This window comes from Sphaeramia orbicularis, chromosome 17 (genome assembly GCF_902148855.1).
Source record: "Sphaeramia orbicularis chromosome 17, fSphaOr1.1, whole genome shotgun sequence".
NCBI classification, from domain to species: Eukaryota; Metazoa; Chordata; class Actinopteri; order Kurtiformes; family Apogonidae; genus Sphaeramia; species Sphaeramia orbicularis.
The window spans coordinates 2,440,895-2,574,928 of NC_043973.1; the positions used below are offsets into that span (position 1 = coordinate 2,440,895).

Below are 134,034 nucleotides of genomic sequence, written 5' to 3' on the forward strand. Positions count from 1 at the left end.
TCAAAAGAGTCTCCTTTTCTCTTCATATCCTTATATGCGACTGCGACCCCAACACCCCCCCCCCCCCCCCCTCCACTCCACCTCCCAGTAACATCGACCAGTCAGACTCTCTCTGCTCAGGACCTGATGCAAGTAACTGAATCTGTCTGGATGATCAGGATAGTTCTGTGTTTGACTCATATGTGTTCCTGTAAAAGGTGATTAAAAACAGCAAGTAAGAAAACAACACATGAAATAAAAAAAAAACAAAATAGAATAAAATAGAATAAAAACAAAAACACACACAAATTAAAGTAAAAGTTGCAGTGCAGAGTTTCAAAGAGAATATAAAGTTTAAAAAGTCAAAAGCCAAAGTCAAAGGCAGCAGTGAACAGGTGAGTCTTTAACCTGGACTTAAAAGAACTCAGACTCTCAGCAGACCTGATATTTTCTGGTAGTTTGTTCCAGATATATGGAGCATAGAAACTGAACGCTGATTCTCCATGTTTAGTTCTGACTTTGGGAACACAGAGCAGACCTGCACCAGATGACCTGAGTGGTCTGGATGGTTCATACTGGACTAGAAGGTCTCTGATGGATTTTGGGCCTGAACCATTCAGCGCTTTATATGCTAGTAAGAGAATTTTAAAGTCTATTCTCTGAGAGACAGGGAGCCAGTGTAGAGACCTCAGAACTGGACTGATGTGGTCCACTCTCTTGGTCTTAGTGAGGACTCGAGCAGCAGCATTCTGGATCAGTTGCAGTCGTCGGATAGACTTTTTAGGCAGACCAGAGAAGATACTGTTACAGTAGTCAACTCAACTAAAGATGAATGCATGGACAAGTTTTTCAAGGTCTTGCTGCGACATCAGTCCTTGAATCCTAGAAATGTTCTTGAGGTGATAGTGAGCTGACTTTGTAATTGTTTGTATGTGGTTTTTAAAATTCAGGTCTGAATCCATGACAACACCCAAATTCCTGGCCTGGTCTGAAGTTTTTAACTGAAGTGAAGCTGTTGGGACACTGGAGCCTTTTCAATGATTTTACCTAAAAAAGGCAGATTTGATATCAGCCTGTAGTTGTTCATTGAGGTCTTTTCTAGAGTGTTCTTTTTTAGGAGCGGCTTAATAACAGCTGTTTTCAGGGTCTGTGGGAAGACTCCTGAGCTGAGAGACACGTTTACAATCTGTAACAGGTCAGATGCCATGACGTGTGAAACTTTTTTGAAAAAATCTGTGAGTAAAACATCTAGACAGCAGTAGGAAGAGCTCAGCTGGTGTAGAATGTCCTCCAGATTTTTGTCATTGATTGGATTAAAGTGCATCAGGGTGTTTAAATGGTTTTCAGACAGCACAGATCCTGAACCTGGTGTTGAATTCACGGCCTGTCTAATGTGCTGAATTTTCTCTGTAAAGAACAAAGCAAAGTCATTGCAGGCCCTGGCAGAGTGAAGTTCAGGTGCTATTAACACAGGGGGGTTTGTTAGTCTGTCAACAGTAGAAAACAGTGCTCCAGCATTAGTTTTGTTTCTGGTGATAATGTTTGAGAAGAAGGACTGCCTTGCATTCCTCAGCTGTTGATTATAAGTGTGAAGTTTCTCTTTGTAGATGTCAAAATGAATCTGGAGATTTGATTTTCGCCACCTGCGTTCAGCTTTCCGACACTCTCTTTTTTCATTTTTCACTGCCATGGCATTTCTCCATGGAGATCTTTTCATGCTAGACAACCTTCAACTTAATGGGAGCAATGGCGTCTATCACATTTAACATTTTAGAATTAAAGTTATTCACTAGCTCATTGACTGAACCACAAGGCAGGGTTACTGTAGAAGAAAAAAGTACATTAAATATTTCACTGGTGTTTTCAGTAATACATCACTTCTCGATAACTTCTCTCTGATTACTTGTGTGCACAGAGATAGAGCTGTCAAAGAAAACACAACAGTGATCAGACAGGGCCACATCGCTCACAACAACCTTGTGTATGTTTAAACCCTTGGAGATCAGCAGGTCCAGAGTGTGCCCCCTGTTCTGTGTGGGTTTGGACACATGCTGACTCAGCCCAAAGCTGTCCAGAGTACAGTACAGTTCTTTAGCCCCTCTGTCCTGGGGGGTGTCAACATGGATGTTAAAATCACCAACAATGATTATACAGTCGTATTCAGTACAGATTATGGACAGCAGTTCATTCAAATCACCAAAAAAGTCTGCACAGTATTTAGGTGGCCTGTAGACATTTACTAATATGGCTCGAGGGGAGGACTTCAGCTGAAGAGCCACATATTCGAAAGTAGAAAAATTACTGAAAGATAGTTTTTTAAATTGGAAAGAGTTTTTGAATAAAACTGCTACTCCCCCTCCTCTCCGATTCACTCTGGCCTCACTAATAAAACTATAGTTGGGAGGGGTTGACTCAATGAGAACAGCTGTGCTGTTGTTTTGATCCAACCAAGTCTCAGTTAAAAACATAAAATCAAGGTTGTGTTCTGTGATAAAATCATTGATTAAAAATGTTTTTCCAGCCAACGATCTGATGTTCAGTAAAGCAAGTCTTAATGTCATAGGAACATCCTCTATAATTGTTGGGACAGACTGTGATTCACAGGGAATGTTTTTTAAGTTTAACAATCTAGTGCCATCACTTTTGTGCCCCCAGTTTCTCAGCACATTCACCTTTGTTCTTCTGTGACCAATCAAGACAGGAATTTTATAAACTGAAAGCATACAGGGCCCCGGCTTGGCCTGGGACGACTCATGACTGCTGCTAATCCTGCAGCCTGGACCCAGGGCACATCAGCTGGTACGAGTCTTTGGAGTCTGTGTTGGAGGCGGTGGAGGGGCGAGGGGGGCTGGGCGACGAGTCTTTGGAGCCTGTGTTAGAGGTGGTGGTGGTCAACGTGGAGTGCTTATTGGGGAGAAGATAGGAGAGGGATGGGGGGTACATTGTGTCCCCTGCTGTCCCTGCTGCCCCTGTGCTCTGTAAAGCTGACAGCAATGACTTCCTAAACTTCTTCACAGACAAAATTAGGGATATTAAACGCAATATCCCACCACCCTCTGGCCGTCTGACCCTATCTGATCCCCCTCTGCAAACCTGGTCCTCTTTCGACCCTGTGACACTGGAGGACATCTCAGCACTTTTATCCAAAACAAAACCCTCCTCCAACTCTGCAGACATCCTCCCCCATAAGCTCCTTGTCGGAGTCTTTGACACTATTGGACCATGGGTCACAAAGTTTTTTAACCTGTCGCTCTCAACTGGTTTGTTTCCCAGCTCCTTCAAACAGGCCATCATAGAACCTAAACTAAAGAAAACCACACTGGACCCCACAGACTTCAAAAGCTACTGGCCCATTTCAAAGCTCCCCCTATTGGCCAAAATCCTTGAGAAAGCAGTGTCTAAACAACTTACAGCTTTTCTGGAGACACACCAGATCTATGACACTTTTCAGTCTGGGTTTAGACAACGCCACTCAACAGAAACCGCACTATTAAAAGTGTCTAGTGACATCCTGATGGCGGCTGACTCCGGGAAATCCACGGTCTTGGTCCTGCTAGATCTCTCCTCGGCCTTTGACACAGTGGACCATACCATAATGATTGAGAGACTGAGGGACCTGGTAGGGATGTCAGGTCCTGTGCTAGACTGGTTCTCCTCTTACCTGACCGGCAGAAGCTTCACTGTGTCAATAAACAACTTCCAATCTGACTCAGCGGATCCACTGTGTGGTGTGCCCCAAGGCTCTGTCCTGGGACCAGTCCTATTCTTACTCTATGTCCTCCCACTCGGCCACATTATCCGACAGTACAGTGATGTCTCCTATCATCTATTCGCGGATGACATCCAGATATACTGCTCCTTTAACTCCTCTGAGCCCCACAAACTGAGTTCCTTAATCATCTGCTTGTCAGAGCTGAAGCAGTGGCTAAATGATAACAGCCTCCAGCTGAACTCCAGCAAAACTGAGACCCTCATCATTGCCCCGGATAGTGCAATCCCAGGGATCAAACATCACCTTGGAGACCTGAGTTCCTCGGTAAAGACCAAACTGAGGAATCTGGGTGTCATCTTTGACCAGGACATGTCTTTAGAATTCTACTCCAAACACCTAGTCAAAAACTGTTTCTTTCAACTACGCAACATCTCCAAACTCAGATCTATGGTGTCCACAAATGAGCTCGAGATGATCGTTCACGCCTTTGTGTCTTCCCGCTTAGACTACTGCAACAGCCTGTTTACATGCTTAAACAAGAAGGAGCTGGCCCGTCTACAGTTTGTCCAGAACTCTGCTGCCAGGCTCCTGACCCGCACAAACAGGAGAACCCACATCACTCCCATCCTTAAATCTCTCCACTGGCTCCTGTTCTATATCGTCTTCATTTCAAAATTCTTGTGCTAACTTTCCGGGCCCTACATGGCCAGGCCCCTGCATACATTGCTTCCCTGATCCAGCCCTACAGCTCGACTCGTAGCTTGAGGTCTTCAGGACAGTACCTGCTGATGGTTCCACGGACCTGTTTTAGCACACGCGGTGACAGGTCTGTTAAAGCTGTGGACCACGTCTATGGAATGACCTGCCTCTACACCTACGGTCCATGGACTCTGTAGAGAGCTTTAAGAAACACCTCAAAACCCTCCTGTTCAAAAAGGCTTTTTAGTCTCCCACCTGACCCAGGACCACCACAGACTGATTACACTCTATGTATTCATCATAACGTACCCCATGTGTCACCCCCCCCCCCCCCCCCCCCCCCCCCAGTCTCTCTATATCTCTATCGCTCTCTCTTTTCTCCTCCTTTACTCTCTCTCTCTCTCTTTAACCCAACTGGTCCTGTCAGTCGTCCATCCTTCAGGACTCTGGGTCTGCTCCAGGTTTCTGCTGTTAAAGGGAAGTTTTTCCTTCCACTGTCACCAATCACAAGTGTTTGCTCCTGAAGGATTCTGTTGGGTCTCTGTAAACTTAATCTGATTCTGATTTGAATGATAAAGCACTTTGTGACTCTGTCTGTGAAAAGTGCTCTATAAATAAAATTTACTTACTTACTTATTTTACATCTTAGTCCAGCACTGACCAGCTCCTTCATCTGGTCAGTGAACTCCAAGTGGGGTGAGGAGGGAGAGAGGGAGGGTAAGGAGGAGAGAGACCTGGTGGGGGTTTCAGGGGGTGAGGCAGGTGGACCATCAAAGGTGCTGTGGTTGTTGAGGGGGATGGAGGCCTGTGGAGACCCCTCTGCTTCTTGACTGAGGACAAAATAGATAAATAAATGGTACATAAATTAATTTATCAAGCCATTTTTATATTTCTGTATATATTTTTCAATATGGCAGGTTCGGTCCTCCATACAAATACATAGTTTTTTCTTATTTCATGTTGTAATGAACAAAGTTTGTTCTGATATAGGTACTTAATAGTGATGAATAACAGCAACTAATGCCCCCCATTTGTGCCTGAGCACCCCCCTCTCCAGCTTTCTCGTTCAAAACGTCCTCCAGCATTGTCCTATCGCCCCCAGTGAGAAACCCTATGATCAGTGAATTAACTAGAGGAAAACACCTGATTTACTTTGAAAAGTTATAAATATAATGTCAATTTTTATTAGTAAGTTTTAATTTTTTATCAATTGCTAGAAATTTCAGATGACCCCATTTGAATTCCAGGCGACCCCACGTGCGGTCCCGACCCCAAGGTTGAAAATCACTGTTATATAGCCTAAATGTTGCCTAAAATTAACATTTCTTTGCAACATATTATAGCAAACTATTACACGATAAAAAATTAATTAATTTTAGCAAATAAAATGTCTCTGTTTTGAATGTCTGGAGTCACCTGAAATTTCTAATAATTTATTTAAAAAAAAAAATTTAATTAAAAATTAAAACTTACAAATAAAAATTTACATTATATAGTCTAAATGTTGTCTAAAATTATCATTTATTTGCAACATAGTATAGAAAACTATTACATGATCAAAAACAAATTAATTTCAGCCCAAAAAAAATGTCTGTTTTGAATGTCTGGGGTCACCAGAAATTTGTGATGTTAATGTGGGGTCACAAGCCAAAAAAGGTTGGAAACCACTGTAATAAGTGATGATAAATCACGTAGGGGAAAGACAAAAAATTATTAATTATTTGGAAGTTGTGACAAAAAATAGCTGTGGGTCTTGGAGGATTAAATTCATTCATTTCATTCATTTGTTTGTTTATTTTGAGCATTTACAGAATACATGCAAATTCAAAATTCCAAAAATCATTCATCTATGCTTGAAAAGGAGAGGGAAGAAGAAAAACTGATTTAATCCCACCCCCATTCTCATCATCAAATAACTTAACATAATAACATTTTAAATACTCACTCCAGTCCTTTGACTTCAAGCCAGAACAATGAACAAAACAGGCCTATACCAAATTAGAATGAACTCATTTGACAGTATTTATATTGCATAACCAAAATGTGTGTGAAAAATAGAAACAAAGTACATTCCTGGTGGTGTTACCATGGTAACAGTTAACCGTCAACTTACATGATAATAATTACATACCAACAATGGTAAAAACAAAAAACTACAATAGCACTAATGGTAAACGCAGCACAAAGCAGCGATGGTAAGAACAATACCAGCTGGTAATGGACAACACATACCAACTAGATGAGGAACAACAAGCACACATGAACATTTAATGGGATGTCTGTTGTGACTGGTCAGTGTGTTCTTTTGTACTGCTGCTGTTGTAACCAAACAATTTCCTGCAAAGGATCAATAAAATATCTATCTATCTATCTATCTATCTATCTATCTATCTATCTATCTATCTATCTATCTATCTATCTATCTATCTATCTATCTATCTATCTATCTATCTATCTATCTATCTATCTATCTATCTATCCATCCATCCATCCATCCATCCATCCATCCATCCATCCATCCATCCATCCATCCATCCATCCATCCATCCCATACCTCTCCTTTCCCAGTACTAGTCCTCATGTCCACTCTTCTATTGGTCAAACTGTCCATTTCTGCTCTTTTGTCCATGACACAGACTGGATTTACCAGCAAATATTCACATGAAGTTTGTTCAACTAGAAGCACTCGGAGAGCACAGACCTCCGCCAAGGCTGATCAGTGCCCCCCCCCCCCCCCGATCACCACCAAAATTTAATCATTTCTTCCTCATCCCATTTCTAACAAACCCTGAAAATTTCATCAAAATCTGTCCATAACTTTTTGAGTTATGTTGCACACTAACGGACAGACAGACAGACAGACAAACAAACCCTGGTAAAAACATAACCTCCTTGGCGGAGGTAATAAATGTCCACTTATTGATCTGAAAAGTTCCTCCGTGTTCTTTGAACGTCTTCACTTATATTTACTTGTAAAATCATTGAACATGAGCTGTATTAATGACATCATCATCTTCTACATCCTTGATTTGTGTCAAACTAAACTTAGATCATAATATGTCATAGAAATCCATCCACTGTCACATATTCAATTCAGTCAAACATCAGTGTTTATGATCCATGTTTTAATGGATTTATTGATTCATTGGAATGGATTAATATCAGTGTTTACATTTGTTTTTTCAGACGGTTGGAAAATAACTCAATTTGGCTTTTTTTTTTTTCCTCAAATCAAACTTTAATGGACTTTTTAACATCATGAATTTGTTTAAATAACTGATCACTAATACAAACCTTATTCATTGATTTTGTTGTTTGCATATTTCCAACCTCTATGTTTACAGTTGTAGTTTTTCCTTCAGACTTCTATTCTCACTGGTTGGTCCTGTGCTGCTGTCCTCTACTGCCCTCTAGTGGATACAACAACAAACTGCAGCTCAGTGTTTGATTCTTCATGGAACTGATCAAACCTGTTCAAGCTGGAATGAAGAACACACAACTGTTCACACACAGACTTTAATCCAACTGTTGAATGGACAGGAATCAGGAGGCGTAAATACAAGTCATAATAATAATGAACACAGTCAAAGAAGCAGATATGGATCCACGGAGCATTCAAGATGGAAAACCTTCCAAACCTGCATGGATTCAACCTGGACTGAGTATTAAAGGAACTGAATCACTGATCCATGTGGTCAGTGTGTCCAGTCAGTAAGAGGAGGCTGTGAATATACGGCCAAAAAACACCACATCTACATTCAACCCTCCATTCAAATATGGCTTTGACCTTTGACCTGTTCACCTCACAGTCTGCTCATAGTCTCATAGTCTAAACCTTTAGTGGATCAGTTTTCCATCTGGAACAGAACCAACTGGTGCAGCTTCTACTGAATGGACGTCACATCAGACTTTACAAATCAACACAAATCAACATTTTTCCATAAACTTCCCCATTATGTGATGACTGATAATTCTACTAATATTACATCTGCTCATATTTACAACATCAGTATTTTCTACGTTATTGAACTAAGTCATGCCTCAGGCTTTAAGGACAAATGTGTCCATTTTCTCAGATGGTGGACATCTGTCTATTGAACTGGATCATCCAACATTTTCAGCCCGTTTACACGACCATAAAAAACCAATAACTGTTAATAATCAGATAAATGGAATAATCAGATATGATGCGTTTACATGCACTTCAGAAATCATGGAAAAAATGTGTTTCCATGTTTCAGTCCATTATTGGATTTCTTTGGGGGTTTGTACATACGTAGTGACGATAGAATCCAACTTCCTGTTCTGGTCTTCAGCTCATGTTTGACTAAATCACTTGTGTTTTGTCTCATTTCTCTTTTCTCGCACATGCTCAGATGGAACAGAATGAACTCAATCAGATGAACAGGTTTCCGTGCATGAGCTCAGCCTCAGTCTGAGTCGGTTCATGATCTCCACTTCTATCGTCGTCTCCAAATCCACGTCCGTGTATTTGGAACTGAACCAATCAGGTTCCAGTATGATCTGAAAGCCATTCCAGTCACATGACTGAGCCTGGTCAGTCCACGCTTCTTCTGTAGGAAACAGGAAGGAACAGTGGATTTGAATTCAACTCCTCCAAAGTAGAAAAACGGCTCCACTTTGTTGGACTTCCTCCAAAGCACAGACACCATCAGTCTGGTTGTGTGCTCCTCAGGTAATGACAGCTGTGTGAACATCACAGATGGGTCTACAAACACACTATTGGCTGGTTGACACTCACACACACTGGACTATTAGAATCCTCACAAAAAAGTCTGAATGGAACCAAATCTGGATTGTGAGTTCAGGAAGAAAAAAAAAGTTGATCTGTTTTTGTGTCGTGTGATTTAGAGACAGAAACGAAAAGACTGATCTGATCGACTGGATCAAAGTCAACGATGAGTTTAATGGAGTTTAGGAAAGTGGGCAGTGGATCCAGTACAAAAACCAAGTCCAGCGTACAGAGGTTTAGTGAATGTGGTCTGGACTCTGTGGATCAGAGTCATGGTTTCAGAGACGCTGTAGAAGGACAGAATACCTGCTGTGTGATCCAGGTAGACTCCGAATCTGGAGGAAACTGGACCTGGGACAGAAGAACTGACTTTGTTATGAAAAAATACAGGAGAGTTATAGTTAGAATATAAAACCCAAGATTTGACATTGTGTCCAAATAGACATTCATCAGAGTGTCCTTTTCTCTTCATATCCTTATATGCGACTGCGACCCCAACGTCCTCCCCCCTCCACTCCACCTCCCAGTAACATCGACCAGTCAGACTCTCTCTGCTCAGGACCTGACACCAGTAACTGAATCTGTCTGGATGATCAGGATAGTTCTGTTTTTGACTCATACATGTTCCTCTTTTATTCTCCTCAGACAGAGACAGATGTTCATTCACTGTGTTTGGATCCAGTGTGATTTGACGTGAATATCGTAAGAATCCTGCTCTGGTCTGTGGTTCTGGTTCTAGTAAGAATCCTGCTCTGGTCTGTGGTTCTGGTTCTAGTAGAACCTGTGTTTGACTGATGCTCAGTGAGATGTTGGTCCATTCTTCTGTCAGACTGAGCTGGAGTTTCTCTCTGAGCTCTGACACAGCTGTGGTCACATCCTCAAAGTAACTCTGAGGACGGACGTGGACGTGGGATGAGTCTGGATCTTCTCTGAGTGTGGACACTGATGGATACTGGAGTAAAAACTGGTTGTGGTCGTGTGTTTGTGCCAGTTTGTCCATCTCAGCGTCTTTCCTCCTCAGCTCAGTCATCTCCTGCTCCAGCTTCCGCTCCAGCTCTTTGACTCGACTCACTTCCGTTTCCTCCTTGGATCTGATCTGCCGCTCCACATCGCTCCTTCTTTCCTCCAGGAGTCGGATCAGCTCGGTCAGGATCTTGCGGTTCTTCTCCGCTGCTTCGTCAGCGCAGCGACTGATGTTCTCCGCCTCCTGTTGAAGCGCCTTCACATCTTTCTGTTTGTCTTTGATTCTCTGCTGGATTTTCTGTCGACTCAGCTCCAGCTCCTTCTGCCTCTCAGTCCTTTCTGCTGCAGATGACACTGTGTCGTGGCCTTTATGTTCATCCACAGAGCACAGATAACAGATACACTGATGATCAGTGCGGCAGAACATCTTCATCACCTCATCGTGACGAGAGCAGACGTTCTCCTGGAGCTTCTCCGACGGATCCACCAGCTTGTGTTTCTTTAACGGAGCCACATTATAATGATGTTCAAGATGTTTGTCACAGTAAGAAGCCAAACACATCAGACAGGACTTGACAGCTTTCAGTTTCCTCCCAGTGCACACATCACAGACCACATCTTCAGCTCCAGCGTAGCAGTGATCAGCTGCAGCAGCTCTAAGTCCAGTCTTCTTCAGCTGTTCCACTAAAACTGCCAACATGGTGTTTTTGACCAGGACAGGCCTGGGTATGAAGGTGTGTCTGCACTGAGGGCAGCTGTGGAGGTTCTTCCCGTCCTCTCCATCCCAGTGGGTTTGAATACAGCTCATACAGTAGCTGTGTCCACAGGGAATAGTCACCGGATCCTTCAGTAGATCCAAACAGATGGAACAGGAAAATGTTTCCTGATCCAGATGAACTCCTTTCTGCTCCATTTCTGCTTCGTGTCTCGACGACTGGTTGAGTTTCACTTTGAGTGAAAGCACTTTGAGCTCTGATCTGTTCAACATGGGCGGTGTTTCCTGTCTGCTGTCTGGATCCGCCTCCTGTTGGCTCCGCCCACCTGTAAACTGTCACATCTACAGGAGTGGAGGTCATGTGAGGACAGAGTGGAGCTGCTGCGTTTGTTCCGACACACAAGACAAACCAGTTTTTCTCAGTCCCATAGACCAGCTGGGTCCTAAATCCAGTCAGGGTTTGGACTGTTGGACTCATCAGCTGATGTGGATCCTGGTTTGAAGATACTGTCCCCTCATTATTTTCACCAACCTCAGATTCCAAATGACATTTTAGATGAATCAAGTTGACTCTGGCCTGTTCAAATGGACATGAACTACATTTCTGAGCCTTGTAAAGGTCAGTGACCGCTGTAGAAAGAACACTATGGATCAATAATGAACCCTGTGGAGGGTGTGTTTAAAGCTCCTTTTTCATGACAATATTCAGATCATGTTCAGACGAAGGCATGAAAAGAGGAGCTGGTGGTGAAAGGAAGTAGGAAATGAAGTGAAAACAAAGCAGATCAACTCTGCTTCAGTCTGACTAAACAGTCCAGTTTCAGTGTGTGTAGGTGAACGTTCAGCTGAAAAGTTCAAACTGTTGTAGAAACTGACACACATTCATGGAAGTTCACATTTACACAATAAAAGCCCCTTTAAGACGTGAATGGTTTCCATCCACTCAAACACTAGAGGACTTTTATTTTGGAACAGTTGTGGAAGTGTTTCAGTTCTGTTAACGTCACCTACAATAGTGGAATCAAATCAGGTTTGGATCGAAATACGACCATTTGTATTTGTTAAACAGAGGAAATGATGATGTTCTGACGGTCTATCTATCTATCTATCTATCTATCTATCTATCTATCTATCTACACTGAACAAAAATATAAACACACCACTTTTGTTTTTGCTCCCATTTTTCATGAACTGAACTCAAAGATCTAAAACTTTTTCTATGTACACAAAAGGCCTATTTCTCTCAAATATTGTTCATAAATTTGTCTAAATCTGTGTTAGTGAGCACTTCTCCTTTGTCCTTTGCTGAGATAATCCATCCACCTCACAGGTGTGGCAGATCAAGATGCTGATTAGACAGCAGGATTATTGCACAGGTGTGACTTAGGCTGGCCACAATAAAAGGCCACTCTAAAATGTGCACTTTTACTGTATTGGGAGGTCCGGGGGGGTCAGAAAACCAGTCAGTATTTGGTGTGACCACCATTTTCCTCGCACAGTCTTCTTCATGAATTCTCTGAAACAGCTTTGGAGATGGCTTATGGTAGAGAAATGAACATTCAATTCACAGGCAAAAGCTCTGGTGGAGATTCCTGAAGTCAGCATGCCAATTGCATATTCCCTCCAAACTTGTGACATCTGTGGTATTGTGCTGTGTGATAAAACTGCACATTTTAGAGTGGCCTTTTATTGTGGCCAGCCTAAGGCACACCTGTGCAAAAATCGTGCTGTCTAATCAGCATCTTGATCTGCCACACCTGTGAGGTGGATGGATTATCTCAGCAAAGAAGAAGTGTTCACTAACACAAATTTAGACAGATTTGTGAACAATATTTGAGAGAAATAAACCTTGTGTGTACACAGAAAAAGTTTTAGATCTTTGAGTTCAGCTCATGAAAAATGGGAGCAAAAACAAAAGTGGTGCGTTCATATTTTTGTTCAGTGTATCTATCTATGGCCCGTTCAAATGTACATGAACTTCATTTGTAATTCTTTTAAATGTTCATGATCACTGTAAAAATAACACTACAGATCAGTGTCCATACACAAAAAATTAAAACTTACTAATAAAAATTTACATAATACGTATAGTCTAAATGTTGTCTAAAATTAACATTCATTTGTAACATAGTATAGCAAACTATGACATGATCAAAAACAAATTAATTTTAGCCAAAAAAAGTCTCTGTGTTGAATGTCTGGGGTCACCAGAAATTTGTGATGTTAAAACGGTGTCACGTGCCAAAAAAGGTTGGAACCACTGCACTAAGCACTTCCTTCTCCTGCTTCTACAAAGGGGGGGGGGGGGGGGGGGGGGGGTCCAGGTCCTGGTCCTTGAGGGCTGGTATCCTGCATGTTTAAGATGTTTCCCTCTTCCAGCACACCTGAAGGTCATTATCAGGCTTCTGCAGAGCTTGTTGATAGGCTTATCATGTGAACAGGTGTGTTAGAGGAGGGAAACATCTAAAACATGCAGGATACCAGCCCTCCAGGACCAGGACTGCCCACCCCTGCTCTACGAGCAAAACTCCCATCTGCTCATCTAACAGTGAAAATGGCTTCCGCTGTGAAGCCCCCAGGTACATAAAATGTCACCTAAATCTGTCATTATGTCAGCCTGCTGAACTCCTGCATGTCACAAAGTGGAAGTGACACTCAACCTGAATGTCAGAAAAAAAAAAAAATCTGAATTCTGAGAATGAGGTCAGAAGTCTCACTTTAATGTCAGAATTCTGACTTTTCTCTCAGAAAAAGAATAATTTAAAAAATTTGACCTTTTTTTTTCCCTTTGGCCCTTGTGTCGAATTCTACTTCCTACTGAAAACTGCCTCGCCAGCAGCTGCCAAAAACAGCTCCCCTTCCTAAGTCAGCCATAAAGAGGACAAAGTGCACTGAATTCACCCTGTCACACCAGAACAGCTCCAAATGTGAGCTGCTGAAGTAGTTTCACTCCTTTAGCTTCACAAGCTAATTCTGATGGGGGATACAGTTTTCAGCGGTACCCAGTGCTGAATTCTGCTCCCTGCAGAAAATTGCATCCCCAGCCATGGGTGATGTAGTTTTCAGCAGTATCTGATTTTATTGTTATATATTTTGTGTGTTGTGTATCTAAGATTTAACTTTAGACAGGTTTATATCCCTTACAGTTTGAACATTCTTTAATATTAAACAGAGAAAAAAACATAACTGCAATATCTTACAATATTATTCATGACTTAATTGCTACACAGGTATGATGGTGTTCAGAGGTTGAATAATTCACAGTTCACTTCAGACCCTACAGTCAGAAAGGAGAAAAAGTTGTGACAGGATGAATTCAGTGCACATTGTCCTCTTCATGACTGACTGAAGGGGGAGCAGTTTTCAGCAGAGAGTAGAATTCGGCTCAACAGCTTCTGCCTGAACCCCCCAGATGTATAAAAAGTCACCTAAATCTGTCATTATGTCAGCCTGCTGAACTCCTGCATGTCACTAAGTGGAAGTGACCCTCTCCCTGAAAGTCAGAAAAAAAAAAAAAATCTGAATCCTGAGAATAAAGTCAGAATTCTCACTTTAATCTCAGAATTCTGACTTTTTTCTTAGAATAATAATAAAAATATTGGACCTGTTTTTTTTTTTTCTTCCAGTGGCCCTAATCCTCTTCTGTAGAAAACAGACATGTAAACATAAACGTTTATTCATAAAAGTACAGATATCATTTAAAAAACAGTTTCTTTTATTGTAACCTGGTAGTGTTCCATGTGTTTTCATGATATTCAGCTGAGACTGGTTGGTTGGTTCTTCTGAAACAAGTGGGTCCAAGTGGAGAAGATGAGGCTGTCGGACCTGCAGAGCCCACAGCTGCAGACTGGGGTCTGGGTGGAGGGTCTGAACTAAAGCCTGTTCACTCCTTGACTTCAACCAGGGCTCTCAAACTCATGTTCTTTCAGGTTCCACATTCAGCCTGATTTGATCTGCAGTGGCTGAATCAGTCAAATAATAACAGAATAACCGATAAATAATGACAACTCCAAATTTTTGTCTTTGTTTTAGTGCAAAAAAACTCCACAAAATTACTAAAGTACTTAAGTTTATAAACTATCCAAACAAAGAAGATGTGAATAACCTGAAAAAACTGGAATTTCTTAAAAAAAAATCAGTGCAATTTTAACAATATTCTGCCTCAACTTATCATTTCTACATGTGCATTATGGATTAGATCTATTGCATTATTTGAGGTCTGAAAATAGGGCTTTTTTTTGTTATTTTGACCACGTGTCGTGTTCTGCAAATACATGCTCTAAATCAGGGCTCTCAAACTCATTTTCTTTCAGGGGCCACATTCAGTCCGATTTGGTCTCAAGTGGGCCAAACCAGAAAAATAATAGCATAAAAACCTATATAGAATGACAACTCCAAAATTTTGGCTTTGTTTTAGTGCGAAAAACCCCCATTAATTTATGAAAATACTTACTTTTATAAACTTTTCAAACAAAAAAGATGTGAATAACCTGAAAAAAATTAAATTTCTTAAGAAAAATAAGTGCGATTTTAACAATATTGTGCCTCAACTTACCATTTCTACACATGCATTATGGATCAGATCTACAAAGACACTAAACACTGAGGAACAGGCAGAAAATTGTTAAAGTTGTGCTTAATTTTCTTAAGACATTTCAGGTTTTTCATATTTGTTCAGGTTATTCACATTTTATTGTTTCAGGATAGTTTGTAAATGTCAATATTTTCATAATTTAATGCTATTTTTTGCACTAACACACACAAATATTTGAAATTGTCATTATTTATAGGCAGAGTGTAGTATTATTTTTTTCACATCAAACCGAGAAGAAAATATGGAGTCATTATTTTTTGTAGGTTTTTACGTTATTATTTGACTGTAGATCAGATTGGTCTGTATGTGGAACCTGAACTAAAATGAGTTCCACAGCCTTGAATGTGGAATTTTTGCACTTTGCTAATTCATCCCACAGGAACCATTGGAACCTTTGGCGGGACGCATTCGACGCATGTTTGAGACCCCTGGTTTAAAGTGAGAGCTGAGGTGAAAGCGGAAGCTGAACAGACCTCAAAGTGCTGACTGTTACATTTTAGTCTAAAATATACACAGCTTTCTTCTACTGCACTGAATTGTTACTCATAATTCTACCACTTGCACTTTAATGGAAGTAAATCTGTCTCATCAGATTTTGAATTATAAAAGTCATTGAATTTGTAGCACTGAATTTTTTTGCACTGAAATTAAGTATCTGAATTTTTTTGTCTCTTAATTTAACTATGTTCATAAATTTAGAACAAAAAAACTTCACATGCAAAATATTCAAAAGCAAAAAAATTCAGATTCACAAAATTCAAAAGCAAAAAATTCAAAAGCAAAAAATTCAGGCACAAAACCTTCAGATCATACATCCGCGCTGACTGTCTTCCTGCATCGACGTCACATGACCAACCTACTGTAACTGGATTGGCTGGCTGTCAGTTCGACTTGAGATAGAATTGATTGCTTATGCTTGGTGTCCCGAATGTGTGATCTGAATTTTTTGCTTTTGAATTTATTGCGCCTGAATTTTTTGCATCTGAAGTTTTTTTATTCTAAATTTATGAAAATAGTTAAATTAAGAGACAAAAAAAATTCAGATACTTAATTTCAGTGCAAAAAAATTCAGAGCTAGAAATTCAGTGGCTTTTATTAATTCAAAATCTAATGAGACAGATGCACTTCCATAAACTTTGCTCTTCAAAAATATTACAAAGACAAAAAAACTCTTTATAACATTGTGAACTGACACCTGTTACATGAGTCTGTTCTGTAGTGGACATTCATTATGACTATTGGTTTTTTTCTACTGAGTGAAGATCATATGAGGCTTCAAAAGGTTTGTGGAAAAAAGACAGTTGGAAACAGTTTAAGTTCTGATGTTTATTTTTCAACATATTAGCCTCATAGAATAACTGCTTAACTCTTACACAAATGGACATAAGTATGTGGACACGGTGGAATTCAGGTATTTCTTTTCTAACAAGGGTCTGGGATACAAAACAATAATGACTAATGTAAGAATATAGTTTTATATTATGGGATAAATATCAAACTGATTATTAATATAAGACACACTTCACTAATCCCCCATGGGGGAAATTCAAATGTACAGCAGCACAAGACAATATGTATCAAATACAACAGAAAAATAAAAAGATAAAAAATATATAAATATTTGTTCAAATGACTAAAAATGAAAAAAAAAAAAAAAGTAACAACAATAATAAAGTAACAAGTGTGCTGTAGGTGACTTTGATAATAGTGTGAGTGACACTGACAGATGCAAAAGTCTGATCAGAGCAGGATGTCATTCAAGCCAAGCTGCTGTTGTACAACTAATGATGTTTATGTCAAATCAGCCTGAACAGGACATCGTACAGCTGGAGACATGATGTGTCCACATATTTATGTCCATATAGTTAAAAACATCTGTATTTCGTTAAAGTTTAATGGGAGATTATTTGGAGACAAATACTTTAGAAATTTAGAGGTAGAACATTTAAAATCATAGTCATGTTTAAAAAAAAAAAAACAATGTTGAGAGAAATTAAGTCAAAACCATCTCTGAGGCATTTTGGAAACAAAGATAAATTAAACCAAACTAACCAATGCAATAATATTTATCCTAATATAAAACTATATTCTGACATTTGTCATTATTGTTTTGTATCCCAGACCCCCGTTAGAAAAGAGACACCTGAATTCAACGTGTCCACATACTTTTGTCCACTTGTGACTTAGGTAATTATAGTGTGAGGCTAATGAAGGCTCCATTCAGGTCAGTCCACTTCTGTATGTGTTTAAGTCCATCTGTTTAAGCTGAGGCCCATGGGATTTAAATCATGTCAACATCATGTTCTTTTAACATGAACTGTTTGAAAAACCCTCGTTATTGTGCATCTGTTTAGACGCAATTATGTATTCTGTTTATTTTACTTGTGAAGAGGAAAAACAAATAAGAAAGTTTCAGAAATAATATATAGAAGTTCCAAAACATATTCAAAACCAGGCAGCAAATAAAAATAAAGCACATTTGTGAATGGGCCTCATTCAGGAAGAGGGACACAGACTTCTCATGACTGTTTCTTATTTTCGCTCTTATCAAAGTACGAGAAAACAAAGAACATTTACGAAAATAAAACCTTTTTCATTCATACATTACATGTAGAGTCCAATTCAAGAAAAGCAGTCACTATAATGATTGGATTATTGCATGTTTTTAGCTACATAAATATTATTTCATTGATCAAATGATCAGTTTTTCAGGGCTTCGCCGACTGCTCACCCATCAGTTCCAGTTACTTCTTGAAATAATATATTTTTTGGTTCCGTTTTTATGTCAAAGTATTTTTCTGTTTCTGTTCATATCTTAAGAAAAATGTTCTCCTTGCCTTGGTTTTTGGTTTTCCTTTTTGACCAGTACTGATGCTTTCCAAACTCATGTTTCCCTTCAGGGTACTTTAAGGGTTAAAGCCCACCTTGTAATTTTAGTGGAGTGGTGATCCAGATTCCAATCAGGGCTGCATGATTAAAAGATTGTAAATCAAAATCAAATTATTTAATTAGGACAGTGTTTCAAAAAGGATAATCGTCAAATCAAGTTCCATCTCTCTCATGTCTCCAGGCCTTGGATTTTATCTTTGGCCAAAATCGTGCAGGTGTAATTCCAGTTATCTGAGACCCCCCCTCGCCTCATCTTCTGCTAAACAAACATGGACGGCCAGAGCCCATCCAGCTGTTTTTATTCATATTTTCAATTTGCATCTAAGAAACCCAGAGTAGAAAGACTGAGAATTGAAATAAAATCTTGAAAAACTGCAACACACTTTTGTAAAAAAAAAAAAAAAAAAAAAAGAGGGAGAGTGGACGCCAATGACAGTATAATTAAGTGTAATGGAACCAGGTTTAGTAAATCATTGTGTCGGCATATGATGGACCAGTCAGTAAAAAGAAACAGACACTTCATTTAATACAGCACGACTAGATGGAACCTAAATGCAAACACAGAACTCTGCATTTTCTTTTGAATTTCTGAAAATCTGGACAGAACCTAACTTTGTGACTATATCTACATGCACAAAATATTTAAGTTTTCTGTCCTTGAAAAAGACCTGATTCTTAATGACCTGTTTAAATGCAGCCACACAAACCTGATTAAAAAGAGTTTATTTTCGCTGGTGGCAGATGTTCCACTGCCTCGTTTTCCTTCCTTCAGCTTTTCCATATCAGCTCATATCCAAAACCTGTCATAATAAATACCCGTAAAAGTATGTGTTTGTCCCTCTGATCACAAATGGGATGTTTTCTTTACTCATTAACCAAAGCTGAGTCTACCCAATACCCAAGAACTCTTCAGAACATAATGTGCACACACTTGAAAACCCTTGACCTTCAGTCCATGCCAAAGTTTTTGCACATACAGATGGACAGATGGACGGACGGATGACGAACTGATGACGATACCCTGCGGAGAGGACTGAGGGTAAAAACCAGACTACTATTAGCATCACAATCACAAAAAGGTCTTATGCAGAATATCCAAATAGAACACGCTGTTTACAGGACAGGGGTCAGTTTTACAATATTGCGTATTAAGACCAATCACAGAACATTAATGTGCAAGTAAATATATTCACCTTTTTTTGCACAAATTCATCTATTCATCAATTACTACTTTGACCATTAAACCTTTACTGAAGAAAAAGGTGTCGGAGCTTCTTAAATGTGAATATTTTCTGGTTTCTTTCCTTTTATTCCAGTAAAGTCAGTATCTGGGTGGTGGACTAGGGATGCACCAACTGGAAAATTCAGGCTGAAAATGAAGTTAATCGATAGCTCATGATAATACTTTCTGACTATTTTGTTTTTGTTATTTATTTGTGGTGGGAAAATCTTCATTTTCTATGTACAAATATGCACATATACAGTTTAGCTTAAGTGTTTTCAAGCCCTTCATTATCTATGAATGACTACAAATGTATTATTATCATTATTAAACATTTTTATGTAATACAGCATTAATATTGGTCACTTCCATCGGTGAAATGACACCTGCTGATTCTGATATTGCGTCTGTATTATGGAGCAAAAGGTATTAGAGAATTTCACCTTCAGTTTTGGGAAAGAGACATTTTTTAGTCAGAATAATTATCGAAAATGTAACTGACAGATTAACTGACAATCAAAATAATGTTTACCTTCACCAGGAGGTATTGTGATCACTTTGCTTTGTGTGTTTGTTTGTTAGCAACTTTACGGGAAAACTGTTCCAACCATCTTTACCAAATCGTCCCCACAGATAGGCCTAGGCCCTGGGACCAACCCATTACATTTTGGGCCAAGTAGGCCAAAGTTCAAGGTCACAGCGAGGTCACAAAATCTAGAATTTTCCTATCTGTCAACATTGAACATTTTTCGAAAATTCATAAAAAAAATTCAAAACGACTCCGATTAGCCTCCAATTTAATCCACCTGTAGTTTATAACAATATCTTGTGTCTGGCACAAAATTGTCCACATCCACTGTGGAATGTGGACTCTGTGGACGTTTACATTTAACACTGAAAATCCCATTTACCACACATTTAGAATTAGAACTCAACTAATATTGATTGGAATTGAATATAATTGGACAGACACATGACTGGTACCAAGCTTCAACTTTTTCTGTTGTATGGAACAACCTGGAAACTGTTGAATTTAAAAACAAATAGTCGATCCACACATGCACAGCATTCGGGGTGCTTGGCGGAGGTTTGCGTTCTCTGAACACTTGTTTTTGTTGCATCTGTAGTTAGTTGTGAATGGCGACCAGCTCTGCAGGAATAAACTTATACTACTACTAAACTTATTCTGAGGTAAGGATAACAATTCTCATTTTCACATGCTTATATTCTAATGAAAACATAATCCTGAATATTTTCCACCAGACCCCAACAAATCCCCTTCAATCATACGCACTGGAGCTTTAACAGAAAATGACAAGACTGAGTTGCTGCATGAGGGCCATTATCTGACATATAAATATCTGTGATTGGATGTCAGCTGGACGTTCCTACTGTTTATATAAAGTGGATGGATGAAACAGTTCCTAAGTAACAAATACAAATCTAGTATTTCAACCCAATCTGCTGCATGTTAGGGGTAAAAAATGTGCACAGTAAAATCAGTCAGCTACATTATTTGTCAGTCTTACCAAAATACAAAAGTATTTTGTCTGTTAATCTAGGCAGAGATGCTGGCGATAAAGTAAAAATCCTGTTGAATCAAACAGGATTTTGGGCTAAAACCTCTTTGTGAGTCCGTTGGTGAGTGCGAAGGTTACTCCTCTGAGAAAAGCACTTGCCACATGTATCACAAGTGTATGGTTTCTCTCCGGTGTGAATTCGCTGGTGGATCTCCAGATGGCTGACACGATCGAAGCTCTTCCCACAGAACGGGCAGATGAACCACTTCTCCTTGATGCGTCGACTCGCTACGCTTTTATGCAAGTCATTGTCATTAAACAGGAAGAATCTGCTGTCTGGGTTGAAAGCGGCTGTGTTTTTATTAGTCTGATGTTGTTTCTCTGACTGGAACCTTATGGCCACTCCTCTCTCTGGATGTATTGATTCTATAGGTTGACAGGGCTGCGCTTGACCGAACGTCCCAGGAGCCCTGGTTTTACTCGATGCACCTTGTAGCGTCCCACTGTCCCTCGTGAATCTGTCTGACTGGGCCGTTTCGCCTGCAGAATTATCGATGATGTCAAGGGCGTTCTGAATGAGCAGGATCTCCGAGTCCAGATTCTGTGGTAAGTTCTTGGGTTCGAAAAAGCAGTCGGAGTCGTCGGCTGTGTCGCTGTCTCCTACCGACACCAAAGACCACGGCTGGCTTTCTGGCTCCTCCCCCTCGGCGGCTGGGGGGTGGGTCAGGTCCATCTCGTGCTGATGACAGACTCCATCGTTGGCGCCGGGCTCAGAGTCCAGAACCTGCTCCACGATCTGGACGTCGTCCTCTTCCTCCAGCTTCACTATGAAGTCCTCGTCGTCGTCTCTGCTGTCGGCGTCACACTGATCTGGCTTCAGCGGCTCCTCTTGGTTCTCCTCCACAGGAACAGGCAGGGTTTGGTGACCAGCTGGGGCGTCGGCCTTTTCTCGGACGCTCGGCTCAGAAGACAGAGTCTGGACTGAGTTTATAACAGGCCCTGAAACGGAAAAACAACAAGGAGGTTTAAGACAAGTCTGTTGAAATCATTACCTTGGTAGACTAGGTCACTAATGTTTCACCAGCTGATAACGTCTGGTGTTTACAAATGATTTATGACATTTATACTGTTGCCTTTACTCTAACAGAGACATAAAGATCACAGTTCAATTGCAGCTTCTTCTTTTCCAACGCCTGAAGTGAATAAATTAACAGATTAATCAATTACCTGATTAGCTGCTTCCTGAGAAGTTTTCTATGTGACAGTAAACTAATACATTTTGGATCGATTAGGGCATCAACTAGTGACTATTTTAATAGTCGACAAGTCAGATAATGAACTACAAAGTCAGAATTCTGACTTTAATCTTAGAAATCTGACGTTTTTCTCAGAATAATAATAAAAAAATATTGGACCTTTTTTTTTTTTCCAGTGGCCCCAATCCTCTTCCGTAGGATCCAGATTTTTGAGTTGTTGGTTTTTTTGGGGGGGTTTAGGGTTTTTTTTAGTGATGGGTAAATGATACAGAGGCTTTGGAGCTTGTGTCACTCTTCCTGAAGCACAGTTATTTGAAACACTGTGTCAGAGCTTGCATCCAAACACCAGTGGCACGTGACTGATGACGTTTGAAGCTTTGAACGTCATCGCTGCATCACTTCATGCTCCATTGCTTCAAAACGTTTTGAAGCTTTTCATTGGCTCATAGTGTTTCAGTGGATTCTGAGCCAATGACAGCTTGACAGGTTTGACAGATTTGAGTGGTTTGGTGCCATACCAGGTATATAAGACGCATCGTTATTCTTCCAAAAAACAATGTTTCTGAGTTCAAACACTATGATCATTTGCAAAGTAGGAAGGATCTTTTATCCTATTATAGACTTTTAATACAGTTTTTAAATAAAGTTTAAAGCTTAAATAAACCCTTAACCAACATTTAACCCTTCATATCATTTAGATTTATTCTTTGGGTTAATCTGGAATGTGTTTTAGAGTATGGGTGAGAGCGTCTGCATATTATTATTTTTCTTCTTTTAATAAATATTTTAGTTCTACTTATGTGTAATGACAACGTAACCATTATTTGGTATGAATGAACAAAATACTTGAATGACTACGCAGTCTTTTCTGAACTTTTATTGCCGACATGGGATTGAAACAGTGTCAGTGCTTCAGTCATGCTCTTGAGAGGTTTCTATGGCTTCAGTTATCCACCAGATGTCACAATCACTGGAGCCTTGAAGCTTTGAATCTTTTTCAGCACAATTGTTAGGAAAGCCTCAGTGCTTCATGAGGCTTCACCTGCCCACCACGAGTTTTTGGTTTTTTTTTTACATTTTTCTGCTTCTCTTTGAAATCAAGACAGTTATCGCTTACTTGCTGATCTGGAAGATGAAGACCTAAGAGCCTATTTTCATTTGATTTCTAAATGAACCATGAGCGTTCCTGACCTCACCTGTGAACATAGTAACTTCAGATGTAGTTTTTATACTCACTGCTCAATCATTTTTCTATAAGACCTTCTGCTAATTTTTCCCCCAGAATTGACTTTATGTACACGCGGGGACACTCCATTTATAACAGAATGGTACAGATCGTGTGGTTTAAACTCCGGTAGACTAGAGGATTTTGCTAGATCCACAAACACATCAGGAGGGAGACGGGTCAGTAGCTAGCCCTGCTATCGCTAGCTGCTCCAAACAGCGTTCTTTCTGCCGTCCAGTAAGGTGAGTCACTTCGCAGGACAACTCCAAAACTTTATGTTCAGTGCTGGTAGACATAATCTGTCTCTCATTTGTTTGTTTGTTGTGTTGCTTTTGCCGTCCACCATGGCGCTGCACCCCTAGTCATGTGATTACTGTGACGTCAGTTCAAAGCTTGGAGAAATAAATAGAGAAAGACGATGCAAAAGGGGGAATTCTGAAGAGGTAAATATGACTATGAATAAAAAAATGCCAATAAATTAATAAGATGTCAGATGACAATAAAATATAGAAATAAATAAGAAAAGAGATAAAGAAAACAAAAATAGATAGCAACACAGAAATAAATGCAGGGATAAAAATTAAAGAAGAAAAAATATAAATAAGGACAAAATAGATAAATAAATGGTACGGAAATTAATTTATCAAGCCATTTTTATATTTCTGTATATATTTTTCAATATGGCAGGTTCGGTCCTCCATACAAATACATAGTTTTTTCTTATTTCATGTTGTAATGAACAAAGTTTGTTCTGATATAGGTAATTAATAGTGATGAATAACAGCAACTAATGCCCCCCATTTGTGCCTGAGCACCCCCCTCTCCAGCTTTCTCGTTCAAAACGTCCTCCAGCATTGTCCTATCGCCCCCAGTGAGAAACCCTATGATCAGTGAATTAACTAGAGGAAAACACCTGGTTTACTTTGAAAAGTTATAAATATAATGTCAATTTTTATTAGTAAGTTTTAATTTTTTATCAATTGCTAGAAATTTCAGATGACCCCATTTGAATTCCAGGCGACCCCACGTGCGGTCCCGACCCCAAGGTTGAAAATCACTGTTATATAGCCTAAATGTTGCCTAAAATTAACATTTCTTTGCAACATATTATAGCAAACTATTACACAATAAAAAATAAATTAATTTTAGCAAATAAAATGTCTCCGTTTTGAATGTCTGGAGTCACCTGAAATTTCTAATAATTTATAAAAAAAAAATTCATTAAAAATTAAAACTTACAAATAAAAATGTACATTATATAGTCTAAATGTTGTCTAAAATTATCATTTATTTGCAACATAGTATAGCAAACTATTACATGATCAAAAACAAATTAATTTCAGCCCAAAAAAAATGTCTGTTTTGAATGTCTGGGGTCACCAGAAATTTGTGATGTTAATGTGGGGTCACAAGCCAAAAAAGGTTGGAAACCACTGTAATAAGTGATGATAAATCACGTAGGGGAAAGACAAAAAATTATTAATTATTTGGAAGTTGTGACAAAAAATAGCTGTGGGTCTTGGAGGATTAAATTCATTCATTTGTTTGTTTATTTTGAGCATTTACAGAATACATGCAAATTCAAAATTCCAAAAATCATTCATCTATACTTGAAAAGGGAAGAAGAAAAACTGATTTAATCCCACCCCCATTCTCATCATCAAATAACTTAACATAATAACATTTTAAATACTCACTCCAGTCCTTTGACTTCAAGCCAGAACAATGAACAAAACAGGCCTATACCAAATTAGAATGAACTCATTTGACAGTATTTATATTGCATAACCAAAATGTGTGTGAAAAATAGAAACAAAGTACATTCCTGGTGGTGTTACCATGGTAACAGTTAACCGTCAACTTACATGATAATAATTACATACCAACAATGGTAAAAACAAAAAACTACAATAGCACTAATGGTAAACGCAGCACAAAGCAGCGATGGTAAGAACAATACCAGCTGGTAATGGACAACACATACCAACTAGATGAGGAACAACAAGCACACATGAACATTTAATGGGATGTCTGTTGTGACTGGTCAGTGTGTTCTTTTGTACTGCTGCTGTTGTAACCAAACAATTTCCTGCAAAGGATCAATAAAATATCTATCTATCTATAGAATATTGATGTAACATCAGTATTCAGACCCTCCATCTTTATACTGGGACCAGACCATAAATTTATACAACAGTTTAAATCGGTGGATATATTTTGGAATTGCTTGTGTTGGATGTCCAGACTGTTCCAAAGTTTCACTGCACATACAGACAAACAAAAACGTTTACGAGTGGTTCGAAATTTGGGTAATGCGAAATCTCCAAAGCCTCTCAAATTGTGAGTACTCTCCTGAATTGTGAAGGTTTTTTTTGTATATTACTTGGTAGTAATTTGTTGAATGCTTTAAATAAGATTATTGCTGTGTAATATTTTACAAGATCATGGATTTTTAATAGTTTTGAATGAATACAGAGATTATGAGTGTGTTCTAGAAATCCCACCTTATGTATAAATAGATGTAAAGTGTGCCCCAGTGTTAATACTTTTACTTAGATAAGGTTTGGAATGCAGGACTTTCTCTAGTACTCTGTGCAGTATGGGTATGTTTTGTGGCAAAGATACATTTAGTCGTCTAAAACATCCTAGAGCTCCCAGAGTTGAGTAAATTCCTGGGCTGGACAGTGGTGCTTCGTCAGTTTGTTTGTTGTCATGTCTGAGTGTATTCTTACCGTCGCCGGTGAGCGGCAGTACCTTCTTCTGAGGCTCCCTCTTGGAAGGAGCACCCGGGGACAGATTTGGAGTTTGAGCCTGAGACAGGACCGTCAGCCGTTCGTTTTCCATCAGCATTAACTTTCTGTTCAGAGCTTCAATCTCGCTCTCCCTCCGCCGCAGCTCGACCTGGACCAGTGCGAAGCCGTCCTCCCACAGTTTACTGATTTCCAACACGGCGGCTTTAGCTAGCATCTCCATGATGGAGGTTAACTTACTCTGGAAAGCCACACAGTTGGCCATGTCTCCGCCCGCTGGCTCTAGCGACGTGGCAGCGCTTAAATATACTTTATATGAGGGACAAAACTCACGACAGACACGGCCCCGACCTTTGACTTTACATTGCAGCCGCTGTTTCAGGTGAAAAACATGGAAATATAATACAATAGTAACAGGAAACTGTGGTGGTCACGTGACAGGGGAGTACGGTGCGCAAGGCGGATCAAACTTAATATATAGAAGAACGCTTCCACAATTACTTTATGTTGGATAAGAAGGATTATACAAAGTAGTATTAAGCCACATTGAGGATAAAAAAAAATACATCAGAAAATTCAAATTTCACAAGAACAAAGTCCAGTACTATGAGGACATGAAGACAGAATATTATGCAACAGCCTGAGTCCAGCAGCTGCTGTCTGTATTTAATCCTAGTTTAATTTAGTAACAGGCTGCAGTTTAGTTGCTATTCAAAGCTACATGAATCCCCTGTTTTTATTTTAATTCAGAAATTTCATACAGATAGAACTGCAAATTTTATTATATTGTTTTTTGTTTTTGTTTTTATAACTTAATTCTCCTACTATGACATTTTCTCAAATAACATGGCTTTGTTATTTTTCTACAACTGTTTTTTTCATCCAGTGTGGCCCACCCCTAATACTCTATATCAGGGGTGTCAAACTCCTTTTAGGTCAGGGGCCACATCCAGCCTAATATGGTATAAAGTGGGCCAGACCAGTAAAATAATATAAATAATAGGATAACTAGAAGCACTCGGAGAGCGCAGACCTCCGCCAAGGCTGATCAGTGGCCCCCCCCGTGGGCCCCCCCATGCCAAGGAGGTTATGTTTTTGCCAGGGTTTGTTTGTTTGTTTGTTTGTCTGTCTGTCTGTCTGTTTGTCTGTCCGTTAGTGTGCAACATAACTCAAAAAGTTATGGACAGATTTTGATGAAATTTTCAGGGTTTGTTGGAAATGGGCCCCCCCGTGGGCCCCCCCACCCCCGATCACCACCAAAATTTAATCATTTCTTCCTTATCCCATTTCCAGCAAACCCTGAAAATTTCATCCAAATCTGTCCATAACTTTTTGAGTTATGTTGCACACTAACGGACAGACAAACAAACAAACAGACAAACAAACAAACAAACCCTGGCAAAAACATAACCTCCTTGGTGGAGGTAATAACTTTTGAATGAAAAACAGTAAATTCCATAATGAAAATGTTTACATCTATGAATTGTACTCAAACATAACATGAACAAATATGAACAACCTGAAAATTCTTTAGGAAAAAAGTCCAATGTTAACAATATTACACCTTAGTTTATCATTTATATATGTGAATCACAACTTAGAGATCACAGTGGATCTACTAATACACAAAACATTAAATAACAGGGAGAATATTATTCAAATGTCACATACTTCTCGTAAGACATTTCAGAGATTCACATTTTTTGTTAAAGACTAGTCTGTAAATGTAAACATTTTTGTGTAATTGTACTGTTTTAAAACTAAAACAGAGAGACAAATGTACAGTTTTCATTATTTAATGGTTATTATGATAGTATTCTACTGGTCTGATCCACTTTAGACTGAATTGACCTAAAATGATTTTAACATCCTTGATAGTTTATATCTTCAGTGGGTTGCATGTTTGACACCTGTGCTCTATATACATACATTTTTGTTGAAATAGTATCATAAAATAACCAAGACGAAGGAAAAAAAAAAAAGAGTAAGAAGAATGTAATGGAAACGCTTGACAGCTATTGCACTTGTGTGTCATTTAAATCAATTAAAAAAGGTATATTTTCTTTGGTATTTCAGTTTCCTGACACTTTGTATTTTCACTTTGGGCCTGGGTGATAAAGCAATAATTAATGTGATATATATCTATATATATCTGTTATGGAAATATGTATTATGCATATTTAATTTTTTATTTGTCTTTAAGGTTTATTTTCATTTACATCGTCAGCTAAAACATTTGTTTCACTTGACTAATAATACATATATGAACGAGTACACAGCAAACGACATTTAAAATAGTTTTACATGCCAGATGATTAATGCAATGTTTTTGTTAAACTGCTTGACTTGAAGCTGAAGGTCCACACTTCAATCACATCGGTTCATTTCAGATCCACTGTGTTGGTGTGTAGAGGCACAATTACAAACTGGACCTGGCTGGATTAAGTTGGAAATAATTTATCTATCAAATCTTTTTATCTTTAAATATCTGCTAATGTGCTTAGATTCACACAGCGGTTTCTAGCCCAACACAGTTTGTAATTAATCCAGCCTTTGCAACAGTTAATTTTTATCTAAAGAAACTGTCATTTGAATATTACCCATGAATAGAGTTTCTTCAAATTAATGGGTGGTCTTGCATTTTCCATGTTCACCTCTTTATTTATTGTTCATATAAGATATAGAATATATTGAAAAACATGAAAGAAGTACAATTAGGATCAGGTAAGAGTTCATCCTGAACATGCCATTAGTTCATCTCAGGACTGACACATCGAGAAAAACAACCATACATTTTCATATGTTGCGTGACCGGCGACTCAACACATCAGAAACACAGAAACTCAACATAGACTTCTCCCTGAACCCCACACCCAAATTTCCCATCTACACCACTTCACCTCCTTCAAATTCCCAGGCACATACATCAGCAATACACTCAAATGGAAACCCCACGCTGACCAAATATACAAAAAAGGTCATAAAAGACTGTATTTCAGAACAGAACATTATCCTCCAGTTTTACACAGCCATAACTGAAGGCATACCCACCTCTTCAATAATTGTCTGGTACGCAAAGTTGGATTCTCACTCTGGCAAAAAACTACAGCATATAACTGACAAATCAGATAAAATCATTGGCCACCCCCTCCCACCCATAGATCCACTTTACCACAGACGTAAAACCCAATGAGTAATAATAATCACCTCTGACCCCATTAACCCTGCCCAATTTCATGTTTGGGTTTTTTTTTTTTTTTTTTTTAATTTGTTCTTGTTTTATTTACAGATGATGAGCTGTAGCATGCTGTACTGAAAGCAAATTCCACAAACTGGTTGTGATTCTGATTCAGTGTACCTGTTCCACATTGTGATAAACCAATCTTATAGTTTTGTATGAATGAAACAACTGCGTAAGGAAAATGATTTGGGTTGCTTGTTAATACAACAGAGATGAATAATTTTACTTTAATCTAATGTGCAGTATCTTAAATTAATACAAAGAATGATAGTGGATACTGATAGTTTTATCTTATCTTAGTTTGAGGACAGTGATTTGCTTCGATTGCTAAAATGCTGTGGTTGGACTGTACTATAAAGTGGGCCAGTATCATTGCAATATCTAGAAAAAAAGGTTTTCCTTAAAGGAGTGATATTTTGGTTTTTTTAAAATGGAATTCTTCATTTTCAAACATTTCCCTGTGGTCTCCATAAACTGTAAATGCTCTGCTTGGGTCTGAATTCTTCATTAATTCAACTCCACAGGTCCATCTTCAACCCTATTTCTCAGTAATGACACCAGAAAGGTCGTTTTGTGCATTGGCCCTTTAAATGCACATGACCCCGCCCCCTGCAGGTTGTTGACTGTGCTGCTCTGTCTCGTTCAGCCACATGTGTTTGTTAATCCAACCAACAACTGAACATTTTAGATAATCACCTCAAAGTTTGGAAATATTTTCAGTATGGACTACAACTGCTGCTGCTGACAAACAATTATGTCGTACTCAGAGAAATGTTCGTTGGACGTCTGGACCTTATATGTGCAAATGTTGTGACATAACTATTACTAAGTTATAGACGTGACAAATTAAGCAGGAATTAAAACAGGTTGTAGAAATCCACTCGATTTTTGCCAAAATGAATATAAAATACTTTTGCAGCACCTGGAGGGTTCAAATTCAGAGTGTATGAACTATTAGGGTCCAAATACACAAATAAATGAACCAAAGACTAATAAAAATGGGTTTAGCAAAATATGACCCCTTTAATAGTGCTTTTTGTAATTCTCTAGTTGTTTTGATGGACTGTTGTCAGTTCACTTAAAGAAATGAAGAGGAAATTATATAAAGTTGAAGATTTTAACCTCCTAAGACCCAGGAAATGTCAGCAAAATACCAGCTTTTTTTATTTTTATTATTATTATTAAATAAGTGTCTATATTGGAAACATTATGATGCAATAGTTTTTTCAGATGCAGTTTTTAAATTTTTTATGGAATGTCCTTTGTGGTGGACAGTTTTCTTTTCTTTTTTTGTATAAAGTTGTGAAACTCTTGTCCACAAATGTGGACAGAAAACCCAGAGCTGGGTCTTAGGAGGTTAAAAACTAAAAGATGGGCTTTTGAGAAATCATTACATATAACCTGCAAGTGAAACACATGAGCATTGGGGCTCATAGCCTGAGGGTCCTCTTTGATAATTTAGGACCATATGTGCATCAAACAATGACAGGTTTCCCCACACATACCACACAGTACAGATGGCAAAACTGTCTGATGCAGAAGTTCTCAGTTCGTCTCACTTTGGGAACCATGTTTGTCTGTGTTCCTTTGGTGACAACTCCTGGGTATAAAATTCAAAACAAGCCAATTTAGTTTTCAATAAGTTAAAATTGTAAACTAATCTTTGCATTAAGAGTTCAGAGAATTCAGAGTTTTGCAGGGTTACCCACCTGTAACATCGTGGGTATTGAGCAGGACGGTGTCGGAGGCACATGTCCAGGAACAGGACAATATTGGACAATTCTTCTTACCATTATGGTCAGTGACAGGAGGGCATTCAGAGAGAGACTGGTTCCACCCAAATTCACCTCAGAATAACATAGGAAGTTAAATCAGACTGTTTAATTCCTCCTCATAACCACATGATTATAATTACAACAATATTTCTGTACACTTATTTATGTATATTTATTTTATTTATCATATTCATAATATTTGTCTAGTACCTATTGCACAAACTGCTGTACTAATTTTCTTCTTGTGTTTTAATACAAGGTTTTAATATATATATATATATATATTAATAAATAAATAAATAAATATATACAGGGTGGGGAAGCAAAATTTACAATATTTTGAGGCAAGGATTGAAAGACAGTGTATGACCAATTAGTTTATTGAAAGTCATGAGAATTTATTTGCCACAAGAAAATGTACATAATAGAAAATGTTTTTATTCTATGTGTCCTCCTTCTTTCTCAATAACTGCCTTCACACGCTTCCTGAAACTTGCGCAAGTGTTCCTCAAATATTCGGGTGACAACTTCTCCCATTCTTCTTTAATAGTATCTTCCAGACTTTCTCCTAATAGTTTTGCTCATAGTCATTCTCTTCTTTCCATTATAAACAGTCTTTATGGACACTCCAACTATTTTTGAAATCTCCTTTGGTGTGACGAGTGCATTCAGCAAATCACACACTCTTTGACATTTGCTTTCCTGATTATTCATATGGGCAAAAGTTTCTGAAAAGGTATGGATAATAGTGTTAGGTATGATTATGACATCAGTATATGTTTGGGTTCAAAACAACTGACGTAGTGTCTGCTGAGAAAAAACAACTAAATGTTCATTGTAAATTTTGCTTCCCCACCCTGTACATATATATATATATATATATATATATATATATATATATATATATATATATATATATATATATATATATATATATATATACACACACACACGTATATGCATGATTACTGGCCTTTGTAATATTGTAATATTGTAATATTTGTAATATTGATCATTTCTTTCTTGCTACTTTTCCTTATACTTGCACAGAGCACCTGTAACACACAATAATTTCCTCTAGGATTAATAAAGTATTCTGTATCTGATTCATGGATCCATTGTCAAAATGCATGGACACTGTCCTGCTGTTTCTGATGAATATGAATAAAATGAATACACTGTATATTTATATACAAAAGAGGCGAGCCTACAAAATGCATGCTGTTGTTTAGAACCTAATTCAATTCAAAATTGTGTTTCAGTTTTGATGGCTTCGTGTTTCCTTTAGGCTTTCATCCTTTTTATCATACCTCCCCAAGAATTCCGGGTCACATCAGTGATTCAACATCATCCAACAAATACCAACATAAATTTAAGCTGTCACCGTTCAATCAAATACAGCTATGTCCCACCTACTGCACATTTTTCATGCTCATCTGTTAAAGTAACAGTCTGATGTAAACCATGTAAGCATCTGAAACATATTTGTTAACTTCACACTCCTAAACCCTTTCAGAACGAGTCCATAAAGCTGAGGAAACTTGGGTCTGAAGGAATCCATTAACACCTGTAGGTGGCACTGTGTTGCTATTTTTAAGCATAATGTCTGGTTTGTTTAGTTGTATCCACCAGAGGAGGCTGTGCATCCATTATTAGAGAAAAGGCCAAAGCCTGATGTTAAACCTTCAACTTGCAGAAAAACCTCTAATACCAAGTTTATCTGTGATGATATAGATGCATGTCTTTTTGAGTTGCCAACCATGAACATCCAGCTGTTTCTTAAACCCATATCAACAAGTACAACTAAACACAGGTCTATAAATACACTCAATTAATCATTGACAGAAGTTGCACTACTTTTATCCAGTTGCCATGTGTTAAAGTAGGCCTACTGAAGGAAAATAATAGGCCATTAAAGAAATACAAAAATACCACATTGGGAGCATTTCTTTGTAATCTGGCCTATTTTCCCCAGTTTTTTACCCATCAAAATGCTGTTATGACACATTAAACATCAGCTCCAAAAAATAAATAGATAAATAAAATAAGTGGCTTCAAATGCCTAAAAATGACAGTTGAAATCTACTGTGCCTGTTGGTCTTTAAACAGTGAGTATAACACCACATTTTGTGACAGAATGTTGAAAGTTAGACCGACAAAATATGGCACCCAGTCTTTCAACGACTGCTTTATTCTGTATTACGTAATTTAATTGAGCATAGTAAATTGAATCAGAAAATTGTATCTGTTAAGAGATAAGTGTTTTACCATTAATCCTTTAATGCATTATGGGAAAAATGTGAAACTGTCTCAAAACTGAAATTCATTGACTTTTATCTGAAAAAATGTTTTATTTAAATGCAGAATTAATTAGGCTAACTGTCTATGTAAGATGACATGAGCAACAAAGGCAAAAAAGGAGTTTATGAAGCCATAGATGACAACAAGGAATATCATGTTTTTTTCATTAGTTTCTGTGGTGTTATGTTGTTGTAAGAACAATCATCAAAAAAAGGAAAGAACAAATTTTATAAACAACAGAGGGAAACTTGTATATAATAGAAGCAAATATATACTTTTCTCACAGTGATTGTGTAAAGTTAGAATTTCATTGGGTGATGTGTACTTGTGTGGCTTTAATTCTGTTGTTTCTGTGTGGTTGGTCTGTTAGAGCTAAAACAAGATTCAAGGTAGACATTACACAAAATTTAGCTTCAGAAAACACAGATATGTTTGGCACACTGTCCTGTGCAATACTTTATTTGACCTGAGCTGACCTCCTTGAAAAGAAGTTTTTGAAGACTTTTATTTTATTATTATTATTCATGAAATGTACAGAACCAAATTGGTGCATTTAAACAGAACATGAAATGTGGTAAACAACAAGGCACATAGAATACCAAAGGGTAGAAATACTTTAGAAGTAATTATTACAGAGAAGAAAAAAAAAAAAAAAAAGGTGAAGGGGAAAAAAAATATATATGTATAAGGTGCATAAAGACAGAGACGTCCCTGAGTTTGTGAGGTCAGAGGTCATTGAAGATATTAAGATCATTAAATGCATTGAGCAGAGCTGCTGCATTTTTCCTTTTCATCAGTCTTAAAGGGCTGAGGCGATTGTCTGTCAGGTCCTTCTTGTAGACTGAAAAAAGGGGCTTTGTCTTTCTCCATTTGAAGCTGTGAATGAAATATTTAGCTAACAGTAACAGGTTGTTTAAAATCAGGTCACATATATTGTCCTTCAAAATGACACCAAAGTTAATATCTTCCTTGGTAACGGGAACAGATAGAACCATTTTAGCTGACAACCAGTCTTGAAAATCTTTCCAGAAAGCTGTTGTGTACATACATTCAAAAAAAGATGAGCGGTAGTTTCAATATCTTGTTCACAGAAACTACAGTTGTTGTAATCAATGCCTAATCTCAGTCTCAGCAGTTCATTGGATGGATAAATGTCATTTAAAAGTTTGAAGTGGACTTCTTTTGTCTTAGGGCTAACTGGATATTTGATGTATATAGTTCAAATTTTCTTGATGTCAGATTCTTAAAACAGAAGGATAATGGAGTTCCTGTTTGACTGTATTGGGTAGAACAGTGGTTTCCAACCTTTTTTGACTCATGACCCCAATTTAACATCACAAATTTCTGGCGACTCCAGACATTCAAAACTGAGACTCTTTTTTTTCTTTTTTTTTTGCCAAAATTAATTTGTTTTTGATCTTGTAATAGTTTGCTATACTATGTTGCAAATACATATGAATTTTTAGACAACATTTAGTCTATATAATGTATATTATTGTGGACGGAGGCAGAAAATCCAGGTGTAGATTACTGCACAAAGGGAGAATTTTATTTTCCTTGGTCAGGATATGTACAGTCAGTTCAGCTTGGATTTACAAGGAGGACAATTAATACTGAACAAACAAAAACTCAAACTATGAATTATGAAAGAGCTGCAGCATCTGAAACCGACCACAATGAACATTTGACACATAAACAGAACAACAGTGCTGCAGTTTCAGACTCACAGTTTGTCATGTCTTTTATGGATTGTGATTGTCTCTCTCAACTCACCATATATTTTTTATAAGTAAGTTTCTCTGTTTGTTTTTTTCAATAACTAGAAATTTCAGGCGACCCCACGTGGGGTCCCGACCCCAAGGTTGAAAAACCCTGGGGTAGAGAGTTTCAGTCAGAAAGAGGCTTAACACTTTGTTTGATTTTCTCTGAGTCAAAAGGTCATTATTGTCAAATTTGAGTGTAGGTAAATCTGTCACATGAAATTGTCTATCTATGTTTTGGACCAACAACTTGACTGATGTTGGGATTGCTCTCATTACTTTGTTAAATTCAGCTTGTGTACAAGTTATATCATATTTCAAACAAAAGTTTGCATGAGATAGCCAGTTCCCTCGGACGTGAAGTAGACGGGTGATCGACCAAATATTTTGAAGACATTTGAGCACAGCCGCCACGGTACGCCATCTTGGATTGAGGGTGTCACATGTCAAATCATTTTAGCAGTTCAATAATTACTGTTGCTACTGTTAATTACTGTTACTATATTACATTTAACCCTTTAATGCATAGTGGTCACTGCAGAGGACAGTTATTCTCCAGCTGTTCTCTTGTATGTTCATGGATTTTGTTGTTTTAGTTGCATATCAACCAACACGGTGGATACTTATGCACCATCCCATAATACACTGCAGTTCATACCATTACTGTGACTTTGCAGTTCTTGAGAAACCTGATCTGTAGCAACATTTTTGAATGTAAATCAATTGCTAATTGTTATTAGACTGCAACTAACAGTTTGTTTGTTTGTTTTTTTTGAGCAAGAAATTGTTGTGTTTTGTTGTTTTTTTACAGGGAGGGGAAGCAAAATTTACAATGAACATTTAGTTGTTTTTTCTCAGCAGGCACTACGTCAATTGTTTTGAAACCAAACATATATTGATGTCATAATCATACCTAACACTATTATCCATACCTTTTCAGAAACTTTTGCCCATATGAGTAATCAGGAAAGCAAACGTCAAAGAGTGTGTGATTTGCTGAATGCACTCGTCACACCAAAGGAGATTTCAAAAATAGTTGGAGTGTCCATAAAGACTGTTTATAATGGAAAGAAGAGAATGACTATGAGCAAAACTATTAGGAGAAAGTCTGGAAGATACTATTAAAGAAGAATGGGAGAAGTTGTCACCCGAATATTTGAGGAACACTTGCGCAAGTTTCAGGAAGCGTGTGAAGGCAGTTATTGAGAAAGAAGGAGGACACATCGAATAAAAACATTTTCTATTATGTACATTTTCTTGTGGCAAATAAATTCTCATGACTTTCAATAAACTAATTGGTCATACACTGTCTTTCAATCCCTGCCCCAAAATATTGTAAATTTTGCTTCCCCACCCTGTACATATTATTTGAGTGAGTAATAACTACTATTATAGTATGTTAAAACGTGAGAAAACATCAGATTAGCAACATTAAAAAAAAACATTTATTTCATAGTACACAGTATGACAGTAAATGCATGTTTTGTTTTTTTTTTTTTGTTTTTTTTTTCTTCAAAAATTAAATGCATGGTGTCCAGCTGAGTGGACATTTTTGTAACTCCATGAAAAATAGGTGTATAAAAAAAAATTTCAATCACATTGTTTTTTTCATGCCTAAAGAGGAATAAAAACACTCAGGAAAAAAGAATCTTGATTAAAGTTCTCATAATTAATGCATGAAATGGTAAAAGTACTGCTACTACTACCCCCATGAGTTTTGGAGAACTTCAGTATGGTAAAGTTACCAAATATGTGCTTAAGTTCAGCCCCCACTAAGTATTCTGTTAGAAGTTACTTCCTGCTTTTATTACTTGTAACTGTGTATGTTCATGTAGTTCCCTATGAGTTTGTTTAACACGCGCGCGCACCAGACACGTCCACACTGGTGCATGCTGATTGGCTGGGTCAGTTGACTGCCAATAAAATGTGGGCGGGGTCAGTGGGAGTGACTCTGGGGGGCTGAGAGCAAAGAGGGAGACGACGGAGCTGTCAAACAGCAACAAACCACTGAAATATTATCCCAGGCGGTGAAAAGACACCGTACTTTGCTCTTTTGTAGAGAAAAACAGAGCGACAGCAACAAACTATTGAATTTACTTTCTGCGTTCAGCCTCGGGGAATCGGACATACTGAGACGTGGCGACGGAAAACTTCTTGTTTTGTGTGTGTATGTGTTGGTGGATGTGTCGCTAATGTCTGTTAGCCTGTCGAGTTTTGTTGACAAACTAGCCACAATGCTACTAGCTTTTGGCTAGCTGCATAGTCTCCTTTTTTCCGTGTTCTGCTCAAGTTGTCGTTTTTCTCTGGGATGGTATGAAACTCTGGCTGACCCGTCCAATGTCCAGCTGTTGTTTGAGACGACTCTACGAAACAAAGACAGGTAAGTGATCTGAAAGTTATTAGTGAATAAAAGCTAAGCATGACTGTTGCTGGTGCTTTGGGTTTGTTTACATTTCCTGCGTCGCGCCCCCGTAAACGTTTATATAAACCTAGACCTTAAGCTGTAGAAACTTTCTCTATAATTATTATAACTAACTTGTATGGAGCGTTTTGGCAGCTCTTGCTCATTATCGTCCATGGCATTCAGATAATGGGCACGTTTTTTCCTCAGTCACTGCCCACTGGGGTTGTTCATTACTTCTAAACCCTCGAAGAATGACAGGTATGTAGAGGCTCACATATCATAGCAGTTTACCACAATAGATTATAGTCCGATAAGAGGCTTCCATTCTTTTTTTTTGCAATATGACCTTGCTGACATATTGGAGTTAGAGGGGGCTTTGTGATGGGTGACCTCCTAACAAGTTTAAAGAAAACACAGAAGAATATTCAGTAGATGTCAAGTTGAAGCCAGTAAGAACAGATTTTGTTTTTCTGGCTTTGATGCTCAAAACTTATTCACACACAAATTAATACCTCTTGTTCCTCACATACCATCTAACCCCTCTGCAACCTATCATTATAACACCACTTGAGTTTTGATTTACTGCTGACATTTTCTATTAGTCTCTAATCCACTGGGACACAGCTGGATAGTGTTCAGGCCCCCAAACTACTGTTAAAACATTTGGCCCCAAGGCTGCTCTTTGGAGATGCCCCATCCATCTGTTTTGGAGTAGCAGTAGACCACATTTTACAGACCAAAAAAAACCTTGTGCCTTTTTAAAATTCCGCCCTTTTTCCTTGTATAGTCCCTTTGCTGTGGTGTTTTAAATGCATGCCCTGCGGATATGCAAGCAACAGAGTATAGTTTAGAAACACATATAGCAATGAACACTGGTGGTCGGCCTGGTTTTTATCAGATTTATCAGAGCAATGTAGTTCATGTAAGGTAACCAAATATCTAAATTAGATTAGATTACATGGAATGTATTAAATATTCCACTAGATGCCAAAAGTAATTTTGTAGTATTTTTTTGTAAGAGTTGGTGTCATAACCCAATTTTAAAAACACTAATAATTGTCGTCAGAGCTTGAGTCAGAGGTCACAAGCACTTTTAACTCACCTAATTTTTGTGTACCTGATGCTGCGTGTAGCCATACACAAGAAGTCGTCTTTTACATAAATGAACCTTTTCAATACAAGGCTTAATATTGTAACAAAGTTGCTCAAATCAAAACAAATTTTTGCTAGTCACAACCCCAGTGACTTACCAGTTTAGTTTGTTTTATAGCTTGAAGAAGAATAGATCCCGGACGAGCCCCCACTTGTTGTAACCAATTTTAAAAACAGTAGTAATTGTAATATGTAACCTAAAAGCAATAAAATAGGGATAGCAACAATCAAGAAATTGACAACTCAAAGTGTCTGTGACCAAAACAAAAAAAAAGAGTGATTTATTTTAAGTAACAGGCTTCAAACAAAGGACCAAAATTTTTTACTTAACAAAGGCTTTCAATGACAGGTTGGGGAGACTGTGACAAACTGAAAGTAATATAACAGAATCAGGCCTAAACTAAGTAAATGAACTAACTAAAGTGAAACAGAAGGAAACAAAAAAAAAACAAATGACTGCAAACAAAACAAAACAAAAAACAAAAAAAAAACTTTGTAAACCCTTTGCAGCAGTAAAAATGAAGAGCCAGCTGCAGCACACACGTTAATGTTTGGGCTGCAGCGGGAGGTAATGAGTGTTCCCTCAGGAGAAAATTTGACCGAGAACTGGCGACTGGGTTCCTGAACAGTAGGGGTGTAACGGTGCACTTGTTTGCACCACACTGTTTTGGTTCAGGGCCTTAAATACAGTACGGAGGTGTACCGAATGAATACATGTAGCCTATGTGAAGAACGCAAACACTCACCTTTCCACACAAACCTTTTCGTAATGAAGATTTTATTTATTTGGAGTTGACCAACAAATTTAATGGTTTCTTTTGTTTGTGTTCTCTTTTAAAACTTGGAAGCTTTTGCCTGCTGGTCAGACTTTTAGTTTAGTTTTAAATATACTGTATGTACCTGTTTTATTTAACTGAAACAGTTGTATAATGTTGTTCAGCACATCTGTCATGTTCAACCTCTGAAAGAAAATACATCATATTTAAATCCAAAATAACCTTTTAGTTTGAAGGGGGTTTATATTTTTTTGTATATAAGTATATTATGTCTAGCTGTATATAAATTTAATGAAGGTCCAGTACTTGGGGTGAGTGAGAGGGCAGTTGGATAGGAACTGGATACAACAGTTTCATGTTCAAGTTGTATGTTTCTTGTTGTACATTTGAAAATTGAAAATAAAAAAGACAAAAAAAACCTTCTGATGTCTTCATATCTGACTTGTGAGTAACAGAAAATTTAAGCTTGACAAAAATAGTGATTTGATCTATATCGTGATATATACCAATATCGTCTGATATGAAAAAAAAAAAAAAAAAAAAATGTGATATGATTTTTTTCCATATCGCACAGGCCTACATTGTTTTTCTCATTACATTACTCATGTCTTTAATGCCCTTTTTGTCTTGTTTTATCTTGTATGTTGATTTCATCCTGCTCTTATGTGGTTTTCCACGCTTTTGTCTTGCTATGTTTTTACATTTGTTTATGTTGCTATGTTTGTGTTGTGTGATGTACGCTGATGGATCACTGAGTTTATTATTCCATACATTTAGGTCAAAGTACACAGTTAAACAATGGAAGAGAAAATAATAGATAATTCCTTGAAAATACATTAAAACTAAGGTGTTTGTTTTGAAAATGTAGGAAGAAGAAAGTACAAATACTTGTGTTCATACTTAAATTTTTAGGCAAAGTACATTTACCTGAAAACTGTATAGGAAGTGCTGTATCTACACTAGTTACTTCCCACCTGTATTCATTGTTTTGGATCAGAGTATTTGCAGAAAATAGAAGGATGATTAAAATTCCTGTTGTCAGTCAGTGTAACAAAAACTATATGGTGGAAAAAAAACATCCTAAATTAAGAGTATTTTTTACTTAACTGCTCTGAAAATGTGATTTGCATGAGTGAAATTCTAGTAACTGTGGGAAGTTTGTGTGTAGCCAGTGTTGTTTGCCACGAGTGATGTGGGTGTGATAAGTTCCTTTCTATTGGAGCTCGCTGGTTTGAATCAAGAATGAGTTCATATTTGATATTTGCTGCTTTTATCTGCCCGTATAGCTCCTAGATGAAATGTGTAGCCATGCTCTCACATTATGGATCAAAACACTTGTGAAATACAATAGGAAATCCCAGGCCTGGCTCGTATGGTCTGCATTCCTTCTTGGCACAGAGACTTTTACAATTTCAACAAGGCAGAAAATGGGGTGTCATTGGAGAGAGGAAAGAAAAGAGGAGGATGAAAAGCCTTTTAAGGATGTGGCCGGGGACAGTGAATGATCTCAGAAGTCCAGTCCAATAGGTCGACAGTAACCGTGCACGAGTGGAGCGTCTATGATGTAATGCTAGCGGACCAAGGCAGAATCTGGCTGTGTCATCCCAAAGCTGTTTTTAGGATGTGAGCTTATTAGACCTCGTCCTGGCCTCAGGTTTTTTGTTTCCGCTGTTAAAGCTTGCTTTGTAAATTTATATTTAAATGGAATCCTTCTTCCTCTTTGCCACCGGTTCTGCTAATTCACATTACATCACATGTACACAATGTCATATACACACGCATTATAAAAAGTGAATTATGAGCAGGAAAATATTTGACTGCAATATATTAAAGCTGACTGTTTGGACAGAAATCACTGTAGCTGGCTGCTGAATGTGATAATAACCTCTGTGACTGGATTTTATGATGTGATTTTTATAGTGTGATACAAGGACGTGGAGGCATAGTTCAGTCCTTGATTACTTTCTGTTATGGCGTCTGTTGAAGGGCTGTAACTTATTGTATATGATGTTTAGCTATTAATCGAACAATTTTCTAAATAGTCGATTAAAGAGATTTAAAGAATTCCTAGTTTTCAGCTAGGATTCTTTATATCAGTGGATCACTGTACCTGATATCAGTACTAATAGTATAAAATCCATCTAAAATGTTTTAATGTGATGTTTTTCTTTTCATTATTGTCTGCTCGAGTTATCTTGGACTAAAGAAGTAAGTATTTAGGATGAGTATATGTTTAGTTTTTCTTCTTGTGTTGTGTTGTATTATTGAGTTCTGCTTTAACTTAGGAAATGAGTGAAATGAAAAGGAAAAACACTGAGCAAGCAACAACAATGAACATATTTGATGAAATTAGCAACAGAGCTGCACAGTTAATGGCATCACAATCCTGTGCAATTATGTCGCAAAAGGCTGCAATTTAAAGGTCCAGATTTAGGAGGATTTAGGATGGTCTAACTGCAGAAATGAAAAAAGAAAAACATGAGGATATTTTTTCATTTAGTAACGCTGAGCAGAGGGGTACTATGTAAAATATGCAAAATGAAAGTCATAACATATTTATGGTACTTTAAGTTTGGATGTTAGACTCTACCTTTCTATATGAGTATTCAATGCATTATCCTTCATAACTAAACAAGTCAACTCTGTAATCGGACTATTGCCCAGTAATCTCAATGTGACTTTTTCATATAAAGCATGCAGGCCTAATAAATGAGTTGCATGATGTCTCTAGATATTTAACCATGTAGTCATATTTTGAGGGACAGAACTACTTTAGCAGATGCGGTGGCAGGATTTATGTAAACTTTTGTGACTCAGAAACAAATAAAAACCTCCATAAATTTAGCTGAGCTGTTTGATCGCTATCAAGGTGTGGGTGTCTGTCCAATAAGGACAAAGGTAAACCTGTGACATTTTGGCTACAACATCAGATTCAGTGTTCTGAAGATAAGATAAAGTCCAAATCATTTGAAAAGTAATGAGCTGATGGATCTAATTTTCTTTAATATATTGGGACACATTTTGCGTTTATCAAATACTGCGTTTGTGATTTGGATATCACACTAGTATTTATTGTGATTTAAATATTTACTGAAATATTACTATATTTTGAGGGATTGTTGATATGCCCAAGTATGCTATGTATAATAGCCTACATAATAGTGCTACAATCAGATACAGAGGGAGTTTAATTTACAGAAAATACACAAAGTGTACAATGTACATTTTCGATGGCATGATTGATATAATACATCTCTTCACATTTAATTCTTCACAGTTGTTAACCTCATCTAAGGCAGGTGTAACCTGGGTTTTATCAGGAAACAGGTAGGACACACACAATATCAGATAGTTAGATTTAAAGCAGAAGTATGTCGAAAAGACCAAAAAAATAGACAGATTTTAGCTTCCTCTTAATGGGTATGTATATATGGTTTCACTCCACTTCTCATAAACAGCCTCAGCTTGGTTCATGAACCACATAGACCTCTCTCTGGCTTGGAGTATATTCTCTGAGTTTGATATGAAAGCCACATTGTTTACCAGTGTTTACCTGGAGCCACAGACTTCCTTCCCTTCTCCCCTTTGTGCCCTGCTGGTTTTGTTTTGGATGGCAGAAAGGTCCTGGACCTGAACTGAACTACTCCTTGGCTAATCTCCCATAATTGGACAATCGGCCCCTATTACAGCCATTACATTTGGGCCTGTTGAGCCCAAGTGGGTTTGCCTGTCCATCGCAGGGGAACAACCAGTTTCAATCAGAAATACACACTTTTCAAGAAATATAAAATAGCAACTTTTCTTTTTTTCTGTTTTCCTTGAGCACAAGTCAATATAATAATAATAATAATAATAATAATAATAATAATAATAATAATAATAATAATAATAATAATAATGATGATGATGATAATAATGTTTTAATAGGACTGTGTCATATAAAAAATACTCTATATTGTGTGACAATAGAAAAAGTGTTTATCGTAAAAATGTCATTAATTATTTAAATGCTTTGTGTTCTTCAGTGTGTTTTTTTTTTTTTTTTTTTGTGTGTGTGTACTTCATCTCATACATCTCTGTCTATCAAATTACTACCCATGACTACATTTTCATCAAATAATGCAATCAGTCAGATAAATCTCTGTTCTTCAAATAATGCTTTTAAACATTTGGCTACAGCAGTGTCAAATATAAGCAGCTCTGAGTCAACACTATCAAAACACAGTAGATTCTTCTGTGCATTGCAAGTTCTTTTCTGGCAGTGCGACTGATCTGCCTTGGTGGAAGTCTGCGCTCTCAAAGTGCTTTTCTCGTTTTTTTTTTTTTTTTTCTTGTATGCCTGTGTTATTTTTGTATTGTACAATTGTCCTGCTTTTACTGTATGCTGGATGATTTGAGGAAATACCAACATGTAGACATGGAGACTAGGGCTGCACGGTATTGGAAAAAACTGACATTGCGATTTTTTTTAACCCTGCAATATATATTGCGATATGAAAAAGTATTCAGAAGGATGTAATAGCTGTGTGGTGCCGATGTAAATGGTCAAACAAATTAGTTGTGTTCCCTCTTGTGATGTCGACAGGTGGAAGACACTGTCGACACAGAACATGGGTTTTTATGTCATCCTTCTTGTAGCCAAAATAATTCCAGATATTGGACATTGCTTTTCTTTTTGGCACCAAGTCTTTGTTTTCGGTGATTTTCTCTTGTTCGTTGCTCATTTTTCATTGTTGTTACCAGTGACCCACTGTATGTGCAGGGGACGTGATCTGCTTCGGCAAACTGATTAAGAACGATTGTGATTGGTGGATGGCTGTCCACAGTGTGTGTCAGGTACCAGGTTGAAATTAGATGAGAGCACGTTGAGTTCATTTGCCTCCTACGTCGCAGAATCTGCAATGTGACTATTGCGCACACTTACATGATGATGCTCAAACGATATATTGTGCAGCTCTAATGGAGACTGATAATCGATATTTGGAACTACGAATGCAACGATTAGTGGTATAACGATAAACTGCAGTAAAATTCCCGACGGTTAGTATTACCGTTTAAAGGTCCTGTACAAAGAATTCTTTTAAAGGGGATTGTAGTGACACCTTCGGCTGGAATCGGTGGTGTTTTTAAGGGACAAAGACTCCACTTCCCATGAGCACTAGCGCCTACTGTTGTAAGGGCATAACTTTGGCCAAGGCGTTTTGGAGCTAATGACTGAAGAGCGGATCCTCTTTACAACTCTGCATTTCTTTTTTCAAAACAGCAACTTGCAGGGTGCAAAGTGACGTTTGAAACCAGACCGCGAGCAAACTTCATAAAGTCCATTGGTAGCGTAGTTTAGTAACAGGTGTGAAAACGAAAGTGAAACCAAACTTTGTAAGTCAGACTCCTGCTTCTATGTCTGTTTTACTCCGGAGCTCCTGTTCCTCACAGACTGGTGTTTAACACATGTCCCAATAATATACATTTGCTCTAGCTTTTCCACAAAGTATTTAGTCCTTTTCCTAAATGACTTTAGTCATTCAACGTCTTCATCATTCTGCATTAGCAGTTCAGCGCTAGCTGCTTCAGCCTTCTGCATTCACAGTATTTTAGTTTTAGAATTGTCTTGTTCCTGAAGGACAATTTAGTATCCAGGCCCTGGCATGAACATTCAATTCCATACAGAACCATTTCAGTCTCACCTTACAAAGCCCTTAGTTTGGACTGAAACAATGCTCCAAATAAAACAGATTACCTACATCACAGAACTAGCCATACGGCTAACACAGAAGCATTTACTAAGTGTTTGACTGAGCTACCAACAGCCACTATAGTCAAATACAATGTTCCAATGCATATGTATAAAGAACAGAAGCGTTCTATACATGTGTAGAAGGAAGAGGGCCAACTCCAGCTCTGTTTTCATTCCTTTTAACTCCCTTAGTTCTGTCCATCGGTTCAATGCAGAGGTTTACCGGTGTTTTACTCTGTGCTCTTTCATTCTACCGTTTAACTTTCTTTTCTTTCTGCCAGTCCAGCTCCAGTTCCAGTGTCCGCCATTACAACAAAATAAATACAAGAAATCCCTTTCTTTAGGAAATGGAACAGATCTTACTCCTCACTTGTTCAGCTTACGTCTCACTTCTAAACTCTGCTGGTTGATGTGGTGTTGTCATAGCGACGTAAGTCTGCCGTAAATCAGTCCAGTCTTGTCCAACCCCACCGGGGAAGCTGGAAATAGCATTTGGAAATAACCTATTCTGGTGCTGATAATCTCATTTTAAATTGCAGACTACGATCAAGCATATATCTAAAAATAACACTTTTTTTAAGATCATGCAGAAAGTCTATACAGGACCTTTAAATTGTAATTGTCATTAAAACCGTGTTCGGTTGCTGTGCTTAGAAATTTCACAGTGATACTGCTCATTTCCTGGAGAAATGAGCTCTCTCTCTCTCTCTCTCTCTCTCTCTCTCTCTCTCTCTCTCTCTCTCTCTCTCTCTCTCTCTCTTTTCTTTCTTTCTCTCTCTGTCTGTCCGTCTGTCTCTCTCTCTCTCTCTCTTCTTTCTCTCTCTCATTGTGACATTCAGAATCATTTGATATGGAAAATGGTCAAACAAGCTCCACTATGACCTGTCCAACTCCTTTTTTTTCCCACTCAAAAAACCACTCAGGAATCGATAGGAGAATTGATAAAGAATTGGATTGGTAAGCAGAATCGACAATGGCATTGATATTAATAAAATCCTATGAATTCCCACCCTTAGTGCAGTTATATCTTATGACCATGAAGTGCCATCTTTTATGCACATTTGCATGTTTGATGTTTACATGTTAATATTTTAATGTTTCTGCCAACAGAAAGTACATTGTGTGTTATTTTATTAGTTTTTTTTTCTTCAAAATACAACTTGGTTAAATTATTTCAGTGTGTATAAGTACTTTTTGGACACTTTGAGCACATTTCAACAATACTGCGATAACCTTGATAATTTTGGTCACAATAACTGTGATATGAAATTTTCATATCGTTACATCTCTGCTTGGAACCAGTATCCTTTTGCAGAGCACTGCAAAATCAATACGATCTGAGCCTCAGCTTTTTTCTGTAAAGCCCAATTAAGAATGACATAATGCCGAAAGGCTGCAAATTGGAGGTTCACTGTGCATATGGTGATACTTCGGAATCAGCAGCAAAGAGCAGAGAGAATGTACTGTGTGAAACATGCAAAATGAAAACAAAAACCATGTCAGAATGATCAGTAATCTGAGCATTTTCAATAATAACCAAACAAACAGACTTGAATCTCAATATTGTCCACATTAATTGCAAGATTAGTTTTACACTCAATCCTGTAGCCCTAATTTGCTCAAAATAAAAATATGTCAAATCAGCAGTCAACAATATTTCTTGTCAGTTTTTACATTAAATTGCAAGGATTATAGATACTAAATTTGAGTAAATAAATGAATGTTCTCTTCACCTTTCAGTATATATGGGCTGTTACTAATGCTGATCGAGTAGTGCTATGAGCAGGATGTTGCGAGACACCACAATGGTGACTAAAACCAAAGAGAGGCAGCTGCATCAGAGGCAAAGAAGAGCATTTTAATTACATTTATTTGATAAGATATAGAACCCCCCCCCCCCCCAAAAAAAAAAAAAAAGATACTGATACTGGTCCACGATGGCTAATTATAATTAGGATATTTTACACCACATTCATGTTGTAGGCCTGCATTTAGTTTGTTTTCTGTTATCCTTTTTGTTGCATTGTAAAGTGAGTTAAATATAATCAAATATGAATGAGTAAATTGTATTTGTCAGGGATATATATATATATATATATATATATATATTTTTAAGTATTAACAGAAATAGTCCGTTGCATGTGGTTGTCATATATGCAAACTAGGACTCAAATTCACAAAAAAGATGTTGTGCTATGTATGATTATCTAAATATGAACCTATCTTCATGGCATAAAAAATAAGAACTGAGAGTTTTGGATCATATCACACACCTCTATATGTTGTATCTGACCTGCTTTGTTTTCTGATTGTCTCCAAAGTCTGTGCATCCTTGTATGAACAGGTGACCACAACAATCTCACCAAATGCCTGTGTAGTAATTTTTGTCTTTTGCTTTCTGTAGGTCTCAAAGGGTTTATTATACATCTGCCAAACATGTGAAACCCCAGGCATTGAGCGGAAACTGAACCAGCAGGACTTATCTCGGATCTATCCAGTGTTTGTCACCGGGATTCCCTGTACAAAAACTTGAAACTCAAGTCTATGTGTGTGACATATTTTCCCCCAGCACACAAACTGAGTAAATCCCGTGCTGCCGTGGAACCATCGGCTCCGTCACACCAATCTAGTGCTCTTGTCATGTGGGTACATTACAGGATATTACCCTCACTGGTGTCACCATCTTTCACATCACCATGGACCGCAATAAACGCAACTCAATCGCTGGGTTCCCAATGCGACCCGAACGCCTCAGCGAGGACAGAGATGGCGTTGGAGGGGTAGGGGTTTGCGAGACAGGAATGGGCCCGCCTTCACAGGTCAGTCTTTGTTTGATCCTTGGCCAGTCTTTATCAACAGCTGAACAATGTATCATGCACCGTATGAAGTTTAGGAATTCTTATAGTTCCCTACTAAAGTAACTGCGTATCCTTCTCAACTGTTTATTCCAGTTTGACTGCAGAAACAAGCAAGTTGTAACACTGTCCTTGCAGCTGTCGATCAGATAAAGACTTGATTTTGATCAGATTTTTGTGGTGTTCAGGTGGGTAGGGTGTGGCCTTCATCCTACAGAGCCCTCATCAGTGCCTTCTCCTGTCTTACACGCCTTGATGACTTCAACTGTGAGTGGATTGGCTCTGGATTCTTCTCTGATGTCTACAAGGTAGGATGAGATCCTGGGTGGGGGTAGTGGTGTTTTTTTTTTTTTTTTTTTTTTCTCTCTTATTCCTTTATGAGGGCTCTAAGGCCTGAAATATACGCTCTTGAATTGTGTTAAAATGAATACATTTAAGGCTTGGTAGTAGAGTTGCACCTATCGATTATTTTTGTAATCGGGTAATCAATTAATTATTTTTGTAATCGGTTAATCTATCGATTATTTGTCTTGCTTCAATTGAACAATTATTTGAATAGGTGAAAAAATAGTAAAAATGTGAAAATGACATTTCTGAAAATAACAATTTGTCCTTTATTCCACAACCAATTAAAACAAAAATCACAAAAAGTATAAAAGTAAAAGGATATATAAAATATATATATATATAGAAATAACAACACCAATAATAACAGTATAAAAGTATATATTCAACAACAAACCAGTTCAAGAACATCCACAAACAATATATGCACTGCAGTCTTCAACACATTTGGATCCAACTTACTAACTTATACCAACTGAAAATGGATCTAACATCTAACTGAAACAAATACACACTCATCTTTAAATGTTTGTGTTAAAGCTTCAAAGGTTAAAGGAGTAAGTGATGGTTCCGATGTAGAAAAGTCAACATATAGACATTTTCTGCGTTTTTGTCTTTCTCTTCTGAGCTATGCTCCATGTTGTTTGTGTTGATCCTGGCCTCATGTGCATCACAATAAGTGTCTGTGTGAAACGCAACAGTGGAACCAATGTTTAGCAGTGGAGAAATTAAGGAAACAAAGCTTTGATTCAGGAAAATTGTAACTGAATAATTTTTTAATCAATAAATCATTTCACCTCAATCTTCTATCTTTTGGCAATATATTGGAATATAGGCATATTGATGATCGACTGAGCGCACCCCCCCTAAACACCCCCTTCACCATATTGGAAATGTATTGAAAATGTATCATAATGAAGACCCCTGTACCGAAAATGTACCAACCCAACATTTTTCTGCACCGTTACACCCCTAAAGGAAACAAAGCTTCAGATCCGAAAAACTGTAATTGAATAACTTTTTAATCAATTTGATTTGAGCCAATTATTTGATTAATCGTTTCAGTTCTACTGGGTAATATATCTGCTCAATATATTGTCAAAGATGCAGATTAAAGCAATACTATTCATAGTGATGTAGGTTGAGCCTGTGATACACAGCCTGTTTCCTCTGTAATGCCATACCAGTGTTTGCATCCCTCTTTTCTCTCCTGTCTGCAGCACACCCCATTTTTTATTTTTCTCAAGTAGCACAAAAGATCTCTTGCGTTTTATGCCATTACTTCCTCAAAGCAACTGATGTCTGCAGCAGCCTGCAGCTCACTGAGTTACTGTACTGATTAACGTCTTGGTTTGGCTGATTCCCTCAGCAGCAGAACATCACACAAACTCCTGCAGGTTAAAGCAGACTGACTGAACTCTAAAGAATCACTATATACTGACTTAAACACCTGAGAGCAGCATTAAGGCTGCAGATGACCCATGATGCAATGCTCTCTGTCATGCCTTCCATATTTTGTAAATTTCATGTTTTGCAGCTGCTTATTTTCAGGGAGAATATCCAGGTACTTGCGTTCTATTTGATTATAGTCTGTTTTGATAAGTGTACTTATGGTATCTCACACATGGCTTGGATTTATAACTAAACATTAAGGTCCTGCATAAAATATATCCAGTCTAAAAATACTTGGATATGATTTTTGCTTCTTACCACTGATCGAAGTTGCTTAGATCATGGAAAGTATGAACTTTACTTTAATTAAGTCATATTGAATTCAGTGTGAAAGGAAAAAAAGCTATATTGATCACACTGTGACAAAACAACAAATTAAACCAACATGGGGTCAGTAGATATGAATGCAAACTGTGGAGCCCACTTAGTATGTATGTATGTATTTATGTATTTATTTATTAATTATGAATATTTTCTGCTAATATGGTTACATGCCAAACCAACAGCATGAGTCGTCATGTTGAATGAGAATAAATGAATTCACTTGGAACTAAGACTATCTGTCATATCCGTTGTATTTTGAATCAGATGTGAAATTTCATCTATTCATTTAATTTCACTGTGTTTGTAAGAATACGGTGGTCTCAAAAAAGTCTTGTGTTTACCTGAGACCTGCGGAAACCCTGCATTTTCTATTTTACCATTCGTCCATCATCCGTCAGTACTCATATGACCACAGGATTGATTTCTCTTTCCCTGTTACGTGACAAAAGGCGAAACAGTCAACTGTGTCTTAAGGGCAGTAAACAGGAGGACAGTAGGATAACAATAAAGGAACTTGATGTCCTTGTCCCTGACCTGAAAATGGTATTAAGTAATAAGTTAATAAGGAACTATGAAGTCCAAAGTCATGTTCCGTTTCATGATCTCATCTTATCAGGCTGACGTTCTTGATGGGTCAAAGAGCTTTTCTGAGCTCTAGAAGTCTGAGCCCAGTAGTCTCTTTCTGGCATTTTGAGGTCAAGTTGGAGTGCATGCACTTCAAAGCATCGCTCTTTTAGGGGTTTATTAACCCTGTTCCTCAGCCCCATCCCCCTCAGGCATGAGAATGGCAGCCACACAGACACATTCAGCGTTATTAGTTCAGCTCTGCTCAATGAATGCCTCTTTAGCAACACCCATCAGCAGGGACATTTACATCCTACTCTGCCATCACATGTGCATTTATACAACAGGATCTGGTTTTGATAGGCTGGCTGGTGTGACATTCATTTTTCCATTATTAATTTTATTATTTTGCGCTGTGCTGATGGGGTTTAATACTTACTGGTGACATTTTGAGTGGATCATGATGGCATGGTTGAAGCAGTTCTCCATACAGACATATTTTGCTTGATTTTTATTAGACGTATTGAGCCCATGTTGGTCCTGGATGTCTAAATTCGCTGTTCCATCTTCCAAATCACAGTTCTGTAACCCCCTCGCAACCTGCTTTCACTGCTGCTGCAGTCTCATGGTTACTACTAAAACAAATCCTATTCATCCATTTACTCATTTAACACTATTTTCATTTTAATCATGAAATTGTTCTCTATATTTTGTATATTACACATATTTTATTATTTATTTACTCAGGTAATATGTATGTAGACTGGTTCTAAGATGGATTGATATTGGACTTATCAGTCAAAACAACAGCAGAAGATATTTATCAATCCACACTGTAAATCCACCACTTCTGTTCTTACTTCCCAGAATCATACACTTACAGATACCACTGAACTTTATTTATCCCTGGGGAAATTCAGTACACATGCACACTTCATGGACACTTCAATGGAACTGAGTCACACTGAGCATGTCACTATGAGGTAACACAATTAAAAGTTTAGAATTTGACTCCGGAATCTGAACTGATCATTACAGGGAATAAATCAGATATCTGACTTTAATAACTAAACCATTGGAATTTATGAGAAAATCATCTGAAGGCAGGGGGACAAAGCTTGGAGTCAAAGAGAATGATGATGATGATAGAGGTTGAAACTAGAAGGAGGGACCAGGGGAAAGTCTGTGATGGTGAGAAGTGGTGCTGTTTAGTGTTAAGAAGAATGGAAGATGGGGACTGAGAGCAGGTTTTAGGAGTTTATGGAGAACAAAGGACATGGACTACAGCGGTAGGGGTCATGAAAAGACATTTTGGTGAAGGTGAAGTAGAGGTTTGTAGAAGAGATTGCAGAAATGGTCACTCAGAAGAAGTTGGCATTGATGAATACAAGCGTAAAGATGGGGATTGGGGATGACAGTTTGTTGGAGGCTGGAAAGAGGAGGAGGAGAAAGAGGGGGATCGGGACTATATGCAGATGGGGGGATGTGAAGAGTGAAGAGTGGGGGTCGGAGGAGGATAAACGGATGTGGGGGTGGAGGCCTTCAGAGGAGTGGCCATCTGTTGTTTCTGCCGTCCTGCAGTGGGGGCCGTGGAGCTGTTGGAGCCAGGCCTCTCGCTTTGAACTTGAACTGAGTGATTATGTCCGTGGGAGAATGAGACGGACCTATACAAACACACATCAGCAAAATGCATCATCTGCTCTGCTTTTTACACATATTCAGATAAGGCTTTTTATTTTACACTTAAAAACATATTTTCTAGAAGTGTAACGTTAATTTTATTCATCGCAGTCATTCATTCTTTTACCTCCTATGGAACTCATATTGCCTCGGTCACATCGTCAGTTCTTTTTCCTGTTGTAAGTGATCTTTCACATTCACTGTGTCGTCAGTTTACCATGGCTGTGTTGATGAAAGAAATTCAAAGAGGCATTATTAGGAGATGAGTTTGAAGCTGCTGGCTGTTCTAGTGAACAGAGCACCTTGCATGTGGTTGTTAGGATTAGGGATGTCACGATACCAAAAATTCAGGAATCGATACTGATACCACTTAGGATGTAACAATATGAAAATTTCATATCACGGTTGTTGTGACCAAAATTATCATGGTTATCATTATTATCGCGGTATTGTTGAAACTGTGCTCAAAATGTTCAAAAAGTACTAATACACGCACTGAAATAATTTAACCAAGTTGTATTTTGAAAAAAACAAAACAAAACAAAACAAAAAAAACCAAATAAAATAATTGGTACAATGTACCTTCTGTTGCAGAAACATTCAAATATTAACCCTTAGTGGTCTGAGCCTATTTTGGCCATTTTTCAGTACTTTTGATTTTGCCTTTATATACTATATAAACAAATGTTTACTATACCCATGTTTTGGATCTTTTTTTTCAGCACAACTTCATTTATATCATCTGTCTGTTATTTTTTTCACTTTAACCTACTATATCAACACAAAAGGCCAGAAAACACACAAAAAAAATGTAATCTGATTTGAAAAATGTATATAATTTATTGCATAAATAACACAAAGATGTTTAACGAACCTTTTCAAAGATTTTAAATATGAATATTGGTTCCAAATATTAGGTATAGAAAACTGAAATTGTAATCAATTAAAACTATACTTAAATATCTGACATAAAAGCAGATCTTTACGTAGGCGTTTTCTCTGGAAGAACGCAGTAATCAAACACGGTTATCATGATAACTAGAATTTAAATGGTAATACTAACCGTCTGCAATTTTACCGCGGTTTATTGTGATACCGGTAATCATTACATCCCTAGTACCACTAAAAGATGATTTTCGATACCATATTGATACCACGGTAAAAAAAAAGAAATCATAAGAACTCATAAACTTAAAACAAGAAATACTTTAAGTATTTGCACATAAATGAATATTGCTATTGCCTCTAACTCGCTCATCTGTCGGTGCTGTCAGTCATGTTTTCCTGCTTTGAATGCACAGATGTGATTGGCTGAGTGGTGTCATGTGGGATGGCTCTACACACATGCAATCGGTCTGTGTGTTTCCTCATCTACTCTATTGTAAGCTGCACTGGTTAAAATTGAAGTGCTCCACCACCAGCTGCAGGTCCGGGTCCGTACGGGATGGGTTCTGGGTTCAGACCGGGACCCGAACCGCGGTCCACCTGTTAGTGACCGCTGGTATAGTCCGAACGGGCCAGGCTATAAAAACTGCGTCAGGCCATAGGACCAGTGCCAGTGTCGAACCCTGATGGTATCACATGTCAGATGTTTAATGCTGAATAACAGAACTCACCTTAAATTCTTTAAACAGATCTGGTGCCTGTCTCCAAGGTGCTTTGCTCGGTTCATGGTACCCCCCCGTTTGAATTCTGTGGTGGCGGCATTTACACTGTGGCTTATGCGTGTCCATAACCACGTCGTGGTCGTCTACCTGAAATACTTCCACACACGACTTTTGGTCCTTTTTTGTCCATTAGATGAGGCGGAGCATTTGCGGCAGCTGTGTCCATTCTTTCGTGAGTTGTTGTACCTGTTGCATGTGTACTGCCGGTGTGTACTGCCCCCATCAATTCCGGAAGAATAGTAGCCTACCGATGGTATCGATTCTTAAAAAATTAGTATTGACATTTTTTTTTCATCATAGTATCGAATGGTATCGTAAGTATCGGTTCTCATGACATCCCGAGTTAGGACGGATCCAATTTGACCTGTCTTACATGTTTTGTGAACTGTTGTACTAAAATTTAGACCTCTAACCATTAATTGAATAGTTGTCAACTATTTTTTTATGTAATATTTTGAATTTATTTTTAATTCTTTTATTATTTTTGACAGAGGCCTGTCTTGCATTTAACAAGGTTTTATGGAGGCCGATTAGATAATTTCAAAGAACAATCTTCCTTAATCAGAAAAATTAGCCTACTGCTTATTTCATTTTATTAGAATGTATTTAACGGGTGGTGACCCGCGCTTTGTGACCCATTTTGCAACAACTCCCTATGATTCCACATTATTTCTTAATGTCCTCAAACTATGTCTTTTGTCATTACTTTAACTGAGAGATGTCTAGTGGCTGTGCGTTTTATTATACAATGTGCGCAGAGGTTTAAATGGTTGAAATGTTGATTGAACCTGCCGAAAGTGCAGCAACATAAATGTAATTAATGCTGACCTAATTATAAGGTTGTCATTGTTTGTTTTTGCTTGTGTGAAACTCTGTTATATTTTTAGATATATGTTCTTTCCAGCTGACAGCCTGTTAATAATTTTAACCTCTTCACTGCAGTTGATTTGAAAATGTGTTGTGGTCTGAATATGTGTCTGTCATGTTTGTCAGTAAGCGAGTGAAGATATTTAAGTCTGCAGCTGCTCATTCATTTGTCAGGCAGCTTCTGTGGTTTACATGTACATATGTGTTCAGAAGAACTCCATTTCTGGGTAATTAAAGGTGTTGCATTGTGGTGACTCTGAAACCTGTGGTGTTAACGCCAGATCATTTCAGCAACTTTTATGACAGCCACCAACAATGACTAGGAAAGCAGGCTTTCCCCTGGTACTCATAGTAGCCAAGATTTTCAACTAGTCTTTGACCAAATTACGTTGTCTACTCAATGTCGCACCCAAGACATTTGGGGCACCACCTAAGCCAGTAACATCAATATGAGAGCATCAAAACTAATTGACTTTTCGCATGAATCACATGATTGGTGGCTTGTTGTGAATACAGTGCCTATATGTATGCTGATTAGCATTAACCTTGAACCTTCCAGAGTTCAGCCTGCGTTGTTGTACCAATGTGATGTTTTAATCGGATATTTCAGATTCAAACAATACACATATCATCTGATCTAGGCAGATGTTTTATGATGAAAAACCCCTGCTTCCCTGTGAGTCCCATGTTTCTAAATACAGTGATATGATAACTGCAGTTGGACACAGTGGAAAATGAATGAGCTTTGGCAGAATCTAACTGAAGGACAGGTGGACTGAACACCTCTAAGCAGAAGTGGTTACACTGATTTATTTGTTGTTTCCATGACATAGAGGGGTACTACAACAATGCCAAAAGTATGATTCCACATCTGTATGAAGGTGTGAAGACTCAAATTTTCAGATTCTGAAGAAAAAATGGCAAGTTGTTTTCACATACAAGAAGATGATTTTTACCTCCGCCAAGGAGGTTATGTTTTTGCCAGGGTTTGTTTGTTTGTTTGTTTGTTTGTTTGTTTGTCTGTCCGTTAGTGTGCAACATAACTCAAAAAGTTATGGACAGATTTGGATGAAATTTTCAGGGTTTGTTGGAAATGGGATAAGGAAGAAATGATTAAATTTTGGTGGTGATCGGGGGTGGGGGGGCCCACGGGGGGGGGGCCACTGATCAGCCTTGGCGGAGGTCTGCGCTCTCCGAGTGTTTCTAGTTACATATTTGTTCATTTTTGTGTGATTATCACCAGCATTCACGCCTCTTTTTTTTTTTTTTTTTTTTTTTTTTAAAACTACAATTGAGTCACATGACTGTACAGCTCTAAAAACATTGTTAAACTTCCTGTAGATACTAAGAGTTCAGAGTCTTACAATTTTATCAGTAGCCACATTGTACAAAATGGGTCTGATAAACGTTGGTGTTAGTGTATGCAGACAGTGGGATGATCCATCTCTAAATGTTATTCTGCAGTGTACAAGAACAAAACATCACCACTGCATGCCATCTGCCTGTGCCAGTATAGCTGTGAACAATGAAGCCGAGCTAATATTTGCACTGTAAAAGTGATATTTGTATGTCCACTAAAAACTACCAGAGTGGAAGTGGGTATTGAAGAATAAGCTCTTGGCTGTGAAAGAGAAAAAACACCCAACTTGTGATGACAGTTTTGCAGACTCTTAGGTTTGGGTCATGTTGATCAGTGTGTCATTTCAAGCTGAATTCCTATTTGTTACCTCTGCCAAGGAGGTTATGTTTTTGCTGGTGTTGGTTTGTCTGTCTGTTTGTCTGTCCGTGTGCAAGATAACTCAAAAAGCTATGGACAGATTTGGATGAAAATGTCAGGAAATGTTGTTCCTGGCACAAGGAACAAATGTTAAATTTTGGTGGTGATCGGGGGTGGGGGTACTGATCTGACTTGGCAGAGGTCTGCGCTCTCTGAGTGCTTTTCTAGTTGTTAATTAGATGTAAGTCATACAGCCTCACATGGTGAGATGGTCAAACTGAATTTGTGGCACTGTCAAAAGTTTTTTCCAGGTTGTCTTTTGTTGCAAGACAGGGTCAACAGTCACCTCTAAACCCTACTATGGGGTATAGGCCCACTTGTTATCCAAGATCTGAGATATTCTTACACGTTAACACCTTTAGTCTTTGCTATTATCTGCCCAAAAGTTTAGAACTGGCTTTGGTGTTCCATCTAAGAACCATAATAGTAGGTTAAACCTTGGTATATTGTAGCTGCTTGCATGGTTTACGGTTTATAACTTAATCAGGAGGGGGTTCGGCTTTGCTTCTATGCCACGGCCTGTACAAGTATGTTTGCTTGGTTTTTCACTTAAGGAATGTTGGGAAACAGACAAGCCACTCCATGGATGGATAGATGGATAGTTATACTACTGTGTAACAATGAGCTGGAAACTAAAGTGCACAGTAATACAGAATTGATTCTGCAGATCTAGACTGACAGATCTACTGATCAGCAACGACTGACCCCATTTTCACTTCTCTTTTACTGCCTTCCTTTTCTGTTTCCTCTTGTCTTGGTTTTGAAAAGTCATTTTTTAACAAGTTCATCACAAGACTAGTGCTTCTAGCTGTGTGCCCTAATCAAAATTTTGATTATGTACAAATCTTTTTTAAAATGATTATTTCCTTGAAGAACTGAATTACACCAGAAATATGCACAAACACTAAACACATTTTTATTTGATCACAACAGGATCTAATGCTATATCACAAAATGTTCCTGTGTTCAAACTTAAATTATGTTTTACAGACATTACAGTTTAAGATCCTGTTCAAATGTTCATGTTCTATTAGTTCAGAACTAGGGCTGCATGATTAATCGATTTTAAATCGAAATCGGATTTTTTAATTAGGACGATTTTTAAAAAAGGGAAATCGTAAAATCGATTTCATCTTTCTTCTGCCTCCGGGCCGCGCGCCCGCGGGCTACTGTAGGCTCTTCCTGTGACAGCGGTCTGTCACAGAAGTCCGTGTAATGACCACAGACGTTAAATCTGTTAATGAACCCGCAGTACTTATACCGATATAAGCCGTGGCTTCACGCAGGGATCCCGCAATTGAAATATAGCGAGATGGGGATCACTCATCTTCCGTTGTCCCGGATCCGTACCGTACTGTCTTGTTCCGAACCGGGTCCGGGTCTCGGGGTCATCAGCCTCAGCAGAGGAGCCCACACAGCCCTGTGCCCACACACATCCACCAGCTCCACAGATAGAATCCCTCCAGCGTGTCCTGGGTCGGTCTGTTCCACGCACGGATCCCTCAGTTTAAATAGAACTGCATGTGGATCACTCATATTAACGTGGTCCACGCACACACGACTGATGCCTGTCACTGACTGACACTGGTATCACTTCTGTGGGCCCAGGTACCCCAAAAAGGGGAAAAAAAATAATAAAATTTTTTTTTAAATAATTAATTTAGTCCTCTTACTTGCCAAATTTTTCATTCACAAATGTAAGTTCTTTAACACAAAACCAAATATTATTTATGTTTTGTAAGATGTTGAACTTTATTTAAAGCTGTTAGATAAATGTGGAAACAAAAAGGCTGTAAAAAACAGAAGTATTTGCTCTGATTTGGACATTTTATTATAGTGTATTCCCCCTGACAAACTTATGTTATTTTCTTGTTGTATACATTGTTTGTATACTCTACTTCATTTTAAAGGTTTAATGAAGAGAAAAAACAAAACAAAACTGTGGGTTCATCACATGATCCCATCACAGCTTTGAGGTCAGAGCAGTGCCTTGCATTGTGGACTGCTCACGAAAACGACATGCTGACTTCTGTTGTCTTTTCTAGTTATACCCAAAAATCGAAATAGAAATCGAAAATCGAGTTTTTAGAGGAAAAAATCGGGATTTTTTTTTTTTTTTGCCAAAATCGTGCAGCCCTATTCAGAACTAACATCAGAACATTATTTTTGTGCAATCCCAACAAAGGGACTAACATTATTTAACAAAAGTGTTCAATTATAATAAGTAAATTATAAACAAACACGAAAACCAAAATTGAACCTGCACAATATCTGCATTTGAATAAATACCTAAAAATATCGATACAGTACTTTTTAATATCGATACAGTATTGTGAAATGAAATATCGCGATATATTGCAGAACCAATATTTTCTTACACCCCTACATACGAGGGGGCTTCAAAAAGTGGATAAAGAACATAGCTTTGACATGGTTTGAATGGCATTCCCCTCAGTTTTACACTGATGGTCTTGAAGGCTGGTATTGACGCTTGCAGAAGTGGACTGACCTGGATGGAGCATGTTTTTTCCAACTATCCTTTTTCCACCAACTTTTGGAAACCCCCTCGCATATGCATTTTCCTGTGGTCTAACTGTGCTGTCCCAGTGCCTGTATGGTGTTGAAGTTCAGTTTACTGTACAGTTGACTGTATTTGTGGCGTGATGATGAAACGTGCCGTTATGTTTTTGTTGAACAGGTACGCCATCGAGCTTCGGACCAAATCATGGCCTTGAAGATGAACAAACTGAGCAGCAACAGAGCAAACATGTTGCGAGAGGTTCAACTGATGAACCGGCTTTCCCATCCGTGCATTCTCAGGTCAGTAACCAGATAAATAATTCACCTCAACCATGTAACTTAATTTCAGTTTTTAAATTGAGCGTGTGCTCCAGTGACGAAGAACAGTGGCTTTCATTTCCACACTGTTTATCATTGCATTATTACATAACCTCAACTGTATAAAAGTCTAATTGAAAAGACCTGTTATGACATTCAACAATAAGATAATAACGTAATAACTTAGAAGGGACTCTTTCACAAATTCACAAAGGGCTTATTGTTGGCGTTTAAGAGTTTACTGCAGATTACTCAGTCACTAATAATAAATGCACCAAATCCACCTTTATTCTGACAAAATTACATTACAATTTATATGATCCTTTTTAAAAGCCTGTAGTGATTAACTACATGTTGTCTTATTGTCTGTAGTGCAAGTTCTACCTCTGCCTCTGTTTCTTCTCACCTGCTCATGAGTCTGTGGTCGTGACCTGTTTCCTTTGGGGTTCGGCTTGAAACTGTGTCAAACAGGGAGCCTATTAACAATGGATTTTCTACACTGCCAGTCCCTGTTAGAGCTGCAGCAGCTGCCTTAAGGCAAAAAACCCCTCTCTGTCACAAGGGAACAGGGGCAGCTTTATGAACACGTGTATTAATGTTTGAGAGGATCTTGTCAGTGACGGGTCCAACAAAATGTAATAAAGGAATGTGTAAGCCCCTTACCTACTGTTTTGTATTCCTCCAGGATTTCAGACCAGAACAGAGGACATTACCAAGAATTATAGTGTTTTTTAATAAGCTGTGTTGTGATGGATTTGTTTTAGCGAGCTAGCAAATTAGAAATGTCATATATATTCTTGCACCACCAGGGATTCATTTTGATACCTTGTGGTTTAACTTTGATTTGCAATTTTAATCGTAAATAAAATGATAAAAATATTTAACCCTCTCTTTAAGCCTTCCCGATTGAATTATGTTGCACCTAAACTGGAAACTCCCATTGATAGTGCGATTCAAGTGAAGCTTAAACTTAGACTTCAGGAGTTTTATTTTTGAAACTAAAAAAAATCAAAAACAAAACACAACTTTTATTCTTGTCAATAATGTTCCAGTGTTTATATATTTGAGACATATTTGAGCTTTTCTACTGATTCACTGTGGGAAAAAATAGATAACTTTTTAGTTAGCTAGCAAACAGTATAACATTTAATGAAGGACTAAAGAGCAGTTGACCACTGACACGAATCCCTACTTTTATATTCACTGAATCCTGACAGAACTATGATTTATTATTACTGTTTTGTCTTCTGTTCTTTTGCCATGTTGGCCCATTAATTCTAAAACCTTTTTATAGTTATGATGTCCTGAATATGCACTCATTTACTTATATTTATTTATTCATTTATTTTAATTTGGGTAGGTAAGCATCTGCAGATTGACTGAACTCAATTTGCATCAATAAACAAACTAAAGCAACAAAATGTATCATGTATCACAGGTTTGTTTCTGATTAGACCTAATCTAAAATAAAATTATAGCCTTACTTGTGCAACCCAGTTATAGTCAACTTAAGTATCCAAAAACTAAACCAATGTTGAATGTACAGCATTTATTATAATTCTGTTACAGTCAATGCTTCTCTTCTTTTTATATTTGTATATTTGAAGCGTTAACGTGAAGTCACAAAAGAATAAAGACAACATTTTTCCTAAATTGATTTACTTAGTGCCACAAAAAATGAAGAGCAACTCTGCAACATTCATGTAAGAAATCAAATCCATGCATTTTGTCTTGTTCATTCCAACACCACAGACCTGTTTTGTTCCTTTTTGTTGTGAACACTCATTGTCAAATTCCCATTCTGCTCATGGTTCATGAGTGGGAGAGTGTGTGTTTCTGAACATGCATATACATGCATAAATGTCTGTGTGTATTTAGGCCCATGCACAGTGTGTTTTACAATGCCATCTTTGTTGAGTGTGCCTTGTGGACTGTGTGTGTGCGGGAGCGTGCACACATGCTTCAGTGTGTTAACAAGCAGATACTGAGGGGGCATTGTTAGCTAAAATCCAACAAGGACCCACAAAGTTGATCTTTTTCGTTGCCTCCAGAATTATGAGGCCTTTAACACAGGTCTTGGACAAAGTTATTTTACATGCTGTAATGCACATAGGAACACATTCCTTATTTGATCAAGGAAATTTGCTCAGATAATGTAGATTCTTGAGAATAAAAGCAAGAACATTCTTAAAAAAGAGGCAATAGTGTGTATGTGTTGTTTTTGAAGAATGTAGAAATTGATAGGCAAGGTAAAGTGAGAAGTGGAAGGAATGCAGGTGAGGCCACTTAGCTTTTATCACCGTCCTCTGAAACACAGTCTTGCAGGAACCACTTGTCTGGTCTTGCCCTCCTGGAATCTTAATCTTTTCTTAACTATTCTCCATGCCTTTTCTGTTCACTGTGGACAGACAAGGTCATACAAGTGGTTTAAGTCTTAATTTGTTTAAATTGATCTGAAGATGTTTTGTAAAACTACATAAACCCTGTCTGGCAGCCTCAGTGCTTCCATTTAGTTCATCCCAGTGAAATATTAGTAACAAATGTCGTCCTTCCTGACAAGTATTCAGCATTAACTCAATGTGACATGTCTTTGTGATTTGCAGGTTCATGGGCGTATGTGTTCATGAGGGCCAGCTTCATGCTTTGACAGAGGTAAGACAACACACCATCTAACATTTAAGCTTTTGTGATCAAAGTGAGTCCACTAATGAAAGACAGTGTGTCGAGGAGAGCTTATTATCCAATATGTCTAATGTCTGCATGTGACTGTTGGCACATGACGTAGCCATGTATGTGTATATGTTTTCAGGTGAACATAACATCACGTCATCCAAGAACATAACAGGGTACTTTAACTCTAACCTATCATTGTGAAAAAAGCCAGAAAATTACTAAATTACAAGTGTTTGTAAGGACAAAAAAAAATTGTGTGTATCAGAGAGAGACCACGTGCCAGTGAATTAGACATACAGTATGTTGTAGTTAATACCACACCTTTTGTTCCAAGGCTTGTCAAACTTTCTCAGTGAAAGACCCAAAAACTAAATCTGGTGTCCCCCCATAACCCACTTTGACAAAAATTCTTTAGATGTTACAATAACATCTCAGGTTTTTACTGATGCATCCATCTTCAAAGCACTGCATGTTACTTTTACACAATACACGCACAATACTTTTATATAATACATGCAGTGCATAATAGATATTAATTACATTCTACAATTACAATTAGGGAATTAGGGACTTTTTTTTAATTTTCTGACTGGTGACCCCATAAAAAATGTTCGGCAACCAATTTTGTGTCCTGACCCCAACTTTGGAAAAGGAAGCTATATATTAAGTACATTGATAATGCGTTTAGGCAGGTTTACAAATTTTGTACCCTCAAAGAACTCTGTTCCGCTTGAAAAAAACGTCACCCTCTTTCTAGAAAGTGTTTTTTTTTCCACAAGTCAATATAATCTCATTTCCTTTAGGTGGACCATCTGATAAGAAAATATTAAGTAAATGCCTCTTTACTCCACTTTTAATCTTTTGACTTTCAGAGCTTTTGTTGATTGAACAAAATGTTTTGCCCTCACAGACCGCTTTTCTGTAGTCATGCTTAAGAATTACACCAAGACCAGCAAAAACATACCAGCTAATAACTAATTTTAGCATAAATACGCTATTATATTGTATGGTCTGTCAAACACCGCTGCTATTTAGGCAAACTAGTGCTAATTAAAATCTTTTTACATGACGCAAAGTTCCAATTCCTATCATCAAACACACTAGATGTAACAACATTTAAAGTAGCTGATTTTCATAACTGTTACGCCCCAGGCTAGGGGAACCAGAGCATAACATAAAAATGGCTCCTCTCCTTCTTCAAGCCTCCAATAAAAAAGGACGTGCAGTCACTATACAGTCCAATGTATTTATTTATCAGTACAACAAAAGGTGTCAGGGAGGGCAGGGCCAAAACAACAAACAAAAAGGTTCTTAAACAGGAAACTTCCTTATTTAATAAACAAAAGAACAACATTTTCTAATCTCCCTAACCAGAACAGGAGAAAACTGTAAAAACAAAATGGCTTTCCTCCCCTACAAAAAGTGGACTGTTAATATAAAAAAACAAAGGATCAATTCTCTTTTAACAAAATTTACAATGATGAAAACTAGCTGACAAAATCCTGGTCAGCACTCCCGCATGACCCACCTGGCTGCCTAAAGAAAAAGAGAATGAGTGAACTCCACCAGCTTCCTCCTTAAAAAAACTGCTCCAGCCAATCATCTTTTGCCACCTGGAACACAGGAAATAGGCACACACACAGAGACACACACAGAGTGGAAAATACCACCCTGTGTCCAGGAGGAGAAACAGCACCAACAAAATAATATAAATGACCAAGGGTCATAACAGTGACATTTAGTGCGATCAGTGTTTTCAATAAGTTAACGTTGACTGTTAACTTGGTGGGATTCTCCTTTTGTCCTCCCTGCAAAAACCAAGATGGCAACGGCCAAAAACCTATAAACATAGAGGTAGACTCAGCCATGGCTGTTGGGTCATACGTCAACGTCACCTTAAATTGGTTGTTTTTTTGGTTTTTTTTTTAAAATTCAAGTGTTTGTGATGTGTTTGGGATGAAAAAAAAAAAATTTCAGACTTGACATGATGGAAAATGGCAACGTTGTTGGTATCAAAGCAAGAGACAAAGCAGCCAAAACTGAGGTATCTATATATGTCTTGGGGGGTATATCCTCTTCATTTTTGTTTATTCGTTGGAATAATACATGGAACTTCCCTTTCACCCAAAATTACTGTTCATACCTTGGTGAAAAGTCCTTCAGCGTCTTCACCATGTATATATAGTGTAGTTTCAAGATGACCTATTTTTTGCGAGAGGTCACTGAGTGTGAGAGGTCACTGAGAGCGAGAGGTTACTGAGAGTGAGAGGTCACGTTGCTGATGAAATTCTGTAGTCACTGAAAATGCTAAATATGTATTTGCTATATTTAGCTACAATACTCTGCACGACAACCATTTTACTGGGGCTAAAACCAATGAGTAAAACCTACCCTGAAACACATTATTATGGCCTTGCTGTAATAATCTACAGGTCCAATTAAACTTGTACACATCAAATCTTGGTTAACAGGACATTCCCAAAACAACTAGACCTGTGAGTCATGCTCATGTCAGTTCATGTCAGCTAAAACTCAGGTCTCAGGTCTCAGAGCTCAGGTCTGGATTTTTGCTTTGTATTTTGTTCCATTTTTCCTTATAACTGAACTCTATATATGACCACACACTTTAAGCCCATAGTATATGACTCAAGAAGCTTCTCTCATTTGTTTATGAATACATGTACAATGTGCAAATACATGCAAATGTGGACAGTGTGTGGTGGTGCTTAACACACATTTCATCACACTCTGAAGAAAGCTCTACTGTTAAAGACTCTTTCGCTCACAAGCACTCACACATGTAGTTGATTACACTGTTGTGGAGCAGGTAAATGCAATCATTGTAGTCCCAAAAGTTTAAGGATATGACAACTTTCTGCAGAGAGCTGATGTTGAGACACTAGTGCTTATTTCTGCAGCAGTGAGTCTATGCATTGTAAGACATGTGCATCTGTAGCACATATACATAACACACTGCGGTAGGTCTTGTTTTCTTGCAGCAGTGTAAACAGATCCTGTTGTGTCATGTCAGGGGCCAAACTCAAAGCTCTGATGCTTCATGCTGTTTTGTTACCTGACCCCCACCATGAGGTCGTGCTTAGAGGAAATGGAGAATGAAGTTATTGCATAGCCCCAGGGTACCTTGGCAGAACTCTGCCACTTAAACCCAGACTGCTTTTGTGGACATAAAGACTTTTATATCTGTACTGTATGTAGAATACAGAGGGCGAGGGTATTAAAGCTTGCAGTTTACTTTTTGAGAGTTTACTTTTTCATGAGATGTAAATATCTCATTTGGTAATTCAAGACTACATGACTTTCTTCTAGAGCTATGTTTGTCATGTAGTCTGAAAGAATAATGAAGAAAAATTAAAAACAATCTGGCAAAGGTGCATATTTGGCTTTACATACTATGTAAAAGCATAGCTACTGAAAAATGGCAAAAAGTTTAAGCAAGTTTAGCTCAGCACAAGCAATGAAAATACTGAATATACATTTTAAATAACTTTTCTTTACAGTGGTGGCTCATTAAATAGAGGGCGCTTGGGCTCTGTCCCACCTGTCTCACATGAAGAAGAAGATGATAGGAATCACATAAAATAATTTTACAAAAACATTAATATTTAAATAAACAAGCTATACATTATAGAGAAAGTCTGTTTTGTGTATAATCTGTATTCAAATGGAGTTCAAAAATGTTTTCATTTGTTTAGTGAACAGTCAAGTAGATTAGTCATTAGCAGGTAGATCAGTGGGGAACACGACTGACTATGAGGATGGAGGCTGGGGGTTCAAAACCTGGCAGGAGCAGTAACAATAACATCATTTAGCCCATAGGCTAACTTCTGTTTTTTTAATGCCATGTGATCTACCTTCTCCCCTGGTCGAAATGCATTGTTCTTACTATCAGTGGAAAAGACACTTGGCCAGGGACATGCCTGACTTTAACAATAGAGCCATAGAAAAATGTGCATGTTTGAAGGCTAGATGGGTGAAATTTACATCTAAAAAAAACAAAAGACTGAAAATACATACTCTGTATTTTTATTTTAATTTAAATTAATATTTTAAAATAGCGGTGCATGTGCTTTGGCATATCCTAGTGGTGATGTGTGGTTGTAGCGCATTCGAAAACTGACTGATATACTGTGCCACCAAAAAAATAATTTCATCGGCCACCACTGCTTTACAGATGTAATAATCATAAACCAGTAGCAAATGTTTTCACTCTTAAAATTAAGACAGTCTCAGTCCTCTTCTGGGATATTTTACAAACCATGTATTAGCTTGTTAAAGTAGCTCAATATTAGTTGCAATATAGTATAGTATAGTATAGTATAGTATAGTATAGTAAAAAAAACAGCTATATATGAAGATATATTTTCTTCAATTGTGGTTATATTTCAAATAAAAAAAACATCCTTGACAGGATTGACAGAATCATTCCTAGAAACAAAGCATTTTCTTTTGAGATTCCTTTTTTGCAGTAAAATCTTTGTTAAATTTCATGATAATAAAAGCCTGGGTAACAGCAGATTTATGTTTTACAAAACCGTTGTTTATTAAATATCCCATTTTGTGCAAAGGAGTTTCAGTTTTGTTCCATGAATCATTAATGTTGTGAGGGAGCAAAACTGAAACATTACTTGCAATTCTGTTTTGTTTTAGTTGGTGTTGAATTGTTTATTGTCATTTTTATGTTTATTTCACTTTCCAGGTTTTAGTGTAGTTTTCATTTACAATTATAACCCTGGCTTGCACAATCCCATGGAGACTATTTGAATATGTAAAGATGAATCCTTGTTTTGCCTTTGTGCATACACCTTATTGGAAATGCTAGTGCAGTCATAATCTGTCCTAATGGTAAATCATGACCCTTGGCTGGATTATCATGCTGTTTGAAGCTACTCCCAGTGGCAAACAAGGCCTCTTTGTTTCAGTCTTTCCTGAGGTTTTAACCTGCAACACCAACAGTGCAGCAAAGCAACTTTCATAACAGTTGTGACCAGCCATATGTTTCTCATTTCCTTAACACTATGCATTATACATGATCATTGCAAGGCCCCTTTATGGCCCAAACATGTGGTGTGTTGATGATTACCATGGTTTATCACTAACTCCACAAATACAATCCCCCATTCCAGGAAAGTTGGGACATTTGTTAATTGATTTTGAAACTTTATTTAACTGAAAAATGTTCAAAAACAAGATTTTCATTGTTTTCACTGACCAACTTAATTGTATTAAGTAGTTTGCATGTAGAATGTATGCAGGTGTTGATGCCCATAACGCACTCAAAACAACTTCAAGCAGTGCCTGAATAAAATGGAAGATCATAGAATATGCAAGTAGAACTGTTCTGTCAGATTCCACTGTTATCAGATTTGTTGGTAACAGGTGATAGATCATAGTTGGACCTAAAAGCATCCACCAAACACCTGGTTTTTAGAAGGGTGGGTTGTGGGTCAACATGTTGTAGCAAACTTAAAGACAGAATTGTTCAAAAAGAATACTTTTCAACACATATTAAAAATAACTTCAGTCTCATACAATCTACTGTACATAACAGTGAAAAGATTGGGAGTAGGGCAAATTTTTTGTGTGCCACAACATGTAACCTCTGTGATTCTATGGTAACTATGGATTCAGAAACATAGCCTCAAAATGCATTACACAAAGATGAAAAACTAAAGTAATTCAGTGCAGAAATGATATTTAATTCTGTGGACCTGAGTTTATCTCAGATCGACTGAAAGACTGTGGAAATGTGCTGTGACCAGACAAATTTACATTTTAGTGTGATTAGAGGAAAAATAGATGTTGGATGAAAAAGACCATTCAGTCTGATTACAGTGAAAGGTACAAGACCAGAATCTGTCATGGTATTGGGTTGCATCAGTGTCCACATCGGTGACTTTGGATAAAAATTCCACTTGTGTCCTCAGTTCCCCTGTGATTAACAAGTCTAATAACACAGAGAGGTGATGTGACACAGTAGTAAACTGTGTTGTTTCCACCAAAATCTCAGTTATATGTCTACAATATAATTATCAGGATTTTTTATTTTTTTTCACTTTTGTTAGAAGTAAATTACAGTTCAAAAAAGTTATAGATTTTAGTTTTTAATGAATGAAATGTATGCATGTCTCAGCTTTTCTTGAAATGGGGTTTGTAGGATAAAGGAAATTCCTGGGAGAGATTATTCCAAACAGCAGGGGGGCACGCTGTATGTTCGGCCAGTGTGAGAATCAAATGGTCACTGATATAAATCCGTAATGAGATGATAAAGGAAGGAAGTTGGATTAGTCTGAGTTTTAATTGTCTCCTGTCGAGTTTTCCCCAGTTCCCCTCTACTCCACCCCCCAAAAAAAGCCAGAGCAGGCAGACAACAGATGTTGAACTCCATGGCTACTGAGGAATTTGCTGGACAAATACTCTAATCCTCTCGTGTCTTGAAATGGGGTGTATTTGTGTGCGAGCAATTATATGCTAGAAAAATGGAGGGTATACATGAGACTGCAGGGAGCTCAACCTTTTTAGGTGGCTGGGATTTAGCTTTTGTAGATGCATTGCTTTTCCTCCACTCTTTATTACTACTTTAGCAAAATATATTCTGAAAATAATCAATCACACTGTTTGGCATGTTTATAGTTATGTCACAAAATAATCTAGTTGTTACTCTGCTTGTTCCAGGCTGTTAATGGAAATGGATGCATTCATGTTTAGAATTGTGCAATATGACCATAATCTGATATGCTAATATATCACAAATATATCACTATATACGTGCATTTTCCTCCTTTTTCTTTACACCCATTGTGCAATATGGCTCAATATGGAAGATATTTATGTTTATGCAGTTACAGGAAGCTTTGTTGAAATCTCTGTAGTGCATTTCAGAGTTAATAGTAGCTACTGTTGCACAGTGTTGCAGCTGCAAAAAGGCAGAAGAGTCAGGATTTTCATGGAAAATCTGAACCCAGTGTTCCACATAGAAATCCCTACGCAGGTTTTCATCAGAGATGGAGGAAACAGACATTAGCTTTGTGCAGAACTTAGCTAATGACAAAAATGACCAGCTCTCAATACAGAACATATTAATCACATGCAAATCTTCCATAGTGAAGCGCCAAGAATGGAGCACAATTTATTATATTAATGTATTAAATAGAAAACTATTACTGTAGTATACAAAATAAAACTTTCCCAAAATGGGAATATGGTCAGAAATCTCAATACCACATATACATTGATAATCATGTTAGTGCATTATATACCAAATACAAACGGTAAACTATAACTACAAATTAAGGCTAAAAACAGAACTATAATAAAATATATAAAAACTGACCCCCTCTTTTGTCTTGGCTGATTAATGCATCTTCTATTTCATTTTCCCTCTCCTGCATTTCCTGATTTTATCTGCAAAGCAACATCCCAATGACTGAAATACTGAAAATATTTTACCTACACATTATTATGTAAGTTTACATTAAATAAATGTCCATCCCTGCGATGATCCTGCGATGGAAGTTGAGTTAGACTCCAGAAGCCCAGTGGAGGGTCAGAGGATTAAGTGCTTTGAATAATTGATGAATTTATGAACATTACAACAGAAGTGGTGATGCACAGCAATTGACATCTATTGATTTCATTTACAGACGCTTAGTGCCCAACATTACACACTGTGTGATTGGAATGTTACTGTAGCTATAGAAAGTGCTAGATTCAGTTGATCCTGACCATATTTAGCATGGTTTGTTGCAGGGTTTTCCATGCGAAACTGAGTAGAACTTAATCATCAAAGCAACTTTTTCTAATGTGAGATCCTGGGTTTTAATCCAAACTTAACTATTAAGTATTAAGTCACTTATATTGGTGTTTGTTTTCCATTTGTGAAGCTGCTGTCCTTCCAGTTTCTTTTGTTGCTGTATCAGCTATAAGCTGCACACTCTCTATATATAGCTACCCAATACACTTGAGATTGGAGAGCACTACAGAGATGGTATGTCTGCATTCAGCAGGAATATTTATATAGAGCTCTGGGGAAATAATGAAATTTGTCTTTGAATAAGTGAGCATCTCATTTACTGATATGTAATTATTTTTTTCATACTTATACAATGTTAAGTTACAATATTAAAAAAGTGTAAGTAGTATATAATAGTATTGCGTGAGCCTGTGTGAATAAGTAGAACTTCCCCCCTCCTTTCCCATCAGCCCTCTGTCCTAATTCTGAGTCTGTCACTCAAACCAATAACCACTAAACCAGACCAGCTCTTTATCCCATCTTAGTTCTATCTAGTTAACCACTGCTGTTCGTGATATGTGACATGGGATTAGAGTGTCTGTGTGTCTGCATGCAAGCAGCAAGGTCAGGAAAATTATTTCTCGGACCAAGAGCGATGAAGTGAGTGCAGGATCATGCAGTCTTTTAAACCCACTGAGCAGATTTGCCTCCTTGGCTGCCCACTCTTTCGCCTGAATAGATGGTCAGGTGGCCCTCAGTCATGTTTCTGTTTAGGCGTCCTCTCACTCAATTGAACACACTGGTCAATACACCAGCTAGCCAACCAGGCAGGAAGTCAGCCAAACATAGTCTGTGCAACGCTTTAGTCAGTACCTTTTCAACGTGTTTGTGTGTTTCACTATATTTTTCTTGTCATTTATTGCAGTAGCTTACCAGTACATGGTCAAATCAGCTTGTCACTTAGCTCGGAAATTCAATGATTATATAAACAACACATTACTAATACTATTACTATACAGTTGATATTTTTACTCCATTTTTACTGGGTTAACTTGGGGTCATAAAGTGATAATTTCAATTTTATACCTTATTATGTTTTAAATATTCTATGGCCCTGGCTAATAAATGATTGGATTGGACCAGATCAGTGGTGACCGTACATTCCAGCCATGTTTAGGATGTGTTTTTGTGCCGTTCTAAACACAGAAACCAGCAGATGATCCCTTTTAAATAAAGTCTAATGCATGCATACTGCAATCACACCTCTCTCATCGAATCAATTCAGCAACTTAATCAATATTAACCCTTGCAGTTGTGTTTGTTAACAACATAATGTCAAAGTTGTAAAACATATAAGTGTAGTGATAATAGCTACCTGGGTTTCAGACTATTTGGCAGACCATGTAATCCAATATGAATTAATGCTAACATCAGCTGATACAGGTAAATTACACCGGTTATTTTAATTGGGCACCAGGAAACTTCACGATAACCTTCATAAGTCCTTTGACAGCTTTGTTACCTGTCAATCAAAGTGGCCACTCCCTTAATTTGTTCATAACCATGTGGCTTTGGATAATCTAATCAGGTAATAGAAAAATTCACACCCTGTAGAGTTGTCTCAGAGGGAGAAATGGACTACAGAGACCAACGCCATTGTTTAGATTTTTTAATATTTAATTTAATTTATTTTTTGCTGTTAGGCCAGTCATTTATGACCCACTTTACATTTTTCATGGGTTGAGTCGCTTTTGGGGCCAGCTTGTAGTGGACATTCAAGTTACTGCAGTTGACACTTGACACTCCATTTTCAGCCTCAGGTTGAAAAGTTGAAATCTGCAACCTCACTTCCAGATATCACTAAATAATAATAAATGAATTAAACCAATATGGAAGTCATAAGTACTAATATATACTGTGCAGTCTGATCAAAATGTAGCTTATAATATAATATAATCAAAGTAAACCTAGCTAGTGTTGTTGTTTATTTATTTGTATCTCTCTCTTTCTTTCTCTGTCTCCAGTACATCAATGGTGGAAACTTGGAGCAGCTACTGGACAGTAACAAACACCTGAGCTGGACTGCCAGAGTGAAGCTGGCCTATGACATCGCTGGTGGACTGGCCTACTTGCACTCCAAAGGCATATTCCATCGAGACCTTACCTCCAAGGTTAGCTTCACTAATTGGTTGTTAGTGCTAAGAATAGAATTGCAGACCTGCTCTTGGTCCCAATGTACCAAATTATTGTTAATGCTACATTTGTATCTGCATTTTATTAAATCAGAAGTCCTATTTCTTTTTTAATTTAAACAAATTCAGTAAGAAATGTAGTATTGAATGATGTCAGAGGTGTTAGATGGCCCAAAACACCTACCTGTTTTCTAGTGCTAGACCTGATAACCTTTTTATAAAGAACACAGTGTCGCTGTCAGCTGCAGTAATGTGTACCAGGCAGCGTCTAGGTTTCCAGTTTGACCCAGAGCCATGTTGGCATGGGGCTGCTAAGGCAGAGGGACAGTAAACACTCTGGTGTAAACCCATATTCATTTCCTGTCTTAGCTCATACGTGATCATGGTCCAAAAAAAAAAAAAAGAAGGAAGGGAAATAAGGACACATTGAAATGCCTGTTTGTATCAGTCACAGGAAAAAATGACATCTGAATTAAATAAACATTAATTAAATATTATGGTAAGTTGGCATGTTGTGCATAGTAAATGAAACCATTTTTACAGTCATTTACATACATTATATTTACTTACATTTCCTTACAGAGATAAATGAGTGAGTTAACCTTTAACCTTTATAATATTACATAAACCAGGTAAACCAGACATTTTGAAAAGATATACAATGGATGAATCACAGCCAATTTCATTGAAATGATTGAAATTCAAGTGGATGTGGCAACCCAAAAGAATTCTCCAGTGAGCCATCTGTATGTCACAACCCAATCTTTGTATTAATTAAAGTATGAAACTGTATTTCTAAAGCTTCTCTGACCCAAAACATGAAAGTGTATAGACAGAAATAAAAATGCTTTCAGTGTTTTTAATTTCACATCATGGGGGCTTGGGCATTAGGGCTATGGTTTTACTCATTTATGCATATTATGTCATTATTTTTAAATTGTTACACTGCAAAAATAGATATTTCAAGAAAATACAAAAACATTTTTTTGGGAAATTATTCATATTATATAATATTTGAGCAGAGGAACTCGATTATTTTCCTTATTTTAACTCTGACAGCATCTGCACAAGTCGTCTACTTGAGAATATGAAGTCTGTCTTAAATATGTGTTTTCTTTTGATTGTAAAAAAAAAAAAAAACACAACTTGTTTAAATGAAGGCTTTTTCTAGCCTTAATGTCCTTTAAAATCTCTCAGTGGCTGTATTTTTATACTGCCTTGTAAGGAATTTAGTAAAGCAAAAAGGACTTTACTCATTGCAAGACTTTTTTTTTTTTTTAACCCAAGACAGTTTTGTCATAAGTTTCTGTTTTACAGTGTCTTTGTTGATCTATAGTATATATTTTAATCTGAAGTCATACTGTGATGGACACTTTCTTGATTATTAACCTAAAACCTGAGATTGCTGATCATTTTGAGGTGAGTATATTTTATATGATTTCGTCGCTCAGCTCAGTGTCACTGAATCCGAAATAATCACTAACATAGTGAACATTTACGATGCAGCCATTATATAACTGTACAAGCCGATACTGCCTTTGGATTTGTGATTTGATTAATTTTGCAGCTCAAGACATAAATTCCCAAAATAGAATAAACATCTTGGAATCCACATAAAACCACATACTGGATAATAAATGGCACCACATGGTAGAAGATAATGTTACAAGGACACTGACAGTATAAACAGGCGGAGGCACATAAAACATAAATACGTACAGTATATGTGTATACTTCAGCATGGCTTACACTGAGGTGCCCTCAGCTCAGGAGGACAGAAGAAGAAGACTGTAGTCATGGATGGGACTAACGGATTAAGTAGTGAGCACATAAAGTTTAGATAAAACCTAAACATTGAGCTGGTGTCAGTAACTATGATGACCAAAGGGTAAATTATGACATGTTGTGGGCCAGGGGATTGTGTTAAAGGGGTCTAACAAAAGTCCAGGTTCTGGTTTGCTGAGTATGAATAAGCTGTTTGAGTAAAATGAATGGTAACAAACAGTGATAGAAGAAACGTTCAGGTAATAACAGAGGGTGAAAAACCACATTCAAAATGTTACTTTAGTTGAAAGAAAGTACTATCAGTAAAATGAACTTAATGTATGAAAAGTCACTCCCTTCATAACATTTTCATCCAAACTTAAATAACCTTATGGGACATGTGAATAAATATATGTCATACAGTTTTTGGTGATATGTTTATCTTGCATGATTGTGTTGCAAATGCGTTACAAATAACAGAATAGTAATAATAAAGCAGTAGTATTAACTATTATGTTATGATGTTATGATATGCACGACGTGTGTGTATGTAAAATCATAGGATAAAAGTTATAATAAAGTGATAACAGTAATAGTATTCATAACAATTATATATAATGATATATAAGTAATAATAATGAGTTAAAAAAAAATATATGGTATATAATTTTCTGTCATTCTGTTTTTCATTTGTTTTCATCTCATGTCGTAAATCACATCAAAAACATCAAACACGCCTCAATTTACTGGACAGAAGTATTCAAGTCGGTCAGACAAATGTAGGGTACCTAAGTGAACATTCCACCACTGGGGGAACAAATATTGACATTTGATTATAAATGCTTCATTTCATAAGTCCAGACTGGGAGAATACGTGTTTAAATGTTAGTTTAGTTCTTGTTTTCAGAGTCATTTACCATGAGAACAAATACTGATGGTTTTAAACTCAAGTCAAAATAGGAAGTAGCACTCAGCCTTATACTGTTAAGGTTTGTAATCTCTTGTCACAACTTCCTCAACTGGGCATAAGTGTTAATGTTGATAATGTTTCTTTCCTCTATTCATAGAACTGTCTCATCAAAAGTGATGACAATGGCTACTCGGCAGTGGTCGGAGACTTTGGACTGGCAGAAAAAATCCCCACCAATGTGTAAGCAGTTTTCACCAATGAAATACACCCAGTCTTAATCTGTATTTGTCATGAAGGTCTTTTTACACTTTTTTATTTGTCTAATTCCTTTTCTTAAAGTCTAGCTTTTCAGTCATCTATGTGGTTTTTTAGCTCATTGGTTTTGTCATAGATTAGTTCTTATCAACCCTGTGGCCTCCATTTAATACATCTCTGCTGATAAGAACAGACACTCTAAAATCAACCAGCCACCAGCGGACTGACAGTGGCTGGTAAGATTATAAGTATATGGAAATTATATCTGTTTAAGCGTTTAACAAAACTGGTTAAAAGAAACTACTGCTTAATTAGCTAGTCACTGTAAGCTCTGCCCCCTAGTGTCCAAAAATATTATTGTATGCTATTTTAAAACTTCATGAGGCCACATCAAAAAACATTTCAGAAAAGTCAATAAAATAGGCACAGAGTATTGAAATATTGTGCTAAAGAATGATTAATTAAACCTTGTAGTTGATTTGAATGTATTCTGTGATTATGTATTGATTGCCAAAAACACTACTCATTTTTTGAAGACTTGTGTCAAACAGTGGTTTTTTTTTTAATGTTGTGTTTAAAACCTCACCGCAGATTGTAAAGGACCGCTGGTGTGTTCAGTTTCCCTAGAATTAGCAATCAACAATATTTTGGTTCTCTTACAGCAGGGGTGTCAAACATGCGGCCCGGGGGCCAAAACCGGCCCGCCAAAGGGTCCAATCTGGCCCGCAGGATGAATTAGTGAAATAAAAAAATTACACTGAAGATATTAACAATCAAGGTTGTCAAAATAATTTTAGTTCAGTTCCATCTAAAGTGGGTCAGACCAGTAAAATACTATCATAATAAAGTATACATAACGAAAACCACATATTTTTCTCTGTTTTAGTGTAAAAAAAAAAAAGTAAAATTACACAAAAATGTTAAAATTTACAGACTAGCCTTTTACAACAAATGTGAAAAACCTGTACAAATATGAACAACCTGAAATGTCTTAAGAGATTTAAGAGTAATTTTACCAATATTCTGTCTGTTATTAAATGTTTTGTGCATTTGTAGATGCACTGTGGTCTGTATGTTGTAATGAGCATGTAAAAATGAGAAGCTGAGGCCAAATAATGGCATAAATTGTTAAAATTGCACTTTTTTTCTGGATAAATTTCATTTTGGTCATGGTTCATGTTTTTCCATATTTTTTTAAAAGATAGTTTGTAGATGTAGAAATTTAATAATATAATCTTACTTTTTTCACTCTAAAACATAGAAATTAGACATACAAATTTTGGAATTGATATTATTTATGTATTATTATGTTATTATTTTGATGATCCGGCCCTCTGCAGGTTATATTGGGCTTTATGTGGCCCCTGAACTAACATGAGTTTGACACCCCTGTCTTACAGTATCACAGTATACGCTGGCTGGCCAAACAAAGTCTCCACCTGGATTTAACTCAGCATATAGTTCACATCCTTCCACTGAATAATTACTGCAGTGATTAATGTGTTTCAGCTGCAACAAGTTCTTTAACCCTTTAACTGATGCGGTGGGGAGTTTCTCATTTCTTAAACAACCATCAGTTTAATAGATGCATAAAGACTGGACTGTGTGTCAATGGATAAAAGTCACATGGTCTGATGAGTCCAGGTTAACCCTGTTGAAGTGACTGAAGCGATGAAGGGATTACCCATCATGCCTAGCGCTTATAGTACAAGTGGGAGCAGTGTTATAATCTGGGGTTGGTTCAGCTGGTCAGGTTTAGGTTCAGTATTGTCATGTGTCCATAAAATGAGTGCAGCTGAACCTGAATGTACTGAATGACCAGGGTTTTTCATATTTTTCAGACATAATATTGTCTTTTTTTTAATCAGACAGGATAGAACATGATGTTGAATACTTGGAACTCCTGTACCATGATGTGTATTGCATCACCCCATGCGTGCCATTCAGCACCCCCAGATTTTAGCAAATAGTAATAATTTCAGAAAATAATCATATGTGCCACTTTATAAGATTTGTTGTTTCAGCTACTCTACTTTTTATCTTGATCCGTAATAAAACACACAGCTCAGGTAACCACTCCAGACACCTTAATCAACATCCCATTCAAACTGGTTAGACACAAGCACTCTGTTAAATTAAATTTATGATTAACTTGAAGACAAAAAAGTGCACACATTCCACTGCAAGATGCAAAGTCAAGTTCTGTGTGTCATAAAAGAATTACAGTAGTCCAAACTAACCAAAATATTGTTGGAGAATAATGAGATTCTACTTCCTGTATCTAATCAGTGAAATTAGTTATTTAAATAGCCGTGTTCATCACTGTACTGCGTCAGGTACTTACTGTTGTTTAAGACTTTGAGGCCCATAGCAAATTGGCTAACAGCTAAAGAAGCCAATGTTAACTACCAAACAATAAGTAAAACTAGGAGAAAGCATGATGACCAGGTGAAAACTACACAGCTTTTAATCTACACGTAATGTAAAACGACAACAGTGTCATCATGTGGGCACGTTATCAACTATAATTTATAATAGTGCTCTGTTTGTAATGTTACGAAAAAGAGGGGGATTTTTTTTTCTATTTCTCTAGTTCCTTTTTTTAAGGTGTAGCTTTTCATCTCACTAACGTGTTTTTGTCATAGATCAGTTCTCATCTACCCTGTGGCCTCCATTACATTTAATACAGCTGACAATAACAAAGTGATATAGGTGACTTGGTAGTTCATCTTGTAGAGTGTGTATCCTGTTCGACATGGGTTCAATTCCAACCTTTTTCTCCACATTTACTGTCTCTCTGTAAGCCCAAAAACAGAATAGAAAAGCATACAATTCTAGCGTACACTGGAAAACCTTTAAAAATGAGTAGCTGTTAATTACTCCTACATCTGGTTAAACATTAAAACAGTCTTTATTTTTATGTGGTTCACTGTTTATGCACTTTTACACACCAGTTACTATTTTATGGTGGACTTAACGCCTACTAAGGGCTAACAGTCAGATTTATGTTGGAACTGCTTTCAACTCTATCTGAAGTTAGACGTCCCATTCCCTCCAGGCGACATTTTAACTGAGGTGGTGCGTGTGTTCAAGAGGAAGATGGATAGTTACATGAAACTAAGCTGATTGGACCATTTCACCAAATACTAACTGTGTCTTAACTTTTCTGAAGTGAAAACATTAGTATTGTGTAGAAATTGAACATGAGTTTGTTTTCTTTGCATTCTTCCAGGTCTTTAGTGATTAGGGGTGTGTATCGGCAAGAATCTGGCGATACGATACAAATCACAATTCACGATACGATATATCACAATATATCAGGATACTGTTAAAAAGGCAATTTTTTGTTTGTCTCTTTTTTTTTTAATGATTATTTCCTTGAAGAGTTGAATTACACCAGAAATATGCACAAATACTAAACACATTTTTATTTGATCAGAACAGGATCTAATGCTATATCACAAAATGTTCCCGTGTTAAAACTTAAATTCTGTTCTACAGACATTACAGTTTAAGATCCTGTTCAAATGTTCATATTCTTAGAACTAACATTAGAACATTTTTTTTGTGCAATCTCAACAAAGGAATTAACATTATTTAATAAAACAGTGTTAAATAATGAAAAATAAAATATAAACAAAAATGAAAAACAAGAAAACAAAATGAACCTCCACAATATCTGCATGTGAATAGATACCTAAAAATATCAATACAGTATCAATACAGTACTTTATAGTATTGATACAGTATTGTGAAATGAAATATCGTGATATATTGCAGAACCGATATTTTCTGTTTTTCGATATTAGTGATTGCACTTTTTATTTTTACAAGGTGTCATTTTCTACAGTTAAGTGTTGTCAGTGACAGTATTATACTGAGAAGTCCTTGCAGTAGTTTCTAGAATCAATACAAAAGTTTGTTTTACTCAGTAACTAAACTAACTAAAAAAAACAACAACAATGGTCTCTTCTTTGTTCCAGAGCAGCAGGTCACCATGCTGTTCATGCTTACTATGTATATTTTTCTGTTTTAATTGTGTTGGTATTTACATGTCACTGAAGTGTGTTCCTCCTCATCATACCAGGCACAGGGTTATTTATTAACACACAGGTCAGACACTTAGATTAACAACAGGCTGCACAGTTCACATTCTGCACTTTAGTGTTTTGATAACAGGAGGATACTATCTCAATGAACAGCCATGTTTTTAAGACACATGCCACGGACCATAACAGAGGAGGAGGGGGATCGGTTTTCTGTGTGTTATGTAACCGTCTACAGAACCTAAGACACGCTGCACTGATGTTCCTAATGAGCAGGTTTTTCATATCAACACAGTAGACACAAAACAGAAATAAACCACACAGTTTTTTTTATTCAGTTCTAACATTACAATGCAGGCAGCTATTTTAAAATAATACCATTCATAAGTCACCTCAAAAGTCCCTAAAGTGTTATAAACGATGGGCCCGATATAACTTTGTCAGTTCGGTGATATGTAAGATGACAACATGTTGTATGTAAACCAATCTGTGTGTTCTGTGTGTTGTGTGTAGTGCTGAAGGAGAGAAGCTCTCTGTGGTGGGATCTCCTTTCTGGATGGCTCCAGAGGTGCTGAGAGATGAGCCCTACGATGAAAAGGTACCATCACACGGCCTGACCTCTGACCTTTAGTGCCAGCCATTAAGGCCCTGTTTACACCTGGCCTTTAACAACAAGATGGTTCACTGGAGTCATTTCTGGTTTCAGGGTCCTGTGGGTTTTCCAATGACCCACAAAGGAGAACTGAACACATTTCAACCAATCTTGTCACCCAAAAGTCACCCTAGAACAAATCTGATCCATTTTTCATGGGGGTGTCAGAGCCTGTCCTGTCAGCTCCCAACATTCACACCTATGAGTGATTTGGGTGAACCATATAACCCATTAAGGTACACGGGAGGAGAGAACCCATGTAGACATAGGGAGAACATGAAGGAACCCAGGACCTTCCTCTGAACTTTCTAACATTAGAAGGACAATAGAATAGGATAGAATAGAATAGAATACGCTTTTTAATTGCACAGGTTGTGTAACAAAATTGCAGGTGGTCTCTGCCAGCGACAGTGCACTATACAACTAATAACAGCACAATAAAATACATATATATATGTATATACACACACACACACACACACACACACAGGTACATCTCAAAAAATTTGAATATCATGAAAAAGTTCAATATTTTTTGTTCCTCATTTCAGAAAGTGAAACCCATATATTATATAGACTCATTAGACATAGAATGAAATATTTCAAGGCTTATTTCTTGAAATGTTGATGATTATGTCTTACAGATAATGAAAACCCAAAATTCAGTGTTTCCAAAAATTTGAATATTGTATAAAATCAATAAAAAAGGATATTTTAAACAGAAATCTCAGGCTTCTGAGAAGTATGTTCATTTCTATGAACTCAATACTTAGTTGGGCCTCGTTTTGCATGAATTACTGCATCAATGTGGCGTGGAGGTGCTCATCCTGTGGCACTGCTCAGGTGGAATGGAAGCCCAGGTTGCTTTGATAGTGTCCTTCAGGTCATCTGCATTGTTGGATCTGGTGTCTCTCATCTTCCTCTTGACAATACCCCATAGAATGTCTATTTTATCTTTTTGATGTTTGTTATTTATATTCTCCAGTGTTTCATCAGAGGGGGGCCCTGTACACCAGGGGGCAGCTGTGTACTCTGGTGGCTGTGGCCCTTTCCTTTCCTGGGGGGGGGGCCATGACTGATTTTTAAACTTATATGTAAAGCAGTTTGTGCTACGTCCTCAATGTATGAAAAGTGCTATATAAATAAAGATTGATTGATTGTACTTTTTTTTCATGATACAATCACAGATGGAACTGCTTGATGCTATCAAGTACTGAAAAACATCTTGTTTGAGATGGATGTATGTGTGATTTCAGGCTGATGTTTTCTCCTATGGAATAATCCTTTGTGAGATCATTGCGAGGATCCAGGCTGACCCTGACTTCCTTCCACGCACAGAGGTCAGTGTTCCCCTCTACTATAACCTCCCTCCTCATATTCTTATAGATGACTTTGCTTCGTCTACAGCAGGTTAATCCTTGTTATATCCTATCTCAAGTTGTTTATACAAACTAATTTGTCATAACTCATTACAGAACAGGACAATATTGTGTTCGAAGTAGACTTGTGTTGTACCATTACATTTATGTGACAGGATATGACAATGTGAACACACTGGTTTGTTTTAGTTACTGCTGAATGTCAAGGAGGACTAAACCATTCTGTTTCCATCCAATGAAACAGATCGATTGCTCTGAACGCTATTTTTTTCCAGTTTGCTTTTGACATATTTACTGGTCTGTTGTGGAGTTTGAAATTTAACTGGTATTTGAAGATGCAAAAACGGTTGTTGTTAGTTATCGTTTGTATCAGTACATAAAAGAAAATAGCAGATATCTAATGGTTAGATGTTGTGGGATGTTATGTATTCAAAATTAGAAGGTGAAGTCAACTGGATGAAAAAAATATCCATGAATCCCAGCAAATTCTGTGGTTGGACGGCCCTCGTTGTAGGTCATCAAAACATATTGATAAAATGAATTTAACCAGTCCTTAATACAAATGAACACAGACTTTAAAGTATTATAGCAGCACTTTGTAAAAAAGAATATTTTTTGCACAATTTAGCTGCAACTCCACCTTTATTTAAGGTCCAGTCTATAAAATTTACAGCGATTAAGGATGAAATGGAATAATGGTAATATAGTAGAGATCAAAGTCTAGTTATATTTCCTTTGGTTTGAAATGGAGGGAGAATATAGCCCTGTATCTCTGTTAAACATATGTTAGTATCTATAAATGGTATAGGTCCTCTTCCACAGAACCACACCACACTGTTTCTGCAGTAGTTTAGTACTGACATTTGAACTATAGCAGGTTGTATCCTTTATAAATGTACTTTTCCATCACCTAATCAAAATCAGAAATACTGTATTAATTCCAGGGTGGAAAATATAAATAAATAAATAAATAAATAAATAAATAAATATTCATCATCATCATCGTAATAATAATACAAGTCAACTGCCATTCTTCGTGTAGATTTCAGACACCCCTATTGTGGACTGTAGCATTCTTAAACAAGATGGTGCTAAAAGCAACTGAGAACCAACTTGTTCATTCATTCTCGATGGTAAATTCGGTTCTTCTGTCATGATACTGATGTGGATTGGTAAATGTAAGTAGCTAGCAGACGTCCAGCTTGTTGAAAATGTATTATTTTACACCCTTATTTAAGTGTTTTGTTTGTTTATGGATTTAAGCTGACGTTTTTATACATTCAGTTACTTACCATTGTTCCACTGAGGCTGGTACAGTCCATATTAACATTAGCTAACTTCTTAGCAAGATAAGTTAAGTCTGTATTTAAACCAAGCTTATTACATTTTTGTGAGGTAAAATTGATTAGAATTTTCCAAGGAGATAAATTCCCTTTATTTCCATTCTCATTTTATTGTGAAAAATAAAATACAATTAGTGACAGTGTTTTGCAAGTTTACACTTCACATGAACTTGTTCACAATTCAGTTCATACAGAATAAAATAAATTAATTCACGTTCATAGTTCACTATCAGTTGAAAACTAGTTAACGTTAAGTTCATTTACATTTTTTTCAAAGGGAAGAAAACTATTTCTGAGCTTATCTTTCCAAATAAACTACTTCTTATTATTGCCCATCACCACTATCCCCAACTGTTGTGAATATTATTGACACCCGTTTCATGGATCCCAGCTGAGGCACTAACCCCATATTACCAAGGTGTTGCCTGGACCTAAAACATTCAGAATCTTACAGAAAGTCTGAACTGGTTCAAGTTCTTTAGTTATAAATATGTTACAACTATTAAAATCTTAAAATTTTATGTCAAAATAAACCTATTTCATGAAGTAGGATTTAGGCTGTTTGTAAATGTATTACTTTTGTTAGTAATTATTAGTGTATTTCAATGAACTAAACTCCTAATTTGTTGGATAGTAGATAATGTAGCCTATTGAGTCTCCTTTTGTCACTTGTCTTGACCTTGAGTGTGTGTTAGCCTCACTTATCTTGTGCTTTAACACTAAACGTGGAGGCAAGTGCAGCTCTTCATTTTGATGTGGTAGTAGACTACAATGGTCATAGAAAAAGTGAAGGGAGTACCCCCCGATTATGGAGGGCGGCTAAAATTTGCTTAGATGTCTTATTTATGTCTTTGGTGAAAAAAATACGTTCTACTTTTTTGGGATCCTGCACACCTCTAATTTTGGATGTGCGTGTCGTTCACCTTTTTTCATTATTTATGTCTTTGTGCATAAGAAATCAATCTAAGTGAATCCACAAAGGAACTTTGTGTTGGTAAATGCAAGTTCTGCAAATGGACAGGATTTCAGTTCTGTTCAACGTGTTGATGCTCATATGAACCATGTTTTCAGCTCAAAAATGTCCAATTTCATCACAATTAATGCTATATTTTCATGTCACAAATGGCCAAGGCATATTTGAACTGAATTTACCTGAAAAACAAATCTTCTATTCTTTTAGATTCCCCAGTTTTTCTTACCAGATTCTCTCCTACATATCACATGTTTTATTTTTACAGGTTGCAATATGGAGTATGGTGCTGATCCATCCTGCTTATGCTACACCAATACATACATTAAGAATGTCACGCATCACTTTTTAAATCAATAGTTTTCTAATAGTAAGCATTTTTATAAAGAAATAACAATTCTATATTGTTATTTACTCTTTAGTATGATGATAAACTATACAATAAATAATTATGATACTAGTTTTTGCACAGGGATCATTAGTGTAAACGCTGACATGGCTGCAGAGCATCAGTCTGATGGGATCCACAACAACCATGTCACATCCGTCCACTGACACATTTTGTGTTTTTGTGTCAGCTGTTATTGTTTTAGATCCACAATACAAACATTTATGAATAAGAGGATAATTAGCAATAGTAAGTCTATAAGTTTATTGCTAATAAAGTACTGGTACTGACCAGAGCATCATGGGTAATGTCACGTCCGTCCACCAGTTATTTATGCTCTTCCTAAATGCTATTTTAAGAATTCTATTCTAATTTATTTTCTTCTATTCTGTGTTATTATTTTATATTATATGCTATATTCTGTTCTATACTGAATTTATTAATTTCTGTGGTATGGTATTTCTGTGCTATTAATTTTATAGGTGTTAGGGTTATTATACCATATTAACCCTAACCCTATTATACCATATTCAAAATCCAATATTTCTGAAAATATAGCTTCCACTGTCAACTAATATCAGTAGTCTGTGCACAAATGTATTAGCATTATTTCAACACAGTTCTATGCATTTCTTACAACTTTTTTTTTTTTTTGACAAAAATGGCCTCTCATTTGACCCCCTAAGTAAATGTTAGCTGAGGGGTAATTCACATTTTGATCCAAAGCACAAAGAAAGCTTAAAAACAAAACCTGTTGAAGGTCACTGAGGACCACATGCAGCCCTTAGATCTGAGAAAAGTCATCCAATTAGTTCTGACGCTCTCCACTTTGGTTTTACATGAATTTATTTTAGATGGGGCTCAAAATAACTTGTGTGCTGCTCCTAATAGTAGGGAAAAACCTGCACTTATTCACGTACTGTTATTTTTCAACAACAGCCAAAATGTAAGAGTCCCTCCCCATCTACCTGCTGGTTCTTTGTAGAGTATTTCCGCCAGGCTTAAAATTAGATCCAAGTTGACGGTTATTACTTCCTCAAATATGAGAGATGTTGGCAGTGAGCAGGGTCATGTTGGAAGGATTAGTGTGACATGATGCTGGCTGTGGCACAAAACTTAGACCATGTCTGATATTATGAAACTCTGCCTATTTCAGAAAGCTCTGTTTGTATTTCCTGATATCGTGTTTTTCTATCTGGTTTTTGTAAACAGAATTTTGGCCTGGACTACCACACCTTCCAGCACATGGTGGGAGACTGTCCGCCCGACTTCCTCCAGCTGGCGTTCAACTGCTGCAATGTGAGTCTGTCACCGTCTGTGATGGAGACACTTTTCTGTAACAAAGAACAACTGTGTTTGTCATAAACCTGAACAGGATGCACTTGTATAACAGTATCTGTAGTCCACCTGATACACTGAGTACATGTCGGTCCTGTTTTTTCAGTCTACTTCTACACAGCTCTGGAAAAAAATAAGAGACCGCTGCAAAATTGGCACTTTCTTTGATTTTACCATTTATAGGTATGTGTTTGTGTAAAATAAACATTTTTGGTTTATTCTCTAAGCTAGGGACAACATTTGTCCCAAATTTCAAATAAAAGTATTATTTAGAGCAAGGATCTCCAACATGCGTCCTGGGGGCTAAATGTGGCCTGCCAAAGGTTCCAATCCGGCCCGTGGGATGAATTAGCAAAGTGTAAAAATTCCACAGTCAAAGCTGTGGAACTCATTTTAGTTCAGGTTCCACATACAGACCAATATGATCTACAGTAAAATAATAACAGCAGAATAACCTACACAAAATAATGACTCCATATTTTCTTCTCAGTTTGATGTGAAAAAAATAATATTACATTATGCCTATAAATAATGACAACTTCTCATTTTTGTCTTGGTTTTTGTCCAAAAATAACATTAAATTATGAAAAATATTTACAATATTTACAAACTATCCTGTAACAATAAAATGCGAATAACCTGAACAAATATGAACAACCTGACAATGTCTAAAGAAAATTAAGCACAATTTTAACAACTTTCTGCCTGTTACTAAGTATTTAGTGTCTTTGTAGATCTGATCCATAATGCACATGTAGAAATGGTAAGTTGAGGCAGAATATTGTTAAAATTGCACTTATTTTTCTCAAGAAATTTCTTTTTTTTTCAGGTTATTCACATCTTTTTTGTTTGGATAGTTTATAAAAGTAAGTATTTTCATAATTTAATGGGGTTTTTTTTGCACTAAAACAAAGACAAAATTTTGGAGTTGTCATTATATATGGGTTATTATGCTATTATTTTACTGGTTTGGCCCACTTGAGACCAAATCGGACTGAATGTGGCCCCTGAAAGAAAATGAGTTTGAGACCCCTGATTTAGAGCATGTATTTGCAGAACACGACACATGGTCAAAATAACAAAAAAAATGCACTATTTTCAGACCTCAAATAATGCAAAGAAAACAAGTTCATATTCATTTCTGAACAACACAATACTAATGTTGTAACTTGGGAAAAGTTCACACATCAGTATTTGGTGGAATATCCCTGATTTTCAGTGACAGCTTTCATATGTCTTGGCTCTCCACTACTGCTGTTGGATGACTTTGTGCAGCTCCTGGCATAGAAATTCAAGAAGCTCAGCAATATTCAGTGGTTAGTGACCATCCATGTTCCTCCAGAAGTTTTCAAAGTGGGTTCAGGTCTGGAGATTGGGCTGGCCATGACAGTGTCTTCATCTGGTGGTCTGTCACCTACACCTTTATGGACCTAGCTCAGGGGTCAGCAACCCTGGTCCTAGAGAGCAACTATCCTGCATGTTTTAGATGTTTCCTTCTTCCAGCACACCTGTGGGTCATTATCAGCCTTCTGCAGAGCTTGATGATAGGCTTATCATTTGAATCAGGTGTGTTGGAAGAGGGATACATCTAAAACATGCAGGATAGTGACTCTCCAGGACCAGGGTTGCTGACCCTTGACCTAGCTGAAAACCAGTCCTCTGAGTTTGGGAACATTGTCAGAGCAGAAGTCCGGTAGTTTTCAGTAGTTATTTTTGGATTCCAATTACTTGGATAGTGATGGCCACAGTAGTTGTGTTTATACTTCTCCCTCTTAAATAAGACGTGGATCAGGTGTTTGTTCAGTAGAATAAGGTGTGTTTCTGTCGGAATTCCAATGGACACAGGAATGGAATGGCTGTCATACATGCACACATGCTGATTTCACAGGAAATTGCAGTGGTCTCTTTATTTTTCCAGAGCTGTATTTTCCAAATGCTCACCTCAGTTGTGTCGGTGAATGGCTTATTCTTAATGTTCTAAGTAACTTGTATTATTTGTTCAGAAATAGCCAATCTGATTATGTGAATAATGAGATTTAGCTCAGTAAACGGGGGGTCTTCTATTCTCTCAAAGCTGGATCAGTTTCCTGGAAGCTTTTGATTATATTCACCAAAAGATTTGTTGCTAAATTGAGTCTCTAATGAGATGAGGTGGAGAATTTAGTGACTCACACCAAACCTGGAACTTTATTTTCATCAGATTTTTCCCGTGTCCTTTTGCTTACAATACATCAGAATGATCATGGTGAAATGATAACATACATCCTGAGCAGAACAAACAGTCCAGAGCAGATCAGGGCATTAACGTTTAGGAGCTCCTGCTGATCCCTCCGTCCTCATCCTCCTTTTTCTCCTTTATCCTTAGTGTAGTTTTTTTACCCTCACTCCTCAATATGATTATATTTTCTTACAACTAGTTATAAGGCTCTGTATTCCACCTCTTCTGTGTTTTTTAAATGCATCAAAATCCACATCCTATTTTCCACATTCTAAGGTCGGGATGTAATGATATGAAAATTTCATATCACAGTTATTGTGACCAGAATTATCACGGTTATCATTATTATCGTGGTATTGTTGAAATTGTGCTCAAGATGTTCAAAAAGTACCGATACACACACTGAAATAATTCAACCAAGTTGTATTTTGAAAAAAAAACCCAAAACAACAACAACAAAAAAAAAACCCTCAAAAAAATAATTGGCACAATGTACTTTCTGTTGTAGAAACATTCAAATATTAACCCTTAGTGGTCTGAGCCTATTTTGTCTGTTTTTCAGTCCTTTTGATTTTGCCTTTATATACTATATAAACAAATGTTTACTATACCCATGTTTGGTGTCTTTTTTTTCAGCACAAGTTCATTTATATCATCTGTTTATTATTTTTTCACTTTAACCTACTATGTCAACACAAAAGGACAAAAAACACACCAAAAAAATATAAAATCCAATTTGAAAAAAATATATACTTTATTGCATAAATGATACAAAGACGCTTAACAAACCTTTTCAAAGACTTTAAAAGTGAATATTGGTTCCAAATATTAGGTATATACAATTAAAATTGTAATAAATTAAAACTGTACTCAAATATTTGACATAAAAGCAGATCTTTACATAGGCATTTTTTCCCCTAAAAGTGCGGTAATCAAACACGGTTATCATGATAATTGTAATTTAAACGGTAATACTAACCGTTGGCAATTTTACCGCGGTTTATCGTTATACCGGTAATTGTTACATCCCTATTCTAAGGAAATCTTTTTTTTTTAATATTTGTCTATAATTTTAAATTATTTTTAGTGAAAATTGCTTCATGTGATATTTTTAAATATGTGCTATAAGCATTTAAGAAAAAGATGAATAGATGTATACGCTACATGGACAACTAATCTCTGACCAAATTTGTTATAAAGTCAGTTTGTGTCCTTATTTTCTTATCTTTTATCATGTTTCCATTGGCATTTTTTCACACTGCTGCCCTTTGGAAAAACTGACAAAAGACTGCAGAAAATAGTCTATAAAGGTCATATAGACATATGATTTGTACAGTAAACTGGGTTTTCGGTGTCATGAAAAACCTGGGAAAGTCATGGAAATATAAAAATAGATTTTCACAGCCCTGGAATGGTCATAAGACTAAGTCAGAAGTTTTGGAATTTAATATGTCTGTAATGACATTTACAAAACAAAAGGAATGACCCAGTCAGATGTAGATGAAGACGAGATAAAACTGAGGCTTAAACTGAGGAGTTCAGCTTTTATTATGAACATAAACTTGTACTTTAAAGCTAGAACAGTAAATAAGTGAAATCCACTATTGCATGTTTGAGCATTAATACAATTTAATTATACATGATAATACATGGTCTTTAAGGTTGCTTTTCAAGATCACTGTACAGAGAATTAGAACAAGATCAATTAAACAATATAACAATAATATACACATAATATACAAAATTATACACAAATGAGAATGGGGAGTGAATATGTTAAATAAAATGAATGCTGGATGCATGTTAGCAGTTCCTTAACACTTAAAACCAAAAAGCCAGTGTCCGTCTTTGTTTTTCTGTTAAAGATGTTTCTGGAATAACAGTTGTGACTCCGGTTATTCTCATTATTGTAATTAATGTTAAAATAACCAACAATTAGAGAATGAGGCTGAAATTTACCTCTGATCAGTAAAAATCTGCTTCAGTTTGTGTTCTTTAGGATTGTGAACAGTTTTGAAAATGATGGAAAAGTTTTGATATTTGGTGTCTTAAAATGTGGGAAGTATGAGTAAAGCAAAGAAAACTCAGCCTGTTATAATCGTTCATAGTGTTTCCTGATAAAAATGTCAGTCGATAGTTTATGTTAAAATAATAAAGCTTTAATAAGAAAAACCAACCACATTACTGCATTAATAAGATGGATTGTCCTGTTCCAGATGGACCCAAAGCTCCGCCCATCCTTCTCAGACATTGGGAAACATCTGGAGGAGATCCTGGCCCGACTTAAAGTGGAGGAGATGGAACGTGAACGCGACTCAGTCACTGGAGACAATGAAAAGAAGACCATCACTAAAGGTAGTGTCAGATATTGCCTGTAGATTCACAGGTGTTGGCTTTAAAACAGCAGAAGGGAAGTGTCCATCTAAGCTGCACATGGCCCATTCACAGTGACAGGACCGCCACATCCAAGCTGTGACGGCTTGATTTCATCACACTGACATCACACACAACCTGTAAACTTTTCTCTGTTCAGGTTATGGTTTTCTTGAAAAAAAAATTTATCAAAACAAATTGTATTTATGCAACGCCAAATCATAACAAAAGTTATTTCATGACACTTCCCATTTTAGAGTTGGTCCAAGGGCTCATTTATGCACTACGTTAAAGACAGATATGGATGGCGTGGTCTGTTCGTCCTCTGTATTCTGTATGTGATTCTGTCCATTTTCCGGGAGTTTGTGGATGCGTACCCAGACGGAAAATACAGAGCAGTACCGCCGGGAACCGTGGAGGCAGTGTTGAGATTTGAAGAGAATAACTCCCATAAATAGCAGAACTTTTCAAAGAGCGACTGTGTGAGTTAATGAAAAACTACCAACATATTTATGACAACTACCCTTCTGAAAATCAACATTAGTATCCATATTAGTAAAACCTCCTCTGTCGTCGCCATTTTTGTTATTATTAAAGGTGCTGGAGACTTTCTTGACGAATTTTTCATCAAATCTGTCAAACCTCAGTCATAGCCTAAGTATCACGAACCTGTAAGTCTTTATGTGATTACTCACCTGAATCTCTTGCGTTACAGTGAACAACTTCAAAGTGCCATCCACCATAAACAAAATGTGTGTTTACAAACCGACCTGGGACATCACTCGGGCATCTTTGGAATTTTGTCGCTATGTGCATTGTGGGAAAGGGAGGCTTGCGCAGCCACCTGCAGCAGCAGCATTTCCGCCTCGTGTCTTTAGCAGCTACCGCTATCAGGCAGTTGCGCGAGCCTCCGTTTCCCACAGTGCATGTCGAGACAAAATTCCGAAGATCCCCGAGTTATCTCCTGGCTCTGAACGTAAACGTACGCTTTGAATGTTCATATCTTGATATCGATATGATAACGATATATCTTTCAGCCCTACATGGATTCACAACAAACTAAACTGTAACTGTTAAAAACTACTGTTACTGCTGTTTCTAGCATAAGTACAAATACCCATAGCTGTTATCAGTTAATACTACTACTCCAAGTACTAACAGTGGATATACTAGTACTGCAGTTGTTAGTAACCAACAATAGAACCCTCTACCAATCAAGTAAAATATAAAAATAATAATGTAAAACGTTGTATTAACTGAATTAGACCGTTCACAAATCCTAAAACTCTGTTGCAAATGCCTTTTTACATCTGAGTTTGTGAAGTCTGACCCTCAGAGCTATATTTCGTCACCTTATGTGTATTCACAGCCTCAAGAGTTGTTTTTCACTGGATACATGTATAATATGTAGTAAATGTTTAAGAGACCCTAAGAAGAGTTTGCAACATGTATTTGTACTGTAAGTAGTTGTTGAAATTAAATTAATCCATAAAGACCTAACATCCACAGCTGACCAAAAGCACATCTACCGATGTAACTGTTTAATACCTGTTGATCCTCTAACCCTATCGATCCATGTAAATAATTGGTGTAAAATACAGTTTTTCATCTTTTCATGGTCATCAGATATGACCCATTTGAACGTTCAGAGGCTTCATAGTGAACGTGGAAATACCGCCATCTTCTACAACATTGATTCACCAGTAAAACCCAAGGAGTTGGATCAATGACAGTGGATGGAAACACTGGGTGTATGTTCAGTTAATGATGACTTTGCCGTAAAATTGACTTCGTCTTCAGTTTTCTCTGTTTCTGATATAATACCCCTCAACTTTAATTTGAGCTTTTTATGAAAATCTACACGATCAACAAATTCAATATAGGAAAATACATGATTTCCACTGAAAAAATGCAAAATACAGAGGGCAATATTATAATAAATGATGATAAATGACTTAACCAAATTTGATCTCAGTTGGCCTATTATTGCTTGATATACAGTCTACTCTCGTTAAACCGCCCGCCGTTATACCGCCATTTCCGCCTATCGCCATCCGCCAGCCCAGTTCCATGCACAAACAACACTTATACCATTGATTTCCCGACCGTTATACCGCCAGCGTGATTGCCATCGAGTACACATAAATTTTAACAATGCACTGAAACAAACGCGCCAGACACTGATCGCGACAAGCTACGAGTAGGTCTACGGAACGGCCACCGTTCATTTATGGCAGAACACTCAGTAGGTAAGGATGTCGGGAAGAGGACGTGGGATTAAGCCAAAGCCTCAAGATGATGGGGTGTCATTTCCCGACACGGTATAATAATGCTTAAAATGTTTCCCCACTTTAAATGATCCCTTACAACATAACAGAATCAAGATTTATTTAGAAAAACGCAATTAGAACGGGTTAACGGAGGCAGCATAGACATCATATAGTAAAGACATGCACATTATGGACGCAACCCGTTGTAACGCCATTTTCGCTATACCGCCAATTTGGCCGTGAACGGAAGTTGGCGGTATAACGAGAGTAGACTGTATGTCCAAAAAACTGATTTTCAACTAATGCGCCCCCATGTGGATGACTTATAATACTCATAGAGGAGCTGAAATCGATAGGGTTCTTCCACTAGGGGTCCACTATGTTGGTTGTCAAGCAGAAGAAATCCAACCAAATCTGGCCTAGTTATCACCTTCACACCATGAGATCCCTCAGCGGCAGCGTTCAGGGTAAAACCATTATATCCCCAAAAGCTGATTTTGAGGACATAATAACCTGATTGTGCCCAGTGTTCACATCAGCCTCAAACTGCTCTAGCATTGACCCAGAGTCCCCACTTAGTCATAACACAAACTTTATCATGACCTGGGAGGAAAACCTGTCTGAGATCAACATTCCTGTTCTGAGATACCTGATCCACACAGGCCCAGGTTTCACTTCTAATTCAGTCCGACGTGGAGCCGCCTGCATGTCTGCCCATCACAGAGATCAGACGCCCAGGGTTTTAGTTTAGATGAAACCAACGACTCCAATGTGTGAATACAGAGACAGAAAGAGAGAAAAACGCATGAGGTCATGTTTGTACTAGTGATAAATGTGGCTTTTTCCATCTGGTGTTGTGGTGTCATAAATTTAGATGAAGTTAACAGCTTTTATAAAACACAATCTGAGCCCGCTGACGCATAAATATCTGAGATGGAAGAGGATTTGTCCAAATGTCTGGTCCTCCTCAGTTCTCATGACGTCATTCTGTTCCTTTAAACAACCTCCGTCCATCTTTGTTTACCTTATAACATCAGCATTTCCTGAAAACAAGACACCCCCCCCCCCCCCAAAGAAAAAAAAAAAAAAGTGGAATATTTGGATTTCATAACAAACATGTTAGCAGCTTTACATGTTTTAGACGTTTTAGTGCTGTGACGAGTAGACATGTTGGTCCTTGTTCAAAGATTCAGATTCAATGACTTATTTTGTCAATTTGCTAGATGCACAGGACATGCAGAGAATTGAGATATCATTTCTCTCTTACTTCGTAATTAAGAAAAAAGCCATCCAATTTTTTTTATAGAGGTAAAAATAGAATAAGACTAAATAGGTGGAATAAAGAATAATCTATAATAGAATATGTAATATTATGTGTATAGGTAATGCAAAACAGCTACGGTTATGAGGTGAATAATGGATCAGAACAGCATCAGATATGACAGTAACTATTAATACAAGTAATAACTGTAAATATTTCCTGGCATAAATCAGATTACTCATCACATATTCAGTAGGATTTCAGAGTAGGAGCAGATGAGAGGTTTTCTTGATAACCATGTTTGTTTTTATGAATTTCTACTGGTAAAAGACAGATTTTTTTTTTTTTTTGTGAACAGGGACAGTTGGAAATTGAGTAAACTCTTCCTTGAACTGACTTTCCTTCCTTACTCTTTCCATCATCCTCAGATTTTTTAAAGTTTGTGAGACTTAAATTCTGAAAGACTGTGGAGTTCTGTTCGGAGAGCAGGGATTCACGGAGGTGTCGGCTGAGTCCTGTGCAGATGATACAGCCTGTGTCGACACCTAGTGGTCACTCTGTTCTTTTACCAACAGCTCTACAAAAATAAAAAATCATGCAGCCCTGTTATACAAGATGAAAAACCTGTTCTTTTCCTCCTTGTTCTAGGTGAAAAAGGGCAGGGCTTCAAGAGGTTAAACCCACTTGGTTTCCAGGATGATAAAATCCCTCCCAAATCTCCACGTCCCAGAAGGAACATCTGGCTCAGCCGCAGCCAATCAGATATCTTCTCCTGTAAACCAGGAAGAAAGGTCAATGTCCAGGACCCTTACTACAACCCTCCCAGCTTCCAAAGAGCCTCCAAAGTCCGCAAGATCAACCCGTTCACGGCTCGGGAGGACCTGTGTGGGGGCAAGATCAAGTTCTTCGACGTGCCCAGTAAGTCGGTGTTCTCGCTGGTGTTCGACCTGCACTCTCCTCCAGGCAGCGTGTTCTGCAAGCAGCCGCTGATTAACGGACCCGGAGGAGCGCAGCAGGAGGCGTCCTACTACTGGCAGCAGTTGCCAGGACGACAGTGTCACTCGGTCCCCGTGTCCCCCCAGCTGCCCCGGTCCGAGGCCTTCCATCTCGCCACCGCCGCCGCCTCCAACAACAACGGTTCTGTGACCTGTGACTCCAACCAGCCGGCTCCAACAGGTGACATCCTCTAAGAACGCACAGAAAGACATGAAAGCCCTTCAGTTTTCACAGGACAAACTTCAACCTGACATTTTAGGACTGATCAAACTCATCTGACTTTTTAGCATTGATGCCAATGTAACACTTTTGATGCTAGATTTAGCAACTTTTCAGTCTACCAGCTGAAATGACAACCACAAAGAGTATAAAAGGAAAAGGATACATAAAAAAAAAATCTATATAGAAATAACAACAACAGTATAAAAGTATGTATAAAAATATCTATAGATATAAACAACTACAAACCAGTCCAGTGACATCTATAAACAATCTGTCAGGTCAGTCTGAAACACATTTGGATCCAACTGAATAACTTAGACCAACTGAACATGGAACAAATACACACTCACATTTATAATGTTTGTGTTAAAGCTTCAGAGTTTAACCCTTTCATGCATGACGTCCACATTTGTGGACACATAGTTTAAACTCACTTTCCAAAGGGTTATAAAGGCAATACTCTCCAAACCTGAGGGCAGTGTCTATAGACCCTAAGCAATACAATGAAAAAAAGTATAATCTAAGGCTGCGTTCAGATTGTCGGCAAATTTGGCCCAAATCTAATTTTTTACCCGTATGTGACCTGTATCCGATCTATTAAAGACAGTTTGAACAGGACAAAACCAGTTTTTTCAAATCCAACCCAGGCCACTTTCATATATGGTCCTATATCCGATATGTATCTGATGTTTTGCAATACGACTTCATTCTGAACGGCCAGGTCACATTTATCCAACCTTTACGTCATTGAAATGCAACAAATATCCCTCCATATTTTCTTCCTTAAACACAGTGCGTGTCTGCATGGTCACGTATTACGTCAGGACCTCTTTTGTGCATGCAGGTCACTTAAGGGTCGCAGTCAGTTCAGACTCAAAACTGGCAGAAGTCGCATTTAATGTATAATATGAACAAGCACACAAAAAAAAATCTGATTTCACCAAAAAATCCTAATTGTGCATTAAGACCTGCTGTCTGAACATAGCCTTAGTTTTAGAATTTTGACTACTCTGTGATCTCATAAAGTTAAATGTAATAAAATGTATAAAAATGCATCTATAAAAACTGTTGCATCATGATGTTTCCAATATAGGCAATTGTTTAATTAAAAAAAGCCGAAACTTATACTTTCCTGGGTCTCAGGAGGTTAAATATCCTCTTATAATAAAACCATATTTAAAAAAAGAAAAAATCATAATGCATTTCAACTTGAGCCTAATTTTGAGTGTTAACATCAATCTAAAAAAAATCTAGATTTTTTTTTTTTTTTCAGAATTCATGCATGGAAGGGTTAAAGGAGGAAGTCATGGCTTTAATGTAGAAAAGTCGACATATAGACATTTTCTACCTTTCGCTCCATGTTGTTTGTGTTGATCCTGGCGTCATGTGCGTCACAATAAGCGTCCGTGTGAAACACAACGATGGAACCAATGTTTAGTGGCAGAGAAATTAAGGAAACAAAGCTTTGATTCAGGAAAATTGTAATGGAATATTTTTTTTGTTTATTAGAGTCACTTAATCGTTTAATCATTTCAGCTCTACTAGATTATTTCCTATCCTTTTTTCCTTCTTTTTTTTTACCAACTGTTTTTTCTTTCCCCTTTCAGCTACAAACTCCAGATCTGAGGCGGGACCGCTGGGAAATGAGATACGACAGAGGGCCGTACTGAGCGGATGGGCCAAGAAATACGTTGTGGTTGAGATCCCGCCTTACTGCAGGCAGAGAGGAGGGGGAGAGGAGGAAGAGGAGGAGGAAGACGACGACATCGGCGAGGACGTGGAGGCAGAAGGGAAGAAGGACACGAACAGCCATGAGGAGGATGTGTTTGGGCAGAGCTGGTCTCCGATGGTTCCCAGCAGCGACAGAGACGGCGGAGAGGACATGGACTGTTCCGGCAGCCTGGACGACGACGAGCAGCACATGGAACTCCAGGAAACGACGGGAACGCTCCGGACTGAACCACCGAAAGCACAGCACTAGATGTCTCTGTTTCAGCTGAATGTATCACATGTTAATTCCTAAATCAAGACACGCCTGACCTAGATGTAAGTAACTATTTTTCAAAGGTATTTTTTTCACCCAGGTGTGACCGAACAAGTCTTCAGCTCACACACACACACACACACACACACACGCACACACAAAAACACACACACAAAATCTTCGACATAGAGATTATTTTTGTTGAAAAGGTTGTTAATATTTAATATTGTGACGTGATGTAGATTTATTTTCCTTAAAGGTTTCTTAAACTAGGCGTCTTGTTGATGGTGAGAGCTGCTCAGCCTTTGTGTTGTGTATATGTGAGTGTTTAAAAATCTGAAAAAGTTTTGATACTTCCCATTTGTTCTGTGTTTAATTATCTTGTACTAATTAAAAACAAAAAAAGCCCCATATTGTTGTGATCATTGAGACGGGGGAAAAAAAGAGCTGATTTCTAAATACTGTGTGCCTCAAAGTCATGCCAGACTGTGTTTTAGCGCTGACCTGTATCACACACACACACACACACACACAACTCCTTTAGCTGCTGCTGGTGAGTTCAGCAGTCAGCCTCTAGTGCAGTGAACGCATCATACCGCAAACAGTAGCCAAACATCAACACTGATAAACATTGTTTTTTATTTTCACTGTTAAAGTATTTGCTGTTTAAGCCAACTTGATGTTTTGAGTTCTCTTGAACGCAGCACAGATTTTGGAACGGTCCCATTTCACACAAAGACTGTAAACGCCACATGAGCCTCAGTGTCAGCAAGGTCATTAAAAATTTGACATCACATTTTTCAGCCCTCCATCAACACTCCTGCACCTCCTCTTGGTCTGCTTTGAGGCTTTAAATCAGAGCTCTCAAACTCATTTTCTTTCAGGTTCCACATTCAGCCCGATTTGATCTCAACTGGGCTGGACCAGTAAAATAATAACAGAATAACCGATAAATAATGACTACTACAAATTTTTGTTTTTGTTTCAGTGCATTATGAAAATACTTAATTTTAGAAACTATCCAAGTAAAAAAGATGTGAATAACCTGAAAAAAACAGAAATTTCTTAAGAAAAATAAGTGCAATTTTAACAATATTGCGCCTCAGCTTGTCATTTCTACATGTGCATTGTGGATCAGCTCTACAAAGACACTAAACACTGAGGAACAGGCAGAAAATTGTTAAAATTGTGCTTAATTTTCTTTAGACATTATCAGGTTGTTCATATTTGTTCAGGTTATTCACATTTTATTGTTACAGGATAGTTTGTAAATGCAAATATTTTCATAATTTAATGTTATTTTTGGACTAAAACAAAGATAAAACTTTGAAGCTGTCATTATTTATAGGCATAATGTAATTTTTTTTTTTCCACATCAAACTGAGAAGAAAATCTGGAGTCATTATTTTTTGTCAGTTCTTCTGCTGTTATTATTTGACTGTAGATCAGATTGGTCTGTATGTGGAACCTGAACTAAAATGAGTTCCACAGCCTGGACTGTGGAATTTTTGCACTTTGCAAATTCGTCTCATGGGTCGGATTGGAACCTTTGGCCCCCAGGCTGCATGTTTGAGACCCCTGCTTTAGATAAATGTACCCCCCACCCTCAAGGATTTTGACCAATTACCAGACGCACATAGACTGTAAAACGCAATATAAAAATTTAGTTAAAATCCTGCGGTCACAAGAGCAGCCACTTTGCTGAAATAACTCCACAGATTATTGAAAGCGATTGGCCGTTACAGCTGTCAGTCACCTGAGAAGAAAGGTCCCTCCTTCTACGGTACCCCTACTTCAGGAAAAAATCTGAAAGAATGATGAAAGAAGTAATTTTTGGTTCCTTTTTTGATATGTGCGATTACCTACACATCTGTTTGAGTTATGATTTTACATGTCAAGAAAGTCATAGTTTGTGATAAAGCCTTTAAAGTAACGTGTTCTTTAGTGGCAAATGTACGGTGGTCCAGAGGTGCAACAGCCCAAAAAATGATCCATTATAAGAAGAAAAGAGAACAGCCCAAAAAATGATCCATTATAAGAAAAAAAAAGAGAACAGCCCAAAAAATGATCCATTATAAGAAGAAAAGAGAACAGCCCAAAAAATGATCCATTATAAGAAAAAAAAAGAGAACAGCCCAAAAAATGATCCATTATAAGAAAAAAAAAGAGAACAGCCCAAAAAATGATCCATTATAAAAAAAAAAGAGAACAGCTCAAAAAATGATCCATTATAAGAAAAAAAAGAGAACAGCCCAAAAAATGATCCAATATAAGAAAAAAAGAGAACAGCCCAAAAAATGATCCATTATAAGAAAAAAAAAGAGAACAGCCCAAAAAATGATCCATTATAAGAAAAAAAAAAGAGAACAGCCCAAAAAATGATCCATTATAAAAAAAAAAGAGAACAGCCCAAAAAATGATTCATCATGTGGGAAGAAAAAATGACCAGTTGTGTCGGCAGGGTGCTTAGTTTGGCGTGAATCCCATAAAACACAGGTGTCAAACATGCGGCCCGGGGGCCAAAACCAGCCCGCCAAAGGTTCCAATCCGGCCCGCGGGATGAATTTACAAAGTGCAAGTTAGGGCATGGAACTTAAAAATAATATCATAATAACCTATAAATAATGACAACACCAATTTTTCTCTTTGATTTGGTGCAAAAAACATTAAATTCTGAAAATATTTACATTAACAAACTATCCTTTGAAATTTGAATAACTTGAACAAATATGAACAACCTGAAATGTCTGAAGAAAATTAAGTGCAATTTTAACAATATTCTGCCTGTTACTAAATGTTTTGTACCTTTGTAAATCTGATCTGTAATGCATTTGTACAAATGATAAGTTGAGGCATAATATTGATAAAATTGTACTTATATTTCTTAACAAATCCCATTTTTTTCAGGTTATTCACATCCTTTTTGTTTGGATAGTTCTTAAGTGTAAATATTGGTATAATTGAATGTTATTTTTTGCCCTAAAACAATTTGGAGTTGTCATTATTTATCAGTTATTCTGTTATTATTTTCCTGGTCCGGTCCACTTCAGATTAAATTGGGCTGAATGTGGCCCCCGAAAGAAAATGAGTTTGACACCCCTGCCTTAAAATATGATGAAGGGGCAGGATTTATGAGCTATACTGCAGCTGACCACTAGGGGGAGATCCATGTGCTCTGTGCCCATATTTACATACAGACTAAGGAGTAAAAAAGTGTGATGGATGTGGTTTTTTTTTTCGACTCTTATCAGGCTCATCTCGTCTGCTGTACGACAGATATTTATCAGATTTCTACCAACCGCAGCTTTAACCCTCCGGTATCCGGGTGCGCCTTTTATGCACACTTTGCACTTTGTTTTAAAAAACTTCATATTATTTTTCACAATTTCAATAAGGTTAGAATTCAAAAGTTGTTCATTTTTGCATGATCTTTACAATTCTGGCCACCAACTAAAATTTGCACATTGTAAACAAAAGAAAATTACAAGACTAGCATCTGTCTCCAAAGTGTGCCAAAAACGCACTATTTCTTCCATTTGATCTGTAGGATTAGGGCTGACCTTGATTTACAAAAATAAAATCAAATTAGAGCAGAAAAGTAAATCAATATATAATGTTTAATAGTTTGATTTATAGGTGTGCCTTTTTGGCGCACTTGGTGACAGATGCTAGTATTTTTGAACATTTGACATAGCGCCAAAAATAATAATGCAAATTAATCAGTGTTGGAGTTAATCATTGACATATGCCAGGCTGCAAAAATCAAATAATATGTGATCCACTTTTTATGTAGTATATTGAAAAAAAAAAAAAAAAATTTGTTTTTGCATCCAAAAAAATGGTTTGTTTACATTACAAACACGGCATTTAAAGGGTTAAAAAATGTGATAATTATTGAGTATTTGGTATTTTAATTTATGGCTCAAGTTGATGAAGTAGAAAAAAGTGTGAAATAATTAAAAACAAACTGTATGAAATTTTTTTGGACATTATTCCACAAGTGTGCCAAAAAGACACACTTGGTGCTTAGTAAGGGCCTTGGTGGATGGGATACCGGAGGGTTCATCTTATTCCCAAAAGTCTCCTTATTTTTCAGGGGCATCGTTACACTTTCTGACCCTGTATTTTTGTGAAACGTCTTCTGGTAATGAGGCTTTGAAATAATCTACAACAGCACGCAGATGCTGTTTGGTGTGAGTTCAACCTTTAAAATCTTCCAGTTAAATTGCGTTTGAATCGTCATGTCTATTTTTCTCAGATCAGAGCCGAGCTTATGGTCGAATCTGAAACACTCCTACATGCGCTCGCTGCTGATACTCGACAGAATTAATGGCCTTGTGACTTCATGTTATATGTGAAATAGGTTCGTTGAGGGACTTCCTGTCATCACCTGTGATTCTGGTTGGAAGACGATGTGGAAGTAAAGACAGGATTAAAGTCTGTCAGTGTCTGTAAATGAGTGTCGTCAGTGAAGAGTGTGTGTGTGTGTGTGTGTGTGTGTGTACTGAATCTTTAGTCGTATTTGTTGCCTCGGCTCCGTCATGATGCTCTTATTCCATTCTGCGTCTCAGTCTGATCACTTCAACAAAATGCACTTGAAGACGAACCCTTTCTACTTTCTATGCAACAGACATTTCACCGCTGTTTTACAGGAAACAGGATCAATTTTGATATTTATGAGAAAACAGTTTCATGTCTTACCTTTGTATATATTTGTGTACAAACCTGCCTTGATGAAAACAGACTGAAATGTTTTGGTGATTGAATAACAAAGCTTCCAACATTCTTCTCGTCTTTGTGTCTTGTTTCTTTTCTTGAAGGTCTGATGTTTGAGACGAAGGTTCGATTTCAAAGAACTTTGCATGATTTTCAAAGGGTCAATAATATCAATCAATCAATCAAATTTTATTTATATAGCACCACATCATAACAAAAGTTATCTCCTGACACTTTACATGTAGAGCTGGTCTAAACCAGACTCTTAAACCAGTTTACAGAAACCCAACAGAGTCCTCCAGGAGTAAACACTAGGCGACAGTGGAAGGAAAAACTACCTCTAAACGATCTGTTCAACTGTGCATAGAACAGCTGGAAGGGTTCTATCTGCACTCTTCTGTTTTACTTTATTTTAATTGATTATTAGTTATGTTTAGAGCTGCAACCAATTAATCGAGGTGCTTGAAGCGAATGCAAAAATTCACGATTCGATTAATCGACTCGAATTGATGGAAGGGAGATATTTTATTGCAGTTTTCCTGAATTGAAGCTTCTTTGTGCGTCACAATAAGCGTCCGTGTGAAACACAACAGTGGAACCAATGTTTAACAGCAGAGAAATGAAGGAAACAAAGCTTTGATTCAGGAGAATTGTGGTTGAATGATTTTTTTTGGATCACTTTGAGTCGATTAATTGGTTGCAGCTCTAATTATGTTTTATTGATTATGTTTTAATTGTAATTATGTGTTTTTAACTTGTCTCTTTTTCGTTTTTGTAAAGCACCATGAATTGCTCTGTGTATGAATTGTGCTATACAAATAAATCTGCCTTACCTTTAACAGGTAAAAACCTGGAGTAGACCCCGACTCTGGCGATTGGACCACTGGCATGAGCAGTTAAAGGGTTAAAGAGGGTCAAAACCTAAAACTGCTGTGTTTGTATAACTACCAATAACTAGTACAAATACCCATAACTGTTAATAGTACCACTCCAAATATAAGTACTAACAGTAGATATACTACTACTGCAACTGTTAGTTCAAATAATACAAACCTCTACCACAGGGGTCTCAAACTTGTGGCCCATGGGATGTTTTTGCAAAGTACAAAAATTCCACAGTCTTGAATTGAATTAAGCAAAAAGTAAGTAAGTAAGTAAATTTTATTTATGTTTATGTTTATGTTTACGCATTTGGCAGACGCTTTTTTCCAAAGCGACTTACAGGGGAAAACCAATTAAATCACTCAATCAATCAAATTTTATTTATATAGCGCCAGATCACAAAAAAAGTTATCTCTTGACATTTTATATATAGAGTTGGTCAAAACCAGACTCTTAGCCAATTTACTGAAACCCAACAGAATCCTCCAGGAGCAAACACTTGTGACTGGTGACAGTGGCGAGGAAAAACTTTCCTTTAACAGCAGAAACCTGGAGCAGACCCAGACTCCTGGAGGATGGCCGTCTGCCTGGACCAGTTGGGTTAAAGAGAGAGGGTAGAGAAGGAGAAAGAAGAGAGAGCGATAGAGATAGAGACTGGGGGAGAGGGGGAGAAGGGGGGAGTAGGGGGAGACACATGGAGGCGGTTGAGGATAAGTGAGTGGTGATGATGAGGGCAGGGAAGAGGCCGGACCACCGCAGCAGGTCCAGAGATAATCCTGGAAGAATCTGTGGTTGTCCTGGAAAAACCTTATTAGAATATTTAAAATGGAATGTTTGAAAGTGCTAGGACAGGAGGTGTTCTCGGAAGAGCTGGGTCTTCAGGAGCTTCTTGAAGATAGGCAGGGATGACTCTGTTCTTGTAGCACTTGGTAGAGCGTTCCACCAACGTGGAACGACCCATGAAAAGAGCCTGGATTGTCTTGTACAAGGTCTGGGGACCACCAGACTACGTTCCCCAGATGAGCGGAGTGGTCGTGGGGCGACATAAGCTTTTATTAGTGCACCTAAGTAGACAGGAGCAGACCCACGGAGAATTTTGTAGGCTAGGATTAAAGATTTGAATTTGATGCGGGCAGCTATGGGTAGACCAGTGTAACTCAATGAGTAAGGGGGTGACATGTGCCCTTTTAGGCTGATTGAAGACCAGACGCGCTGCTGCATTCTGGACCATCTGTAGTGGTTTGACAACACAAGCTGGGAGGCCCGTTAGAAGAGCATTTATTATTTATAGAGCACTTTTCACAGACAGAGTCACAAAGTGCTTTATCAGTTCAAATCAGAATCAAATCAAGTTTACAGAGACCCAACAGAATCCTTCAGGAGCAAACACTTGTGATTGGTGACAGTGGCGAGGAAAAACTTCCCTTTAACAGCAGAAACCTGGAGCAGACCCAGACTCCTGAAGGATGGCTGTCTGCCTGGACCAGTTGGGGTTAAAGAGAGAGCGATAGAGATATAGAGAGACGGGGAGGGGACGGACACATGGAGCACTTTACGATGAATACATAAAGTGTAATCAGTTTGTGGTGGTCCTGGGTCAGGTGGGAAACTAAAAAGCCTTTTTGAACAGGAGGGTTTTCAGGTGTTTTTTAAAGCTCTCTACAGAGTCCATGGACCGTAGGTGTAGAGGCAGGTCATTCCATAGACGTGGAGCCACAGCTTTAAAAGACCTGTCACCGCGTGTGCTAAAACATGTGCGTGGAACCACCAGCAGGTACTGAAAACAAACAAAAAAAAAAATTAGCTTGAATTAAGTAAAAAAAAATCTGGAATTAAGCCAAAAAAAATATCAAATTTAGCAAAAAATCTTGAATTAAGCAAAAAATCTTGAATTAACAACTTAAATTTTTTTCTTTGTTTTAGTGCAAAAAAACCCCATTAAATTATGAAAATATTTACATTTACAAACTATCCTGTAAAAATAAAATGTGAATAACCTGAAGAAATATGAACATACTGAAATGCTTAAAGAAAATTCAGCACAATTTAACATTTTTTCTGCCTGTTCCTCAGTGTTTAGTGTCTTTGTAGATCTGATCCATGATGCACATGTAGAAATGATAAGTTGAGGCAGAATTCTGTTAAAATTGCACTTATTTTTCTTGAGAAATTTCAGTTTCTTTCAGGTTATTCAAATCTTTTTTGTTTGGATAGTTTATAAAAGTAAGTATTTTCAGAATAGGGAACATGAGCTGGGTCTACACCGTCGTGAGACGGGGGGGGGGGGGGGGGGGGTAGCGTTTGCACTAAAACAAAGACAAAATTTTGGAGTTGTCATTATTTATCGGTTATTCTGTTATTATTTTACTGGTTCAGCCCACTGCAGATCAAATCAGGCTGAATGTGGAACCTGAAAGAAAATGAGTTTGAGAGTTCTGCTCTAGCATCTATGAACTATAGAGTAAACACTACCACAACTACGTGGATAAATGAATAATGACGATGGAGGAGGAGAGGAGCAGGACCACAGCAGCAGGTCCAGAGATGATCCACAGGAAACCTGTGAGGACATAAAGCACACAGACTCCAGGAAAGAAGGAGAGTCAGAAACATGCATTTGTTGGGGTGTGAATAGAGGAGAAGAGGAGGACAGAGGAGCTCAGTGTATCATGAGGAGTCTCCAGTCTACGTCTACAGCAGCAGAACAAAAAACAGCCTGAGTCGCCCTAACTACACTGCCCGCTTAAAAAAAAGTCCCACATGCCGTATGTGACTGCACCACCTTTGGTTTTGGTTCCAGGAGACATTCACTGTCACATGTTTTTTTGCCACATAATGCTTATGTAGTGTCACAATAAGGTTCATAATATTTTTTCCATCCATAGTCGCATTCATTTTTGATTATTGATGATGGAGAATCGGACCGCTGCATCAAGTCTGCATCACATCCCAAATTAAAGTCTGGACTTTATGGAGGCTAATCCATGTGTAAAGGAAGTCTGATTGTCCCTGAACCATTCTGTTGATGATGAGCCAGATTCAAGTAAGAGTGGAATATCAACTTGTGTAACCTCATTTTCCACAGCAACCAAATATTCTATTACAATGATGTTATAAGTTGAACAAGAAAAGCACGTGGAGATCACCAGCAAAATTTAATCATTTCTTCCTTGTGCCAGTATCAACATTTCCTGAAAATTTCCTGAAAATCCATCCATGACTTTTTGAGTTAGTCTGCTAACAAACAAACAAACAAACAAACAAACAAACAAACAAACAAACAAACAAACAAACAAACAAACACACAAAGCAAAAAGAACCGGTTCTCGATTCCCATCCTTATTAAAGACACAGACGGATACAGATGGAGCGGCACAGGGCGGCTGCTGCAGAATTCCATGCCAGTGCCTGCATATGCGCCCGCTGTCTCTCCCACGCCGGTGGGGTTTAAAAATGAGCGCTCCGTCAGTTGGTTCCAGAAGGCAGGTCTGCTGTGTAGAAGTCCAGCCTGTCTCACCTCTGTTCTTCCTGTGGTTCGGCTGTGGAACTCAAAGGTGGGATCACCATCTCACCTGTTTTCAGGATCTGTGTAAAAGAGGCTAATGACAATATCACACATTTTCAGTTGTAACTAAGTACTCATATCAGTACTCATATCAGTACTCATATCAGTACTCAGTATTAGCATGTACTCAAATGTAAGTACTTGTACTCAGTCTGGAAAACAGTGGTATGGGTGCATCCCTACTCCAAACACCACTGACATTCATAAACACTGGCAACAAACACTCTGTTCTAACCCTGCTTTAATCTACCTATCTATCTATCTATCTATCTATCTATCTATCTATCTATCTATCTATCTATCTATCTATCTATCTATCTATCTATCTATCTATCTATCTATCTATCTATCTATCTATCTATCTATCCATCCATCCATCCATCCATCCATCCATCCATCCATCCATCCATCCATCCATCCATCCATCCATCCATCCATCCATCCATCCATCCCATAACTCTCCTTTCCCAGTACTAGTCCTCATGTCCACTCTTCTATTGGTCAAACTGTCCATTTCTTCTCTTTTGTCCATGACACAGACTGGATTTACCAGCAAATATTCACATGAAGTTTGTTCAATAAATGTCCACTTATTGATCTGAAAAGTCCCTCCGTGTTCTTTGAACGTCTTCACTTATATTTACTTGTAAAATCATTGAACATGAGCTGTATTAATGACATCATCATCTTCTACATCCTTGATTTGTGTCAAACTAAACTTAGATCATAATATGTCATAGAAATCCATCCACTGTCACATATTCAATTCAGTCAAACATCAGTGTTTATGATCCATGTTTTAATGGATTTATTGATTCATTGGAATGGATTAATATCAGTGTTTACATTTGTTTTTTCAGACGGTTGGAAAATAACTCAATTTGGCTTTTTTTTTCCTCAAATTGAGCTTTAATGGACTTTTTAACATCATGAATTTGTTTAAATAACTGATCACTAATACAAACCTTATTCATTGATTTTCTTGTTTGCATATTTCCAACCTCTATGTTTACAGTTGTAGTTTTTCCTTCAGACTTCTATTCTCACTGGTTGGTCCTGTGCTGCTGTCCTCTACTGCCCTCTAGTGGATACAACAACAAACTGCAGCTCAGTGTTTGATTCTTCATGGAACTGATCAAACCTGTTCAAGCTGGAATGAAGAACACACAACTGTTCACACACAGACTTTAATCCAACTGTTGAATGGACAGGAATCAGGAGGCGTAAATACAAGTCATAATAATAATGAACACAGTCAAAGAAGCAGATATGGATCCACGGAGCATTCAAGATGGAAAACCTTCCAAACCTGCATGGATTCAACCTGGACTGAGTATTAAAGGAACTGAATCACTGATCCATGTGGTCAGTGTGTCCAGTCAGTAAGAGGAGGCTGTGAATATACGGCCAAAAAACACCACATCTACATTCAACCCTCCATTCAAATATGGCTTTGACCTTTGACCTGTTCACCTCACAGTCTGCTCATAGTCTCATAGTTGAAACCAGGGGTGTTCAACCTGTGGCTCCTCCTCCTCCTTGTAGTGGCTCCTCCCTTTACTGTGGTCAAACCAGCCGCTAGTGTTTTTCTTGTGTTCTACTCATTTGACAATAATGGTAGATGAGCAGCATGGAGCGAATGTGCCTTCAACAACAAAAGTAAGGGCTCATTTCTGCTCTACGTTAAAGACGAAGAAGCAGACGGACGGAGGGTTCTGTCTGTCCTTTGTATATTACTCAGGTAATTCTGTCTGTTTTCCAGGAGCTTATGGATGTGAACCCAGACAGAGAATATGGAGCAGAACAACTGGGAACTGTGGAGGCAGTGTTGAGTTTGGAAGAGAATCATTTCCATAAATAGTGATACTTTTCATAGAGCGACTGTATGAGTATGAGTACTGTGTACTTTTGGAGTAATCCTACAACAGATTCCCTTTCAAGCTGCAAAAGGTTTTTTTTGTCTGAAATAGTGTAAAAGACTAAATTCAATGATGAATTTTTTTTTTTTCCCAATAAGTACCTCATGAACTTGGTATTTTTGGTATTAGTAATTCATATACTCTTAGCACAAATACTATGAACTACTTTTACTGTGTACTTTTGGAGTAATCATACTCAAAAATCCCTTCCAAGCTCCAAAAGTGTTTGTTTTTTCATCTGAAATAGGCTTTAAGACTAAATTCAGTGATGAATAAAATTATTTTTTCCAATAAGTACCTCATGAATTTGGTATATTTGGTATTAATAGTTCATACACTATTAGCACAAATACTATGAACTACTTTTACTGTGTGCTTTTGGAGTAATCATACTCCAGATTCCCTTCCAAGCTTCAAAAGAGTTTTCTCATCTGAAATAGGCTTTAAAACTAAATTCAATTGTGAAGAAAATTATGATTTCCCAAAAGCACCTCATGAATTTGGTATATTTGGTATTAGTACTTCATATATTATTAGCACAAATACTATGAACTACTTTTACTGTGTACTTTTAGAGTAATCATACTCAAAAATCCATTCCACACTGCACTTCTGTTTGTTGTATTCAGTGGCTGTAACAGATAAAATGTAAAAAAAAAAAAAAATTAAAACTTTTAAAAGTTTATAAGCTCTGTTATTTTTTTTGCAGCTCCAGACTTTTTCTTTTTTTTGGCAGAAGAGGGGGCAAAATGACTCTGACTGATAATAAAGGTTGCAGACCCCTGGTCTAAACCTTTAGTGGATCAGTTTTCCATCTGGAACAGAACCAACTGGTGCAGCTTCTACTGAATGGACGTCACATCAGACTTTACAAATCAACACAAATCAACATTTTTCCATAAACTTCCCCATTATGTGATGACTGATAATTCGACTAATATTACATCTGCTCATATTTACAACATCAGTATTTTCTACGTTATTGAACTCAGTCACGCCTCAGGCTTTAAGGACAAATGTGTCCATTTTCTCAGATGGTGGACATCTGTCTATTGAACTGGATCATCCAACATTTTCAGCCCGTTTACACCACCATAAAAAACAATAACTGTTAATAATCAGATAAATGGAATAATCAGATATGATGCGTTTACATGCACTTCAGAAATCATGGAAAAACCCCGTTTCCGTGTTTCAGTCCATTATTGGATTTCTTTGGGGGTTTGTACATACGTAGTGACGATAGAATCCAACTTCCTGTTCTGGTCTTCAGCTCATGTTTGACTAAATCACTTGTGTTTTGTCTCATTTCTCTTTTCTCGCACATGCTCAGATGGAACAGAATGAACTCAATCAGATGAACAGGTTTCCGTGCATGAGCTCAGCCTCAGTCTGAGTCGGTTCATGATCTCCACTTCTATCGTCGTCTCCAAATCCACGTCCGTGTATTTGGAACTGAACCAATCAGGTTCCAGTATGATCCGAAAGCCATTCCAGTCACATGACTGAGCCTGGTCAGTCCACGCTTCTTCTGTAGGAAACAGGAAGGAACAGTGGATTTGAACTCAACTCCTCCAAAGTAGAAAAACGGCTCCACTTTGTTGGACTTCCTCCAAAGCACAGACACCATCAGTCTGGTTGTGTGCTCCTCAGTTAATGACAGCTGTGTGAACATCACAGATGGGTCTACAAACACACTATTGGCTGGTTGACACTCACACACACTGGACTATTAGAATCCTCACAAAAAAGTCTGAATGGAACCAAATCTGGATTGTGAGTTCAGGAAGAGAAAAAGTTGATCTGTTTTTGTGTCGTGTGATTTAGAGACAGATACGAAAAGACTGATCTGATCGACTGGATCAAAGTCAACGATGAGTTTAATGGAGTTTAGGAAAGTGGGCAGTGGATTCAATATAAATATAAAGTCCAGCGTACAGAGGTTTAGTGAATGTGGTCTGGACTCTGTGGATCAGAGTCATGGTTTCAGAGACGCTGTAGAAGGACAGAATACCTGCTGTGTGATCCAGGTAGACTCCGATTCTGGAGGAAAGTGGACCTGGGACAGAAGACCTGACTCTGTTATGACGAAAGAAAGGAGAGTCACTGTGAGTAAATAAAGCCCAAGATTTGTCATTACGTCCAAATAGACATTCATCAGAGTCTCCTTTTCTCTTCATATCCTTATATGCGACTGCGACCATAACGTACTCTCCCCTCCACTCCACCTCCCAGTAACATCGACCAGTCAGACTCTCTCTGCTCAGGACCTGACACCAGTAACTGAATCTGTCTGGATGATCAGGATAGTTCTGTTTTTGACTCATATGTGTTCCTCTTTTATTCTCCTCAGACAGTGACAGATGTTCATTCACTGTGTTTGGATCCAGTGTGATTTGTCGTGAATATCGTAAGAATCCTGTTCTGGTCTGTGGTTCTGGTTCTAGTAGAACCTGTGTTTGACTGATGCTCAGTGAGATGTTGGTCCATTCTTCTGTCAGACTGAGCTGGAGTTTCTCTCTGAGCTCTGACACAGCTGTGGTCACATCCTCAAAGTAACTCTGAGGACGGACGTGGACGTGGGATGAGTCTGGATCTTCTTTGAGTGTGGACACTGATGGATACTGGAGTAAAAACTGGTTGTGGTCGTGTGTTTGTGCCAGTTTGTCCATCTCAGCGTCTTTCCTCCTCAGCTCAGTCATCTCCTGCTCCAGCTTCCGCTCCAGCTCTTTGACTCGACTCACTTCAGTTTCCTCCTTGGATCTGATCTGCCGCTCCACATCGCTCCTTCTTTCCTCCAGGAGTCGGATCAGCTCGGTCAGGATCTTGCGGTTCTTCTCCGCTGCTTCGTCAGCGCAGCGACTGATGTTCTCCGCCTCCTGTTGAAGCGCCTTCACATCTTTCTGTTTGTCTTTGATTCTCTGCTGGATTTTCTGTCGACTCAGCTCCAGCTCCTTCTGCCTCTCAGTCCTTTCTGCTGCAGATGACACTGTGTCGTGGCCTTTATGTTCTTCCACAGAGCACAGATAACAGATACACTGATGATCAGTGCGGCAGAACATCTTCATCACCTCATCGTGACGAGAGCAGACGTTCTCCTGGAGCTTCTCCGACGGATCCACCAGCTTGTGTTTCTTTAACGGAGCCACATTATAATGACGTTGAAGGTGTTTGTCACAGTAAGAAGCCAAACAGACCAGACAGGACTTGACAGCTTTCAGTTTCCTCCCAGTGCACACATCACAGACCACATCTTCAGCTCCAGCGTAGCAGTGATCAGCTGCAGCAGCTCCAAGTCCAGTCTTCTTCAGCTGTTCCACTAAAACTGCCAACATGGTGTTTTTGACCAGGACAGGCCTGGGTATGAAGGTGTGTCTGCACTGAGGGCAGCTGTGGAGGTTCTTCCCGTCCTCTCCATCCCAGTGGGTTTGAATACAGCTCATACAGTAGCTGTGTCCACAGGGAATAGTCACCGGATCCTTCAGTAGATCCAAACAGATGGAACAGGAAAATGTTTCCTGATCCAGATGAACTCCTTTCTGCTCCATTTCTGCTTCGTGTCTCAACGACTGGTTGAGTTTCACTTTGAGTGAAAGCACTTTGAGCTCTGATCTGTTCAACATGGGCGGTGTTTCCTGTCTGCCGTCTGGATCCGCCTCCTGTTGGCTCCGCCCACCTGTAAACTGTCAGATCTACAGGAGTGGAGGTCATGTGAGGACAGAGTGGAGCTGCTGTGTTTGTTCCGACACACAAGACAAACCAGTTTTTCTCAGTCCCATAGACCAGCTGGGTCCTAAATCCAGTCAGGGTTTGGACTGTTGGACTCATCAGCTGATGTGGATCGTGGTTTGAAGATACTGTCCCCTCATTATTTTCACCAACCTCAGATTCAAAATGACATTTTAGATGAATCAAGTTGACTCTGGCCTGTTCAAATGGACATGAACTTCATTTCTGAGCCTTGTAAAGGTCAGTGACCGCTGTAGAAAGAACACTATGGATCAATAATGAACCCTGTGGAGGGTGTGTTTAAAGCTCCTTTTTCATGACAATATTCAGATCATGTTCAGACGAAGGCATGAAAAGAGGAGCTGGTGGTGAAAGGAAGTAGGAAATGAAGTGAAAACAAAGCAGATCAACTCTGCTTCAGTCTGACTAAACAGTCCAGTTTCAGTGTGTGTAGGTGAACGTTCAGCTGAAAAGTTCAAACTGTTGTAGAAACTGACACACATTCATGGAAGTTCACATTTACACAATAAAAGCCCCTTTAAGACGTGAATGGTTTCCATCCACTCAAACACTAGAGGACTTTTATTTTGGAACAGTTGTGGAAGTGTTTCAGTTCTGTTAACGTCACCTACAATAGTGGAATCAAATCAGGTTTGGATCGAAATACGACCATTTGTATTTGTTAAACAGAGGAAATGATGATGTTCTGACGGTCTATCTATCTATCTATCTATCTATCTATCTATCTATCTATCTATCTATCTATCTATCTATGGCCTGTTCAAATGTACATGAACTTCATTTATGAGCCTTTTAAATGTTAATGATCACTGTAGATGTTAGAAAAATATAATATTAGACTATTAGACTATATTCTGTAAACACCAGGTGTCTAGAACACGAGTCATGGATGGGTTATGATGACATATTTTGCAATAATGCCCAGACATATCCACTCAGGATATGTCTACCATTTCTCTGCTATCTGCTTATTTTGTTCCAGTTTGGGTCCAGAGCGGGCTGCTGTCCTAGAGGATGTCAGGCCATAGACCAGGTGGTGGAAGTGTACAAACGTGGTCCTGAACTCACGCATCACCGTGTTTTGAATACCTAAGCCAATGGTGAACTTGATCAGCGTCATAATATTTGTACACTTGGTCCGATGGTTGTAATATTCATGTTCTTTCATAAGATCTTAAACTTCCTGTTGTTAGTCAGTCAACTGCTTCATCTCGCTGTATGTACTCGACTCCTTGTAAGTAAAATCTTCTGATTCCAGAATCCAGTGACACCGTCTTTTGTCTCAGAGTATATCACAGAATCTTTCTACCAGTAGAAATAACACTACAGATCAATGTCCATATACAGTACATGGTTGAAACGTAATATTTTAACAACAAAAATACAGCACCCCCCCACCCATCTAGTCTGTAAAATGCTTTGATCCACTCCACCCTCCTCCCTTTCCCTGACTGGGACTCTGGGCTCCACCTGTACAGAGCAGTGTGCAGGCGCTGCCTTCTCCAGTTGGTTCAGTAGTGGAGGAAGTACCTGGGTTCAACCAGGACATTTGTTTACTTCCACCACTGAATACCAACACATTAGGATCAACACCAGTCCATATTTGACTGCAGTGAAACGTAGATCCCTGTTTGTGCTGTTAGGTGGGAGTTAGCTGATGTTTTTTCTGTCTAGGAAATGTTCCATGTGGTTCAGTCCACCTCTGTCCTCTGTTTGAACTGGACTGAGAGAAGCTGCTGTTGAGTCTGTGCATGAGTTCAGATTAAAGACAAGGAGAGACCCACTGTGTGTGTGTGTGTGTGTGTGTAGGGGTGTGTGTGTGTGTGTGTGTGTGTGTGTGTGTGTGTGTGTGTGCAGACAGGAAAATATGATTTTTTTTTTTCTAAAAAAAATAGCCTTTATTTGCCTTTTGGTTAAAGCACAAAAAGAGAGAGAGTGGAGCAGAGACACAGAACATATCCACTGGTCTACAGTTTATTAGAAATAATCTGACTCAGATTAAATGTGTTAAATGTTACATATTTTAATCACATTAATCTGAAAACTAATGACCAAAGTGCTGGTTTGCTGATGTTTTGACTGTATATGATACAGTGTTCTTCCACATATATGTTGGTTTGTGTCCATTTATAAACAGCTGTCTAAATGTTCCACTGATAGAACCTGTCCAGTGAATGTATTGTCATGTACAGACAGTGTTTGAAGTCGATCTGACACTAATATTCTTTTGCAGTTAAACCCATTCTCTCGTACATGTATACGTTGAGGAGCTGCTGTATCAAAATGGAGGATTGTCTTCCACCAGAAATTACGGTTAGAGTTTATTTCTTTAATGATTCCAATCCATTCCTCTTTTACTGTGGATCTGCATTTAAATAACTTTGATCAGATTTGATGGTTTAGTCACAGTTTCTCGTACCCAAAACATGTTCTGCTTTTCTGTCACAAATGTGGGAACGATGGTGTGAAATTGCATTAAAATGTACAAAACAGTGAAATTTCTCTTGCTTGTCTTGTCAGCACTGGGTGTTCAGCCTCTGAACAACCCCTTGCTACCAAATATTGTCACATTTGATAAGTCTATGTAATGTCTAATATTTTAAAGTAAGCACAGGTATCAAGAAGTTATGACTTTTTAATATTTATTAATTTATTTATTACCTCCGCCAAGGAGGTTTTGTTTTTGCGAGTCTTGGTTTGTCTGCCTGTCTGTTTGCAAGATAACACAAAAAGTTATGGATGGACTTGGATGAAAATTTCAGGAAATGCTGATACTGGCACAAGGAACAAATGATTAAATTGTGGTGGTGATGGGGGGGTGGGGTCCTGCGCTCTATGAGTGCTTTTTTAGAAAAGAGAGTGCAGACCTCCGCCAAGGCAGATCAGAAAATGCATGTCATGAAATGCATTTTTGACACTGGTGCATATCTTGGTATTGGCCCTGATTAAGGACATGTTTCAATGTTTTATGTTAATATGTTTGGTATCATTTTAAAGGGGACACTCTGGGCTTTCATTTGAGCTCTTTTGTGAATAATTTTGACACGTACAGTAGACACTGGAGCTCTTCAAACTTTTAGTCACACACATTCTCCTACCATTTTCGCCTAAATCCTCTCTTTTCTTTTAGTCCTGTGGTATCAGGAAGCATCAGAGATACAAAATACTAACATTGCAATACTGGCATGACTCTAAGGATTCAGGAAATGTATAATTTACCCATATTATCTCATTGTGGGGGGGTGATTTTCAGCCTTATATCAGGCTGCTGCGTGGGGCCATGCCCTGTGCTGTGTAACCCTGTTTGTGACTCTTCCACTCAGTTAACCCACCTGCAGACGTTCAGATGAACCAGCCACCCTGACTGTCAGCCAGGGACAAAGGCCAGTCTGATGCAAACCCCTCCAGACCCAGACCCAACCCCAGCTGAGCTTTAGGCTTGGAAGCTTCTTTCTTTTTGGTTAACATTTAAGTTCATGTCTTTTAGTTTGGCCCGAGGGGGGGGGGGGGGGGGGGGGGGGGCACTGGTCAAACTTTTTTACATTTAGTTGAATAAGTTCTCTTCTGTTAGGGAGGGGGAGCAGCTTCTACGTCCCTATAGGGGGTGGCCTGCCTTCCCCCTCCATTTGATTTATTTTTGCCGGCACCTCCAGGTCTTTTGGGTTCATTGAGTTCATTATTTCCTTAAATGACTTTGTTGTTGATTTATTGGGTTACTTTTGTTTAACTTGGATTAATAAAATCCTTAAAATCATTATATTTTTTTATAGCGTCCTTTCTTTATGTTGGGGTCTCCTTTCCTTTTGAGCCAATTTACTTTCTTATTGTTTGGAGACGGTAACACAGCAGACAGTTATTCTAAGAAAACAGACCAAACAGTCAGATGAGGCTTGTGATCCTGTCAGCTGACATGGCGGCTGTGTGTTTTAGTATCACCTCCACCTAGGCTCCAAGACTGGGGAACAGATACTAAAATGTGACATGTAAACACTGCAGACCACTGATCTTTTCAAAAAGTATAAGCAACCTTTGCCACCTTGAGTGGTACCCACACCTCGTCTGGCCCATGGACTAAAATGAAGAACTGTATTTTACACTAATTATTTACATGGATTGATAGGGTTAGTGTATTAACAGGTTTTACACACTGTACATAAGCACAGGTCGTCACAGGCCGTTTGGGTCTTTAAGGGTTAATCTGGCACCTGGTGGTAATGCTAAGCGTGGATGTTCAAAGGTTAATGGAATTCACACTTTTACAATAATCAGCATCCTCAGTGCATGTCACACACTGGGAGGTTGTTTGAAGTGTGTTAAATCACCAGACGGACACAGACGGTGCTTTTAAAGCAGTGATTTTCAACCTTGGGGTCGGGACCCCGTGTGGGGTCGCCTGGAATCTAGTAATTGATGAAAAGAAAAAAAACTTACAAATAACAGACAGAGACAATCCCAATCCATAAAAGACATGACAAATTGTGAAGCTGAAACTGAAGCACTGTAGTTCTGTCAAATGGGCCATTCCATGGCAATTCAACCAATGGTCCCCACATGACCCCCGCAGAAAATTCAAAAAAAAAAAATTGCACTTGTTCACCTACCAGAAAAATGAACACATCCAAAATTACAGCTCCATTTCTGTCATTGACCCTGGTGAAATTGGGTCAACTGACCAGCTCCATCCAATTTCTAAGAAGTCTCTACTACAGGCATCAACCTGAGCCAGTTCTGGGAAATCTATAACTATTCTATCTGAACCATCATGCAGTTCCACACCCTAGTTCAAATATCATAAGTATATAAGTATTATCATAACTTGTGCAATAATCAATGCCATTATACTGTTAAAAATGTCATTTACACCAACGTTTGTAAACAATTTGAAGAAAATATAGTCATGCAGTAAAAAAAATATTAAAAATAGAACCAGTTCTATCCCAAAGCTAAAACTGTGTGCACATCTTGAAACATATATGAAGACATGGTAAAAATTTCTACATTTTCATTAACTGGCCACATGGTCATTTGGGTGCTCAAATAAAGAGTAGTTTTGTGAAAAATGAAAATCGACCCATTTTGTTCATTACCTCACAGCAACACTTTTCATGTAAATGTGGTCTTTTTGCAGTATATTGTTGCATCTTGACCATAAGAATCCATGCAAAAAAAAAAAAGAGGTCTCTACATTCATCTATTCTGGCACAGTGCAAGCCTGAAGAGAGAGGACATTTGGAAGAATTAGCCTTTTGGCCTGATTTCAAGGCCTCATGGACCAAACATGAAGGCACCTACAATTATTTTGATGCAAAATATGGTCTTTTCAGGGGGATTTCAGTCCAGACAGTCAGTTTCAGCAGTGTGGCTTGAATACCTAAGGAGATAGAGCTCCTCAAAGTTGGCTGAAAAGCACATTTGTAAAATTAAAAAAAAACAAAACATTGATTTTCAAAGGGCTGTATCTCCTAAACTATTACAGATATGACTAGGGATGTAACGATTACCGGTATAACAATAAACTGCTGTAAAATTCCTGAGTTAGTATTACCGTTTACATTCTAATTATCATGATAACCATGTTTGATAACAGCACTTTGAAAACTAATGGTACTGCTCATTTCCTGGAGAAGAAGCAGCACTCCAGGCGCTCGCTATCTATCTATGAAAAAGAAACTCAAACAACTCAAACTTTATATGGAAAATGGTCAAACAGTTTCCATAAGGTGACATCTTTAATGCACATTTGTATATTTGATTGTTTACATGTTCATACTTTAATATTTCTGCCAACAGAAAGTACATTGTGGCTATTATTTAATTTTATGTATGTATTTATTTTTCAAAATACAACTTGGTTAAATTATTTCAGTGTGTGCATTAGTACTTTTTGAACATTTTGAGCACAATTTCAACAATATTGCAATAATAATGATAACCGTGATAATTTTGGTCACAATAACCGTGATCTGGAATTTCCATATCGTTACATCCCTGGATATGATATTAAAATTTTGGATGTGTTCATTTATCTGGTAGGTGAACAAGTGTGAATTTTTTCAGAATTTTCTGAGGGGGTCATGTGGGGCACTTTCTGAAATCTGGTTGATTTGGGATAGAATGACCCATATGTTCATTGTGGTCGGTTTCAGATGCTGCAGCTCTTTCATAATTCATAGTTTCAGTTCTTGTTTGTTTAGTATTAATTGTCAGCCTTGTAAATCACAGCTGGACTGACTGTACATATACTGACCAAGGAAAATCACATTCTCCCTTTGTGCAGTAATCTACACCTGGATTTACTGCCTCCATCCACAATAATATACATTATATAGACTAAATGTCCTCTAACATTAACTTTTATTTACAACATAGTATAGCAAACTATTACATGATCAAAAACGAATGAATTTTAGCAAAAAAATGTCTCTGTTTTGACTGTTTGGGGTCACCAGAAATTTGTGGTATTAAAATGGGGTCAGGAGCCAAAAAAGATTAGGAACCACAGTTTTAAAGTCAATGTGCCGTTTTCAAGTGGGACTTGAGGCTGGAGCGCTGTGTGAAACACTTCCCACACAGCGAACAGCCGAACGGTTTTCTCCCCGCTGTGGACGACGGCGTGGCGGATCAGGTTGAACTGCTTGGTGAAGGCCTTCCCACACTGTTGGCAGCTGAACGGTTTCTCCCCCGTGTGACTCCTCAGGTGCTCCGTCATCTGCGAGAACCTCATGAATCTTTTTCCACAGTAAGTGCAGCCGAACCTCTTCTCTCCGCCGCCGCCGCCGGACCTCCAGGGTGTCCTAATCCTCATCCTCGTCAGGCTACAGGTGGCGTCGGCCGGGGTCCTACAGCGAAGGAGGTTGTTGTTTTGAGGGGTGGAGCTTTGGTTCATGGTGATCCTCTGGGATAAAGCACCGTGTGTTTCATCTGGTTGTGACCTTTTCGACCCAAACGCCCTGGCTCGTCTTTTCACCCGAGGACTCCCAGAAGACTGAATCTGTGGTCCTGCGTCTTCCAGTCCGCTCTGAGACGCAGACACATCAGCAGGCGTGTGTTCGTACTGGCCAAAGCTGACGTGTCCTGGTGGACTGGACGTCCACAGGCGTCCTTCTGCTTCTGTCTCACACCGATGGCCTGAATCTACAGGAGCTGCGTTCTCGTCCAGCTCTTCTTGTTTCACAACAAGTTTTGATTCGTTTTGGTTGAGCTGCTGGTCTGGAAATGTGTCATAGCTTTGCACTGGGTTTACTGGGTTTTCAACCGGGTGGTAAGAGTCCACAAAGACATCAGTGTGAACAGGATGGGAGGCACTGAAATCAGCTCCAGAGACTGAAGAAAGAAAACACAGACATTATTTAAGACACCCTCACATGGTCTACTGCAGTGATTTTCAACCTTGGGGTCAGGACCCCATGTGGAGTCGCCTGGAATTTCTAGTAACTGATAAAAAATTAAAACTTACAAATAAAAATTTCCATTATATAGGAGTGATTTCCAACCTTTTTTGGCTCGTGACCCCATTTTAACATCACAAATTACCCCAGACATTCAAAACAGAGACTTTTTTTGGCTAAAATTAATTGTTTTTTTTATCATGTAATAGTTTGCTATAATATGTTGCAAATGCACGTTAATTTTAGACAACATTCAGGCTATATAATGTCAATTTTTATTAGTAAGTTTTCATTTTTTATCAATTACTAGAAATTCCAGGCGACCCCACATGGGGTCCCGACCCCAAGGTTGAAAATCACTGTTAAATAGCCTAAATGTTGCCTAAAGTTAACGTTTATTTGCAACATATTATAGCAAACTATTACATGATCAAAAACAAATTAATTTTAGCAAATAAAATGTCTCTGTTTTGAATGTCTGGGGTCACCTGAAATTTCTAATAATTTTTTTTTTTAATTAAAAAATTAAAACTTTCTAATAAAAATTTACGTTATATAGTCTGAATGTTGTCTAAAATTAATGTTTATTTGCGACATAGTATAGCAAACTATTACATGATCAAAAACAAATTAATTTTAGCCCCAAAAAAAGTCTCTGTGGTGAATGTCTGGGGTCGCCTGACATTTGTGATGTTAATGTGGGGTCACGAGCCAAAAAAGGTTGGGAACCACTGGTGTACTGGCATACAATTATTTTGTTAATTAAGGACAAATAATAACAAAAACTAAAAAAAAAAAAAAGAAACAGAATTTAACATTAGTATTGGCGTGGGATATCAATAAAAATGTCATTTTAAATATCGGTATGAGCCAAAACATTTTCCATGAGAGTATCTTTACAGTTTTAGAACACAGTACAGTAGCTTTTATCATAACAGACGCAACACATATATGTCCAACGACTGGACATTATTCCACTTCCAGTTCAATGAGAAATGACAGCAGCTCATTTCAAAAGCAACATTTCCAACTCCTCAGTTGTGAAAGTATCTCTGTTCTGTGCTAAAAGTCACTAGAAGTTGCTAGATGACACCATCACCCAATTTGCATAATTGTAAATGTTCATGTAATTGTAATCAGCGAATGTAGGACAGAGGAATAACAATGTGTTAGAGACAAAAAGTGAGAATAAAAACAGCCTAAATCTGTTTAGAACTCCAAATGAACTCTACTCTGTCAGTTCTAGTTTTATTTAATGTCCCAGTTCCAACTGTCCTCCTTTATCTGGGCTTGGGGACCGGTTACAGTGACCCAAAAGAGACCCTCTGGACCAGTTACTGAGGTTAGTTATTGATTGATTGGTTTGTTGGTTTAGTTTTTCTCTTCATTTCCTTCAATTTGGTTTGGTTTTTAACCTTACGGTCCACACAGGAGACGACAACAGGCCACAGTAAAACAGGAACATTTTTAACCAGGACATTTGTAATTTTCAGTCGACATGAACAACTGAAATGGACCAAAAAGAGACAACAGAGAAAACTGTCAATGTCAATGGGACTGATTTATATTCAGCGATTTGTTTTAGACAAACAACCATATGTGTTTTCACCTCAGAGTCTGCAATAACAGCAGAAAAAGGACATGGATTTGTCACTAGTGGCTTTTTGGATAAAGTGTCTCTTGAACAGTGTTTTTCAACCTTGGGGTCGCCTGAAATTTCTAGTAATTGATAAAAAATTAAAACTTACTAATAAAAATTTACAATATATAGCCAAAATGTTGCCTAAAATTAACATTTATTTGCAACACCCCCAGACATTCAAAACAGAGACTTTTTTTGGCTAAAATTAATTGTTTTTTTTTATCATGTAATAGTTTGCTATAATATGTTGCAAATGCACGTTAATTTTAGACAAATTAATGTCTGGGGTCGCCTGAAATTTGTGATGTTAAAATGGAGTCAGGCGCCAAAAAAGGTTGGAAACCACTGGGATAACCCCTTCATTCAGATGTGTACACTGGTGTAAGATGTTTGTGGCACAAGATTTTATCAGTTTGAGAAAGAACAGACTGTACCAAACAACTTAAAAAGGGGATTGGGAGCAGTTAATGAGGAGTTTTTCAACCTTGGGGTCCCGACCCCACGTGGGGTTGCCTGAAATTTCTAATAATTGATGAAAAAAAAAAAATTAAATTAAAACTTACTGATAAAAATTTACATTATATTGTCTAAATGTGGTCTAAAATTAATGTTTATTTGCAACATATTATAGCAAACTATTATATGATCAAAACCAAACCAAAAAGGTCTCCATTTTGAATGTCTGGGGTTGCCAGAATTTTGTGATGTTAACATGGGGTCATGAGACAAAAAAGGTTGGGAACCACTGCTCTAGAGGATCTGAAAAAAAAAAAACACTAAATATACCAACAAAGTGTCTAAATGTGAAACACTGACTTTTCCATCCACAGACAGACCCCGGGTTTATACGACTGGGACACAGGAAATCAACTGGGCTCATTTAGAGGAAAATGTGTGCGTTTTAGTGTTTGAGTCACTTTATAAAAGTTGCTAAAAATTTCCAAACTAATTTTTGAAATAACTAAATTTGTCGTTAGGTGCTTCTTGGAAAAAAAAAAGTTGCTAGGGTAGAATGAAAAGTTGCTAAATCTAACAACAAAAGTGCTGAGTTGGTGTCAATGCCACGGTGTTCCCTCATGGGTGAATACTGACGGTAAATGTGGGAAAGGCTCACTCACTCAGTTTGTCGTCCTGTTCGATCTGCCACACGTCGTCTCCAGCACATTCCACTTTAATGTGTGGGACTTCATCTTCAGCAGCAGTGTCTGTGTCTTCACACTGCAGCAACCAGGAGGACATGAATAAAACTGTACACTGCAAAACATTACAGCCCCATTTAGTTCTGTCCACTTATTGTTGCTCTTCAACTCAAAGAGCTCCGACTAGTTTTGGATTTTCAACTCAGCTGTTCTAGTTTTCTAAAGTTAAATGTTCATTCATTGATTGTCTTGACTGATTCAAAGTTTTTTCATGTAGGTGCAAGTTGGCTTAATTTGTATTTACAAGTTATCAGTTGAAAATAAAAAAGAAGAAAAGTGGTGGGATGGGGGAGGGGGTTTGTGCGTTACTGTCACATTTGAGTGGCCTCCTTAAACTCTGCAAACTGATGGCAAGGTTGGCATGGACAGAACCAGCTCCATATACACTACACATGAATCATACACATGAATCATAGTTGATTTTGGACTGATTTCGGGACACTTCGAGGTCAATGATAATGGACTACACTGTAAAAAGTCATAAACTCAATTAGTTGTCATAACTTGTTTCTATAATTTACTTCCATTAAACATAATGAGTTATGAAATTTGAACTTAACTTCATGAGTTATTGGCATTGCACCTCCAGATTGTAAGCCAGTTCAGTGAAATGTCAGTTTAAATGTGTCAACAGAACTGAATGATGTCAGTTTGAAAATCTCTCTCTAAACTGATCATGACCACTGGTGTTACACCAATATTAATGCGAGGTACAAATAGTGCAGGACATTTGGTCTTGATCTGATAAGGGGTTAATAATTATGATGTCAGATTTTTGTCACATGTAATAATTGTACATGCTGGTTTTGACAAATAGGACACTGACTAAGGTGAACAGTGACTGTTAGCAGGAGAAGGTCCAGGAAGGTCCAGGTAGAATGGACAGTTCATACTGGACCAGGAGGTGCAGCCTGTCTACTGTTAGACCAGACACTTAGAACGTCATACAGCAGTCAGACCACACAGGTGTGCCAAAGCCTCTTCCACCAGTGGGGTCAAAGGTCCCAACACCCACAACAGCTGTTCCTGGAGCGACAATCTGAAAACACCCTGAGTCAGAGTGGCTTTGCTCAGACTAGTGTGGAAATCCAAACTCCTCCCAAAGATTTGGCTTCTCCAAAAGCAGGGGTGTTCAAATCCAGTCCTTGAGGCCTGGTATCCTGCGTGTTTTAGAGGTTTTCCTCTTTCAGCACACCTGGAAGAAGGAAACCTGTAAAACATGCAGGATACCAGCCCTCAAGGACTGGATTAGCCTACCTCTGTCCTAAAGTAAGGAAGGCCTACCTCTGTCCTAAAGGCAGGAAGGTCTACCTCTGTCCTAAAGGAAGGTCTACCTCTGTCCTAAAGGCAGGAAGGTCTACCTCTGTCCTAAAGGTAGGAAGGTCTACCTCTGTCCTAAAGGAAGGTCTACCTCTGTCCTAAAGGTAGGAAGGTCTACCTCTGTCCTAAAGGCAGGAAGGTCTACCTCTGTCCTAAAGGCAGGAAGGTCTACCTCTGTCCTAAAGGCAGGAAGGCCTACCTCTATCCTAAAGAAAGTCCTACCTCTGTCCTAAAGGAAGGCCTACCTCTGTCCTAAAGGTAGGAAGGTCTACCTCTGTCCTAAAGGAAGGCCTACCTCTGTCCTAAAGGTAGGAAGGTCTACCTCTGTCCTAAAGGAAGGCCCACCTCTGTCCTACCTCTGTCCTAAAGGAAGGTCTACCTCTGTCCTAAAGGAAGGCCTACCTCTGTCCTACCTCTGTCCTAAAGGAAGGCCTACATCTGTCCTAAAGGAAGGTCTACCTCTGTCCTAAAAGAAGGCCTACCTCTGTCCTACATCTGTCCCAAAGGAAGGCCTACATCTGTCCCAAAGGAAGGCCTACCTCTGTCCTAAAAGAAGGTCTACCTCTGTCCTAAAGGAAGGCCTACCTCTGTCCTAAAGGAAGACCTACCTCTGTCCTACCTCTGTCCTAAAGGAAGACCTACCTCCGTCCTACCTCTGTCCTAAAGGAAGACCTACCTCCGTCCTACCTCTGTCCTAAAGGAAGGCCTACCTCCGTCCTACCTCTGTCCTAAAGGAAGGCCTACCTTTGTCCTAAAGGAAGGCCTACCTCTGTCCTAAAGGAAGGCCTACCTCTGTCCTACCTCTGTCCTAAAGGAAGGTCTACCTCTGTCCTACCTCTGTCCTAAAGGAAGGCCTACCTCTGTCCTACCTCTGTCCTAAAGGAAGGTCTACCTCTGTCCTAAAGGAAGGCCTACCTCTGTCCTAAAGGAAGGCCTACCTCTGCCCTACCTCTGTCCTAAAGGAAGGCCTACCTCTGTCCTAAAGGAAGGCCTACCTCTGCCCTACCTCTGTCCTAAAGGAAGGCCTACCTCTGTCCTAAAGGAAGGCCTACCTCTCATCTGTAATAACGGTATGTTTCTTTGACAAAAGAAAACGAGCTTTTTTGAATGGATACTGTGCTGTTGTGAGTTGTTTTAACTTGAAACTTGATGTTTTTCTAAAGCATAAATGTGTGTTTGTTGAACTAGCTAAGTCGCGTTTTTTTGTACTGATAATATAAAGTAAATATTTGTTTTAACTCAAAGTTTTAAGTTGTAACAACAAGTGATTAACAGTTGAATCAACTTTCATTACTTTGAAAAAACAGTTGGGACAATGAGAACATAGTAGTGAAGTCAACTTTATGAACCTCAGTATCTGAGTTTAAACAGTGGTACTATTCAAGTTAACTCACATTTTCAAGGCAGCAGGTGAACTTTCATCTACAAGTTGAAACAACTTGACGTGTCTTACAGTGTAACAGTACTGATCCAAATGTGACAACTAACTGTCATATCCAATGATGTGAATAAGTATTTGCTCGGAGTGTTTGCTGCTTCCCTCAGATCGATGATCTCGAGGTCACAGATGGAAAACTTTATTCCTACGTCCATCACTGCTCAGTATGGAAACTGACTGAAATACTTGCTTGTAGTACTGTTGGTCATTTTATTCTGTTCTTAGGGTTGTTTTTATAGATTTTATGTGTTATGATTAGGTTTTAGCTCAGCTGGTTTTGGTCTAATTCTAATTTGTTTCATACTTTGTCAGGACAGGTGTAATAATCTAGTGCAATACGCTGCTTTAGCTCTCATAGTGTGGTTCACCGTCTGTGTAGGAAATAATCTTGTAGAGCTGAAACGATTAATTGATTAAAGGACTCTGATAGATTAAAAACATATTCAATTACAAGTTTCCTGAATCAAAGCTTCATATTCTTCATTTCTCTGCTGTTAAACATTGGTTCCACTGTTGTGTTTCACACAGACGCTTATTGTGACGCACATGATGTTGTGCCTAAAACTGCTCCCTCTTCCTAAGTCAGCCATGAGGAGGACAACGTGCTCTGAATTCACCCTGTCACAGTTTGCTGAGAAATGCTCCCTGCTCACCTTGGCTCATTAATTTTTCTCCTTTCTGACCGTGGGTATGAAATTAATTGTGAGTTCATCAACCTCTTAACACCATCATAGCTGTGTAGCAAGTAATGAACAATATTGTTTAATATTAAAGAATGTGCAAACTGTAAGGTATATAAGACTTTCAAAAGTTAAATCTTAGATACACAACACACAAAATATAAATAAAACAGATACTGCCAAAAACTACATGATGGGGATACAGTTTTCGGCAGGGAGCAGAATTCGGCACAACACATGACACCAGAACCAACACAAACAACAGAAGAGACGAGGACAAAAAGGCAGAAAATGTCTATATGTTGACTTTTCTCCATTGGAACCATCACTTCGTCCTTTAAACTTTGCAGCTTTAACACAAAGATTATAAATGTGAGTGTGTGTTTGTTTCAGTTGGATGTTAGTTCCATGTTCAGTTGGATCCAAATGTGTTTCAGACTGAGCTGACAGATGAGAGGTTAGAGATGGAACTGGACTGGTTTGGTGTTGTTCATATACTTAATACTGTTGTTACTGTTGGTGCTATAATAATAATAATAATAATAATAATAATAATAATAATAATAATAATAATAAATTGTATTTATTTCAATTTATTACAAATTTAATTTAATTTAATTTGCACTTTTCATTCAGCAGAATCTCAAAGTGCTACAGAGAGAAGACAGTCCAATAGAAAATAAAATCCTATGTCAGGAAAAAAAAACTTAAGCGAATAATAAAAAAATAGCATCATTTTGGCCCATAAAAAGCCTGTCTAAACAGGAATGTCTCCCATGGTCTGAAGTTTAGGTTTTTTTTTTGGGGGGGGGGTTGGTGCTGTGGGGCTGGAGACTATGGGTGGAGATGTGAGGGGTGAGGAGGTCCTGGAGGTAGTCAGGGGTATTTCTATGGAAGCAATTAAAGGTGATGAGGGCGATCTTATAATTAATTCTGAAGGGGACTGGTAGGCAGTGGAGGTTCTGGAGACTGGGAGTGATGTGGTCCAGTTTATGGGTCTGTTTGAGGATTCTGGCAGCACTGTTTGGAATGAATGGACTGGAGTTTTTGTAGCTGTTTCTTTGGGATCCCATACAGAAGGGCGTTACAGTAGTCCAGCCTTATTTCTATGCAGATGTCTTTTCTATATCCTTTTACTTTTATACTTTTGGTGGTTGTTGTTTCAGTTGGTTCTGGAATAAAGGACGAGTTATTTGTCATTTACAGACATGTCTGTTTCACATTTTTATTTTTTTTTTTACCTGTTCCAATAATCACATGAATTGGATCAAACAAAATAATCAATAGATCAGGGCTCTCAAAGTCATTTTCTATCAGGGGCCACATTCAGTCCGATTTGGTCTGCAGTGGGCCGGACCAGTAAAATAATAACAGAATAACCGATAAATAATGACAACTCCAAATTTTTGTCTTTGTTTTAGTGCAAAAAATCCCCCATTAAATTATGAAAATACGTACTTTTATTAACTATCCAAACAAAAAAGATGTGAATAACCTAAAAAAAAAAAAAACCTTAAATTTCAGAAGAAAAATAAGCGCAATTTTAACAATATTCTGCCTCAGTTTATCATTTACTCATGTGCATTATGGATCAGATCTACAAAGACACTAAACATTTAGTAACAGGCAGAAAATAGTTCAATTATGCTTAATTTTCTTTAGACATTTCAGGTTGTTCATATTTGTTCAGGTTATTCGCATTTTATTGTTACAGGATAGTTTGTAAATGTCAATATTTTCATAATTTAATGTTATTTTTAAGAGAAAAATTTGAAGTTGTCATTATTTATCGGCATAATGTAATTTTTTTTATTTACATCAAACTGAGAAGAAAACATGGAGTCATTCTTTTTTGTTGGTTCTTCTGCTGTTATTATTTGACTGTAGATCAGATTGGTCTGGATGTGGAACCTGAACTAAAATCAGTTCCACAGCCTGGACTGTGGAATTTTTGCACTTTGCAAATTCATCCCAGGGGCCGGATTGGAACCTTTGGCGGGCTGGATTTGGCCCCTGGGACGCATGTTTGAGACCCCTGATTTAAACTGTTGTTGTTATTTCTATATATTTTTTCTACATCCTATTACTTTATACTTTTTGTGGTTGTTGTTTCAGTTGGTTCTGGAATAAAGGAGGAGTTGTTTGTCATTTTCAGACATGTCCGTTTCACATTTTTATTATTATTTTTTTCACCAACTCCAATAATCATTTAATCGAATCAAACAAAATAATCAATAGATTCATCGGTAACTAAACTAAACTGCTGGATAGCTGCAGCTGTAGTTCACGTGTGTGTGTGTATGTGTGTGTGTGTGTGTGTGTGTGTGTGTGTGTGTGTGTGGTCCTCACCTGTGCAGGTGTGTTTGCAGTGTCCTCCTGTGAGCTCCAGGCTGGACTCAGTTGTGTGTCTTTGTGTGAAACTGCAGGTGTGTGTCTTTCAGGAGGATAAAACACTGTGGAATCAGAGCAGTGACATGTGTTAGCAGCCCCCCCCTGACCCCTGACCTCTGACCCCAAGGCCACCTTAATGCACGGGCTAACCGGGGCTGAAGCCCAGGGGCCTACTGACTTAAGGGGCCTATCATTTTACGGACTCGATAAGCATATAAACTAACATCGATTTGTAATTTGTCAGTTTTCCTGTCAATCTTTTTATACGTACTGTACGCACGTCTGAAGCTACTTATTGATCCCAATCGGTAAGCCCAGCCCCGCCCCCATGTGTCAAGAGGTTCAATTACAAAATGTCGGGGAAGAAGAAATTTGAGAGCGATGCCCACAAAAGAAAACTGGCACGAGAAAAGCATGATCGGGAGTCAGAATTATGAAAGAGCATACGGTTGAGTTTACGCCGATGTGCAGGTGCATGGGTTCTCAGGCTTTATACACTAGTCAACATTTGCTTGGGATCAGTTCTATAACTTTGCTATATTCGGGGGTGTAATTCTGGAAACTTGACAGTTTATTTTCCCAGTGGAGTACAGCCTGCGGATGCGGATGGTGGCCACACACATTATTGACATCACACCGTATGTGTTTCAGAACATTCTGAGTGGTTTCAGTGAAAACAAAATTGGAAGAGTAATTGTTGTGAACTGTAATTTCTAGGGTTGTATCACCCTTTTGCCTGAAAGTGCAATAAAAGTTTGTTTTTTTTTACCTTTTGGTCCATTTTTCTTTACATGTCAAGCCAAAGTACACACATAATATACACTGAACAAAAATATAAACGCACCACTTTTGTTTTTGCTCCCATTTTTCATGAGCTGAACTCAAAGATCTAAAACTTTTTCTCTGTACACAAAAGGCCTATTTCTCTCAAATATTGTTCATAAATTTGTCTAAATCTGTGTTAGTGAGCACTTCTCCTTTGTCCTTTGCTGAGATAATCCATCCACCTCACAGGTGTGGCAGATCCAGATGCTGATTAGACAGCAGGATTATTGCACAGGTGTGACTTAGGCTGGCCACAATAAAAGGCCACTCTAAAATGTGCACTTTTACTGTATTGGGTGGTCCAGGGGGGTCAGAAAACCAGTCAGTATTTGGTGTGACCACCATTTTCCTCGCACAGTCTTCTTCATGAATTCTCTGAAGCAGCTTTGGAGATGGCTTATGGTAGAGAAATGAACAATCAGTTCACAGGCAAAAGCTCTGGTGCAGATTCCTGAAGTCAGCATGACCAGTGCATATTCCCTCCAAACTTGCGACATCTGTGGTATTGTGCTGTGTGATAAAACTGCACATTTTAGAGTGGCTTTTTATTGTGGCCAGCCTAAGGCACACCTGTGCAAAAATCCTGCTGTCTAATCAGCATCTTGATCTGCCACACCTGTGAGGTGGATGGATTATCTCAGCAAAGAAGAAGTGTTCACTAACACAAATTTAAACAGATTTGTGAACAATATTTGAGAGAAATAAACCTTGTGTGTACACAGAAAAAGTTTTAGATCTTTGAGTTCAGCTCATGAAAAATGGGAGCAAAAACAAAAGTGGTGCGTTTATATTTTTGTTCAGTATATGAAGTCACCCAAAATATTATACAACATCAATTACTGTGCAAATATAAAACTGATCCCTAGCAAATGTTGACTAGTATAGTTTGATCTGTTGCTGCTGTTAAATCAATGTTTTTCTCTACAGTTGATGGTTGTTGATAATATTTTTTTTATCATTTTTATCATGAGGTCAAACTTCCATCCATCTTGGTTACAATCTACTCGCTGTTGTAGATTACTAAGATATTATATGTTATAATGAGGCTCAGTAATTTGGAAGGATGGGACAGGGGGGCCTACAACACCTCCCTCAGCCCCGGGACCCTCCATTTGGTTAAGGTGGCCCTGCCTGACCCCAGTGGTGCAGCCGCTGACCTCTCCTCCTGGCCCTCATCCTGCTCCTCCTCAGCTCGGCCTCCATCATGTCCCACCTCCTCCTCAGCAGCTCTATGTCTGTGCGGCTGCGGCTCAGCTCCAGCCTCAGCACCGCGCAGCTGTCGTCCACGCGCCGGTGGATCTCGTCCACGGCCGCCTTGGCCAGGACCTCCACCACGGACAGCAGCTGGCTGTGGAAGCTGCCTGCAGGCTCCATGCCTCTGTTCCTGGGGCTGATCTGTGCGAAAGCAGCTGGAGTGGAACACACACACAGCATCTGCGCCTCCGTGGGGCCAGTGGAAGGACGCATGCGCCGTAGGTTTCCAGTGACGTGTATCGACTATTACCGTAAACAATGGACTACTATCCAATCCAATCCAACTTTATTTATAAAGCACTTTAAAACAACGGCAGTGGACCAAAGTGGTGTACAGAAGAATTATTAAAACCAAAACAGAAGAATAAAATACAGAAGAGATTTAAAGACTTAGAAACTGTACAAAAAAGAAAAAAGTGCCTTACAGAAGAATAAATAAAACCCAAATAAAAGAATAAAATACAAGAATACACTGTTAAAATTTAAAAAACAAAACAAAAAAAACAAAAAAACGGTATTTTTCCGGCAGCAGGTGTGCCGAAAAATACTGTTAAATAACGGAAAATAATCATCTCATAAAATACGGTAATTTCCCATAATTAAAATACAGTTTTGATTTAATGATTTAATGATTTAATGATTTAATGTTTTGAGTACACAGATTTACACTTTTACACTGCACTTTTTTTTTTTTTTAAAGAAATGATCTGCCTCAAATATTAAATGTGGTAAAACATATTTAGGAGTGGGTAGAAATATAAACTTATATTCCTACCTCCTTCCTATTACACAAAAGTCAAATGATTTTGTTGAACTAAAGGACAGAACATCTTTCTTTCTTTAAACACTGTCATTACAATCAGGATTAAATTGCTTTTAGTCATCCTTATATTTATTTAAAAATTGTATTTTTATATATTCCTTTAATAAACTGATTTACAGTATGTTTTGGTTTAATTCTTTGGTTTAATTTATCTGTCAGACTGTTCCTTTTTTTTGTAATTTATTTTTTTATTTATTTTTTTATTTATTAATTTATTTTTATCTGTCAGACTGTTCCATACACACACCCTTTTTAGCTTACTGGCCGACTGGCCGTAAGCTATTGTCGTCATGCAGCGTCCGTCGTCGTCGTCTGTCGTCGTCATCTGTCGTCCGTTACAAAAATTTCAATCGTCTTCTTCTCTGAAACTACAATTCTGATTGACTTCAAACTTGGTATACAGTTTCTTTATGATGATGTCAACAAAAGTTAGTGAAATTATTTGGATTCGGATCTGATTCTGGATTTGGTGCCACTTTGAAAAATTTCCCCATTATAAGCGATAGGAAGTGGATGGATGCAATAACTCAGTAAATATAAATGATATCAAGTGTAAATTTCTCCAGTCCAGCCCTGATGGGAAGATGACCAAAACATAATGTCCACATGCTGATCAGGATCTTCTTCTGGATTCGGGAAGTTATGGAAAATTTAACATGGACTCTTATGGTGAAAAAATTTCAGTTGTATTTTTCTCTCAAACTCCAGTTCTGTTTGACTTCACACTTGGTATACAGCTTCTGTACGATGATATCAACACAAGGGATTGAAATTATTTCGATCCGGATCTGATTCTGGATTTGGTACCACTTTGAAAAATGTTCCCATTATAACAGATAGGAAGTGGATTGATCCAATAAATCAGTATCAATGATATCAAGTTGGAATTTGAATTTTGTACAGATCTGATTGGAATATGACCAAAACATGGGCTATTTCTGTAATAGAATAAATACACAGAACTGGGTGATAATAAATGGGATCTGGATACATTTCCCAAAGCTTTGAATTAGGCCGGTAAGCTACAGGACCATTGGTCCTATTTTCAGAGTTGTTCTGACACTGAATAATAAGATGAATTGGAAAACAAATGACAGAAGTGCTGGTTAACTGATGTTTTCAGTGTACATGATATTCAGAACACTTTATTAATCCCAGGAGGAATTTATTGTGTGCTACAGTCGCTCCATTCAAGGATAATAAAAAGTAGCAGGAAATATTATCAATGCAACAAAAAGAACAAAAAATGTATATATACTGCATATGCAGCAGAGTTAAAGTTCAAGTACTGGTGGGGGTAGGGTGGCAAACTACTATTTACAAAAACATCCAAGACTGGCTAAATTTAGCACAAACATATTTGAAGCGAGAAAGTGAGAACAAAGGCAGATGAAGTGATTACCCATCATGCCTTGTGTCTGTAGGGGCAGTGCTATGAACTAGGGTTGAGTCAGTTGATCAGATCCTGGTTCAGCAACGTAAAAATGATGGAAATAAATGTTGCGACATTACATAAGCTTATGAGGTGATGTGAATGTGTGCTAAAGATGGTCCAGAAAAATATTTTGTGTCTGGGGCAGCAGCTAATAATTATTTCAATAGTCGACAAGTCATCGACTACTGTAATAAAGTCACATTATAAACTGCAGAAAAAAAAGAGGCTCTTACTGATATTTATTGCAGCAATAAAATACTTTTTTTCTTTTTACAAGAACATTTGGTGGACAACAACAAAGTTTGTTAAACAAATATTAAATTCAGTATTCAACAAATACTGCAGCAGCACTCAAACACTTTTTTCTCTTAAAAGTGCATTTAGTGCAGAACATTTACAATGTTTAACAAAGTTTGTTACACAGACAACTAAATACTTCAGAGTTACAATCAGTAATAAAATAAACATTTTTCCTTAAAAGTACATGATGTCACTAATGACCTGTGGATGACTAAATTAGTCTAATTAAATAAAATTAAGGCTGCTGCTGACTATTTGTCTGACTGTTAGTCATTACAGCCCTACTAGAGAGGAAGACTTCTTTTCAGTTACATTTGAGTCACGTGTTAAATACAGAAGGCGTTCTTGTTCAGGTGAATATGAACATGCATATTGGACTTTATCTTCTCCTGTAATGTTCCAATAAAGCAGTGATTTTCAACCATGGGGTCACCTGGAATTCAAATGGGGTCACCTGAAATTCCTAGCAATTGATTTAAAAAAAAAAACCAAAAAAACCTTACTCATAAAAAAATGTGGTGAGTTGACAGAGCCAATCCTAATCCATAGCAGACAAACTGTGAGTCTGAAACTGCAGCACTGTGGTTCTGTTTATGTGTCAAATGTTCATTGTGGTCAGTTTCAGATGCTGCAGCTCTTTCATAATTCATAGTTTCAGTTCTTGTTTGTTCAGTATTAATTGTCCTCCTTGGAAATCCAAGCTGGACTGACTGTACATATCCTGACCAAGGGAAATCAAATTCTAACTTTGTGCAGTAATCTACACCTGGATTTATTGCCTCTGTCCACAATAATATACATTATATAGACTAAATGTTCTCTAAAATTAACTTTTATTTGCAACATAGTATAGCAAACTATTACAGGATCAAAAACAAATTAGTTTAGAAAAAAAAAATCTCTGTTTTGAATGTTTTGGGTCGTCAGCTATCACACGTTTAAACTCTTTTAAACTCTGACAGAAGCCATTTTAGTCATTTTATATGATTTCTTTTTTTTTTTTCTTTTTTTCTGTTTTTAAAAATTAGCAAAACCAACAGGGTCTTTTAGTCTTTTAGTCTGCATTGGTATTTATTGATTATTTATTGTTGATTCATTAAATGCATTTATTCGTAGTTGCTTTCAATAACCCTGTATTTGTGCACTGATTTATTTATATTTGTCACATTGCGCTTTGGATGTGGCCTGATGTCTGTGGTAAGCTGCAAATGAATTGCCCGTATGGGATAAATAAATTCTGAATCTGAAATCATAAATTTGTGATGTTAAAATGGGGTCACGAGTCCCAATTCTCCCTTTGTGCAGTAATCTACACCTGGCTTTTCAGCCTCCGTCCATAATAATACACATTATATAAACTAAATGTCGACTAAAATTAACGTTTATTTGCAACATAGTATAGCAAACTATTACATGATCAAAAACAAATTTATTTTAGCAAAAAAAAAAAAAAAAAGTCAGTGTTTTGAACGTCTGGGGTCGCCAGAAATTTGTGATGTTAACCCATAAAGACCCAAACGTCCATCACCGTGCAAAAGCATCCACCGATCTAAACTCTTTAATACCACTTCATCCATTAATCCTATCAATCCATGTAAATAACTGGTGTAAAATGCATTTTGTCACCTTTTCATAGTCATCAGATATGATCCATTTGGACGTTCAGAGGCTCTGTAGTTACTGTGAAAACACCATCATCTTCTACAGCATTATTTGGATCAATGACAGTGGATG

The 134,034-nt window shown here is 37.8% G+C and overlaps 4 protein-coding genes and 1 pseudogene across 7 annotated transcripts; 1 reads left to right on the forward strand and 4 right to left on the reverse strand.

The window, feature by feature from the left end:
- Positions 1-9,256: 9,256 nt before the first annotated feature.
- Positions 9,257-11,071, reverse strand: LOC115436610 (tripartite motif-containing protein 16-like). 3 transcript variants are annotated; one of them, XM_030159503.1, is made up of 2 exons: positions 10,766-11,071; positions 9,257-10,483 (listed from the first exon to the last, which is right to left on the reverse strand). In XM_030159503.1, the coding sequence occupies exons 1-2, from the start codon at positions 11,017-11,019 to the stop codon at positions 9,316-9,318; spliced, it is 1,422 nt and encodes a 473-aa protein (XP_030015363.1). In that variant the 5' UTR covers positions 11,020-11,071; the 3' UTR covers positions 9,257-9,315. The 3 variants fall into 3 exon arrangements, with proteins under 3 accessions (XP_030015363.1, XP_030015362.1, XP_030015361.1); XM_030159502.1 differs by having other exon boundaries at positions 9,257-9,854; positions 9,891-11,071; XM_030159501.1 differs by having other exon boundaries at positions 9,257-11,071.
- Positions 11,072-20,530: 9,459 nt separating this feature from the next.
- Positions 20,531-26,711, reverse strand: LOC115436616 (zinc finger protein 16). Its single transcript, XM_030159513.1, has 2 exons — positions 26,260-26,711; positions 20,531-22,045 (listed from the first exon to the last, which is right to left on the reverse strand). The coding sequence occupies exons 1-2, from the start codon at positions 26,540-26,542 to the stop codon at positions 21,126-21,128; spliced, it is 1,203 nt and encodes a 400-aa protein (XP_030015373.1). The 5' UTR covers positions 26,543-26,711; the 3' UTR covers positions 20,531-21,125.
- A 10,598-nt stretch (positions 26,712-37,309) lies between these two features.
- On the forward strand, positions 37,310-97,209 carry tesk2 (testis associated actin remodelling kinase 2). The gene is made up of 13 exons (XM_030159496.1): positions 37,310-37,734; positions 47,825-48,239; positions 48,464-48,583; positions 59,650-59,771; positions 62,393-62,441; positions 72,237-72,383; positions 75,236-75,318; positions 79,893-79,977; positions 81,288-81,371; positions 85,324-85,410; positions 89,884-90,022; positions 94,220-94,747; positions 96,397-97,209. Exons 2-13 carry the CDS (start codon positions 48,117-48,119, stop codon positions 96,768-96,770), a joined length of 1,941 nt encoding a protein of 646 aa, XP_030015356.1. The 5' UTR covers positions 37,310-37,734; positions 47,825-48,116; the 3' UTR covers positions 96,771-97,209.
- Positions 97,210-109,671: 12,462 nt separating this feature from the next.
- Positions 109,672-111,493, reverse strand: LOC115436609 (tripartite motif-containing protein 16-like). 2 transcript variants are annotated; one of them, XM_030159500.1, is made up of 2 exons: positions 111,150-111,493; positions 109,672-110,867 (listed from the first exon to the last, which is right to left on the reverse strand). In XM_030159500.1, exons 1-2 carry the CDS (start codon positions 111,476-111,478, stop codon positions 109,736-109,738), a joined length of 1,461 nt encoding a protein of 486 aa, XP_030015360.1. In that variant the 5' UTR covers positions 111,479-111,493; the 3' UTR covers positions 109,672-109,735. The 2 variants fall into 2 exon arrangements, with proteins under 2 accessions (XP_030015360.1, XP_030015359.1); XM_030159499.1 differs by having other exon boundaries at positions 109,672-111,493.
- Positions 111,494-118,007: 6,514 nt separating this feature from the next.
- LOC115436615 (zinc finger protein 91-like) lies at positions 118,008-129,942 on the reverse strand (annotated as a pseudogene).
- Positions 129,943-134,034: the final 4,092 nt, after the last annotated feature.

Bases quoted from the DNA above. Each gene is read 5' to 3' on its own strand.
- LOC115436610 (XM_030159501.1), bottom strand. From the start codon at position 11,019: ATGGAGCAGAAAGGAGTTCATCTGGATCAGGAAACATTTTCCTGTTCC.
- LOC115436616 (XM_030159513.1), bottom strand. From the start codon at position 26,542: ATGGCCAACTGTGTGGCTTTCCAGAGTAAGTTAACCTCCATCATGGAG. The intron at 22,046-26,259 runs GTAAGAATACAC...TTTCCGTTTCAG, and splicing joins ACTGCCGCTCACCGGCGACG to GGCCTGTTATAAACTCAGTC.
- tesk2 (XM_030159496.1), top strand. From the start codon at position 48,117: ATGGACCGCAATAAACGCAACTCAATCGCTGGGTTCCCAATGCGACCC. The intron at 75,319-79,892 runs GTAAGCAGTTTT...TGTTGTGTGTAG, and splicing joins GAAAAAATCCCCACCAATGT to TGCTGAAGGAGAGAAGCTCT. The intron at 94,748-96,396 runs GTGACATCCTCT...TTCCCCTTTCAG, and splicing joins CAACCAGCCGGCTCCAACAG to CTACAAACTCCAGATCTGAG.
- LOC115436609 (XM_030159499.1), bottom strand. From the start codon at position 111,478: ATGTTGAACAGATCAGAGCTCAAAGTGCTTTCACTCAAAGTGAAACTC.